At 37.3% G+C, this 144,179-nt stretch overlaps 3 protein-coding genes across 8 annotated transcripts in view; 2 read left to right on the plus strand and 1 right to left on the minus strand.

Moving 5' to 3' along the window:
- The first annotated feature begins 8,639 nt into the window (after positions 1 to 8,639).
- Positions 8,640 to 70,448, plus strand: LOC127439990 (tenascin-like). Of its 6 annotated transcripts, XM_051696325.1 has the most exons (23): positions 8,640 to 8,841; positions 24,066 to 24,633; positions 26,378 to 27,691; positions 31,135 to 31,398; positions 33,391 to 33,506; positions 37,463 to 37,616; positions 40,222 to 40,491; positions 42,924 to 43,109; positions 43,458 to 43,547; positions 44,494 to 44,757; positions 51,542 to 51,820; positions 53,999 to 54,271; positions 55,267 to 55,539; positions 60,310 to 60,582; positions 61,728 to 61,850; positions 62,392 to 62,535; positions 62,999 to 63,129; positions 63,829 to 63,961; positions 64,530 to 64,681; positions 68,749 to 68,845; positions 68,981 to 69,142; positions 69,494 to 69,657; positions 69,783 to 70,448. In XM_051696325.1, exons 2-23 carry the CDS (start codon positions 24,159 to 24,161, stop codon positions 69,891 to 69,893), a joined length of 5,448 nt encoding a protein of 1,815 aa, XP_051552285.1. In that variant the 5' UTR covers positions 8,640 to 8,841; positions 24,066 to 24,158; the 3' UTR covers positions 69,894 to 70,448. The 6 variants fall into 6 exon arrangements, with proteins under 6 accessions (XP_051552285.1, XP_051552286.1, XP_051552288.1 ...); XM_051696326.1 differs by lacking the exon at positions 55,267 to 55,539 and having other exon boundaries at positions 8,642 to 8,841; positions 69,783 to 70,447; XM_051696327.1 differs by lacking the exons at positions 53,999 to 54,271; positions 55,267 to 55,539 and having other exon boundaries at positions 8,644 to 8,841; positions 69,783 to 70,445.
- A 1,983-nt stretch (positions 70,449 to 72,431) lies between these two features.
- Positions 72,432 to 91,809, minus strand: LOC127440016 (TNF receptor-associated factor 2-like). The gene is made up of 11 exons (XM_051696382.1): positions 91,701 to 91,809; positions 87,024 to 87,234; positions 86,582 to 86,660; positions 86,357 to 86,455; positions 83,708 to 83,869; positions 83,539 to 83,613; positions 83,310 to 83,384; positions 79,974 to 80,525; positions 79,407 to 79,584; positions 77,860 to 78,008; positions 72,432 to 77,369 (listed from the first exon to the last, which is right to left on the minus strand). The coding sequence occupies exons 2-11, from the start codon at positions 87,209 to 87,211 to the stop codon at positions 77,151 to 77,153; spliced, it is 1,776 nt and encodes a 591-aa protein (XP_051552342.1). The 5' UTR covers positions 87,212 to 87,234; positions 91,701 to 91,809; the 3' UTR covers positions 72,432 to 77,150.
- A 3,088-nt stretch (positions 91,810 to 94,897) lies between these two features.
- LOC127440007 (rab-like protein 6) overlaps positions 94,898 to 144,179 on the plus strand; it is a 50,002-nt gene continuing 720 nt past the window's right edge. The window contains exons 1-16 of the mRNA XM_051696368.1: positions 94,898 to 95,239; positions 100,606 to 101,077; positions 102,975 to 103,109; positions 106,053 to 106,100; positions 110,860 to 110,912; positions 112,711 to 112,802; positions 116,366 to 116,506; positions 116,746 to 116,851; positions 121,937 to 122,040; positions 123,806 to 124,182; positions 128,657 to 128,825; positions 129,713 to 129,916; positions 130,321 to 130,558; positions 133,769 to 133,946; positions 134,479 to 134,537; positions 136,521 to 144,179. The exon at positions 136,521 to 144,179 is cut by the window's right edge and continues 720 nt beyond it. Of these exons, the coding sequence (XP_051552328.1) occupies positions 100,948 to 101,077; positions 102,975 to 103,109; positions 106,053 to 106,100; positions 110,860 to 110,912; positions 112,711 to 112,802; positions 116,366 to 116,506; positions 116,746 to 116,851; positions 121,937 to 122,040; positions 123,806 to 124,182; positions 128,657 to 128,825; positions 129,713 to 129,916; positions 130,321 to 130,558; positions 133,769 to 133,946; positions 134,479 to 134,537; positions 136,521 to 136,721 (2,235 nt within the window). The 5' untranslated portion in view covers positions 94,898 to 95,239; positions 100,606 to 100,947 and the 3' untranslated portion in view covers positions 136,722 to 144,179. The remainder of the gene's footprint in view (positions 95,240 to 100,605; positions 101,078 to 102,974; positions 103,110 to 106,052; positions 106,101 to 110,859; positions 110,913 to 112,710; positions 112,803 to 116,365; positions 116,507 to 116,745; positions 116,852 to 121,936; positions 122,041 to 123,805; positions 124,183 to 128,656; positions 128,826 to 129,712; positions 129,917 to 130,320; positions 130,559 to 133,768; positions 133,947 to 134,478; positions 134,538 to 136,520) is intronic.

Genomic DNA, 144,179 nt, shown 5'->3' on the forward strand with positions numbered 1-144,179 from the left:
CTGAGTGAAACGGAACATACTGGAATCCCATATTTGTTCATGTTTATGTTCAGAGCGACAGATTTGCCATATGTCTGATGAGTGAAGTGTGTGGAAGCCTTGCAGTTTTCATTTAACTTTTTTGGACCATTATAGTCAATTTTGTTTTTTTTATTATGGCAAAATAACCTTTAAAAGACCATTCGCAAAGATAATGTGTTCTGAATCACTTAAGCTCCTTACTCATGCTGTATTTGAGCATGTGGCATCATTTCCCAACATTCCCAAGCATAAACATTTTGGTTAAACTGCAGAATGCCATTGGTACAAGTGAGCCAAAAGTGTCATAGAAGCACCACAAAATGACGTGCTTGCTTCAGCAATTGCATTTTTCATCTCAAATGTGCTTTTAAGGACAGTATTTGTTAGGTTTAGGGTAGGGAGGTAGGTTTTGTTGTTTTACAACTCGATAGAGCATTAAACTTAACCTCATCTATTTAGGAGAACATTTAACTCACTTTTATCACCACAATGTGGATATTTTCCCTTGGAACTGCCACGATACGTGTAATAGACCACGTACTATCATTTTGTTAAAACTTCATCACAGTCACGTAATTTTCATCAGATCATGCTGCTCAAAACCCATATTTGTTCATGTTATATTCAGAGTGGGAGATTTTTACACTGTTTTTCCCAGTTGTTAATGACTGGTTACATCCTTACAGACAGTTCTTACAGTGCAGATGCTGTTCACCATCACTGATGTCTGTAGAGTTACCTTGGTATGTATTATTTATGGCTGAAACACTGAAAAAACAGCAAGACGAGTCGCAATGGTCAAGGGCATCAGTGTAGCACATTTTTAGCTGTGCATAGAGAAACAAATTAAAAAGAAGCACAGATAAAACAAAACAAAAGGCGCGTGCTGTGTGAGCAGTTCTTAACACGTCTGGCTATTTTTTCAGTCTCGCTCCGTTAAGTAAAATAAGATAAAAACCGTTCAGCTTTTTAAAACGCAACAAACCCCTAGGTTGAATCTCATGAAAAAAAAAAAACAAAAAAAAACAGATCATATTTCACCTCAAAATAAAGAAAAATATTGATATTATACTTTGTATAGAGCAAATGAATCCTGTTTTTGTATTGCTTTACAGTATTGACATTTAGGGTCAAAGGGCATGTTCTTGACAAGCTTTGTGAGATTCATGCACTAACCCCTTTTTTCTGGTGTATTTCAGAACCTTTTGAAACTTAGATGAAAACGTATGTTATTGCATGTGTTCATGTGTGAGACTTGTGTGCCATATGTGGTTTGCATGACCAGAACATGCTACATTTTCCCATCTCTCATTTCACCCATAAACATCTCACCCCATTCACCCGGAGGTCCTCATCTCTTTGGAATAATTGGAAACATTGTGTTCATTATTGTGTTCAGCTGCGTTCAACTTGTGTTTTATTCAACATCTATAATATAACTGATTTCTTCATGAGGTGTCACTCAGAGAAATGTTTAGACTGTACCTGTACTTAACTAGGCAGATTTTTGTTTTGTTGTCTAAAATGCTTCAAATATATATATATATATATATATATATATATATACACCAATTAGCCACTGATTGGCTGCCAACTGACAGCCACCACCTGCCTAATATTGTGTAGGTCCCCCTTGTGCCGCCAAAACAGCGCCAACCCGCATCTCTGAATATCATTCTGAGACGCTGTTCTTCTCATCACAATTGTACAGAGAGGTTATCTGAGTTACCGTAGACTTTGTCAGTTCGAATCAGTCTGGTCATTCTCTGTTGATCTCTCTCATCAACAAAGTTTTTCCGTCCACAGAACTGCCGCTCACTGGATGTTTTTTGTTTTTGGCACCATTCGGAGTAAATTCTAGAGACTGTTGTGTGTGAAAATCCCAGGAGATCAGCAGTTACAGAAATACTCAAACCTGCCCGTCTGGCACCAACAATCATCCATGCGATTATCTAATCAGCCAATCATGTGACAGCAGTGCAGTGCATAAAATCATGCAGATACAGGTCAGGAGCTTCAGTTAATGTTCATATCAACCATCAGATTGGGGGGAAAATGTGATCTCAGTGATTTTTTTTATTATTATTTTATTTTTATTTAAATATACAGTACACTGTAAAACATTGCCATAATTTTACAAGGTTTAACAGTAATTTATAACAATAAAGTACTGTATTCAGAATTTTACTGTAAAATAAATGCAGGCTAGGTCATTTTCTGTCAAAACACAACAAATTACTGTGAAAAAAGAAATTACAATATTGCACTGCATTGTGGGATAATAGTGTTTCATTTGAAGTCACCATTACGGTTTTTAGTGTTACCTTTGGATGGGAACTTTGACTTATTTATTTATAATAATTTTTTTTCCAACTGGTGCAATTGTGTTAAAAAAAATAAAAATAAAAATAAATGCACTATGATATATGGTGAAAAATAGTTTAATATAATGATTGACTTTATGTCTGGTCGTGATGTGTAGGCTGCATTGTATAATGTAATTGAAAGTAAAGAGATACTATCATGTTAAATATAAAATGAAGGAGGGATGTTTGCAGTGCTAGTCTATGATATGATTGGTTTTATCTGTCATGAACTTTAAGAAACAAATTGTCAATCAGGCACGGACAGATATCAACACTCAGCATATAAAATTCAACGATGGTGAGAATTAACAAACGCTAGATAAAAAAAATGTATATGATCATTGTGATTCTACACCGCAGCATTGCTACATTACAGTAATTTCCTGGACCTGTTCACTGTGAAGTCACAGTATACAGTTGTCCATTAATTGTAATTGCAAACTCACACTATTTAATTTTACTTTTTTTAACATTGTATATGATGAAGTGATTAATATCTAGATTTGCATTTCCTGAAGGAAATACCAGTGCTTGAAAGGAAGTGAAAATAGTGTTAATTTTTAGGTAAGCTTTTATTTTTGTTTATGTGCTACATCAGAGCTGCTTTGCCATTGTTTTAACATTTATAAGGCACCATAACTAACTAGCTAGCTACTAACCAACTAACTAACTAGCGAGCGAGCGAGAAATTTTGTGACTAACTAACTAGCTAGATAACTGCTTTAGCACTTTTTTCTAACTAAATACATTTGCAAAAGAAAAGTATAAAAAGATAGCATACATAGAAATACATTTTCAAACCAGACATCAGTGAGTATTTATACTTGTATATCCTTATTTATGTATTATTATTTTTTATGTATTTCCACATTTATTTTTTAAATTTATTTATTTCCACATTTTATTTTAATTTTGTCAGATTTGAAAATGTATTTATATGTAAATATATATATATATATATTTTACATTTATTTGCAAATATTTATTTATTTATTTATTTTGGTCCTGCATAGACACTCAGTATATGACTTGTTTTCTGTCAAAACATGTCATGAATGTCAATGAAATGTCAGAACATCTTAATGGTCCTAAAGTAATCTAATTATCATTTTTTTATATATATATATACAAAATAGAATTTCTTTCTTTTGATTTTGGGGTGAAATATGTCCTGAATTCATCCACTAACCCCTTTTTTCTGGTGTATTTCAGAACCTTTTTCAAATCAGACATTAATGAGTATGTATACTTTATTTCCTTTATGTAGTATTGCTATTTTTATGTATTTCCACATGTATTTTTTACATTTATTTATTTACACATTTTATTTAATTTCATTTTGTCAGATTTCATTTTTTGTTTTGTTTTGTTTTTTTCAGTTTTTACATTTCTTTGCAAATTATTTATTCATTTATTTATTTATTTCATTGTGGTCCTCCATAGACACTCATATAGGCATATGTCAGATGTATATGAGAATCAACACATAGAATGCAAATAAATGTAAAATATTCAGTATGCAAGTATTAAAATGACACAAACATCACTGTTGGTTGTGAATGGCAAACATTCATTTAATGTAATTGTGAGATTTTGGTGAAATCACCAAATATATATATATATATATATATATCCCAAAATATCACTGGATTGTACTCACTTTACTTAGCAGTGTTTATGTTAACAATCTTCTTTATTATTTCTCTCTCATTTTTTTTTTTTTTTTTTTTTTTTAGAGCGCTAATAGATATTTGTGGAGAGTTTGTTTCACCGTGTTTGTCTCTGTGAAGTCATTCCGTGTTTATTTTAGATTCTTTAGAAACTATGTCACTTTCAAAAGTTCAAATGCCAGCTCTTAAAATTGAAGGACTGAAGTTTGTGTATGAGTAGACTAACACCTTATAAAGATATGAGCGAGAAACAGTGAGTCTCTTAATATTAATCAGACTTGTTTAAAGAATCAAAAGTTTATACTGAGGTTGTAGTGAAGTTTATGGTCACCGCTGACATGAATTGATTTTGTCCTAATCATGACTTCCGTGGTATTGCAAGGTGTGTGTTTTTGTATACAGTAGGTTATTGTATAGTCTCTCTCTTACTCTCTACATTATCTCTGTCCCTCTTTCATCCGTAATGGAAATTTAAGGTTAGGGTATTGTCATGGAGGTGTTGGCGATTTGGTTTTATTAGATGAGATGACCGGAAGTGTTTGGCAAACAGTGATTCCAAGCTGAAATAGAAAAAAAAAAAAAAAACAGCACACCTTTTAACACCAGATTTTCCTCCATAAAGTTTTAAGCCTTATTGCTGATGTGTTTATTCTGTGCCACTAGTGTCACCCAACAGAAAAATAATGCATTTTAGTCTGTTTCTCACACAAAGCTATTGTAAAGCTTAAGAAGACTTTGAAGATAGCACACAAGTCATACAGACCACTTATTATACTTTTATGGTGCTTTTGCGTATTTTTGAAAGAAAGAAGTCATATGACTTTCTTCTGCGGAACACAAACAATGATCATTTGATTGAGATACGATGTGAATACATTCATACAATGCAAGTCAGTAGGTCCAACACTCGTTTATATGGTTTATATGGTTTGAAAGAAAGATCTATACTTCAGTTTGCCTTCATTTAGATTGAATCTTGAGTGCAGTTAACTCCTGAGCAAATATCCACATAAATAAGTAAATGGCTAGTACTCCACTCTGCAATATGACACTTTCACTTGGGCCATATTATAATGATAGCACATTTCCCATGAAAGCTGCATGTGTGATTTAGCCACAATTACTTACTAAAGAAATAGCACCTTAATTTATCACCCTTTGGCATGGAGTACACACTGATTGTCAGATAAACAATGTGGAAATGCACTGTAATGGCAAAATGGAGAGCAGTTGACATGGGATAATTACAACAAACAGGTGGTGTTTGACCAAACAATAGTGGTTGTTAAGTTATATGTCAGCTATAATACCATGTGTGGTGGCATCTTAAGGCTGCTGTTGAGACAAATGGTAAACAATAGGACATACTTGAAGTTTTTGATAAAGTATAAAGTCTCTTTTTGTTGGGAAGTGAAACTCTTGGGCTGTGCCCTGTACTGAATTTATTGAAGTACATATGTTATCAGGAATACTGAGTATTTTGGCATCCTGCTCATTTCACATACTGCTTTTTGCGTGCTGTGTTACATGAAGGTATGCATATACAGATGCAGCGTTGGACAGAGGGTTGAATTAGTAGTGCTTCTATATTATGTGCACATTAATCAATATAAATGTGAAAACTGCATTTTCAGCCCTTACGAAAATGGATAGTTCATGGCAAATTTGTCGCAAATTCGCCACTGATAATTTTCACATGCAAATGAGCTTTGCTCACATAAAGGCAGCATAAAAGTATTCCATATGACTCCAGAGTTTTAATCCAAATCTTCAGAAGTGATATGATAGGTGTGGGTGAGAATCAGATCAATATTTAAGTCTATTTTTGCTAGAAATTCTTCTCTCTGCCCTCTCTGCTCATTTTCTGTTAATGCATGATTTTCTGCAAAGCTTCTTTGAAACTATGTGTGTTGTGAATGGCACTATACAAATAAAAATGACTTGACTTGACAATAGGGGGCGACATACATGAAGAATGTGAATCACCAAAACATCCCTTCAGAAGACATGGATTTATCCACTGGAGTCTTATGGATTTCTTTTAAGCTGACTTGTGTGATTTTGGAGTTTCAACATTTTGGCACCCATTCACTTGCAATATATGGACCAAAAGATCTGAAATATTCTTCTAAAAATCATCATTTATGTTTAGCAGATGAAAGAAAGTCATACACATCTGGGATGGCATGAGGGTGAGTAAATGATGAGAGAAAGTTCATTTTTGGGAGAACTATTCCTTTAATGCTCAATTGAGTTTTAAATCAACCAAACTAGCCTCCCTACTCTAAACATTAAATCTACACCTAACCGATAGAGTCTTACAAAGCATACAGTATATGCCACCAGACATAAGCTCCTGAGTAAAACTGAAGAAACTCTCACTGATGATCTTAGTATTCTTATTTGCTACTGTTACGAGCCCTTGCTCTTTGGCTTCTGTTTTTTCCTGTGTAGGCTGCCAGTCGGATGTAGGTGGAGACTCTAACCTGCTACAGCTGGAGTCCTGGTTATTTAAAGAGGTGCTGGCTGCACTTCATGGCTGCTGCTGCCCCAGGAAACCTACTCCAGTGTTTATTGTTTGTTTGTTGTTTTTGATTTCATTTTTTTAATTATGTTTTAAGAGGATGGCGAGCATTATCCATTTTAAATAAACAAGACTATAGTAGACTGAGTAGGCAAACAAGCTGACCCGGAATATTTATTTTCTGTGTTTCTTTTCCAATGGGAGTTAGATTTCTTAACTCTTAGTTATTTAGAGTTTAATTTAGTCAGATTACCTGTCCTTGTTTTGTTTAGCATGTTTTTATTTCCTGTTGGTTTCTACATTTTTGTACCCTATTTTTTACCATGGCAACCCTTTTTTCTGATTTTGACGGCTTCTTATGTTTGTCCCAAACTTGGGTCATAACAGCTACTTTAAAATGCGGAGACCCCAACCGAGTCAAAATAAAACAGAGGTATCAACTTTTCATCTCAATAATAAATTGGCCAATACTGAGATACAAGTCCAATTTGGCGATTACCATCTTATGCCACAACAAATTTCCTAAATACATAGGAGTTATTCTAGACTGTACATAAAAAGTATCTTGAAAATTCAGCAGCCAAAATTAAAACTCGCAATAACATAATGCAAAAGCTCTGCGGTGCATCCTGGGGAGCGAATGCAAGTACTCTACGTACTACGTACCTCTGTACTCGGTTTGGTCTTCTCAGTGGCAGAATACTGTGGTTTTAACAGCAGCCATACAAGCATGATTGACGTCCAGCTTAATAACTCTATGTGGTTAATTAGCAGAGCAATAAAGTCAACACCTACTGTGTGGCTCCCTGTTTTAAGCAACTTACTTCCCCCTGGGTATCTAAGATCTGAGGCTTTACTGCAAGAATACAACAAAATCCATGACCACCTCCAGCTTCCAATTCTCAAAATATGCTAACTCTAAGAATCCAGAGACTTAAATCGAGGAAGCCTCCCATACTTGAAGCTGAACGTTTGAGAGAAAGCAATTGCAATTTTAGAGATGAGTGGACATGTTTATGGAATTCGCAAGTAGATCGTCATTTAGCAAACTGGTTTGTAAATTACAACCAGGATACTGCTGGTACCCAACTCAGTTGAAAGTTGAGTATCCCTTAACAGAATGGTAAATGTGCAGATTCTCAGCATAAGTGGGGAAAAACATCTTCCCCACAGAGCAACTGTGGCGCACCAAACCGAACAATCCATCACATCGCCACTGAACGTCACCTCTGATCCTATCAGGGAAACTGGGTCGATTTTATGGAGGCAGTACCATCTGCATTAGAATGGATCAAACAACTGGATCATTTTAACTATTCTGTTATATTGTTACTTTTATGTCATATTTTGGATCATATGTGTGTAGGCATCTCACTAATAACCATTTATGCTATGAACATGAATGATAATTCAAATCATGCCGCTTGAGAGAGGTATTGTTACTTTTAAGGATCCAGAATTACGTTTTTTGCCTTGCAGACGTTAAAATGGGCACACACACAAAAAATCCAATAAACTTCCTTTAAAGGAGGGACTTGAGCCATCAAAGAGTCTTGGGGTGGCCTTTTTTGGCTTGAACCAGTAAGCAACCAACTAACAACCTTCCAGAACACTCTAGCAATTGCATAATAATGCCCTAGAAACCACTCCGAACACCCTAGCATCGTTCTGGTGAGTTTAGCATTTGCGTGCACCATTCATATTTCTGATATGTTTACATGGTATTAAATAAACATGATTTATGACCAATTTATAAAGCAATCCAAGTAAATCCAATAGGTCCCTATAGAATCTTATATTACATTTTCACTCGTACACATATAGGCGTATATGTGCACTCAAGGGAGAGAGAGTAGCTATAGATAATATATGCTTGGTGTGTAGGCATCTCAACACCTCAGAAGCAGTAGGAGGAGAGAGAGAGAGAGAGAGAGAGACAGAGAATGTGTATGAGTTCATGAAAAGGCTATTTAAGGGCAGTCCTTTTAAATCTCTCATATTAAAGAGGTGTAGCTCTTTCATCCTTTCTCTCTCTCACACATCATACCAGGTGCTCGGTGGGCAGAGAGCAGTGTGTGGAATACATCAGGGACTCTCAGACCTTCCAGCACGTGGAGACACAGGCAGACTGAAGCTGGAGATCCAGACTGCTGCACATCTTCGCCTTGTGTCCGGGCTGATTCTCATTTGATTCTCTTCTTCCACACCTGAATTTGCTCGACTGCAGGGAGGCGTGTGAAAGCTTAATTTCCCAAAGCAGGTATGATTTATTCAATTCATTAGTGTGAGGTTTAACTTTGTTTTTCTTTTTTTGGATGGTGTGTTCGGGTTTTTCAGGGGTAATCCAGCAGGTTTTAGTTATCTTTGCTTCTGAAGTCTGATTTACTAGAAAATGAGAACTATTTTCATATTAGACATGTTACTTTGTTTCAGTTTTCTGACAAATCACATATGAGATCTCTATATGATCTGTTGTTTCACCTAGACAGTAATGAGATTGAAAGGAAAGAAAATTGAGACTTTGACTCCTGATTTTTCTCCTGAGAAAAGACCCCAGTAATGTCTCCTCCAGAGATTCAGAAGAGATCTCAACAATGTCTCAAACTGTGCTCAAATTTGCCAAAATCCCAAAGTCCACAATCAAATGTCAGAGATCTCAATATGAACTCAAACATTGCTCATCAAATTCTTCTGAGACCAAATTATCTGAGCGTTGCCATCCATATATATATATTAAAATAATCTAGTATAAAAAGGAGAAAAAATCAAATGATGTGGTCTTTAAAAAACATTCACTTTTTTTTTTTGGTCTTCCGTTCATTCGTCTTCTTTTAGGTCTGTAATGATATTAATACATTTAAAAAATATATTTTCTTAGTCTGTGTTTTTCTCTTGTTGTCCAGTAAATATATCCAAACATTTTTAAAACAAGATCCATTTACTTGAGAAGCAAAATTGCATAAGATACTGCAAATTGTTTTCAGAGAATATTTATTATATTCTATTAGTTTTAAGCAGGTTATGGTTAATGATAAAAAAAAAACAAGATTTATTGTTTTTATTTTATTTATTTTTTTTTCTGGATATAGACCTATCCATTGAAACAAGTTTATGTTGAAATGTATCTTGTTTTCAAGATGTGTAGAATTTTTTAATTCGAATACAAGACTTAGATTTATAAAATGGATAGGTCCAACTCTGAATTTTGATTGGAACCTCAAACAGCCTTCTGTTACAGAAATCTAACTATAAATTGGTGGATTAACTGTTTATTCCAATTATTAATTAATTGAATTGCTATTTAAAAATTAGTGTCTTTCATCATATCGCTGTTGCCGCCGTTTTATAAAAGCAATAAGCCACTAGGGTCCATGCATTACAGTGAATACACCACAAATAAGGGTTCACATTGTGCCAAAAAACGTCCCCTTTACCCATGGTAAAACCATTGTAATGCATCTCCTCTTGTGGGTTATTGTGTAAGTAGACACTGTTTGCAGTGTGTTGTCTTCATGCAGTAGATGTATGCCTGAGGGTGAACACATGTGCATGTGTAGCCTATAACAATGTATAAGTAACAGAGAGAGAGAGAGAGAGAGAGAGAGAGAGAGAGAGAGAGAGAGAGAGAGAGGGGAGGACTAGTGTGCTGACAGACTGATTAAAGGCTGAATCCAGTGCGGTTGTCTTTCTTTGATATCACCTGGTGGACGACACGATTTGTCTGTTAATCTGTGCATGTCTATACTGTATAACTTGCCTGTGTACATCAACCTAGCAATACCTTAGCAACCAAACAGAATAGCTTAGCAACCGCATAGCATTGTTCTGGCAAACCACCTGCAACACCCTCGCATCATAGCATAATGTTCTTATAGAGTATTCTAAACAGTCTAAAAACAATATATATTAACTTGAAGCAAAATTACATAAGATATTTTGACTTGTTTTCAGAGAAATGTAACAAAATTTAGAAATGTTTTCGCTTGCAAAAAGAAAAAATATTGGGGTATGATAAACTTGATTCAAAGGCAGAACACGTTTTTTTTTTTTTTTCTAAACCCATTGGCATTTCTTTTTTTCTTTTTTTTTTTAACCATAATCCTCACAAATAACATGATAACATGATAACAACATATAAAATAATTTTGTTGATATTTTTTATAATACAAAATTACTCAGTAAGATTTTTGTTTTATTTTTAGTTTTTAGTTTTTGTATTTATTTATTCTTATTTTTTTCAGTGCACCACTCACATTTTCTTCAGAAAATGTAAAAATCTAGTTTGATGTTCCTTTCCATTACCACAGACATGGCATCAGAGGTAATTTCCAATTTCTCACAGCCAGTGTACCATGAAACTGTTCCAACGCACTAAGAAATCCATAATAACAGTCATATTGCTTTGACAGTGTAGAATGACGACATGTCAAAAGCTTAAAAGTAGATAAATCAAGAAATAAGCTCTGTTCCAAAACCTATTGAGCTGCCTACCTAGTCAGCATTTTAAAGCAACATAGGCACGCTCCTGATGCTAAGGCTGTTTCAAAAAGCAGACAGCAAAAATGAAGATGTCTTTTAACATACCTTCTTTTGGTCAAATTCTTAGGCAGCATCACATGCATCCATCACAGAGAATACACTGTGATGAGATCATATTTGTGTGATGCACAGTTCTATTTGTAGAGCGTTCCAAATCAGTCACTTATGAGTTTCCATTTCAGTTAGATTTCTGCCTTAGGGGTGCGCGTTATGTATCCGTCTGCACTGTTTTTCTATGTAAACGTGCTTGACGTGGACGACTTTGACCATTGCACTACATCTCGCTGTTTTTTTCACCGTATTGCCTCGTCCGAGAGACCTGCGTTCTGTTTCACATATTACGCTGCATCTAGCTTTTTAGCACAACAACAAGTTTAGTCTGAACAGCCCCTTAGAGGGCAACTGCCTTTGTAGGCAGTAGACAGCAAGACAGCGCAGTAGATTTTTGGAACAGAGACATTCAATTTTAAATGACACAGCACAGGCTTTTTAATAATAAAAATATGCACCATTTTTGGAAAGTGAAGGGAAATTTTCAGTGACACTCAGAGCTCCTATAAATGACAATACATGCCATTTTTGACTTCTGCTGCACTATTAAAACAAAGTGTGGACTTTTTGTATTTTAGAAATAATCACTTAGTGTCAAGGGGCTTTTAAAACTGAACGGTGGCATATAAAAAATGTGGTGCACCTGCACGGCAAGCTGAAGAAATAAAAACAGAAAGACACGGTGTAATGGTCAAAGACTTCCATTTAGAGTAGAGTAGAGTAGGGGTTTGTAAAATATTTGATGCCAAGGACCCTCCAAATATGACAATGGGGATTTTAAGCAACAGCTGCAGACAGGGCAGCTATGGTGACCAGAAGTAAACTGATCAACCGTCGTAGTCAAGAAAAGAACCGCATTCCAAGTTGTGCAGTAAAGTTCAAGAACATTGAAGTAAAGTTGCTTAAAGTCCCTATTGATTTTGTAAGGGACCCCCCTCATAATATATATATATATATATATATATATATATATATATATATATATATATATATATATATATATATAAAAGGATGCTATGTATTTTTGTGTATAAAGACCAGATAAAAATTTAAGATTATTATTTTATTTTTTTTTTTTTTATTATTTTTTTTTTTTTTTGGTGATATTATAAAAACAGTTTAAATAATTAGCTTTTGTATTGTTATTGTGCTATAGCCAAAAGAATCAGGGTTCCCATGCATCCTAGAAATCCTGGAAATTTTGCAGTGCAGTTTTCCTGTCATGGAAAATCTTGAAAATAACATTCATTTTGAAGCACACATGCAGATTATATATTTATTTAATTAAATCACTTAATAATCCTTAAAGCCTTAATAATCACATTTGGACATATTGAGATTTTAATTTGATTAATTGTGCATAAATAAAAAATCTGTCCCAAATATGTCTAAAGCTAATTTTAAATTTTAAAGCTAATGCAATTTTTATGACTGGATTCAGTGAGTTTTTCGCATCATGGAAATGGGTCCTACATGTGGTAACAGCGGTATAAGCGGACTCATATCGTTGAATTATTGAAAATTAATTTACATCTCAAGGTGTAAAGGCCACATCACCATGCTAACACCTCGGGGTATGAATTATTATTTTTTTTTTTTTAAATCTGCGGTCTGACAGTCGTTGTTATCTAAAGTTTACAACGCAAATGTTTTTGTAGTTGACACTACAGCAGTGTTGGAACGGAAAAAAACTGCACTATATCAATACTTGTACATGTAACAAAAACCTTTTTAGCGTCACAATGAATTTCCCAGAACAAATAAATATTTTCCAGGACATTAAGGGTGAAAGCACCTCATCACGAGAATCACGCCTGCTCTGGGTGTCTGTACTGTATGTTTAGTAGATGGCAGTGAGCAGAGCGCTATGAATTGCGTAGCATGTACAGAATATAAATTTTTTGAATGAAATCATAGCTTTTTGGGGTTTAATAATCACACTGTCAGACTATCCGGAGGTGAGAAACTAGCTCAGCGAGTAAAGACGCTGACTACCACCCCTGGAGTCGCAAGTTCGAATCCAGGGCGTGCTGAGTGACTCCAGTCAGGCTTCCTAAGCAACCAAATTGGCCCAATTGTTAGGGAGGGTAGAGTCACATGGGGTAACCTCCTCGTGGTCGCTATAATGTGGTTCTCTCTCTCAGTGGGGCGCGTGGTGAGTTGTGCGTGGATGCCGCGGAGAATAGCGTGAAGACTTCATGCGTTATGTCTCCGCGGTAACGTGCTCAACAAGCCACGTGATAAGATGCGCGGACTGACGGTCTCAGACACGGAGGCAACTGAGATTCATTCTCCACCACCCAGATTGATGCGAGTCACTACGCCACCACGAGGACTTAGAGCGCATTGGGAATTGGGCATTCCAAATTGGGGAGAAAATTAAAATAAAAAAATAATAAAATAGATGTGTGAAATGGGGGGGATCATGTTTAATTTAATTAACAAAATCATAATAATAATAATAATAATACATTAAAGTATTATTTAATGTATTATTATTATTATTATTATTATTATTATTATTATTAAGTATTACAATATCACATCTGTGATGTTCTGTTGTGCAGCTCTTTATTTGACAAAAATATCCCGAGTGTTGTTTTGAATTGTGCTGTGAGGATTTTGTAGAAAAGCACTTCATTTGATAAAAATAATGCAATGTTATGTTGACAAATTTAATTAATACTATTTTCATTTTAATTAAAGTTTTAAGTTAAAAATTGTTTGATTAGACACTATTTTGATGATGAAATTTAATTAAACTCTCTAATACAGAATTTCGAAGAAAAAAAAACCTTCCAATAACCACAATTTTAATGACCTCTTGTGTGTTTTTGCTTAAATATTGCAGCCGTGTTGCACATAAAATGTCCTGGAAAATTGTGCTGTGGAAAAAGTGGGAACCTTGAAAAACCATTGGTTTTTCGTATTGGTGTTTTCATGCTTATGATGGCATAAATAAACCATATATATATATATATATATATATATATATATATATATATATATATATATATATATATATATATATATATATATATATTTTTTTTTTTTTTTTTGTTTGTTTGTTTGTTTTTTTGTTTTTTTTAATGATTATTTATTTATTTATTTATTTTTCATTTCGGTATAAATAGGCTTTTTTTTGTTTGTTTGTTTTAAGCATAATTCCCTAGCAAAATCATAATCTTATGAGAAAATAAGGCAAGTTAGTGGCAAAATATTGATATCAGTCTATAGTTTTAAAAAACCATTTTCGTTGGCTGGTAAAGACAGAAAAGTAACTGACCATATTGTGTTTAAAATGTAAGTTACTCAAAATTATCTTCTTGTTTATGGAACTGTTGTGTGCTGATATTCAATGCAGCAGCACTCTTGCTGAAAACAGCTGGTCTTTTTTCTGCAGGCTTGTAGAAGAGCTTCTACTTAAGTACAGTGGGATATCTGAGGTGAATGTTTGAGGTTTAAGACCTGATCGTCAAGCCCTCTTCTCCATCCTGCTCAAATGAAAGGGCATATATTTTGTGAGGTCAGCTTTAGAGGAGGGTTTATAGTGCTTCTGTTGTGTATGGTTCCTCTTGTGATGGTGTAGAATTAATGAGAAGAACAGAGAAAAAGAGAGAAAGGTGTTGAGGTCCATCAGAACACCTCTACCTTAGGGCCTCACTTCAGTAAGTGCAAAGGAGCACTGTATACGTGTAGTCTGCCATTGATGTGATTGTGGCTGATACATTTATTACAAATAAAACGAGAAAAGAAATGTCAAATAAGAATTTCAAGTAAAGGACATGAATGGCATGCTCATTTTGTGGAAAATAATAAATCCTAAAGATACATGTTATTGAACTATATTTGCAAAATTGTGTTGCAAAAATATACAGTACATAGTGCATACTGTGCAGTATATACTGTATAATACAATTAAACAACATAGTATGAAACAGTCAGCAGTATGTAACAATAAACATGTCAAACAGTAGATTGCTACATGACCTCATTGGTCGTTGCATGTGGGTTAGGCTATTCCATGTCAAATTAACAAAATTTTAAAAACTTCCCCCACTGAATTTTTTATTTTGTTAATACTTTTTCTAAACATAAATTTCACGGATCCATATTTACAGAGTAAATATTCATTGTTTTATAGAGTTTAAACTGTATTTTTAGACACTTGAAAATCGATATTTCGCAAATATTGTTTTTATGTGGATAAATAAAGGTACATTTCTAGTTTCAACAGTATTTTTACTCCAGACCTTTGTTTTGTTGGACTAGAAAAAAATTGCTTCATATCATGTGGTCAGCATTTGTATTTCAACCATTGAAAATGTGTCAAATTTAACATAATTTTCACAAGGAGCCACATTGAGAGCCCCATATCTCTGGGATTTAACTATATAGGGCGTTAAAAATCTATATGCAAAAAGGAAAGTTTGTCCTGAAACAGAATCTATAAGGATATTATAATATCTTTAATATGTTTGGAGTTGTAGCCACACAAACTTTCAAAAACAACACAAAATCAGGGTTTTTTCCCATTTTTGGTCTCACACCATTGGCATACAATGCAACAAGCGGTGTTGGAGTCAACTGATTTTAGTAATAGACCTACCAAACTCTGTGTTAAAATAAAATAATGATGCTGACACCTTTCTAAGGTTATTTTTCCAACCTGTAGTTTTGCTCCAAAATCATAGGCGAAAATAGCCATTTTCACCCCCCATTACAAAATAATGGATTACTTAGTAAATATTGATCCATGGTATTGAACATTTTGGCTTTCATCATCATTTATGTATTTCTTTCACCAGTAAAAATGATCAAAAACAAAATTTTAAGTCGAGGACCTCTGGTTGAGTTGATACTTAATGACCCATGTTTCATTCAGTAAGCGGCATCTAGTTTTTTAATGTCTTTACTTAAACTAGGTTTTTGCATTTGTATTCCAATTTTTAAGAAACATTTATTTTGGTAGTCTGAATAAATGAGTCAAGAAAGGAGATGTTGAGTAATGTCAAAAGATTGTTGTTGATGTTGATTCTGTTTCATTTGTTAAACTGCAAATGGAGTATTGCACACTGTGTGCACTGTATTGTAAATTTTGGCAAATGCAGTAATGCATCTTGGTACTCTATGTATAAGGAAAATATGCATACAACTACCTGAACATGCCCATAGAGATCAAGATGTATATTGTATGTTCTAAGTCTGTCTTCTTGTTGTTAAATGGTTTGAATGTAACACATTTTTCAGTGCATAGAACTTGGATTTGGATTTATTCATTTTATTTTATGTATAACTACATCCAGGCGTTGTTGAATAAAATGAACAGTGGTCTGGACTGGACATGTCTTGCTCAAACCAGTTCTACGTCTGTTCTAGGGTCTTTGTTCCCATGAGTACTCTTTGATGTAATCGTTTACAACCCATAAATTTCTGGTAGTCTAGACAGACAGGTCTGGGTAGTGGATTGCATGTGAATCCACAGTGCAGATGGCTTGATACTGATGGAGCTCTTCCAACTTATTTAATGTGCATCAGTTATTCTCTTTGGTTAGCTGTCACTGAAGATGTGAGAATCTGTGTCTGGTGTATCTGTTTCACTGTGAAAGTTCTCACTTACTTAAGAGAATGCGTCATGTAGGGGCAATTCTCTGATGTTATCCTCATCATGTTCAGCTTTCCCAAAGTATACGGCAGTTGAGTCAAATGGGAGAGTCCTGGAGGTTGCCTTAATGAGGAAAGCATTGATTCGCAGAACTATAAAATATCTTTCCGTCCAGAAATTATGCTGATATAACCAATCGTCCAGGTAGACGTGGGTATGTGCATGTCACATGCTATTAAAATGTTGCATATCAAGTACTCGGATCTTTTTCTTACCAGATATATCACATATACTGGCCCCGAAAATTATGTGGACACTTATGCCACACTTAAAAGGATAGTTCAACCCAAAAAAATAAAATCCTGTCGTAATTTACTCAACTTCATGTCTTTCCAAATCTGTATGACTTTCTAAAGCTGAGGATGTACTTTGTTTTTCTACATGCCGTTCCGTCTCCACTCACCGTTCCAAAGTGCACTTATTTGACTGCAAGTATGAATGGTTGCTTTCAGTGTTAAGGCCAAAACGTACTCTACTCAAGTACATGAACGCAGATGCGAGCGCTTGGCCACCACATTGCCAACGTGCTGTCCAATTAGATTAAAGTTACCTTCAAAACGTCTGTTCCTTTAAACTAGATGTGTTATTATCCTGGTAAGTTGCTTTAAATATAACATAACTTACTGATTTACTATAAATATAATATAACTTACTTGCCCAGCAATATTCTCTTTAAACTGTTGCTCCGCCATGACAGTAGTTACTGTATTTTGAAAGAGAAAACTCACTGTAGAAGTGGATGGTTCACACTAATCTCGCAATAGCGCCCCTTGTGGTAACAGTGAGAATGCAACACGTAGTTGCGATGAGTTATGAATTGTGGTCTGATATGCTTCAGAACGCAACAAACGATGCGTAAAATCAAGCTTTTTTTGCAAGATGTGTCTGCATTCACGTTCTTGCGAAGAGTATTTTCTTGCATAGAGATTTTTATTAATATAAATAATTGATTTAAGTCATATCATGTTGGAGATGTCCCCATTTGGGCTGAACACCTATAAAATGAACTACACAAATGGGCTAATTACCTCACTCAAATGCATCCTATATATGTGAATTTCATCAGCTATATCCAAAACATAAACTTAATATTACAACTTACATCTACCACGACAATGAAGCGAGTGAAATTGAACTGTTACGCGCTAGTGTAACTTGCGTTGTGAATACGCCATTTCCTTTAAAACACGCTACATGTAACGCAATATCCAATGCTGCCTTAACATGAGGAATTCACAATAGAGTAACTTCTAAAAGTAGCTTATACTTCAGTATATTATTTTAGGAGCTCAAGTTTTCAGGACAGCGTTATCATTTTGTTTAATCTTGCATATTAAACATATTAAACTTTTATATTATACATTTTTCAAAGTATTTGAATAAAAAGTTTGGTTTGTTACTGCTTTTTTTTTTATTTTGCACTTTATCGCTGTTTCATGCTTTTTCTGATATGAGAAACCAGTAGAGTAACGAAAGAATCGCTCACTGCAATTTCATTTGGGTAATTTTCTCAGAGCGTCTACAATGGCGCAAAACTTACCTCGGCTCTGCCGCCTCCCACATCTTCTGCTGTCTGTCTGCCCAGAAAAAAATCCATTACCTGCTAGATGCCAAAATAGAGGAGGAAATTGATCTTATGCTAAATAGCGCATAATAATATAAATAAAAGTTATGTTATGCTAATATTCTTTAGTGTTTACGTGCATGATGGAGTGTGCAGTAAAGAAAACGCGAATAAAGTCGGGACATCATTTCTGCCAATCCTCCCTGTACCTGCATTGAATCTAAACGCAAACATTATGAAAATTCTCAGTTATTTTAGTAGAATAGGCCTACCTGTTAACTGAGCTGCGTCATTCGGGTTTATTGTCGTTTTACATATTGCAGTGCAATGAACAAAACGAAATGCAGTTCAAGAAATATACAGTCTAATGGCCGCATCCAAGCAGACAGATGAAAGTTATAGGCTGCATTCATGGTAGTGAATTATAACAGCTACAACAGTAAATTGCAAATAATACATTGGAAGATATTTATAAATTTAATATAAGACAATAAGTATTTACATAACAGTGGAAAGGACTATGATTTGAGGAGCCAAGCTCAGATCATTCCGACCATCCCCTATTTTTAAATGGAAATATGGGGCGTAATTATACCCAATTATACTGGGGCGTAAAATAGGAGGCTACTACGCAACAGTATTGTGTACGCAACAGTATTGTGTACCTTATTATGGGACAAATCTAAAGTCTTTGTGTAAATGCTGATTTTAAATTCACTGGTCGAGCTTTTGAGAGACGAGCATTCGTGAACTTTATGAGCAAGTCGCTCACATCCAAGAGCCCTGTGCTCGCTCGCTCTCATGAAAGTAAGCCTATTTCTTTACAGGGTAGGTCTATGCTTCTGTAGTCTTGTGGATTTATGGTTATTTCTGTAATATTAACTGAGACAAATTCATCGGAACAATTTAACAGCAGTTAAATTATTATTATTATTAATAATTTTGTTTCAAGGCCTTGAGGAAGAACAGACAACTTTGCAGGTTGACCAATCAGAAAAAGGGGGTGTTTCAGAGCCACCCACATGTGCAAATTCATTTTTCACCTCTTTTAGTTTCTTTTTAGATGGAATCAAACGATCAGTACAGACATTGTCTGGTGTCCATTTTTCCAATTTCCTATTTTTAACTTGAGCATAAAATCTAAAGTACAAAAAACAAGCCATTATTTGTTTTTTTAATACTGGTTTTGTAAATGATTACTGAAATAAGTCGTTTTTTGTTTTTCAGATTTAGAATTCTTAATTGAATATGAAAAGAACGAATGATACATGGATTCAATCCCTCACTGAATCAGCAAGGAAAACAGTATGTTGCAATGTATTATGTTTAGGCATTAATCAAAGTCTTATAATCGCCCACCGGCAGAAGACTAAACATGTTAGAGTGTTCATATACAACACACAGTCTACTGTATACTTCTGAGGGGGAGAGGATGGATATTTCCTGCCATGGGGTTGCAATATATAGTTTATCCTTAATTTCTAGGCTTCCACGGAATTGTATATTTGCTTTGTGTGGAATGTATTGAATGGTTAAAACGATTGCCGTCTGTTGCTTTTCCAGTCTAAACGTGCATGTGACACGCACTTGCACACAAGTCTTCACTGTGCACCAGGCAAAACAGATGGCCGAATACGGAGGCCAACATTCCTAGTCCCTGTTGTCCAGGTGGGAAAATTCCCTTTCTGTTGCCAGAACAGGATAAACTAATAAAGAGAGAGAGTAATTCTTGATTATTCCTTAAAAAAAAAATACAAAATAAAAATGCAACTCGCTATTCTTGCAACTAGCAATTTGAGTAAAAGAGGTTGTTGTATGTTAACAATGCCAAAACAGCATTGACCTGCTGGTTGGACGTTGCGTATTGTCACTATATTTTGTTCTGAGTTAACACAGGTGCAAATTTTCCTTTGTGCCACCTGGCGGGGATTTTGTGTATGAGTTTCACATGTGACTTAAGTGTATTTACTATGGCTATACATACAGTATATACTCCTATACAGCCCAGCCCTAGTGACTAGTAACACATGACGTGAAATGTGTAGTAATTCCCAGTTTTAGCCAGTATTCTCCTGAAACTCTCACCAGATGTAGGAGAAAGGCCTGTGAAATTGACGCTCACGTTAATATGCTCACATTCTGGTGTTTTAAAAGAAAACATGGGAGGAGACTCAATATATCTGCACTGATTTCAAACCTTTGTTCTCAACCTTAGTTCTTTAGCAATCCAATCACTGGATGTATTTCAACTTTATAGTACGCATGCTGTGCATACTATCTCATAAACTTGTCTGTTGGGTTGAGAAGAGTTCCCCTTGTTTAGTTGCACATCGTTCACAGTAGCCTTAAGGGATGTTTGAACTAACCATTAAGGGTTGTAAGGTCACAGGGTCACCCTAGTAAGGGTAAGGGTTTGAAGCAATGGGGAAAAAAACTGAGCGTGCAAAGAGGACACTTCCATTGTTTCCTTGGCTGGGAACGCAAAGCTCACATATTTGAACCTATAGATAGGGACTCATGAACTGGACAGTTCCCATGTCACCATCACTGAAGTTAAACCCTTAATAACAGGTTGCTCCGAGGGGACTAACCCTACAATTACTAGGTTGTGAGTCGCCTTGTTTTGAGGTGAAGTGGGTGTTTTATTAAGTGTTAAAATACTTTATCTCCAACTCACTTTTACTTTTTCAGGAAACATACTAATCTGTTCTATACTTAGCTCATGATATACAAAGCATACAAAGCAAGAATGTTTGTTAATGTCACATTTATCCTCATACTTGCATCTTGCTCTTCGGTTGCAGTTTAATGTCTGGTTGTACTTACTGTCTGGTCATAAACTATTAACCTGTTTTAAGGCTGTCAGCGATGGTTATGTTTCTGAAATATGAAATTGCATGGTTTTATTTAAGCATTTTTATGAATTGGCACAACTTTAGAGAAAAAAACATCTCACTAGACAAATCTTAAAAGGATTTTGATGTGTCTATCTGTCTATCGATCTACTGTATCTATCTATCTGCCTGCCTTTAATTTTGTATCTGTCCATCAGACTGTCTGTCTATCTTTAATTTTCCGTCCGTCCGTCTTTATATCTGTCTATCAGACCACATTAGCAACGATTCTGTAATGTTCTGGATGTATGCATTAATAAGTGGGAAAAGGAGATTTCCCTTCTGTAAAGTGCAACTTTTACTGCACTTTACATATATTAATGGTGTTTATTTAACCAGCAAATGAAAACCACGTGTATGTACACCTGTAACAACAGACCCTGTGGATATAGCATCACAGCGTAGTTTACTCCAGTGCATTGTTAACCTAAACTTACGCCTAAGTGTCGAATTGTCTCGGTTAAAGGCATTCAGGGCAGACTTAATAAAGTTAAGTTATGGCCTAACCTCTGGATTATAAGTCCAGCATCACTCTTAGCTGCTCTGCATATAGTAAAGTGGCAAAGGAAGAAAATGAAGAATAGCATGATAATGAGTCCATTCTAATTATTAACAATTACTAATGACAGGCTTAATAATTACAGAGGAACCAAGCCATTACAGTGTGTTATGGTTTCTAGCCTATTGTGGATTTTAAAGCATCGATCTATGTGAGAAGCCTTCTGGTCTTGACCATTAAAGTGAACCATTGACCATTTTAGCCATTACAGTTTCAGATTCATGCTTCGTTCATCCACAAAGACTTGTTTTATGTAAGTGTTTAAGTAACGCTTGGACACATGGATACTGCCTAATTTAACTGTGATTGGATAAGAAAATCATCTGAATGCCAAGCGAATGCAAAAGTGTGTCCGTCTTTGACACAGGAAGTCTTTCATGGCTGCTGGTGTATGGAGCGTGTAGTGTAGGTGGCTGATGGCTCTTTTGAATCACGCAGAGTTCCTGCAGTCAAGTTTTCTTCTGCAACATCATACATGCTCAGTAATTTGAGACATGTGAAGGCTGCATGGACATCCGCAATGAGATTCAGATTAGCTTTCCCACGCAGCGGTGAACTTCAATTCTGGCCCGAATCCACCATCCACAAATTACACAGCTCTCGAGTCTAGATATGAAGTCATTGATGTTCAAAGCTGCAGAACGGAAAGACAGATTTGTATTAATATGCCCAAGGAAAAGGGACTGTATTTTTAGGAATCTCTTTTGGAGTAGAGTTATGTTGTCTTACATTAGAAAAAAAATGCATTTACATTACAACAACGATGAGATGCCAGCATAGTTACATAGGATATTGTGCCAATAAACTTTCAACTGGCCCTTTAGTACTTGGATTGACTATAGTCCCATTTTGTCAGTTTGTCCCATCCATCATAAGCAATTTGTTGAAGCAACGTATATAATAAACATACAGTATATATTTTGGGGGAATAGTTCATCCAAAAGGTTGTTTCATAGCTTTCATAAGTGGCGAAGATCAGACTATTGTTTATGTTGTCTGCAATGTTGCTCCAAAAAAGCTGCTCCAACTACTATAAACAGTGAAATTTCTCAGCTAAATTAATTAACTAAGTTCAAAACTCTATTTGCAACAATATATGCAAAATATCCCATTATTAAAGCTGAAATAAATGTGTTACTTCAGATTACAAATTACTGCGTATCTCCATGCTTCCAAACACGCAGCGCTTGACAACAGTGCTTTTATATGCTGTCGGTCATGTAAATCACTGTTTCAATTATTGCCCGTTTGATGTGCAATCCCACCCATTTGAAGACAAAAATAAATTTATTGAAAGCCCAATAGGCAATCAGATGGCGATTCAATGCAAATAGTGCTGCAACCTGGATCTATTCTGGTATGTAATGATCCAATCGATTCCATATGGAAAAATTGAATGAAAAAATGGGGGAAAAATTCCCGCACAACATTCGTCAGATTACGAAAGTAAAATAGGTTGCAAACTGCATTTCATGTTAACTTTAGTGCAGTATGTTCATACAGTAGTGATGATGCCCACAACAAATTAAATAAAATACATGCTTCAGAGAAAGGCAGAAATCCTGCCAAGTCAAACACATTTAAAATTTAAATACGTATAGTATTTTGTAGTCTGAACAGGAAAAAGAAATCCACATGAAATCTGATTTTCACAAGCCCGAACCTTTGTAGGTAGTTTGAAATCTGATTAAAATAAGATTTTTGTTAATGCATTTCAGTCTGAACGGTTAGATCTGATTTCATGTGTTTTTTCAGTCATTTGTCATGTGACATCATGCCATCGTTCCCCCTTTTTTATGCTGTTGTCTGCAACAAATGTGTCCAGATTTGATACTGCCCTCATGGAAAACATAATCAATTCTGAAACAAATAATTATTTTAAATTCTGTCTAATCTAACGGAGTAATCTTTAACAGCATAAAAAAACTTCATATTTTAGGTTAATTTAATTGTATTTAAAGAAAAAAATTACAATTTAATTTGATGGAATTTTGTTATGAAATTAAAATGTGTAAATCTTAAAAATAGGCTAAAATATCTTTTTGAGTGCAAGCAAGTTTGCATTGGTTATATGGCAACTAATGTGGACGAGCTAGCAAAACTGAGACTGCAGTCTGAACAGAAAAAAATCAGATTTGGCCACATATAACTTGCATTTTGCACTGTTTGTTGAAAAAATGTTTTCTCCAATGGGAAATTGTGTGGTGTATAGGAGACGACATTGTTCAATCCAGATTCACCAGGCAGTCCTTTTCTTGCCAAGACCAGCATCCACTTGTGTTGAAGATCTTGACCGTTCAGAATCATGGGGTCAAGAGGCCTGACTCTCAGCTGTTTGGTTATGGCCACTCTGATGGCTCTAAATCATGCCGGACTTGTAAAGAAGATGATCAGACACCGACGGGAAGCGCTAACGGTTCCTGGCATACACAATGTAACGCTTCCAAACCCTTCCCATCCGGTCGTTTTCAACCATGTTTACAACATCAAAGTCCCAGGCAGCTCTCAGTGCTCGGTGGACCTGGATTCTCCCAGAGGTTCAGATCTTGAGCAAAGGGACACAGCTTTTGGCTCAGACGTAACGGAGCACACGATGGATGGGCTTAATCAGATCGTCTTCACCCATCGCATCAACATTCCCAAGCAGGCCTGTGGTTGTATGGATGGACTGCCTGACCTGAAGGACCTCTTGAATCGATTGGAGATGTTGGAGGGTGAGGTGTCCACACTCAGAGAACAATGCAACGCAGAATCCACCTGCTGCAGTGCACAGGTCACAGGTACACTTTAGTTTACTAGGTAGTTGATTGACAGTGCAGTACTTAACTGTTCAACATCCACAGTGTTCAAGTAATTTGGTCACACTTTATATTTTAACTACTATGTACTAACATTAAAATAAAATGTATTTAATGTGTAACAACATGTTCTGCAAAATTCCCACAAAATTCACATTTGTTGCTACTAAGGTTGAGGTACGGGTAGGTTTAGAAGTAGGGTTAGGGTGAGGGTTTTAGGTGAGGGTTGTGTTAGGTTAAGGGTTAGCGGTAAGGTTAACCCTAATCTTTTATTGGGGGTCTTTTTTTTTTTTTTACCCCCTTTGAACTTTGTTTCTTTAAAAAAACATGGTTTCCTTCATCTCAGTGGGATGAGGTTTGGTTACTTTTTCTACATTTACTATCTACACACACACACACACACACACACACACACACACACACACACACAAAACTGGGCTGGATTCTGTTGGTTTAGTGGTGTGACAACAAAAAAGTAACACTAAAGGTGTTGGGGTCAAACTTGACCCCCTATTGGAAATGAATGGTTGAGATGATAAACCCGTGCATTTAAAAAAAAATATTATTTTTATAATAATAAAATACAATCAATAAATCAGCCACAATGCAAAACACACACACAGGAATGAATAGGTGAGACTATAACAGATAGCATTTTTTTTATAGAATTTGTAAAAAAAAAAATAAATAAATAAATAAAATAAAAAAAAGTGTAAAAGTGAATTTAACATAAAATTTTGTTTATATAAAAATGAATGGTGTTGTTTAGTAATTTAGAGGTTAATAAGGTTAAAAAAAAAACTAATCATCTTTAAAGTTTTTAAATCATTGAAGTTAGTGATATAAGATTTGTTTAAAATATATATATATATATATATATATATATATATATATATATATATATATATATATATATATATATATATATATATATATATTTGTACAAATTACACTCTAGTGTGTGAGAGTCAAAATTGACCCCTAAGTACATAGTAGTTAAAGACACCTAATATAAAGTGGGACCAGCAATTTTAAGTCCGTTTGGTAGGACCAGTTGAATTGGCATTGTATAAAGTTGACATAAATGAAAATGATAACATCTAATTTTCCACCGCTGCTTTTTCTGGATTTTCTTGTCTACCGAAATTTCTTGGAAAGATGTTTTTTTCCAATGTTTCGTCAGCGGAACGATCCAAAACACTTTAAACAACATAACGACCCATTGAAGAGACTGTAAGTCTATCCATCACAGCCTTGTTGACATAACCGTCCAAAATCAAAGATGGTGCTACTGTGAATAAGGTCCATTCGGATGGGATTCGTTTTCAGGACATATGTCTGTAAAGTAATTGTTACTGCAGACGTCTATGATGTTTACTGTGAATTCGAACAGCACAATCTGTCTGTAGAAACTGCAGAGATGGGCGTGTCTTTGTCATTTACTGTTATGTCGAAACAGCCCAGAGCATCGTATGTAGTTGGGAATTTCCTATGGGCTTTTATAATTGGCTTTTTCAATTTAGGAGTTAAATAAGGTCTGTGGTAATCATTACTTGAAGATACTAGGATCTGTCATTATACAACATAAATTACACATAGTCATACCTCAAATGTGAATTTTGAAGCTGCCATGTTTTTAAAAAATGTATGCTGCTAACAACTTGCTAACACTGGCTGATATTATGACATACAGTACATTTCTTACATATATCTTCTGATCCCTAAGGTGCGGTAGGAACTAAGCCCTACTGCAGCGGCCATGGAAACTACAGCACCGACATCTGTGGTTGTATCTGTGAGCCAGGATGGAAAGGCCCCAACTGTACCGTTCCCGATTGTCTCGGCTACTGTAGCGACCAGGGCCGTTGTGTTAACGGAAAGTGCGAGTGTTTTGATGGCTTCACTGGTGCGGACTGCAGCATGAAGGACTGTCATGTTGACTGCGGAGAGAATGGACAGTGCGTTAACGGAGCTTGTGTTTGCAATGAGGGTTTCTCTGGGGAAGACTGCTCGGAGTCATCCTGCCTTAACAACTGCCTGCGCCGCGGCCGTTGTGTTGATGGTGAGTGCGTGTGCGATGAGCCCTGGACAGGCATCGACTGCTCAGAACTCATCTGCCCGAATGACTGCTATGACCGTGGACGTTGCGTCAATGGGACGTGTTACTGCGACAAAGGCTTCACTGGAGACGACTGTGGGGTGCTCACATGTCCCAACAACTGTTCGGGACGAGGTTTCTGCATTGACGGGCATTGCGTATGTAATGCCGGATACTCAGGCGAGGACTGTTCCAGCTTGACATGTCCAAACAATTGCAACAAGAGGGGACGCTGTTACAACGGTGTGTGTATTTGCGACACGGGTTACCACGGAGAGGACTGCGGTAAACTGTCATGCCCGAACAACTGCAATGGCAGAGGGCGCTGTATCAACGGGCGTTGCGAATGCGACGTTGGTTTCCAAGCGCACGACTGCTCCGAATTTAGCTGCCCTAATAACTGCAGCCATAGGGGGCGCTGTTTTAATGGACAGTGTGTTTGCGAAGAGGGATTTGCCGGCGAGGATTGTAGCATCAAAACTTGCCCATCGGATTGTTATGGTCAAGGCCAATGTGTGGACGGGAAGTGCATTTGCTTTGCAGACTTTACCGGCGAAGACTGCGGTGTATTGAGCTGTCCCAGCAACTGCCTGAACCGTGGACGCTGTGTCGCAGGGCAGTGTGTATGCGATGAAGGCTTTACCGGAGAGGACTGCAGTCAGATGAGATGCCCGAATGATTGCCTTGGCCGTGGACGCTGCGTGGAGGGCCATTGTGTGTGTACGGAAGGTTTTGGTGGGCGGGACTGTTCTATTTCCACCTGCCCAGAAAACTGTAATAAACAAGGACGCTGCATCAATGGAAAATGTATCTGTGATGAGGGTTTCACTGGAGACAGTTGTCAGGAAAGACGCTGTCCGAACGACTGCAATGGTGCAGGTCAATGTGTGGATGGCCGTTGCATCTGTGATGAAGGCTACATTGGCGAGGATTGCTCAGAAGGTTTGACAGTTGTTTCCAAAAATTCATTTTAATTGTTAATTAACATTGGTGAAATATACTCTTAAGTTTTAGCCAGATGATTTGACTAATCTTTGCTTTTTATGGGGGTAAATTAATATGGGGGCCAATTATCTCAAAATTAAATAATTAAATTAATCATATATTTTTTTAAATCATACATTGCAAAAAAAAAAAAAAAATATATATATATATATATATATATATATATATATATATATATATATATATATATATATATATAATTTTCTTAGAATTTTTGTCTTATTTTCTGGTAAAAATATCTAAACACCCTTGAAACAAGAAAACAAAATAATTGAAGCATTATGACAAGATAATAAGATAATAAATATTGTTTTCAGAGAAATCCAATAAAATTTAGTGTTTTTTTCATAGAGTGAACGTTACTCTATATAAATCTTTGCAAATTTAGGGGCCGTTTACACGACAACGTTTTCAACTAAAAACAGAAAACTTTTTATGTGTTTCGGTTGTTTGTTTACATGACAACGGCGTTTTGGGGCCTGAAAACGCAAACTTTTAAAAACGGGTTTTAAAGTGCACATTTTTGAAAACGATGCCGTTATCGTCTCTGTATAAACATATAAAACGCGAATTTGTGAAAACGATGACGTCATGTGCACGCGTATTACGTGTTCAGTCTATAGGCATGCGCACAAGTTCTTCAAAACAATGCGCGAGACATTCAAAACTACAATGGCGGACTACAGGACTGTGTTTGTGCTGCTCAAGATTTTGAGTTTATTGATGCCTCTCGAGCAAAGTGTAGATTTACTGCATCACTACCACGACCAGCGATCGCCATCTTCATTGTTTGTATTCACCGCTCTGTGGAAGAATGCGTATGTGCGCAGGCGCGTAGTGTTTCTTTACAAAGTGACATCGCCAACTACTGGCCTGGCATGCATAATACAGCGTTTTTAGTCGTTTTCGCAACGTTATCGTCTGTACGCGAAACTTTTAAAAAAACGCAAAAGAAAAACGTTTCCGTTTTTAGTACATCGTTGTCGTGTAAACGTACCCTTACTTGTACGTGCCGCTTTCTACATTTTGCTGTAGTTTTCTGGTGAAATGAATACTAGAGGCGCTAACAACTGTGCATTTGATTAATTGTCACACAAATCACGAGTACAATTGCTGGTTATGACTTTATAAAAACCTATTTTTCACTCTATTACTCACCCCTCGTTATGTTATGATATCAAAATACTTTTACTTTAATGCATGATTTGAACAACGAAACATTTTAACACTTGTATTACAGACCCACCTACACATACACACTTATTCCTATGTCATTAGCTTATTTGGTAGTTCACCTAATAGAGCGTTGGACTTTGAGCTCAAGGACTGCAGTTCGTGTCCAGCCAAAGACGCACGAAAGTGAGAGTGGCATCGAAGCAACACAAAAATGACATGGTTGCTTCAGTAAATGTGTTTATTTTATTTTTTATTAATTTTTCTTGCATTTCAAATTTGCATTTTAAAACATCGGTTAGGGTTAGGTGTTGGTTAAGGGTTGGACTTATTCACCTTATTCACCTTATTCACCTTAAAAACCTTGTCTGATTACAACTTCATTTCTCTTGGTTTTGGCGCCCCCTGCTGGACATTTCACTTGGAAACTGCAGCCAAACGTGTAATGAAGCACGTTATTTCAGTTTTGCAAAAACTTTGCAATGCTCACATAAATTTCATGAGACCAGGCTGTTTTTTTAAACAACTACAACAACAAAAAATTGCCAATGGGGAAAGATTTCTTTTTCTTTTAATATTTTTGTTTTCTTACCCCATTGGCAAATAGTTTTTTCTTGTTGTCTGCATAATCATTACTATTATTTGTTAGATTTCTCTGAAATCCAGGATCAATTTTGCTTTGTCATTTTGCTTCTCAAATAAATTAGATATTTTTACTGTAAAATAAGATGAAAATATTTTTTTGGAGTGTAGTGACTTAATTTGCTTTTAAATTAATCATTAAATCACTAAATAAATCAACAAATGTGTTACATTAATTTAATGTACTAGCTTTGTGTCCATTTTTTACTTTGCATCCACTAGCTTTGGGTCGATATTCATTTACGCACTAACGTTCTCTTTTCACTTTCTAAATTTGACTCCTTAAGGGTCCGTTCACACAGAACGTGTTCTTTCCTTAAAAAAGTAATCTGCAGCACAACAAAATGGCATAGCATACAGCTGTCTCGAGATGCGTTTTAAAAAGTTAAAGTTTTTTAATTTGACACAACATCTTGAAAAACACTGGGATGAGATGCTGAAAAATGAGTGAGACGTGTCGCAATGGACATCAAAGATGTTTGTCTAGCTCTTGTTGACATAGAAAAACAATTCCAAAACAGTGCAGACAGATGCTAAAACGTGTCCCTAGAAAACGATTTTGAAAGGTGACTTGCATTGAGTGACGATAACTGTAACCCTGAAAGTGAGAAGATGCGAAGCTTGTGCTAAAAATCAACTCGAAACTATTGTACTGCTCAATTAAAAATGGATGGATGTAATTATTTAATAGTTTATGTACTATTTTTAATTATGTATTTTACAATTTATTTAAATATTTATCTATTTATTTATTTAATTAATTAATTTTTATTTGGCCCTCCATAAATTTATGGAATAGTTCACCCAAAAATGAAATTTCTGTTGCACATCTTCATGTCGTTCCAAACCCGTATGACTTACTTTCTTTACGTTAACACAAAATGCGATGTTAGGCTGAATGTTCACGTTGCTCTTCATCAAACAATGAAAGTGTGTTGAGTTAAAAAAATTACAAAAACAGCACCATAAATGTAGTCCATGCGAATACTTAAAAAAGATTAAAAAAATAATCGTCATTCCAACACTGGGGTGCCACATTTTTACATGCCATTTCAGGTTAAAAAGAATGTCAGTTTTTAAAAACGCATCTTGAGACACCTGCGTTGTGTTTTATTTGTTGTGTCTAATTTGTTTTTTTGCGCAAGTCTGGCCTGAATGGCCTGAATGCACTTTTTTCAGATCTGCCTTGCATGCTAGGCAAAAGCTAAGCATTTTTTATAGTGTAGTGCTTGCTCATCTTAACTTGATTTTTGGGAATTGAGAGAAGAGAAAACTTGCTTCTTGACTAATACCAGATGTGTGCCTGAGAAAGCCATTAGTTTTTTACGGAGGAACATTAGTGGTGAAGGGCAAAGCAGACTATGTTAAACAATCAAATCAAGTCAAAAGACCCAAAAACTGCTAATAATTAGATTTGAAGTTCATTTATTTGATGTAGCATAATTTAAACTTTTCAAAAGTTTGATTGGATGGTGCCCAGTCACCACATTGGAGACAACTTTCCTACCATTCAGTCAGTTCTCTCAATAACTGTGACGTAAACAAACCTTTAATATCTTTCCCAGTCTCTCCACTGAAAGACCTGAACGTCACTGATGTAACAACGGAGAAGGTGGACCTCAAATGGAAGAACGAGATGCTGGTGACGCAGTATTTGGTCACTTACGTCCCGACATCACCAGGTGGCCTGCTGATGGACTTCCGAGTGCCTGGAGATCGCAACTCTGCAACTATCTCAGAGCTGGAGCCTGGTATTGAGTACTTGATCAATGTTTATGCCATCCTCAACAACAAGAAGAGCGTGCCAGTCAGTGCCAGAGTGGCCACACGTACGTCTGCATATCTGGATCAACACATACAATCATTTAATTAACCTGGCCACATTTTTGATGAAATTAAACTTATAGGCTCTGTTCAAAACCTTGTGAGCTATCTGTGCTGGCTGTGTTTCTTATTATTATGCTGCCTTCTAAGATATTTGGCTAAAATCTAATTCTGCATTGCATATATTTTTCCTGGAGAAGGCAATACAAGATTGTAACAAAAAATGCATACATTTAATCCAAAACTGAAAATATTTTTATGACACACATACAGTAAAAGCGAGTTTTCGCCTATGTAGAGTGTTCCAGGTTGGTCACTTTTGAGCTTCCATTTCAGTTAGGTTGCTAACTATGTAGGAAGTAGACAGCAACTGAAAACCACGATACAGCTGTGCTAATTTTGTGTGCAAAAAAACTATGTCTTACACATTTAAAACCGACAATCCAGTTCAACCAGTCATTAAATGTGCTGGTACACTGCTGTGTCATACATATTTAAAATACAGTAAGTCATTGTCATTATTTTTGATGCAAACACACCTCCTTTTTATGAAAATGAGGCTTATTGTAGAATGTGCTGGATTCACAAAAGTTACTGCTATTAGCCTGGTGCAATTAATGTTGAATTTTATTTAAAAGTGGCGGTTTTGTACATTATTTACAAAATTACGGTCTCTCATTATTTATTCACCCTCATTATATTCCAGGTGTGTGTGACTTTCTTTCTTCAGCAGAACAAATTTGAAGAAAAATAGAAACATTTCTTAGCTCAGTAGGTACTTAAAATGCAAGTGAATCAAGATGGGGTCATTCCTATGTTCCCAGGGTCCTATGTTCCCCAGATTTATAGGTTTAGAGTTAGGGTTTAGGATTAAATAATGGTTAGATTAGGGTTAGAGTTAATATTTATGAAATAAATATTATATGGATAATATTTATTAAATATTATAACTTGAAATGGGTCAAATTAGACCCGAACACAACAGGAGGGTTAATGTGTGATAACAGAATATTGAACTGGGGAACTTAGGACCCTGGGAACATAGGACCCTGGTAACATAGATATGCTCCCATGGAGATTTCTCTTTTGAAGGTCCAAAAATCAGACACTCATCCATAAAACACCAGCTATTAAATTAGTATCTTCTAAAGCGACACTATTGCTTTTGGTGTGAAAAAAAGATAAATATTTAAGTACTTTTTTAACTATAAATCATGATTCCGGTCAGGAGCGGTATGCGCATGTGACGTAATTGCATTGGCATTTGAAACACGCGAGAACTGATGCACGTGCATCACAGCCGGAAGAGCAGCGCTGTTTACAAGTGAGAAGGAGGAACTCTGTATAGTAGCTTGGTTGATTTTGGTTTAGATCTGTATTTATCTGTTTATTTACTCAGAATGGTGCGTTTGTGTGCTCATCCTGGATGTCTCAACTGAGTGGAGAATGTGAGATTACGTCGGTATCCATGGCAACACGAATACATTACGAAAGACCGCTTAGACTCCACCCTCTCCTGAATCATTGGATTATAGTTAAAAGTACTTAAATATTTCTCTTTTTCACACCAAAAAGTGATCTTATCGCTTTATAAGACATTAATATAACAGCTGGAGTCATATCGATGACGTTTATGCTGACTGTCTGTGATTTTTGGAGCTTCAAAAGAGAAATCTCCATTCACTTGCATTTTAAGGATCTACTGAGCAAAGAATTTTTTCTATTTTTCTTCAAATGTGTTCTGGTGAAGTCATACACACCTGGGCTATCATGAGGGTGAGAAAATAATGAAAGAATTTTCATTTTTGGGTGAACTATCCCTTTAAATGATAGAGAAGAGCGGTATAACTTGGCATATATGCACTAGTCAAGCGCAACAGTTAGTAATAGCACAACGTTAATTGCGCCAAGCAACTGTGAATTCACCTTAGAATTAAATCTTTAAAAAAAAAAAAAAAATGGCAAATTGCTAATTTACCTTCATTGTTTCCCTCCAGATCTGCCGCAGCCTGAAGTCCTGAAGTTTAAATCTGTCAGGGAAACGTCAGTTCAAGTTTTGTGGGATCAGCTGAGCATTCCATTCGACAGCTGGGAGCTCATCTTCCACAACAAAGTTAGTACCGTCTTCCTCGCTGTCACAACGGAAATCACAAATTGGGAGACGTTCACATGCACGTTTTTACACCTATTACGCTTAACCCTTGTGCAACCTTCAGGACATTTTTGTCTTAATCTTTTTTGTTTTTTTCGATCATTTTGGCTGTTAATGCCAGCGGCATAAATTTTGCCAAAGGTGTGTGTTTTTGGGGGAATTTTGATATTTCAACTTCAGTTCCTAAAATACATCTACAATACAGTGTGTACACAAAATAGTTACTAAATAGTTAATAGAACCTTTAGGAAAAAAATGTCCCCATTTAAACCCATTAAAACGGCAATATTTGATCCAAGTGCAATTAAAGCATAAAATCAAAAGCCCTGACTTCAAAATTTTAATTTTTTATATTTTCCACCAGATGGCACCATTTTTCTCATGTTTAGCCTATGGAGTAAATACATGCTTTTTCCCTATTTTCTGTTTGCTGTATTATAGAGCACTGCAGGCCAATTGAATAAATGATGCAGCTAAAAATGTGTGTGTGTGTTGGTATGGATGTCAGAGTGTGTTTTGTATGTGTGTATTATGAAATGTGTGTGTGTGTGGGCAGGTTTAAGTGGTTTACGAGGACTTTTTTTAGGATACAAACTGGTAATTACAAGGGTATTATGCTATAAATGTGGTTTATGAGGACATTTCTAGTGTCCTCATAATTTAAATCGCTTAAAATCATACTAAACGATATTTTATTGAAAATGTAATAATGCAGAAAGTTTTTTGTGAGGGTTAGGTTTAGGGGTAGGGTTAGGGTTAGGGGATAGAATCTATAGTTTGTACAGTATAAAAATCATTATGTCTATGGAGAGTCCTCATGTTAGGGTTAATAAAGGGTTAATAAACCTATAACGTATAATGTTTAATGCCTTTTTGCCATTCCTTTATCATAATGTCATAAACAGTTTCAGCAAAAACTAATCGCAGATGTAGATTTTTGACAATTACCCCGAATTTGCATTGCCTGTAAACACCTTTACGGCGGTCTTACCGATTTGTCCAATGTACGCAAGTGTTGTGAGCTTGCATGTTTTGACGACAAAAGCAGATAATGACCCGATGATTTCATTTCGCACATAAACACGATTCTCTTGCGTTGTTGGATTTTTTTAATGAGCTGATTTCTGGTATTTTTTAGCAGTTTTCTGTGCATGTTAAAATGCTCAATGTTAAAACTGCATACAAATTTAATTTATTTTTCAAATCTGATCATCAGGACTGACTGTCACTTAATTTTTTTAATGTATTTTATGCATTCATACCTATGTTGTGTTTGAAATAGCTCATTCACTCATTCATACACTTATTCGTTATTTAATATAGATGTTGACTGATTGTGGATTTTGCCATTTATTCACCGTAAGGTTGTTATATTTCACCAGATGTGGTTTGATGAGAAATAAGGTTTATTAATATTCACAAGAATTTGGAGATATAATGTATGAGCAGATGGGGGACCATATAGTCACATTTTCCTTTGCATGCCCTTGCTTCAATTTAGAGCACTTGATTTATCGAATAAAAGTAATAATAAAAAAAGAACGCATTCAAGTGAGGATAAAATATTGTCAATGATGAAAGACTTAGGTACAGCACAGTAGCGGTTCTAGCTTGTATGGCGCCCTGGCGAAATCCTCTTCAAAATGTCCTCAAAGTTGTTGACCGGTGGGGGGGGGTTGTGGGTGCCTCGTGCCGCCCCCCTGCAAGATGCCGCCCTGGGCAATTGACCATGTCGCCCATGCCTAAATCCGTCACTGGTACAGCAAATCCACAGGGGTCAGTGAATGTTTTTATTTCACCTCTAGAGGCCACTGTTATACTGTAGAATTAAGCTGTTTTAAACATAGACTCCTGCACATTTCTGCACATTTTCTATAAAGTTTCATATGAGTCACTTCACTAATGGTGGAAAACTATTTGAAATACAAGTTGTCAGTTTCATTCATTTTAATAATTTTTCAATCATGTAAATGTGGTTTGGATTTGGGCTGGGGTTTTTATTATTATTATTATTATTATTATTATTATTATTACATGTGTTTTTGTTTTTTTACTAAAAGGATGTAAGTCAGATAGTATTAAGTCAGGGCTCTTTAACTGGCAGCCTGCAGGCCAAATCCAGCATGCCAATAATTTTTATCTGACCCTCCAATTGATTTTGATTAAATTGCTGCGTAGCCTGTGACATCATAATGCTCTCTGTGCCAAAAAGTGAAAAAATGCTTAATTTAACAACACAGAGGTCAGTTTAACAACAACCAGTGTGCAAATTCACAACATTTTGCAATACAAGGGATGTGTCCCAAATGACGCACTACACACTTTGCACTTACACAATAGGCCTACACTACACACTCAGCTATGTAGTGTATGAATTTTCAAAGTGCAGTATCGTCCCAAATGGAACATTTAAAGGGAAAGTTCATCTCAAAATGAAAATTCAGTCATTGTTTACTGACCCCTGTGTTGTTATAACCCCATTTGGCTTTCTTTCTTTTTCTTAACACAAACTGAGAAATTGTGAAAAAATGTTGTGTTCAGTGATGTCATACAATGGCAGTTTATGGTGACCACTTCTTCAAGCTTCAAAAGCATGATTCAGAAGTCTAATAAATGATTCAATGAGACTCATGACTGTTATAAAAGTGTCACCGGTCCTGCTCGACCCTCTCCGAGCGGGATTCGAACCGGTGTCAGCCGGGCACACTAATGAGGAGGCTAAAGGCTACAGCCTCTAGCGTCAGTTGCTAGTGCGCCTCTTGAGGCCAGGGGAGTGAGGTTAACACATACTGTACAACTATCTTGTTCCACCTGGCTCCCTTTACACTCACCCCCCTAAATCTCACTCCCATCCGGGTCATGGCACCACTGTCACCGGTCCTGCTCGACCCGCTCCGTACCAGCTGGCTCCCATTACAAAAGCATACGATGAGGTTTGGTGAAAAACAAACCGAAATCGAATGTATTATTTAGTGAAACTGTTGACCTAACGTTGCTCTTCTCTGCACGTTCATGAGACATCTGGAGAGCAAGTTCAAACAGCCTCTGCATTTTAAATTGGGTGTTCAAGCAGGGGCTTGATGAACTTGTTCTTGTGCAGACACACAGAGGATAGAAGTGACGTTTCAATCACATGCGAGGTGTTGCCACTAGATTTAGTGTGTTAGCCAGCCTCAGTTCAACATTTGTATCTCAAACAATGTACTGTATTCACACAGCGTGAGGTGATGTTAAGGCTGTTTATCTTCGTTTTTTATATTGCTTGAAAGTGAACGTGCTAAGATCTAATAATTACTATGAAAAATGTTTGGTCCCCCTTGATGTTTCATCCGGATAATCTGGCTGCTGTTAGAAAGTAGTTGAAAAGCCCGGCCCAAGATACTACTTAAAACACTCTCATTACTTTAATAACCGTCAGTAAAACCGATTGTAAATTTAGACATGTACCAGCTGGAAGAACATAACACGTCAACTTTAAGTCGAGAGGTTTACTGCTGTAGGATGTTCACATACCAGTTTAATCTGTAGACAGTCCCAGGTGCCAGGGTTATACCGCCATGTGGCTTGTTTTAGGGTCCACCGTTTTTAAACTTATTAAAGACAGACTAATGGGTGATTTAAATGAATTTAAATGAATCACTGTTCATAAGCAATTATGTGAACTGGCATTTTCTCTGTGTGAGTCAGTGGCACAGTCAGCCATGAGATCATAAACTCATTTTAGGAGCCATTCAAAAAAAAAAAATCTATTAAGACACTTTAATGGTGTTACATTTAGTCCATATGTTTACACTTACCACATTTTAAATATTTTTAATAGGTTTTGCAAAAAAAAAAAAAAAACGTTTAATTGAAACTAAATTAGTTGGAATGATTTTGTTTACTTCTCTGTGTTTCCTTTTTTCCCTCAATAACAGAAAGAGGACAACGGGAAGATTGTTAACACACTCAAACCATCTCAGACCAACTTTGAGCAAACAGGACTTGGTCCAGGACTGGAGTATGAAGTCTCTTTGGGCATTATAAAGAACAGTACCAGAGGACCTCAGACAAGCTCCACTGTAGTTACAAGTAAGAAACCTTCCTTTTTATTATTAGTGTCAAGATCCCTTTGAAATCTTGCAAGCAATGCTGAAGACATTTAAAATGACCAAAAAGCTTCAGAATTGCTTTTTATCCATGCAGTAATTTATCTGCATATCAACCTTAATCTGCATCTGAGAAACTGCTCCAAAGTGTTGGAGGTCGAAGGTGAAACTATCTCAGCACTAAAGAATGAGGGCTTTCTGTTTAGAAAGGCCAAAGAAGAAGAGGGGCCATCATTTAACTCTACGAAACATCTTGCGTGGGCCGGCCAAAAGAGATTTTAACAGCCCAATTCAGTGCGTAACCATGAGAATTTTGGAAGATCCATGTGTCTCATTTGACATTTACAGGCTTTGCTCAGATGAGTATAATGATAGCAATAAATATTGCGTCTTTGTATGCCCTTGACTTCTGATGTTTTACTGTCTGTAGAAAATGCTCAGATTTCTAGATCTTAGGAGATCTGGTACAGTGTCTGTTGTGATAATTCCATTTAACTTGACAGATGTGTCTCAGTGTGTTTCTTTATTGTATTTAGTGCACAAAACAGATGTTGATACCCTTTAAATGGCCTGAACAAGTGTATCAATGGGATTTGCTCAGGCAAGCATAACTATTGTTTATGCTCATACTCAGGGTTACAGATTTTTTTCAAACATCTATCCCTAAAGTATTAAACTTCTGCACGTAAAAATATATTTAATTCACAATATATTCTATGAAAACAAATCATAACTCATCAAGCAGTTTTCTTTGTCAAGTAAATTCATCCTGTTTTAATGATGTTTAACCCTTCCATGTTCTTAACGATCAAGTCCCTACAGGGTCAAATTGACCGCTTTTTTATCTTCAATTTCAAAAGCTTGTAGCAAAGGCTGTGTTTGCTCTTTCTCTCTACTTTTGGTCTTACATCGTTCCTCTAGGTGGCAGCAAACACAAGAAAAAATATTTTTTTCTCTGTCACCTTCTATCACAATATACAGAACTGAAAGTCAAGGGACACCCCAATGCAGCTTCAACAATCTTGCAATAAAAAAGCTTCAAAAGCTTGTAATAAAGGCTCTGTTTGCTCGGTCTTCCTACTTTTAGTCTTAGATCATTCCATTATATGGCAGCAAACACTAGAAAAAATATTTTTTTCTCTTTGACCTTCTATCACAACATACAGATCTGAAAATCATGGGGCGCCCCATCATGGTTTGTGACTCCGCCCATAGACATACAGTCTTTTTTAGGAAGCCCAGCCCATCACCCATGTTTTGTGGAATATCACGGCCTCTGAATAGGCTTCACATATGATCTTGGTGTTATTTCAAAACCAAGAACCTCAAGGTTTGCAATGATGTATAACAATTCATCATCAATACTCAGGAACATATACAAACAATGATTTGTTCATAATACTTTTTTTTGCTGAACTGCATTTTTTTCTGGACACTTGTCAGAAAAGAGTGGATTATTTACCCAGACAAGCTGAGAGACAAGTAAAAAATAGACTCATTTTGTAGAAACAACCTAAGGTAAGAGCTGATATAGAGTTTGTGGCTATTTGGGGCTTACAGAAACAGTGATCGGAGCAGACATGAGTTTTTCACTTTGAAATTCTTTTGATGATTTTTTTGAACAATATAATCCAATAAATAATAACTTTAATTTGCATTTATTCTCCTTTGAAAACAAATGTTTATTTGTTTATTATATCTCATTTGAACATGTCAAACATGTAATAAACATATAATGAAGAGCCTTTATTAAAAGCTTTTGAAACTGAAGATAAAAAAGGGGTCAGTTTGACCCTGAGGTATAGGGACATTTTTTGTTGCATTGTTTATAAATGAAGAAAAAAAAATGACAATGCAGGTCCAGATCTCCTCTGTGGAGGATGTCATGATGTTTCAGGCTGAAACCTTAAAGTTAAGTTGATGTAAATAATTGTTAAAAATGTTAATGGGTCAAATTGACCCATAAGACCAAGGAAGGATTAAATATATGGGGGAAAAAAGTCAAAATACTGATCAAGAAAATTATGTTTGCAATACATTATCTTCAGAAAATGTAAAATATAGGAGTAAATCTAGTGAAGCTATATCTAGTGAGTTATTGCTTGTGAACTATTAGTTCTAAATGTAATAAATGACACTATTTTAACTGAATATAATCAATGATATACATACAATATAAACTATTGCTTTTTTTCTTGCTTTAAACATGAACCTCACTAAATTTTGTTAGATTTATGCTTAAAAACAAGAAAACAAATTCCAATGTTGTTAGAAAAATGCAGTTTATTCACTATGAAATCAAGTTTTAAGGATGTTTATATAGAAAACAAGTGAAAATGCTGGTTAAGAAAAAACATTACACAAAAAAAGTAAAGTTTTTGTTAAGCTGGAGTTACTGCTAGTGAAGTATTTGTATTAAATTCCATAATAACACCATTTTTAATAGAATATAATTGTAAAAAGTTTGTTTTCTTGTTTTAAGCATTAACTTCACTGAATTTGGTTAGATTTATGCTTAAAAATGTTATGTTTGCAATTCATTTTCTTGAGAAAATGTAAAAATCTGAAATGACTGTATTTTGTTGTAGGAATTGATTCTCCAGGGCAGACTGATATTGGTGATGTGACAGACAGATCTGCAGTGGTTTCCTGGTCCAGACCTATAGCTCAGATAGATGGTTTCCGGGTGTCATATGGGCCGAGCACAGACCCTTCAGACCGCCGTGATGTGGACCTGCCGGCTACAAACACACAGCACAGCCTGGAACACCTGAAACCTGATACAGACTACAGAGTTTCTGTCAGTTCCACGAGGGGTGACATGACTAGTGAGCCGATCTTTGAGAGCTTCACCACAGGTACCAAAACTCTAAGGATGTTATCAAAACTCCATTATTGATTTGTGTTATGAACAAAGCCATGAATATGTATCTTAGTAGGAGTTTGGCACAGGAGTGTAACACAAACAAACACTGGTTTATTCTTACAACCAGTTCTGTTTTAAAAAGAATACTGGAACCAAATGATTTTCATGACGTTCAATGTGTTCAATAGAATTCTGTGCTCCTTTATCTTTCTAAGGCTAATTTTATAGCTAAATTTGTATATATCCTTAATACACCGAATTAAATATTTTCACACTTTTTGCATAATTGACGCCCAATGAAAATATTCTGCTCACAATTTTCATTGATTTTTCTTTGTTTTCTTCAAATATCACTTTTGTCATTGTAACAAAGTTCAGTGGAAAGGAGGAGGCGAGAACCGGCTTGACAATATAAATAATCTTTTAATAAAACAAAAAGACACAAACATAAACACATGCAGGTCAGCTGCCCGTAACTCTCTCTCTCTCTCTCTGGAACTGCCGGCTCCGGTCGCCTTTATCCCTCTCCAGGGCTTGATTACCCTAATTAGGGGCCAGGTGTGCAGCATCACGACCCGGCCACGCCCTCCTCCCTGCCACAGTCATATTTCAATATCTCCAAGCATGTTCTTCACTAAAACTTTTGTCCTCATGGTTAACAAGTACACTAACTTTTAAAAAACCTATTAGGGGCAAAACTGTTTTGTGTGGTGAGAATGACGCCATAACTTTTGGACAGTTGTAATTTTTAAAAAATTGCTAGAAATCATTTTCTCACAATAAATATTGAAATTGATGATGCTTATGCTTTTTGTTTAGATTATCATAGTTTTAAAAATGTAATACACTGATTCTTGAGATAAGGGACAAAACATGTCCTACATTCAAATGTCCTCTTTATGTTAAAAATCAAGAAATTCATAATAATACAAATACAGAAAAAGTTCAATCTAAAGGAAAAAAATTGTTTTATTATTTATTTATCACACATTATACATATACAGTGAAATTCTTTTTTTTTTTTCACATATCCCAGCTAAGCTGGGGTCAGAGTGCAGGGTCAGCCATGATACAGCACCCCTGGAGCAGATAGGGTCAAGGGCCTTGCTCAAGGGCCCAACAGTGGCATCTTGGTGGTGCTGGGGCTTGAACCCCTGACTTTTTGTTCAGTAACCTAGAGCCTTAACCGCTGAGCCACCACTGCCCCCAAATGTGTATATTTGTAAATAATTGCAGCAGATTTTTTTTTAAATGCATGCTCTATACTTGGAAGCACATGCAACTTAATCTGTCCTGAGGAAGAGGTCGCAATGTTAAACTGCCAAACAAAATGCAATAAATTCATTAATATAAATATCAAATGAATTGTTGGTTCAATCCCCACAGCCACCACCATTGTGTCCTTGAGCAAGGCACTTAACTCCAGGTTGCTCCAGGGGGATTGTCCCTATAATAAGGGCACTGTAAGTCGCTTTGGATAAAAGTGTCAGCCAAATGCATAAATGTAAATTAGTTAATTAAATACTGTATACTCTTGTTGGATGAGTGTACAGCCACTACCAATGCCCTGACTGGTGAGATCATCTCTCTATACATGAACGTGATACATACATACTGTATACAGTATATTAGAGGTGCACTGATATCAATATTTGAATCCAAGTACCTAGTTTTAGGTATCGGCCTATACCGAGTACCGATACGAACAGTTTTATATTTGTATAGGTATGCCATTCTATTTGTAGTCTCATGAAATAGCCAACATTAGCATATTCAGAAATTAAAAATGACAATTCAGGAGCATTTTACCAAGGTGTAAGCTTACCTTCAAAAGGAACCCAGCTAACACATATGCTATGTTATTTCTTTTTTCATTTTTTTTAGCAAATTGATCTGATCATTCACGAAGTGGGCAATTGTTGCATTGCTTCTGACAGAGTTTGACGTTCGTTTGATTGCTTTATCCTGTGAAAACTCCTTTGAACACTATTATTAGATAATTAAATACTGTACACTCTTGTTGGATGGATCAAATTTAAATAGCATGCTTTTTAGGGTGTCTGAGAGTTGACACACATGACAGTAAGATGTAAGTTATGAAATGAATAAATGTCCATTTAATGTAAATGTAAATGTAAATGATGAAGGTGTGGTACAAAGTTTCCAATTCTGTTTTAATGTGACCTTCAGATAGCAATTGAATTATATTCAATAAAAGAAATAAAAAAAATCAACCCCTTGAAGATATATCTGTGTGCGTACAGTACTAAAAGAATCATTAAGTGTAATCTAAATGAGAAGAATTGTTAAATTCCTTTCAATTCCCGTCCCTATTAAAGATTGATACCGTGCTTCAAATGTTTGCCTAACTGAACTAAACTAATGTGTTTGTGATGTTGTGATGGGTTTTTCTGTGCACTCCAGGCCTGGATTCTCCCACTGACCTCAGAATTGTTGGCCAGACTGACAGCAGCATCACAGTGGATTGGAAAAACAGCCACTCATCTGTTGATGGCTACCGAATAAAGTATGGCCCGATCGCAGGAGGTGCTCATGGTGAAGACATGTTCCCTAGAGAAGCAGGAGACAAAACACGGGCCACGATTACTGGTACAAACTATGCAAAACATTGAGATGCACTTGTTTCCTAATTGTTAAATACTGTAATGTACTGTGAGCTGTTACTTCAAGAAAAAAACTCGAAGAAACATTACAATACAAAGAACATTTAAAAGGACATACTACTTTATATCAGATTAAATAAGTTGAAAATAACAGCGATTTGGAGCAAAAGACCTTTGGTTATTCATATCATTTTCAATGAGAGATGGAGTGCAGAAAGTGATCCTAGAGGTGCCGTAATACAGACATATTCCCTCATTCCTGCATGAAAATGTACAGGTTTACTGTTTCACCTGTTGTGTTGAATTAAGCAATTGCGTATTGTATGTTTTGCAGGTCTGAAGCCTGGTACAGAGTATGGTATTGGAGTCACAGCCATTAAGAATGAAAGAGAGAGTCAGCCAGCCACTACCAATGCCCTGACTGGTGAGATCATCTCTCTATACATGAACGTGATACATACATACTGTATACAGTATATTAGAGGTGCACTGATACCAATATTTGAACACCAATACAAGTACCAAGTACCTAGTTTTAGGTATCGGCCGATACCGAGTACCGATACGAGTAGTTTTATGTTTGTATAGGTATGCCATTCTATTTGTAGTCTCTTGAAATAGACAACATTAGCATTTTCAGAAATTAAAAATGACAATTCAGGAGCGTTTTACCAGGGTGTAAGCTTTCCTTCAAAAGGAACCTAGCTAACACATATGCTATGTTATTTCTATTTTCTTTCTTTTTTTTTTAATTGCTCTGAGCATTCACGAAGTGGGCAATTGTTGCATTGCTTCTGACAGAGCTCGACGTTCGTTTGATTGCTTTATCCTGTCTGTGTTTTTGTTGGGCTAAGTGAAACTTATAGACAATAACTCCTATCACTGCTTTCTACTTTCTGGAGTAGCAAGCAGCTTATGCACATTTTACATAACAGAATTGTAACTAAATGTATGTTACTGAATCAGTAACTTGTAATTTTTGGTAATGTCAATTACCTAGCTAACTGTAACTCAAGTACTGTAGCTTAACTGGTTAGCATAGCCTGGTCAAAATGAGTGAGCTAGAAAGCTAGCTAGCTAGCATGCTAATGTTGCAGAATACATAAGACATATGAATTAGAAAAATGTTAAATTAATATACAGGATAAAACAAATAATGGAAGTTAACTAAAGTACAACAAATAAACAAATAGACATGATGGCGGTGTGTGAGGAATGAAGGTGTCAAAGGCAGTGCAAAACTGCCCTTTTTAATTACTTTGTATTGAATGGCGACTATACTGAGGCACATTTTGTCGCCATGAGTGAGTGTATTGTGGTGTACAGGGTTTCTAGAGCTGCTCTTTATATCTGGACATCCACCCACACAGATCTGGACGCTCCACGAGGCCTGGAAGTGCAACACTCCACTGAAACCAGCCTGGAAGTGGTCTGGAAGAGGCCCAGAGCCAAGATCTCCACCTACAGGCTGGCATTCATTTCTGCTGATGGCCGCCAGGAAGAAGTCGAGCTGCCTGCTGCTGCCACCACTCACACCCTGAATGGGTTGGTCCCTGGAATGCGCTATACTATCACCCTTGTGGCAGAACGTGGTCGGAGAAGAAGTGCCCCTGCGACCATGACTGCATCCACAGGTGAGGGCTTCCTGTTGTATTGATGATACAAAGATCTTTTTCGCTTTATTGCAGTGTGATGTTATTGGTATGTTTTCAGGTACGGACATCACAGATTGTGTTTTTGTAAATGGATTGAATGCGCCACAAAATTCTCTTTTGCAAAACTTCAATTGTCTCGGGGATTAGACTAGTTTAAAATCATACTAAACAGCCCCGACATTCTAAACAGCTCTGACAAAGAAAACAGGAGAAAACAAAGTCAGACATAAATGCTTTTCAATCCGCACATCAAAAACCTTTCAAAAATGTACCATGGATTTACTGTAGTAACACTAACAGTATTAACTGTGGTATTTAGACTACTGTTTTTCATTACAAAAATGCCATAGTTTATTATATAGAAACCACAGTCACTCACCACGGTAATAAAAAGTCATGCATGGTTTTTACATAAGCTACATATGGTCACTATAGTCTTATAACAAATGCCATTGTTAAAACTATGGATACGATTAAAGAAATATTATGTATTTTCATAATTATTATGGACCAAGCAGTCAGTTTACCTTCTGTGTAAAATCTGTTCTCCTTTAATGCTCTATGATTGTAGGAAAATATATATGGTTTTGTTTGCCTTCATACATTCCAAGAGATAACTGTACTTTAATAAGTAAGAGGCTGGAGCCTGATGAAAGGAATCTGTAAAGGAGACCCAACTTAGTCACTCTGTCAGAATATTTCAATTTAGCCCTATATTAATTAGGTTTTGAGGGCACACATAATGCTCATGTGGCCCAGGCTGAAATTGAGTTTGACACCCCTGATCTAGAGCAAGTTTACAAAGAAAAATTATTTATATACAGTGCAGACAGACGCAAAAACACTTTCAGCCTATACGGCTTGAAACCTACTCTAAGTAAGTATGTGAATGGAAACTTTGTAGCTATGCTACATCAAATGTGTACATCCCAAAATGTGTCAGAACGCAATTCATAACACAACGCAAGAAAGTGTTGTGTTAAAGGGGCGCTATGGCATTAGCGTAAACTGTCTTTTCCTAAAGTTTTTTTTTTTTTCTCAGATCAACATGAACAGGTATAAACAAGGTGACATGTTTATAGCTAGCTACCCGAATAATAACATGTCCACTGTAATCGCACAGACATTTGAAGGTCTTGGTGTGATGAAAAGTCATGGACAGTGTTTCCACTTGTTTAAAATGAGTTTTCTTAAATTGAAACTTACATGTAATCTCAACTAAAATACTTAAAGTAGAGGTAACCTAATTGAATTGAGTAAGGCCAACTAAATTAACTCAAATTAACCTTTTTCTGTGATTAACTAGCAAGGACAGTGAATGCTAGCATGCTAAATGCATGCTAATGGGAAGCACTATGCTATGATTAGCTAGCAGTTGCTCAGTGAGTAAATGTAGAGCATTCTCAAGCTGATGATAAACCCCAAAACTTTAGCATAACAGAAACTCTTCTTAATCTCAACACAACAAAACATTAAACACTACAAGTCCCCCCTTTACATTCATCTTGCACAAAGACACATTATATAACACTTAATTTGATCTTTTTCTCTCAATAGAAAAATAGCAAAGCATGCTGGAAATTAGAAATCCCTTGGCCAGTTTCAGTTACAGTAGTCAAACAAAAAATATTCATGCTGTCCCAACACAAATAGATTAAGTAAAGCTTGAAAGCATTAAAACAACTCAGTCAATTTAAGTTCACTTGGTTACAAAATTGTTTTTAGTAATATGAACAAGGGAGGATTCAGTAAAACTGACGATGGAGAAAGTTACATTTTTTGAGTGTGCGTTGGCCAACAATTTACAGTACGTCTGCATTTGTGTACTTGCATAAAGTACATTTCAGGCCGTAGTTTATGACACTGTGTCTAAACTAGCTTCAGTGCATTAAAGCTACACGCAAGAAAAGAAGCCGTGACCACAACAAGTGACAAAGACATTTTGTCGGTCACTTGGTTTATATTTCTCCACCATCACTTTAGGTAGCCCTGCCCATTGTGAAATCTCATTGGTTTAATTCCAGCTCAGATTTGCTGTAGTTACATTAAACATCAAATATGTTATTGTGCCACGTTGCGCAGCTGTTTCACGATCAGTGTGGACAGACAAATGACTTGTCCCTTGAGACTTGTGTCACGCCTAGTTCAAACACATTGAGTTATTTTTGCTGAAATTATTTTGCTTATTCTTTACAATTATTTGTGTTATTTTTTTGTACCTGTCTGGATGATGTTCAACTATAGCTGGTCTTGACAATGATAATTGCACGTATTATCATGTTAGCGGAAGCCTCAACTGTTGTTTTCCCATTTTTATGTTTCTTTGTTTTTCTTATATCATCTTTCACTTTTTATCTAGCCAACACATTCCCTGAGATTAGTTCTGTCAAAGGCACGGATGACAATGTCATTAGCTTTGTGTCTCTTGGCAACTCAGAGAGCCCATTCTATGGGAGCGCATACGAGGAATCAACCGGAACCTTGACCATGTCTAACGTCATATCCAATGGCTTCGATCTCATGTGGAAGTCAAATAAACACGTTGGCTTTGATAGTTACACTGTAGAACTTAAAGATTTCTCAGGGAAATGGAACAAAATGGAGGTTCATCTCCACGGGGAGGTAACAGGCACTAAAATCCGGGGTTTAAGGCCATCGACGAAGTATCATGTAAGGCTTTATGGAATATCCAATAACCAAAGGTCTGCACTACTAGAAGCAGTTGCAGTTACAGGTATAAACTTTATTTTGTGTTTCAAATCAGTTTTATTCCCAAATTAATCTGATGACTTAGTAGCATGGCAATTAAGTTAATTCTATAAGTCTTAAGGATGGAATGACAAATTTTGCATGATCTAATGGCTCCCATATGTGACATGGTTGAGCATGGAAAAATGCATGATGATGTCATCGGCGAATGCCTGTGTATATGGCTGCTTATTGGCTCAGACCATAAAGATCCACGAAAGCCATTAGTAAATTTGTAACTGCTCATATAGGACTAAATTGTGTGGTCAAAATGCATTAATAAGCAAAGTTGGGGAAAATGGCCTCCATTTCAATCCATAAGTTGAAATTTTGAATTGAATTGGCAACACCACGATGGATTTTGAAGTGGAATTTGAATGGGAATGATAGGAATGGGAATTTGAAATGCAATTTAAAGAAATTCAATAGTCACACAACAGAGTAATTTCATTAGTTCAACACAAGTTTTGCGACAAAACAAATATTGACTTAAAAACTACATTTACAGCAATAATTTATTTAAGCACTTATGCAATTAAAATGTTTACAGCAATTCATTATATCATAATTTGAATTCCACTTTAATTCTACTTGCTTAAATTAAAATTTTAATTGCAGTTCTTCATCCTGTCTGCAACTTCAATTCAAATTCAATTCAAATTCAATAATTGAATGGGAATTTAAAAGGCAAAATACTAGTTAAAATACTAGTAATGCTAGTTAGGTTTTGTTTGACCCATTAAATCCCTCAGAATTAGTTTAATTTCGTGCATGTGCTTACCTCAAAACATTTTGATACCTGCATGGATTCTTAATCAGTATGAAGTGTCTCATGTACTTCCCATTTGGTGGACTACATGGAAACTTCAACAGTTAATGGCTCATAAAAGCCATTAATGTCAGACATAATTATATCCATACAGATACAGGAATGTAGATTTCAGTAACTCAAGAACACTGATAACTGATCGTTTGCATGCAAAGGAAGTTTTATTGCCTGCAGCACTTCAAACCTCAACTTTCATTGAGAAAGCATGGCACTTCAGACAGAGTGTTGATGGACTATATCGCAACAAGAACTCATGAAAAGCACAATCTTCCATGTTAATTCGAAAAGAACTTGAAAAGGGCCTAGCAACAACAGGTTTGTCACGTACACACTGCTACAAGTTGTAGGAGTGAAAATCACATGTGAGTGAATTCCTTAAAAATCTTTCCATATGTGTACCAAATATTGGAGTCATTCCCAAAATTTCAGTGGTTGATATAGTGATAAGCATACTGTACGTTTTAGCCAAAAACAGCATTTTGTTTACTGCGAAACAATAATTCTCCCAAACAACAGATTTTAGAGATAGCGGTGGGTCTTCAATCTCTGGCTTATTTAAGTCCGACATATTTATAATTTGTTTAGTTCTATCACAGTTGGGAAAAATAGCGAGCTAGCTAGTATAACCTTCACATGCTTTTATCTGATCTGCAGTTTCTAGCGTACCGGGTGGCGCTGTTTTCTGTTAAGTTTTGGTTCCGTGTGGTCCCGTGCTGCTCCACAATCTTTTTTCATTTTAGTTCCATGCGGTTTGTGTTGTTAGTTATATGTTGTTTTAATATTGGTTTCACATATGCTAAGATATGTAATCATTCGTGTGACTGCGTGTACCATACCGAAGGCCCTGTATCAATTCTGTTTGGCGCGGATACATGTACTGTTGCAGCCCTAATGCATATATCTGAATATTTTGCAAGAAACTTAAAATATATATTTTTTCTTATAATCAGCAACTTGATAAATAGTTTTATATTTTTCCATAATTTTTGGTTCGGCTACATTCGCAATACTTCTCATTATTGTAGTTCATTCCCTCGTTAAAGACGGTGAGTACACAGTCTTGTACCATTTTTAAATATTTGTTTTGCTTCAAATCAAAGTTTGTGATGAGCTGTCTGGTTTGGTTCACGGCTTAGATATCTTTTATGAAGTGCTATTTAAAACTCCTTTGGAAAAATAGATTAGGAAAAAGCCCTTCGAAACCAAGATGAATGAAAATGTGGGTGGGCACTGTTGCACTCTATAGTAATGGTTTGACACGAATCTTCGTCCAGTGCATAGTAATACTTTAATTGTGGTTTTAGTGAATGACATGTTAACCTCTTGTTTTCACAGGTAAAACACCTCTAATTCTATTCTCTCGTTAAACTTTAAATGCACTGAATGTACTTTTCTCTAGCACCAAAGTCTACCTCTTCTGATGTTGTTGCTTTGACCATCAAAAATGCTCCAACAGTGCTGCAAACCCTGCAAAAGGAGGTCCATTCACTGGTTACCACCTCCAGTCTATTAACAAAGGATGTTAAAACCCAAATCTCAGGTGATGAACTTGAGGGCCCACATCAAAGGCCCCCAAATGACCTAAAAGTCACAAATGTGACCAGAAATAGTTTGAGGCTATCTTGGTGAGCTCCAGAAGGAGTCTTTGATTACTTCATCGTTGAGGTCAACTCAACATCAAATAAGTCTAAAGACAACATTATTGAAGTGTCTGGAGATGCCAGGAGGTCCACTTAGATGGTCTCTTCCCTGACATGCACTATGAGGTTACTTTGTATGGGATGACGAAGGGCGAGTCAATGTTCTCATCAATACAGGTACATGTACCATCAGCCTCAAAAACCATAGTCATCTATCATCCACCATTACTCCCATATCAACATGCATGATACTATAAATGTCATTTGTTCATTCTTTAAAAGTCATCCTTTAAATAAAACAGGAATTAGAGTTGCTCTAAGCGATTGTTTTTGCAAAATACCAATGCCCCTACCAGACATATTACTGAAATAGGTGTCCTGCAAAATCACACCTGCTCTTATCCAATTAGAAAACACTCTGCCTGTCAATCATTTTGCACATTCAGAGGGGAGGTGTGTTTGAAGTGAGCAAAATGGCTGAAATTTAAATACAGTATATCCCATCACATCATTTTGGTATGTGAATTAATCTCAAATTATTTAAATGACTTTTCTTTGATCACTGTAACCCTTATTTCCTGTCATAAATTAATTAGATGTTTCTGGTGCATTTCATTATTATTCATACCTGGGTAAATGACGTGACGCTCATTTTTTTTTTTTTTTTTTTTTTTGTCTGGATCTATCAAGCTATTCAAATTCACACAAAAACAATCATTTGAATACACCTCTTCTGCGATGAACAATTTATTTTGAAATTTTTTCTGGAGCTTAAAGTTGAAAATGTCTAAGTGGTGTAACTATCCGGAGACAGAAAAAAATAAATAAAATAGGAAAATAAAAGCTAAAATCCTTAAAAAAGAGTTGTTGGCGCTAGTAGTTTGGAATGATGTTTTACTGCTATTAAAAAAACCTAATTAAACCATTTTGTTTAAAATATTATTAATATTTGAAAAACAGAGAAGACTCTTTTAGACCCTCATCACTGTGTGCTAAGTTTTAAAATAAAAATAAAATATTTTTATATTTTTATGAAAAAGCCACATTTTGTTTAGGACAAACAGAGTAACCCTAGGCAAACTTCTTGATATTCGTGTCTCAAAAATGTATTATATTTGTAAAAAAAATAAAAAAATTTTTTTTTAGAAATTAATGATCAAGTTGTGTGCACTCACGTGTTTTCAAGGTGCAAGGGAATTATTTTAATAAATTTTTTCTTGACGGTTACAACACAACATTTTTTAAGTCATTAACAGAATTTTTTTTTGAAAATGCTATAAATGTTTCTAATGAAACCAATATGGAAACAAATATTACTTTCTACAAACCTGATACATGTGTTTTAAACTAGATTTTATTTTTCTCGATTTTTCGTAAAACCTTATATGCCAATGACCCATCATATCATATTTCATTCCATCAATTTCCTTTTTATTTCCCTTATCTGTTATTATGCCAATTGCACTGGCAAGCACAGCTAATTTTATTGTGTAAATATAAAGAATTCCAGTGACATTAACTCATTTCTGATTTCTTTGTCTGTCAGAGGAAAAGCAGCCCCAGATTGGGAGTCTGAGTGTGTCTGATATATCTTGGGACAGCTTTAATGTGTCCTGGACCATAGAGGAGGGCCCTGCCTTTGAGAGTTTTGTGATAGAAGTGGCAAACGCAGCGGGTGGCCTAGAAAGGCAGAACCTTTCAGTATCCGGTGATGCTCTTAGTCTGTGGATGTCTGGGCTCAGCCCTAACACACCATATATAATTGCGTTATACGGTGTGCATCAGGGCTCTGTCCTGGGCCCGATCTACACTGAAGCAGCCACAGGTACCCTTGCTTCTGGATATGGGAACTCTGTTATCTACTGTTTCTTTCCTTATACTTGACTGTTTCTCTCTTTCTGACCTTTATGATTTTACACTAGTTGGGCGCTGTGGTGTCAAGCAGATGCTTTTGTGCTTTAAGTATTTCCTCTAATTTTTCATTAAAACAAAGGCCCGAAACATACTTGAATGCAAGTATGTGAACACAAACGCTTCCACTCAAGATCTGTTCCACGTGTAGTTGCATATATGCAATTTATTATTCGACCTGCAAAAAATAAATAATTCTTAATCAGTATTTTTGTCTTGTTTTCCAGTAAAATATCTGAACATCTATAAAACAAGATAAATTAAGATCTCTTCATACTTGAGAAATAATAATAAGAGAAAGACTTGTTTTTATAGAATTTTTTATAGAAATGTTTTAAAGTAATATTCTGGGTTCAAAACAATTTAAGCTCAGTCAGCAGTATTTGTGGCCTAATGTTGATTATCACAAAAATGTATTCCGACCTGTCCCTAATTTTAATTTAATTAAAATTAATTTTTGTGGTCATTAACATTATTCTGCAAATGCTGTCAATTGCCGTTAACTTGTATTGAACCTGAAATATTTCTTTATTTATATAATTATTTATTATTATATATTTTATTTTGTATTTCTTTGAAAAAAAAAATAGTTATCATCTTCTATAGTGAGTTGTTTCTTTTAGAACAACTACTGTCATGGATGAGCAACAGTTTGAAGAGGATCTTGCTGAGCAAGTTAGTTAAAGTTAGTTAGCTACATACACATCTGGTTTAATGACAAAGACATTTGAAGGTGACTCTATCGCACCCTTGCACACATTATGCATGTTCATCGAGACTACACGCTTGCAGTTGTCCAAGCGTTCGTATTTGTGTATTTGCGTAAAGTATGTTTGTGGCCTAAGCATCCATGTTGCATGGGTCCAATGGGAATGATCATTTAACGGTTTGTTTTAAATCCAGATGAAATTTTTTGATGATAAAACAACTGCTTTTAACAAAGCTAATTGATTGTAACCTCTACTGTTCCAGCCACTGTGTCAGTCTTTCCTCAAGATGATTGTATTAGGGCAAAGGATATGCTGGGTTTCAATTCATTCAGTTCCTTCCACCGAAATCAAAGCTTTATGTCCAAGAGTAATCAATGTGAACCATTATGCTATGATTCATTTCATCTGCCTGCCAAAATGCATGGTACCACCCATCTCACATATTTACCGCATTCTGGTGAGTCGTGATTTGCTGCAGTGATTGCAACATATTTCATCATCTTAAATATAATCTCACTCGCTTTATTATCATCATCTACCAGCATCATTTCACATGCCTCACAGTTTCATATATAGGACTTGCTGTTTTAATGACTAGGTATAATTGTTAACAGTTTGATTCTCTTTCAGACTTAATCATTAAGAGTATTTTTTATGTGATATGTGATTACTTTTTCTCATAAGATAAAAAAAAAAAAACAGTTTAAAAGTTTATATCCTGCTCATCCATCTTTTTGGTGTTTCTTCTAACATTTCTACTAGCATTTTGTTAAAGCTACGCAGTTTGTACTACATTTGTGATTTTCAGACTGCTTGAGCCTGAAGTGAAGTGTCCATCAGTGTGTACATATACGTATAAGAATACTAGCAGCTTAAAGTGATTGTTTGGAATGGAAACCATCAAAGATTTGGCATGGGAATACTTTGGAAAAGAAATAGTCAAACGCCAGCCTTCATGCTTGTTTTGTGTGGACTGCTTCACATGCACTAACACACTACTTTTTGACACTACAGTGAACAAATACTTCAAAATAGTCTCCGGTTTATTCATAACTACAAAATATGTGACAGAATAACTGCTTTCCTTATTCTTCGTAATATTTGCTCTGCTTTTATTTCCTGCCCAGCTGTTACAATGTTACAATATTCTTAAACCACTAATCTCTATTTAATTCAGAACAATCCATACAGAAAATGAGCAAGTAATATGGAAAAAAATATAAAGTGATTACTGGATGGATGGATGGATGGATGGATAGACAGATAGATAGATAGATAGATAGATAGATAGATAGATAGATAGATAGATAGATAGATAGATAGATAGATAGATAGATAACAGTTTTCAACGTTGTCAATCCAATAACTCTTTCTTCCTTTAGATAGCGCTCCAGTGGTTGGCAGTCTGTATGTGTCTAATGTAACAGCAGAGAGATTCTCAGTTTCATGGAATGGCACAAAAGGAGATATTGAGAGGTTTATCCTGGAGATTATAGATACGAGCTGGAAGCGAGAGCCAGTTGAATATAATCTATCTCACAGTACACAGTGGTATGAAATCACTGGGCTCAGGCCAAGCACTGACTATATAGCCTACCTCACTGGAGATGTTAATGGATGCAGAACAGACTCTGTCAGTGTTGTCACCTCTACAGGTAACTGGAAATCTCTCTTTTCATTGCTATTTCCCATCATTTAAGTTGAAAGTGAGAAATCACGGCAGGCCTTTAAGGGATAGTTCCCAAAAATTCTGTCATTATTTATTCACCCTTTATGTCATTCCAAACCTGTATGACTTTCTTCTGTGGAACACAAAAGGAAAATTTCTGAAGAATGTTCAAATTGTTTATTTTTCATGCAACAATGGTAGACAGTAACCTTGACCTGTCATGTTCTTGTTGTCCTTTCACTGATAACATTGCCCTCTGTCGAAGCTTTAAAATGTCATAGATTGCACTTAAACATGTTCAAACTATCTGTAGCCAGATCGGTCACATGACATGAGAAAACCAGTGCTGTTTGGCATTGCTGACGTCAAATATGGCGACATACTTTTTTTAGTCCAAATGAATCATATTCACCATATGATAGCTTTGTGTGACGAAGAGATATTTAAGTCACTATTCTCTGAAAAACTAGCTGAAAACACTTTCAATCTTAGCACCTAAAGATGTATTGTGACCAGTTTGACGTTAATGATGAATGGTCTCGAGACATGCAAAAACTAACATTTGATTTCATTGACGTAACTTGTGGAAATCTCCGTCCACCTCATTGTATGTGTCACTAGTCCTCCTCAACCCGCCCGAGCGGAATTCGAACCGCAAAAAACCCAAAAACGGCATAGGGTCCGTCTTGCTAGCAAGGAGGCTATAAAAGCCAAGGCCTCTAACCTCGGTCGCTAGCGCGTCTCTTAAGGCCAGGACAGTGAGGTTTACACACTGCACAGCTGTCACGTACCAGCTGTCTTGACATTCAGCTGAGGGTGAGTAAACCATGACAGAATTTTCATATTTAGGTGAACTATCCCTTTAACCAAGGCTGTAATGTCAGCTAGGTGCTAAGTTAATATGGACTGATCTCTAACACTAATATCGGCAAAGAAAAAGAACTAAACGAAACATCATGGCTGGCTTTTTCCCCTATGTAGCAGAAGAGCCTGACTTGTCTGGACTAGTTGTCTCTAGCATAACCTCAGACAAATTGTCTTTCTCCTGGCGGACAGGAGAGAAGGTGTTTGATAATTATATAGTCGGGGTGAGAGAGTCTGCTTTGCCCTCACAGGCGATGGGGCACATGTTGCATACGGGGGCGCACTTCACAGTGCTGGCCGGGCTAAAAGGAGACACACAATACCAGATCAAGCTGTATGCCACTTCTGGTGGCTCCAACACAGCTGCCCTGATGACTGTAGTAACCACAGGTACTGCAGTGCATGCTTTTGACATTTGTCAAATTTTTAGAATAGATACTTTTTTCATCAATGTAAGTTTTGAGTTACAGTATGATTGATCTGTGTGTTAAATACATGTGACAGCATGAGTACAAGCATGTGTAGTTAAAGGAATATTCTGGGTTATTTATAACTTAATGTCTATGGCATGCTGTCCATTAGCAATAGACTAGCGTAAATAGGACTGCAGAGAATTGCTTTCAAGCCTTATAAAACAAAAAGGAATATACGGAATCAGGGGCACATTACCCATTTACGGATGGGTATGCAATGTCAAAGCTGGCGCCTCCTTGAATGTTTCATCCCAAACTGATGTCATGAAAAGTATGAGAAGGAACGTACAAAAATGTACGACTGTTACACCAACCAATCACATACGATTCCGTTGTCTGTATTTCTTTTCTTCCGTGACACATAAAACGTATTTCAATGCAAACCTAATCCTAACAAAAAAGTTTAACATCTTAGCCAGACCATACACAAAATTATGATAGTATTGTAAAAAGCCCTGTTGTGTACCATGAAAGAAAGAGAAACATCCAGGTTTTGAATGCGCTTCTGTGAGATTTTTCCTAATTTGTACCCCTAACCCAAACCCCATACCTAAACCAAATAACCATAAATTCGAACACCTTACCATGATTTTAATTGTAAAATAGGTATTGTGTACCACAGAAGAAAAAGCGTATGTGATTGGTTGGTCTAAAAGTCGTACGTTTTCACACAACACAACACAAGAATTAGTATGAATTGTCATGAGACTGTGCTGTTCGTCCCCTTGAACGTTTCACCGTTTAAGCGTCCCCTTATCCACGGATACCAAGAAGGAATACCAAGAAAAGACATGACAAAACTATCTGTAAAATGGTGTTTACATTAAGCTGAGTTCTGCAAACTCCACCCACAGGAACTATGTTGCTAACGCATAACCAGAAGTTCCCCACCTCAAAAGTACGATCGATACAATTTTACAACTGAAGTAACAAATGTTTACTCGACTCCAAGGTTCCCTCTTGGACTACATAATTTGGAATGTAAATTAAAATAAAGATAGAGGACGGATGCTGCTTATATATTCTTGAGTTGTGATTGAGAGGACTTAATGACCAGACTGCTCCCAAACGTTCATTTAGAGCTTCATTCATTTTTGTGGTAAGCATTACACCCTGTCTACACCAGACGCGAATGGCGCGTCACACCAAAAGCAATAGAACCCATTATAATCAATGATGCTGTCTACACTGGAAGTGTCCATTGCGACAGTAAATGGGTGTCCCGTTCCATTCTGCGCTGCACGCGCTAGCGCTACTACTGCCAACAACAAAAATAAACGGTTTAGAACATTTGTGTTGATGCGTCCAGTGTAGACAGCCTCAAGCCTTTGCATCGTGTCAACGGACGCGCGCTGTGTTGACAGGAAGTTATGTTGTAAATAACTGGAATATTCCTTTAAGACAATTAAATTTAGGAAACACTTGCAGTATTAAACCTCCTTTTAAAGCTTGTTTCACCTTGATAGAGTTAAATTTGGTAACAATACATGCATACTTTCTTTCATCAGAACCTAATTCTAAATTGGGCACAATTTTGGTGTCCGAAACACACCCGAGTAGCTTGACCCTGACTTGGAGCACAGTGACAGGTCACTTTGATGGCTTTGCCATTCGTATCACTGACCGCGAACAGCTATATGATGTTGTAGAGCTCATGCTATCAGGTTGCAGAAAGGAACATTACTGTGACTGGCCTTATGGACTCGATGCTCTATGACAGTGTTTTATGGCCTGGCTCATGGCCGTCAAACTCCATCAGTTTCTTTTAATACCAGAACAGGTACTGTGCAGCTTTTTCAAGCTTTTCTGTCACATATCAGGACTTGTCATCCAGAATTAGAAGATCATAACATAATAGCTTAACATTGACAAATTGGTGAGAGTAGCATCTAACAAATACAAAACTTGGCCAAAAGCATGTGGACACCCGAGCACCACACCCACATTTACTTGTTGAACATTTAATTTCAGCTGTGTGGATTTGCCCCCATTCAGACACTAGAGCATCAGAGAGGTGAGGCCCTGATAGTGGGTGGATGGACCATGATTTCGCCAAGTAGCACATGTTCCTGGATCAAATCCTTGTTGGTCCTGGAACAACATTTTTATCAACCAATCAGGTTTTAGGTTTAGATTTAGAGTTAATGTTAGGGTTAGGGGCTTGTGCACCATCCTTAACCCTAACCTATTATTTCCCTCTAACTTTAAGGGTAGATTAGGGGTATGGATAAGGTAAGGACTGTGTTTCTTTGACAAATGTTGTTCCAGAACCAACAAAAGATGTTGATCCAGGGACATCCTACATAGCAAAAACATGATGACCATGTTGGGTGGTGGGACCTGGCTCACAGTCTGTTTCAATTCATCCCAAATGTATTCAGTAGGGTAAAAGTCTGGGCTTGTGCAGGCCAGTCAAGTTCTTCTGCATAAGACTAGGTAAACTATTTCCTTATGGACCTCTGTGTCTGTTCGTAATGAGTGTAGCTGGAATTGCCAAACCTCTAATTAGAAGGGGGTGTCCCCATACTTTTAGCCATGGAGTGTATATATATCAGTTTGTTAATATCCATACAAAATTGCATTCAGTTGCTTTTATAACAAGCTATTTTGACTTTGCAATCACTGCAGAATCAATTATATATGATAATATACTGTGTAACACTGTACCTCTGAACATAGCACCATTACCTAAAGTGGAAAACCTTACAGTTTCCAATATTACCCTGTACAGTTTTCGGGTGTCCTGGATAGCACAGTCTGCAGAGGGCTTCAGCCATTTTCAGGTAAAGGTGTCAGACTCTGGCCAACTGCTGGAGCCACAAGAGTTCATAGTGGCAGAAAACCAGTCCGCACTCGATATTTTGGGCCTGATTACTGGCATTGGCTATGAGGTCAGCGTGACCGGCGTGTCAGGGAAGGGGTTACAATCTTGACTAATCAGCACAGTGGCTGTTACAGGTAATGCACTCTGCTTATCAACTGCACTTCAATCCATTTCAGAGGTTTCACGACCCAAGTTTAATGGGATAATTTGTTGGTGTTTTTGCTTGGTTAAGAATAGCAATGGGATTCTAGTGTTCCAACAAGGCTTTTTGATTCACTCATCCAGCATGATCAGAAAAACCTTGCTGGTCGACCAGTTTTGCTGGTGAGAAGCATGAAACTAGACTGGACTTGGATGCATTACTGGATGCTGACTGGACCAGCAGCCGCATAACAACACACAAAAAATCTAGCCAATGCCCTAGCCACCACCATAGCATTATAGTGGTGAATTTTGCATGGGCAAGAAAATGTAAAACTCTTTTTACTTGCTATGGCCAAGGATGTATGTCTGACACTCTGTATGTACATGGACCAACTATTAAATAGGCTAATATAGTCCAGATAAAATGCAAGAGCTTGGTCTGTGTGTACATACCCTTAGAGTAATATCTTGCAGATCATAATCTAGTAAAGCAAAACTACATCATGCATAGATTACATCCCATATGATGTAAGCTTTGGTTGGGAAGCCTCTACTCAACAAAACTACCTCCTTAACACTATCCCATATTTATTTGCCAGGTCTCCTCCATCAACAGACTCTCTTTTTAGTTCTGCTAGTAAGAACAATGGATGCTTCACTGGTCCCATTTCCTCAAAAATATGAGCATATGTCTGCTGCCATATTTAAACTGTGTTTTCTACTACCTGAGTATTGGGGTGCGATTCGTTTGGAGAACTAACTGTATTGCAATACAAGGCTGGTGAAAGAAAAATATATCAATATTTCAGTCCCAGATCATCTCAAGGCTGCTGCTTCACAGCATTTGACCAGTGTGACTCATACAGGGCAAGAGTCTTTTATGATATAGGCCAGAAGGAAACACAGTCTTGTATGAGGCCATAGACCACAGTAAAACTCAGTCTTGCATGATACCATTGACTACAGGGAAAGTCTTATATAAGTGGCAAGCATGATGTGCAATGCAATTTACCATATTTATTGGTGTCAAAAGTCATAAAGGAATGTATGTATGTGTTTTTGCAAAAATCCAATCCAAGAGTGATGTGGATGTGCTTTAATCTCAGATGAAAACTGACCTACACACTGACCTGAAAATACTCTGGTCAAAGTTTTGTGCAAAATCAAACACCACACCTATATGTGCTCGCTGAACATTTAATTTCATAACCATTGGAATTAATATGGAGTTGTTTTACCTTTGCCACTATAACAGCTCCTACTCACCTGTAAAGACTTTTCACTAGATGTTGAAGCTGTGGGAATTTGTTTCCATTCTGGAATTAAGGGGCCAAGCCAAACCCATTAGTTGGAGGGGGTGTCCACATACTCTTGGACATGTAGTGTACCTTTGGCATCCATAAATGCCAACCTTGCACATTGTATTTCAATAGAAGGATCAATTGAAACAATAGCATGTTCAGAGACAGTGGAGGAAAGTCCATTCATTACTGACCCTCTTTGAAACATCATAACCTGTTGATATGCTGCTTGCATAAGTTGTGTTTGTGTTATAATGCTTTTCCCTACAGTATGTGTCCAGGGTTTAACTAACACATGAAGTTGTACTCACTTAATGCATGGCCAATGGGTGAAGACTGGTGGGTAGTTGGAATTAAAGCAAACTTGAGTCTGCCCTCCTAATTACAATAAAAAGACAAATTTCCCCTTGTCAATCAGAGGCTGAACCAGAAATCGAGCACATTTTTGTGTCAGATGTAACACCTGAGAGTTTCCGGCTGGCCTGGACCGCAGATGATGACGTCTTTGATCGATTTGTGCTCAAAGTTAGGGATTCGAGAAAGCTCTCCCACCCTCAAGAGTTTATTGTGCCGGGTGACAAAAGAACCAAGGTTGTAACACAGCTTTTTGGGGGAACTGAATATGAAATTGAGCTTTATGGTGTCTCGTTGGAACATCGCTCTCAACCTGTTACAGCCATTGCAAGAACAGGTATTGTGTTCGAAACTCACTTCTCAAACAAACCACTCTTGTAATCTGCATCATTTCTGGATTTGAGGGGGCTTTGTTGGCTGTAATGTGATGAAAGTATGACATTTAACAACTAAATAACTCTACATCCTACAAGTTTTGATTTGTCAATCGTTGATGCACAGTGACTTGAAATGTATCCCTAAGGATATATTTCATTCCAGGGTTAAAGTCAACATGAAATGCTGTTTGTCTCAGTTTAATTCCATATGTTATCTATTTCAGAGTGAAGCAGGATATTAAACAAGAAAAAAAATTTGAGTGAGACATGACGTCATAAATTAGGAATTGACTGGATTTTAAATAGTGGGCGTTGCATACCAGAATAACCCTACGTGGTTGGTTGGAAAGGGTTGAAAATTAATGTGGATTTGTGACGTCAGCTGAAAAGAAAAAGTTGTTTCAAAAGCATTGCAAGTTTTAAATGGTTTGTGGAAGTTTAAGAACACCTTCTTTTACCAGGAATAACGTGCACAATAAGTCATCATTTTGATTTCATGTTAACTTTAACCTTGCATGCTTCTGTCGCTCTCGCAAAGGAACGTTCTGGATGTTTTATGGCTGAAAGGAAGTCTCCTTACATGCATTTAATTACTAAATCATTAAGTTACATTTTCCGTACATTGTTGTTGGGAAACATAAATTAACTGCCCTATTTATCAGCATGCACTGAAAACTAATGATTGATTGATTGTCAGTTTATGCAAGCACTTATTAAAATAACATGCTTTGTTTTTGTCATTGTCTTGCTCCAGGTTGAATTTGCGGAATGCAGTTGAATGACTTTGGCATGACTGTTTGTTTTAAAAATGGAAGCACTAGGAATTGGGGATGCTTCTTGAATGGAAAACAAGCCTTTCACTATTATAACTAATTAACTTTACCTTAAGGCTTTTTTTCATTGGACCAGGGAATGGCTCACTTCTCCTACGATATATTTACCTCCTTTCTGTATGATGTTCTTTATTGTTCATTTTCCAGTGGCTGTACGGATTAATAACTTATGGCTAAAAAGAACCTGGGTGGCTCATTTTCAAAACCCTCAAAAGATTTTCTGCATTTTTTCTTTATGTTCCTAATAATGTATCTGTAATGTTTTCTGGCAGGCCTTGAAGCTCTCCGAGACCTTCGTTTCTCTGATATCACAGATACATCGACCGTTGTTTATTGGGCTGTACCTCATGCCCAACCAGACTCCTTCAGAATCACATACATCCCAGTCCAAGGCGGTGGGTGTTGGTCTTTTTAAATCTCTATATTGTTATGACTTTCTATATGCAATTACCTACATGTGTAATGCAATTAGTGGTGTCTGCTAATACAAGCATCACTACTGAACATGTTTAACGTGCATTCTTGCACAACAACAGTAACACAGCACGGTACTGTTGGGGAATGTCTGTGCCATTAAACTGAATGTGTTATTATTCAGGTGGCTAGCTATAAAAATGTCAACAGTAACCTTAGATTTCTTGCTCAGTAAAATTCTCATATTCTCAAATTATTACTACGCCATGATAGTAGTTGACCTGAATGAGAAAACTGAACATGGAAGAAGACAGTTCACACCAATGTCCGCTATAGTAGCGCGCCATGCAGCAACACTGAAAATGCCACACGTACTTGCATTGCATTATGAATCCTGATATAACACATTTCGGAGCACAGCAATGTGTGAAATTGAGCTTGCATGGCTAGAAGTGTTTGCGTTCAGACATACTTGCAAAGAGTAGCTAACCTGTGTACTTCTGCCTACTGTCTTTGTAACAGGAACCCCCATGATACTGACGGTGGATGGGTCACAGTCTCAGGTACAACTGATAAATCTGATTCCTGGAGAGACATATCAAGTGTCAGTGATTTCAGTTAAAGGTCTAGAAGAGAGTGAACCAGTGTCCGACACTTTTACAACAGGTGAGCTTCACAGAACTCTGTATGAATAGTCACTTATTAGTGGTTATTGTTAGTGGTTCTTTCTAAGGTACGCAATTCGAATGAGCATTATTATGTGTATATATAAAAGTATACAGTATATGTACAGTATAAAGGAGAACAGAGCTAGCTGTCACACTTTTTACTCCAGTGCAGGGCTCAACAATAAGGATGGTCCACTGGCTCGGGGCTAGTGTTAGAGAGTTTTGGTACATTTGTTGATCATTTTAAGTTTTTATGTCTTAAACTTAAATATATTTGGGTTTTATGTGATGTTTTGAATATTATTGTTGCAAGTTCTCACCAAGGTAAAGTTGTCTAAGTCGCAATGGCTCATCAGCATTTTTTCCTAGGTTATCTCATTACTGCAATGGACCTGACTGAAATCAGTTTTTTTATAGAATAACCCATATGTACTGTATTCTGATTGTATTCTTTCATTTAGATGTCGATGCTCCCCGTAATCTGGTTGCCAGTAATATTCAGACTGATAGTGCTATGATCACCTGGAAACCGCCCCGAGCTGCCATCACAGGCTATATACTGACCTTTCAATCATCTGATGGAACAATCAGGGTAAGAAAGAGATTTCATACATCCTAGTGACTTAGATGTTTTTAGTTATCGGCTACTGCTCATTTTGAACTTATGCCATAACTACAGACCTATTAATAATAAAACACACAATGTATGCAGTATTTTCTGTCTTCATTCATCAAAAACAACTAACGTGGTTTGAAAATTCCTCATTTGCCCATTAGTGTTCATTGTGCAAACTATGTAGTATTATATTTCCTAATCCATTCACTTTTTTGCTGAACACGTAAGTGTTCCATGATTCATCACAGAAGCCTGTTTTCATCTCCGGTCTCTTTGTATGTTTTTAGAAGATGATGTGATGTTTAACACATTACATTTAAATAAATCGCTAAATACTGTATAACTCTGGCTCCATAGTGCTGATACTTCACAGAGAAGCAATGGCCTGAGGTTAGTTACATTGATATCATTAACTACTTCAAGTTGTTATGACATTCAACAACTGCACAAGTTTAGCATGAACTCATTTTTACTCCAACTGACACTAAAAATGGTAGTTGTTCTCCATCTTGATAGTTTATTTCTGTAGTTTTTACATTGCTTCTTATGGAGACCGGCAATCAGAATCATCATGGCGCCGCCCAGTGGTTTCTCAGGAAAACTGTGGATAAGATATGAAACAACCTTAGACATAACATTCAGAACATAACTGATCAGGTGTATATGTGTAAACAGGAAGTGAGTCTCGACCCGTCGGCCACCTCACACAGTCTTTCAGATCTGATAGGCTCCACAGAATACACGGTTACACTGCAGGCTGTTTCAGTGGCCAAGAGAAGCAAGAAAATCAGCACAATCTTCACTACTGGTCAGTTTACGCATGCGCACACACACACACACACACACACACACACACACACATACACACTCACACACCTGTTTGACCTGTAACACCAGCTCATCTATGAAACACCATAAAGACCCCCAAAACTCTTTGGCAACCACAAAGCAATGCCCTGGTAACCACCTACAACAACCTAGCATCATTTTGCACAGGCAAGCACTGCTCACATTTGCAAAATGTAGTTAATTTGATATAATCTTAATAGTGAACTTTCTAGGGTGTTCTGTGTGGTTGCTTACTAGCTTAAGTCGAAAGAGGCCAACCACAAGACTCTATAATATTTTGGTTTATAAAAATGGCTTTGGTCTCTAATTTGTTTCCCCCCTATGTGAAAATGTGAAACACACCTCTCCTAAACATTCAACCTTTTTGTGCTCACTTGTAGCTTAGGCAAAACAGTCTTGGCTGTACTTGTGATAGAAAATCACCATTGATTTTGCATTTGCATTTTGCTGTTTTCAAAAATATTTGACACAAATGATTTCAAAAGTTGTTCTGCCCTCTGAATCAAACCCTGTTTTGTTGCATGTAGTCGGAATGCTCTACAGAAATCCAAAAGACTGCTCACAGACCCTGCTGAACGGAGAGACCTCCTCTGGTTCGACCACCATTTACATAAATGGAGACGAGAAACAACCACTCCAAGTCTACTGTGACATGACCACTGATGGAGGCGGTTGGATGGTGAGTCTGGATGAGGAATAGTGTTCCTTGAAACATCAAGTCAAAACCAGGCTGTGCTGACAAGAAAACAAAGTTGTGAAAGTAGATTGCAAGCATAGACGGGTGGCGGGGCTGGGATGGCATTGCCCCCCCTAGATTTTTCTTGTGCCCCTCCCTAGAAACTTCTGATGCCGTTGCAGGTAACATTCAAACAACAAAGACAGACACATTGCACTTTTTACATAGTATCATCAGTTAAATATTAGATGTGGAATTAAATTTTAAATTTTAGCTTCCATTGTTGTCAATTTAGTGTTAAAATATGTAGCTAACATGATTCTTCAAGAACTGGCAAGTAATTTCATTATTATACATGCAATATTATGCATACAATAGGTTACATAAACTCATTTTAAAAACAAAGATACAATTTGTTTTAATGGGGAAAACTGAGTATAAAAACGTAGGGCTTTTTTTTCGTTAGTGCGTAAAGTGCAGCACCTTGCGCAACGACCGTGCGCAACAACCGTGTGCAACATCTTATCCAATTTACATAAGAGCGCTAATTACAATCGCAAGTTTTGTGCCAGTGCAAAGCGCACGTGGGCGTGGGTGGTAGTGTTTGCTCAATCTGTGGGTGTACACGCGCATACTGTGGATGTATTGTATGTTATAAAGTGTCGCAAAGCGCAATTTGCTGTTTTCCTTAGAAATAGATCATTGCGCTAAGACGTTTGAAAACAACGTCTTATCTCAGCACAAAGTCTAAACTCAGTTCCAGCTTTTGCAGTTTGGAGATTCCACCAGCAGGTGGTAATAAAGTTAATGTCCAAATTCTGAAAATATAGAGTAATATCAAATTATGTCCCTGACGATCAGAGTTGTAGCCGTCTTCTATGAAACAAAAAAGAGTTTTGTGTTAAACTATCTATAGGTCATACATTATTTTTCAATTATTATTATTATTATGTTTAAATTTACAGTTGTTTTTGGATCTAATTTGTCATGGTATTTTTCCACTTGTTGTCGTAGAGTGATTTTTAAGTCACTGCAAAACAGACCGGAGGAAGAAGTAGGAGAGGGTAAAATGTTTTTGAATTGGTATAATTTTTTGACCACTTCGTTATTTTGATTACATTTTTAGTTTTTGGTTTAATTTCCTTTTTAAATAAGTTAATTAAAATTTTCAAAATCAAAATCGACAGATAGAAGTGAAGTGCATGCCAATACAGTTACTGTTAATACTGGCCACGATTTGAGTGTCAGTAAATTAAAATAATTAATAATACTTGCATTGTCTGTAATTTAACGGAGCGTACTTCAAAATTCAGATGAGAATCACATTTTCCATGTGTATAAAAGGAGCATGTCACTGTTATGGAAATATGTCAGACAATCAAAGACGCAGTTAATGCACATAATAACATAATATTTAATTCTTCTAATTCATGGCATACAGTCCATTTACAATACCAACTTCTTATGAATGCACTGTCTTTGTTTATATAATGTATGGTGCTTGAGGGAATTAACTATATACAGTAATAGGACACAGACGGTGGAATAAGCAGAGAAAACCTCAGAATTAAATTGCTCTTAATCAAGCCCGTATGCGCGTTGTGCGGGCGATTTCACCAAACCCACTTGCGCCTAGATTTTGCGCATGCTTGCGCGAAAATACCAAAAGTTCATGGCCATGCCCACTGACTTTGCACTTATGACTTAAGGCATAGCACTGCGCTTAAAGCTTGCGCTCTTAAAATAGGGCCCATAAACTTTCACAAACTACCTGTTGCCCCCTTGAAGATCAAAATGCCCCCTAAGGACCGCATCCCATTACCGGTGTTGATTGCCAGTGAATCTAAAGTAAACTTTGGATATGCACTTTACATAAGCAATGGTTTTTTGAAAAGTGCGTCTCGAGATCCCTGCACGTGTTCTGTTCTATTCTGTTGTATTTCATCAAGCATCCTGTTTGAACAGCACTGGGCTCAGAGATATGCCGTTACCGCGGTGAATCTCAGCCGCAGATGCTGCTTCAAAACCAAGTTCAGTTGAATACCACTACTATCCGGGAGTATTAAAACCATACTACCGTACTGTGGTACCACTGTTATTTTAAAGCCTGAGCACTGCGGTAGTATCATGGCACCATTATTCCGCACTAAGTTAACTTAGAACTGTCTGTTGAAGCATTTCTTTTCTCGTTTTACTCTTTTAATTATGATTTAGGAACATAGATTTGCTTAAATTGATTGATTTGATAATTTTATGCACTTTAGTTTAAAATGGAATGCACTTTTATTAACAGCCAGTAAAACAAACAATATAAGACTGTGTTGTTTGATATATAATTACTAGGGCTATCGATTTAACACGGTAGGGTTAATTTAGTGTTATTAATTATATGAAAAAAATTTTTTTACTTAATTACTCATGACCCCTAAAATCTGTAATAAGCCTTGATGTTTTTGCTTTCTGCAGTCAGCAGGAGGCAGCATCAGCTTGGGCTGTCTTAAAATGTGCATTTAAAGTGCAAGGCGCTGAAACGCAATGCAACGGAAGTGAGACGCTCCGTCTGACGCATGTGTACATACTGCAAAAATCGTGCACACAGCTATACCTTTGAGAGCTACAGTGACAAAGCCTTTTTTTGTATAGTCTAATCAATGCTTTAATTATCGGCTATTTGACTGTATGTGCATACGCGCAGATACTGTACTATTTCTCTTGAGGAGTTTAGGCCCATAACCTTGTGCGACCCCACGCAAACATGCATGGACATTGTATTTTGGCTTCACTATTTGCAACACATACTTTCAATTCAGTTTTGTTTATATGGAGTTAGGATGAAAATAATGTGCATTTCGAACTGTTCTGAGACCAGTGCAGACAGACAGCACACTGGAGGTTAAGTCATTCACTAAACAGGGAGCATCCTGTTGCTTTCCGATGCAACTAAGTGCATTTGTAATGTAGCCAGCTGGTACGTGCTGTGCAGTGTGTGTAAACCTTACTCACCTGGCCTCAAGATGCGCACTAGCGACTGATGCTAGAGGCTGTAGCCTGCTGCCTGCCTCCCATGCCAGAGATGCCGGTTCGAATCCCGCTGGGAGTGGGTTGAGTGAAGATTGTCTTCTAGCACAACCCGTATGGCAGATGATTTGTTTGAAGAGCAGAGAACAACATGGCATTTCTGTAGAGTTCTTCAGCGATGTGGTCGTGAATAACATAGGAAAAACACAGTTTTGACACAACCATTTTCTCCATATGTGTGAAAGCTTCATGAACACTCAGTTTTCATTGTTCATGTGAGTTGTAACACCTTCTCCTGATTGGTCAACTTCAGGAAGCTCACCAAATTGGCACTTTCAACCGCACACACCTCACGAATTCAAGCCGACAGTGCCCGAATTTTTTAGACATTTTTAAAAATTATCGGGAGGTCGTGAGCTGCTCGTAAGCCGCTCAGCTCCGCTCGTAATTCCTCTCACACGATGCGAGCCTTGACCACACGAGCACCAACGATTTCCACGTGATCTCTCCCGACTGGAAAAAAAAATCGGTCGGGAGCTCGCACGGTGTACGCCCACCTTTAGTTTTATCCCAGGAGGTCTACCATCCAGGTACTGACCAGGCTCAACCCTACTTAGCTTCAGTGGGCAACCAGTTTAGAGCTACTATAGTGCCAAATATAGTGTTGGAGATAAAGAGTATTGAATTTCAGTTTCTCAGCCCTGTTGACCACCCTGCTCCACATAATTGCATATTAAAGTGCAAATATCTTCTGACTGGCTGTCTCAACTGACTGTTCTGTGTCACAACGCACAGTATTTTTGTTTCACTGTTGACAGTCAAATTACTTGTTGCTTCAAACTTATTGCATGGTGCCTGATTAGATCACAATGTGACATGTCAACATCTGTCTCAACCAATGGTGTTTGTTTGGGGCAGAACTACCTGTTGGCAGACCAATGGAAGACAGATGGCTGAGCAGAAATAGGTGGCACGCATTACATCACCTTTAAATCGATGTCCTTGTGCTGCATATGTTTGCTGGCCATTGTTAACATCTCAGTTTTCAACAGGTGTTCCTAAAGCGTCAGAGCGGTAAGGTGGATTTCTTTCGGAACTGGAGGAACTACTCTGCTGGATTTGGTAACACAGATGATGAGTTCTGGCTAGGTGGGATGTTATTTTTTTTATGTTTACGGTTTATAGTATAGGTTCATTTTGTAGGTTCTTACTGAACTATTGGCAAAACCAGTTTTTACTGACTCCATCTACTGAAGGTATACTGACAGATTGTGTATCTTTTAGGACTATTAAATCTTCACAAGATCACAGCAGCCGGTCAGTATGAGTTACGCGTGGATCTGAGGGATGGAGAGGAGATGGCGTTTGCTCGCTACGACAAATTTTACATTAGCGATCCTCGAACTCGCTACAAGATCCAAATCGGAGCGTACAGTGGAACTGCAGGTGAGCATTAGATGAACAAGTTCATTTCTGTTGAAAATCTTAAAGTGGTAGTTCACCCTAAAATTACTATTCTGTCACCATTTAATCACCCTGTTCCAAACCTGTATGATTTTTTTCTTCCGTGGAACACTAAAGGAGATCTTAGGCAGAATGTAAACACTGTTGTTTTTCATACAACAAAAGTGTTATTGGGATAGCCATTTCCCAAGTCTTCTGAAGTCACTTGGGATGCTAGACTGAAACGGAAGTTGTTTTTCGCTGTGAAGTTTTGTAGCATTAGGTATATTTTTGTTATTTATCTTTTTCTTTTCTTTTTTTTTTGTAAAATAGTTTCTTTCTTTCCCTCTCAAGGCGACTCATTGACCTATCACCAGAACAGACCCTTCTCCACCTATGATTATGACAATGACATTGCTGTCACCAACTGCGCGCTCTCTTACAAAGGAGCGTTCTGGTATAAAAACTGCCATCGAGTCAACCTGATGGGGAAATATGAAGATAACAGTCACAGCAAAGTATGAACCTGTTACATTGAGTAATATACTCGCTCTCATAGACCTGCTGCAGGCATATACAACACTTACATTTTATGTCATGGCATTGCATGAAAACATTCACCCATATTTGTTTCAATTCACAGGGCATCAATTGGTTTCACTGGAAAGGTCACGAGCATTCGATTCCATTCGCGGAGATGAAGATCCGCCCAGTAAATTTCAGAAACCTGGAAGGCAGACGAAAAAGATCATAGACTTAAATTTGCCCATTCTTTCTATTTTCTCCAAAAACCCCACGTGATCAACAGCAGCACAGTTTTGCGCAAGACAGATACGACTAAAACTCCTCTGTGAAATGTCATGCCTTCAATTTTACAGTTTCTCCAAAAAAAATAACTGGACACCACTCTGAATTAATTAACGTGCAAAGTGATGAGGTCATGTGACGACAACACAGCATAAAACAGTTTGAAATATTTATTTTGTAATGATGCATACCTTTTCATGTACTATTAAAAAACAGTTGGCAGTATACCGTTTATACTGCACAATATTCAGTAAGTGCATATGCACAGATGTGACACGAATGGGATAGTAGAAACCAACTTTTTTTCAGGTCTCAAAATTCAAAAAAGTGTAAAAATGGATATAAATCTTTTTACAAGGAAGCCAATAATTGGACAAGCGCTTCAAATGTTTTGAATGTTTTGTTTTAAATTATTTTTGTAATGTTTTACCCCAGATCACAGGCCTCAATGTTTACAATCCCTGAAAGCAAAAATGTTGATTAAACTTTATCACTACTCCTTTAATGTGTGTCTTAAATGTATTATCTTACGCTGAATCAAAACATGATTCTTGTGCTCAAGACATTTTGTTAAGGAGCCTCTTAGAGGACAGGAAGGAAATTTCTTTTCTGAAATAGATTTGCATTCCCTCGCAATTATTTTCGGTTCCCAAAATACCTTTATCCATCCCTTATGAAAATTAACCATTACTGTTTTACTACAGTAACCATAGTTGAACTATGGTATATGTAGTAAAACCACTGTAACCAGTGTAATTGTTTTTACTCAGGGGTTAAATTGGGCTGGAACTGCATTCCTACACCTTAGTTTTTAAAAGAGGAAAAAAATATGTCAGCTTGTTTGTTAATCCATTCCATTTCTTGTATGCTCCGGTTTTTGATTGATCCATTTCACACATGTTCTATCTGTTGAGTGCACTTGCCCAAAAACCTTTCAAGTTTATCACATGTAAGCATTATGCTTCTTTATGGTCAGTTGGAGATTCCTTTTGGAAATGTTTACTTTCTAGAAAATAGCCTGTACAGTTGGGCTACTAGTAAAAATGCTTCTATTCTGCACTCTTTTCTAATCTAATAGCCATGATCTTGGTGCCCCCTCAAAAAAAGTAGGTGCATGACGCCCCTGGCCCCACCCACCATTTGTTTTTTTTTGTTTTTTTACGAAATACATAAATCTGCATTAATAATAGCGTGCTCTTGAGACCTATGTTAATTGTGTGTAGTGTCATATAAAAATCCATATTTGTCCCTATGCTCGGGGTCCATGATGGGCTTTTTCTTATAGTAGCACCACACTTTGTAGAGAGAAGCAGCAGTGGTCCTTGGCTAGGTCAGACATGACAAAAAATAAATAAATAAAATACCAAATAAAACAATTACAATGACTCATACCATTGACCAATGTTTACTATTATACAATGAAAATGACGCACATGGGGAGTATTTTAGGCTAACTTGCCTGTAGTAGCTTCTAGCAGATCTACCTGAACTGTCGTTTACCTGAACTGGTTCATTACAACCGTCTGAACAAACTGATTCACTAAAATTATTTAGACTTCCAAACGTTAACTTACATATTTATTTTAAACTGTTATTCAGTGGATTTTCACACTTGGTGTGTTAAATGATTCTGAAGTATCACTTGGTAAACAACTAAGGTGAAGGTATAAAGGTATATGGCGAGTGCAATAAATAGAAATTTTCACTCTAGCAGTTCTAGTGTTATAAGAGTACACTTTTTAACTCCGTCATTTTCTATTTACCAAGGCAATACATGTTTGTTTTGAACACATGGAAGAACCATCTTCATGGGTTTCTATTTCACAATTATGTCCAGCTGAGCACTCAATACAATTTAGGGAAATCCTGCAGTGGAATAAAGACAAAGAGACGCATTCAGCGACCTCTCGATTTGCATGAAGTAATATCCATGAATACATGGTGTGATCTAATTTTTGTACCTCCAGCAAGAAAGATTAAATGAAGAAGAATGGAGACTTGGAAATCCATCTTGGATCAGAAGAGGAATAAAATAATCAGCTACTGTTTCAGTTCCTATTTAAGGTTGCTCCAAAAGGGTGGGACAACTGAGAATATGGAACTTTTATCCTTATATTTTTTTTTAGGAATCTCTGACAAAAGTGTCAAAATATAAAGTGGTATATCGAGGCATTTCACTTTCAAAAATAATTCTGAAAAATGTAATATTTTCAGATATACGATAACAAAAAATGCTCCAAAACTGATTGAATGAGTTTAAAGTAGCACTTAGTAATAAAGGTTTTACCAGTACTATTACAGGTGGACTTAGCACTAGGAAAAAGTAGGCAGCTGCCAAGGGCCACCTAAAGGGCGCCGTAAAAATACAAACCATGCAATTGTGCGGGCCCTTGGGGGTAAAACCATTAAATGAACCTGCTGTTCACAATTCCAAACACAAAACATAGGGAGAGCTGGGGACAAACTAAACACAAAAAAATGTGCCAAAAATTCCAAAAACCTTTAAAGATATTGCCAAAAGTTTATTTTGCAGAAGTAAAATTTCACATGAATGTTATTTAAAACAATGTTTATTTAGAATGATGTAAACTTTGCATTTTACTCTCCAATCTGTTAGCCAGCATTTTGCATAGTATTTTAATAATTAGTTAGCCAGCAAAATTAGACAGGTTTAAATCCTTGTTAGTTGTGCTGACAGGGCATGGTTCAACACTGTTTTACAACTTGCCCCAGTTAGAACAAACTATATGCAATTCACACAATTCCCTTTTGTGTGTGTGTGTGTGTGTGTGTTGTGTCAAGTCATCCATCCATGCATTATTTCAGCCTATGCTGTAGCTTTGTTGTGTGTTCATTGTCAAGTATCAAATTTATTGCCATATTTTATTCAACAAAATTAAGAAATGGCTTTCATTGATATAATATTTTAGTTTATCTTCTATGTATTTTAATTAGATCAGATACAATAGTCCGAGGGGTGTTTTAAGCTGTCTTATGGTCATGTTACAAAGTGACCATCAAGTGTTACAACGTACCCCTCCTATGGGACATGCAACGTTTCACTTCCCTTCTTTCCAGGTAGATAACGAAAAAAGTATATGCTATATTTATGAAACAAGACCACATATTTGTACCAGACATGTGTAAAATTAATGTGAAAAAAGAAAAAAATACTTTGAACACCAAGTGCATTACATAAAACCAAAAAGTGTTGGTTTGTGGCCCCATCTCCCTACAACCAGGGTTTTTTCAGGGTCCAAAAATGTTCTTCGGTGGTGGCCGCGGTACAAGGTCATCCACGCGCTCAAAGTTGGTTGGTTACATAATTAACTAATTGTTAATTAATAAATAATTAACAATTACTTAATTGAATTTCATGTTTACATTGGATGTATTGGAGTTATTTTTATCATATGAGCACCTGGAAGCTAGCTTGCGATAGAAACAATACACATAATCCTACCACTAACCCTAACCTTAACTATATTTTAATTATTAGATAGAAGTGGACGTTTGTAAAGTGTAACAAACATTTTTTTTTATTTTATTATTATAACATTTTGAATCAGTCACATTTTATGAATTGTAGAAATCTAAGAGAATATAATGAAGTATTTCTAATCACATTTGGCACAAATCACGTACTGATCCAATTTAAGTGGGAAAAAAAGAAAAACATTACAATGTACAGTATTTTTTTAATAAATTGCACAATTTCTGTTTCTCATATATTCAATCGGTTTTCATTAAAAGACCAATATCATTACCTATAACCTCTAACAGCACTTCACTATGGATATTTGGCACAAATAATGTCATATTAACACAGGATAACATACAATTTTAATGTCTGACATAATTACTTTCCTCCCTTTAATAAATGCATTGAAGTCAAGCTTTAACAATATTGCAATTTTGATCCTCAGCTTTGAGATAAGACATTAAGGCTCAAAGATTGTTTCAAGTGATCGGATTTTGGGTATTACAGGGCATTGCATGTACAAATTAGAACAGATCGTTTCTGATCATTTACTAAGAAGTAGGCAAAATTAGTTTTAAACCACCATGACTGCACATGTACAGCTATATAAATAATATGCATTAAATATAATAAAATAGATGTAAACTGTATTACATTTACTGAATAAAGATCCCTCTTTTTGAGAATGTAAGGTTTTAGATATAAAGATATTGATTGTTTCTATTATATAAATATATAGATATCTGCTTCCATTCAGAAATGGAAGCAGCCTGTCATATAGAATAATAATCATTATGTTTAATATATAATGTACTGTATTTATTTCTAATGTATGTAGGTATGCATTTGTGTCGTCATTCACTGGATGAGCAAACTGTTTGTGATAAATATCATGTGCATTCACAGATTGACGCCTCCCATGCACAGAGAAGTTTCAATAGTTGTCATAACTGGTTTAAAATCAATTGATTCTGGTTAATTAACAGTTCATTACATTTTCTGTGTAAACACTCAAAAGTTACAATTTTACCTACAAGATGCAGAAACTGCCTTTTAAAATGTAAAATTTAAAACTAATACAAACTCACATTAGAGCTTCATGAAACCAGCAAGCAAACTCAAGCTCCGATGTTCTGTATCATGTAAACTGTATAAATATTTGTATATACAAAAGTAATAAAACCTTTGTTTCTTATAAATATACAAAATGTAACATCATAACCTCAGTGTACATCTGCACACAACTCCTGGCGAGTTGTTCTCGTCAAACCATATTACAAACAAGTACGATTTTTTTAAAGATTTCTACCTTTAAACTTCACACTATCTTCCACAGATCTATCCAAACACCGATAAGGAAATCCACAACCGTTACCCTCACTATCCTTGCAACAATTAATCCCCGTTGACCCTTCGAAAGAGCACTACAGGAGAAAAATATTTCCACTTTGCATTGACGGCTCCAAGGAAAAGTGCGCTGACACATTTCAAGGTCTTCAACATGCAAACTAAAACTAAAATTTTTAAAAATGCTAAAATGCTTAGGGGGCCTGGGTAGCTCAGTGGTAAAATACGCTGGCTACCACCCCTGGAGTTCACTAGTTCGAATCCCAGGGCGTGCTGAGTGACTCCAGCCAGGTCTCGTAAGCAACCAAATTGGCCCGGTTGCTAGGGAGGGTAGAGTCACATGGGGTAACCTCCTCGTGGTCGCTATAATGTGGTTTGTTCTTGGTGGGGCGCATGGTGAGTTGAGCGTGGTTGCCGCGGTGGATGGCATGAAGCCTCCACACGCGCTATGTCTCCGTGGCAACGTGCTCAACAAGCCACGTGATAAGATGCACGGGTTGACTGTCTCAGACGTGGAGGCAACTGGGATTCGTCCTCCACCACCCGGACTGAGGCGAATCACTATGCGACCATGAGGACTTAGAGCGCATTGGGAATTGGGCATTCCAAATTGGGAGAAAAAGGGGAAAAATCCCCCCCCCCCCAAAAAAAAAAAAAAAAATGCTAAAATGCACACCGAATTGGAACATCTATCATTCAAAACAATTTACCAATCGACCGACCCCTTGTGTGTTTTTCTATTGTTAAATTTCCTTCTTCAGTATTTTTGTCTTGTTTTCTAGTAATCTAAAAATCTTAAATCTAGATGAATTTAGCTCAGAAGCGAAAGGGTATGTAATATTAAGACTTGTTTTCAGAGAATAAATTCATTTTTCATATGATATATTTTGAATTTAGTTTATTTTTCAACCTCACTATATTTTGCTTTATTTCAGTTGTTTAAAGTATGTTTAGATTTTCATGGTCATTGGGAAACATGATTAAGAAAATGATTTTTTGCAGTGTTTTGTATAATTTGATAATCTTTGTTTAACTAATTTTAACACAGAAAATAATAATAAAAAATAAATAAATTTAAAAAAAATCAGGGAAATCCATCTAGTCCTTCTAATCAATAAAATACCTCTACATCTGTCCAGTGTTGGGTGTAATCCAATTACAATTATTAGTTACTGTAATCTCATTACTTTAATCAAAAAAGTATTGTAACGTATTCAATTTCAAATTCTTGTAATCAGTTACTGACTTTAAATGGTAATTACTTATTTAATTATACATTTAAAAAGTAATTATTTAAGTACTTTTCTTAAGTAACACATATTTCTAAAATATTTATGTGTAACACGTTTAAAATATGAATTCATACATTCATCTGTATGTACATCTGTTTATGTTTCTGTGACACTGAACGGTATATGACAATTAACAAGTAGGAAATTCGGTGAGCGGAAAAAGAGTTTTTCGATGATTGTAATTAGTAGTGGATTACTTTTCTGAGTAACTTAACCAACACTGCATGTGTCTATGTAAACAAAGTCAATGAAGTTCAGTCGAAGTGTTTCTACCTTCCCAGACAAATCCAAACATGACTCAAACGTTCAAATATTTGATAATGTGCTGTTCTTTTTACAAATTCAGCTATAAATATGATGTTGTGCTGAAGTAAAAAAGTTTCGAATTATGTGATCTACTTACACATTATGGCTATTTTGGGAATGCAATACATTCATACAGTATACACTGAATGCTCCCTACTATTTTTCAAAAATAGTATGTGAAACTGTATGCATTATGGAATGATAAACATTTTAAACCTACATTGTTGTCTTCATTATTTCCACATGATGTTTTTAAGCAAGTGGCATCGACTTTGGAATAAAAACGTTATTTCACATTTCAATCCAATTTTGTGTGAAAACTTCTTCACAGTCTGATCAAATAATCCAGAAAGAAATCACAGCTGTGTTCTGCACTTACTGACAAATGCATAAGGTCATCAAAAACTTTGCATAATATGCACAGTATAGGCTACTAACTAAATATTGCAGACATAGTATGAGTAGTATGGTGGTATGCTATTCTGAACATAGCCTTCGTAACTGGACCGGACTTCACGTTCATTCCAGTGTTTCGCGACCCTTTTCCTGCATAACGCTCTACTGTCCCTTTTTGGAACCATGCAGCTATACCATTTATATGTCTCACACACAAACAGCAAGTCTGCAACATTCTGTGGCAGCTTCACACATGCAGGGATGCATGTCAAAACCGACGTTATGGAATCATAATTCAAACGCTGGGCTAAAGCAGCTTGGAGGAAATGCGATTCTGCATCAGAGAGGCAGTGTGCACACGTAAGAACTGACCACAGAGAAACTAAAGACCAGTGAGATCCACGATAGCTTTGATGAAGATGGCGTCATCGCGGATGTATGTGTTCTTGCCCTCCAGCTTGGAAAGCGGGAAGAAGAGCGGACAGCCGCTGGCGATGTTCATCTCACTGACCGGCCTCTGGAATGAGGAGGAAGTGATGTCGGGACGGAACGCATCGATGATGTGCTCTCTGTTACTCTGGTCCAGCAGCATTAGAGTTACCTGGACAAAAGTAACCTAATTGAGCCTACAAAGTAATAACATTTAGGGTTCCAACCCTTTCTGGACATTCCATGACTTTTCCATAAACTTTCCAATATTTTCAGATTTTCAAGTCGATTCAGACCAATTTGCAAACACCATAAAAGTATCATAAAATTGTCAATCCAACTTTTGTGCAATATTGCAAATCTTCCTTAGCTTTGTGTGGTGAAGAAACATCAAACCGTCATTTTTTAATCTGAACACGAACATGGATCAGATTTCAGAACTTTGGCTGAGAGGGGACGATTTTAGGTGAATAACAATTTCAAATCTGTTCTGTTTCTCACACAATGCTATCACATGGCTTCAGAAGACAAGGAATAAAGAACACAAGTCGTATGGGCTACTTTATGCTACTTTTATAGTGATTTTGTCCTTTTTGGAGCTTGGAATAAACTATTCCTTTAGCTAAGTCTGGAGAAAGGTAATATAAAACAGTGTGTTTTACCTTCTGGTTGAAGGGCCATTTGAGCAGAGCGTCACTTATTCCCCTCATCACCACAAAGAACAGCGAGAGATAACTCCCACGACCCGTCCCGTCCCCGTTCAGGTAAATACGAAGACACATCTTATAGCCGTACTTGCTCGTGTAAAATGCTGAACACAATAGAGTTTATCTATCTGAATAGTTTTTGCATAATTTATTATTTGCATAATTATTTTTAATAATGATTTAATAATTATATGATATTTTTTGCATAATGTATAATTCATGCATCATTTTTATCATTATATTTGTCTTGTTTTCCAGTAAAAAAAAAACCTAAACATCCGTAGAACACATTTTTTTTTTAACTTTTTTTAAGCATAGACCTAAATTATAGAGGTTTATGCTTACAACATAAAAAATAAACTTAATTCTTAAAGGAATATTCAATTTTCAATACAAGTTATGCTCAATCGACAACATTTGTGGCATAATGTTGATTAATTAATTTTGACTCGTCCCTCCTTTTCTTTAAAAAAACTAAAACCAAGGTTACAGTGAAGCATTTACAATGGAAGTGAATGGGGCCAATTTATGAAGGGTTTAAAAGGCAGAAATGTGAAGTGTTTAATTTTATAAAAGCACTTACATTAATTATTCTGTTCAAACTAATTTATTATTTGAGCTGTAAAGTTATTTAAATCGTCATTTTTACAGTCATTTTAGGGTTTTAGGGTTTGTTGACATGACATTGTCTTGTGGTTATACTTTTAACGTTAAAAAAATTGGCCCTCACTGTAACACAGATTATTTATTTTTTTTAAATGTTCGTCCTTTTTCTCCCCAGTTTGGAATGCCCAATTCCCAATGCGCTCTAAGTCCTCGTGGTGGCGTAGTGACTCACCTCAATCCGGGTGGCGGAGGTTGAATCTCAGTTGCCTCCGCATCTGAGACCGTCAATCCGCCCATCTTATCACGTGGCTTGTTGAGCGTGTCACCACGGAGACGTAGTGCGTGTGGAGGCTTCACTGCCATCCACCGCGGCATCCACGCACGACTCACCACGTGCCCCACCGAGAGCAAACCACATTATAGCGACCACGAGGAGGTTACCCCATGTGACTCTACCCTCCCTAGCAACCGGGCCAATTTGGTTGCTTAAGAGACCTGGCTGGAGTCACTCAGCACGCCCTGGATTCGAACTCGCGGACTCCAGGGGTGGTAGTCAGCATCTTTACTCACTGAGCTACCCAGCCCCCAGATTTTTGCTTTTTTTAAAGAAGAGGGACAAGTCAAAATTAAATTTTTGTGGTAATCAACATTATGCCACAAATGCTGTCAACTGAGCTTAACTTGTATTGAACCCAGACATTTCTTTGATGTAAGTCATAATATATTTTGCAGTTTTGCTTCTCAAGTGCATTTATCTTGTTTTAAGGATGTTTAGATATTTTTCCTGGATTACTGAACAGGAAAAGGATTTATTTTTTTTTGCAGTACATTTCCCAATGTAAATATCTATTTTGATAAGTTGATTATGTTGGTATGTATTTTTGTTGTTTTTTTACCAGGTGAGAACATAGCAGGCGCTCGTCCAGCGATGGCATCTTGCCTCTTCTTTGTGATATCTGATATTCGCCAGATAAACACGCCGTCAAAGGTTGTGGCGGACATCTCTCGTAATCTGCCCTCCATTTCAGCTACAGTCAGGTCTTTAACACCCACCTGACGTTCCAGCTGACGCACCTGTGTGACACGGAAACAAACACAACATGAAGAGCAGTCCAAAGGTAAGAAAGAGGTTCTGGTCCAGTTTAAACTTGGCACATTATGAGCGGTTTGAAAGGGAATTACTGTCAGATCAGAAAATTAAAAACGTAAATACATGCACAAGAACTTCACAAATCTTCTTCATTATGCCTGATATCAGCAAACACATGCATGCACATCTGAAGCTCAGTTAATACAGGTACTCCACTAAAATAACTGAGAATTCTGCTCTGTTGTAAACAGGGCCAAACAGAAGATGAATCTGGTTGTTAGTTCACAAGCATGGTAGGGAAACCAGCACACCAGAATCCAAAATGCAACATATGTTAGTGACCAGCAATACTCCTATTTTTGAGACAACACACCTTGTTACTGAGCGCCTCGATTTTATCCTGATCGAGTCTGTGTTGGCGGTTACTGGCTTCCACGGTGGTTGCGAAGCGTTCCACTTCACGATTCAGCACACACACCACATCTTCGAACGTCCCAGCCTTTACCTCCAGCTCCTGGCAGCGCCGGCCCAGCTCCACCACTTTGGTCTTCTCGCTGTAGAGCTGGAGCTCCAGCGCTGCACCCACTGAGCTGGGCAAAGGCGTGAATGAGGTGGGTAGGGTGGCAGCGGTCAATGGAGGAGGTGGCGGCGCGGAAGCAGACGCAGGGGAGGACGAGGATGAAGACGAGGGGGCCCCCTGCACGGGAGGCCCAGTCGTGCCGGGGATGATGCTCAGCTGACTGACTCGGGCTTCCATGTCTCGAAGCACCTGGTGAAGCTCGTGTGCTTTGTGACCGGCTATCTCCAGAGTTTGGGGCTGCAGACCTTCCAGACTGACCTTCATACTCAATATGTAGTGCAACAGCATATTGAGATGTTCGTGAGCACATGCACGCTCGTGATCATGGATCTTCTCCTTCTCAACCTTCAAGGGAACCCAAAGAAACGAAAACATTGGAGAGGCATAAAAGGAACAGTTCAGAAATGGAAAATGAAAATGCTTTAAAATTTAAGTCATTACCTCTACTGTAGTTGTCAAATCTAATTTCTACTTACGTTCAATTTAAATATGGCTTCTCAAAATGCACGACATCGTGATGTTTGGTCATGAGACGTGTAAGAACCAATAAGGTTGAATGTTATTGATATAGCCGGCATTTAGAAATGTTCAGGTTGTAGTCCAAAAACCCAGAAATTTTTTTTCGAGCCATGGGTACCCTCAGGAATTTCCTATGGGAGTGTCTATAATGGCAGTTTTTAATTTATGATTAAAATAAAGCATGTGGTTAAAAATTACTTGAAGGCACGTTCACGTTTTGTTCTAGAACATAAATTACACACAGTCATACCTCAGACGTTAATTTGGAGCAACTGTGTTTTTTAAAAATGCATGTTGAAATCACAGCGCTTATTAAGGACTACAACTACCATCAGCATTTAAGCTACGTGCTTTACAATATGGATGACTGTTGTAGTTCTTATTTAGCGACGGAATAGCAACATGCATTTTTAAACCCAAAACAGCTTCAAAATCCATGACTGAAGTATGACCGTGTTTTATTTATGTTCTAGAACAAAACGTGAAAATCTCTTCAAGTAAGTTTCACAACAGATCTTATTTTACTTAATCCCTATTCTAAAAACCCATACGAAACTCCTGAGGGAACCCACGGTGAATTAGTCTTCTGCGATTGCCTACAAATTGACATCTATGCCAAACAGCTCTATAGGATTTAAGTGCTGATTACTGTGCTGTTTGCTGTTATGAGTTGTGAATAATGACTTAAATTTCAGTCTGTTCATCATACAAAGTGATCGTTTGCCTTCAGAAAACTGACGTAAGGACTGCTTTTAGGACACTTTTGAGTGCTTTATTAAATGTTGAAGTGAGCCATTGTCTACTGCCACTGTATTGAATTCAGCCAACAGTCATTCATTCATTTGGGCTCTATTTTCGTGACTGCGCTAGGTGCAATGCAACACGCCAAGCCCGTGCGCAACGTCTTATCCAATATTCCTGAGAGTGTTAATTTTAAGCGCAATTTTTGTGCCAGTCCAAAATGCAAGTGGGCGTGGGTGGGAGTGTTTGAGCTATCTTTGGGTGTATGTGCGCAAACTGTGGGTGTATTTTATGTTAATGAACTTTCTAGAGGTCATAGTTTATTATTCAATTATTATTATTATGTTTTTATTTAAGTTATATTAACAATTGTATTTATGATCTAATTTGTATTGGTCTTTCCACCTGTTACAGTGATTTTTAAATGGTGGAAGAAGTTGAAGACGGTGAAACGTTTGGTTTTCTTCTGTTTAGGTGTTAGTGCTGGTTTTCATTTAGCTTTTCTATATGTAAATCCCATTTCATTCAGCCAATTTCTTACAGTTCTGTCACAAACATTGACTCCTGTTTCTGCCCATTTGTTTTTCATTTGTTTTGTTGTGCATTTTCTATTTTCAAGGCATATTGCTTTGAGTTTTCTATCCTGACGCTTTCAAGTCTTCCTTGGTCTACCCGTATGTTTTCCTTTTATAACTTTCCCATTTTGTTTATACTTGCACTAAAATTTAGACACAGCTGAGAGGGAACAACCAACTCTTTTGCCATACTCCATGTTGGATTTTATAATCCTTTCAATTGTTTCAATTGTCAGGGCCATGTTTCCTATCAATTAGCCAAGTCCAAAAGCTCGTTAAGGTCTGTAAGCACTCTCTTTTAACTGCAGACTAATTTGCATTTTTGTACTGGTATTTGTTTTAGAAATGCAAATTACAAGATGATTCCATAATAGTTTCCTCAACTTAATCTGGAACAAAATATTCCATTAATTAAAATAATGTAATTTAATTTGTTTCAGGGATGTTTCACGAAGCCATTTTTTGTGTCATATCTGTGATTTGTTTATTTGCTATGAAGTAAAAAATCTGGGTGAACATCCTCTAACTGTGGTGATTCCCTAATTTTTGCCAGGGGTTGTGGTAACCTCTTCGTTATTTTTATTATATTTTTGTTTCATTTAAAATGTCATTTGAATTTAGGAATAATTTTGATTAATTTTTTTCATGTTTCAATAATAAAAAAATTTTAAGCAACATCGACCGGTAAAAGTGAAGTGTGTACAAACTATAAAATATACAACTATAAAATAAAATGGTGCAATAACTGGAGAAGAACCTTAGAATTCAATTGCACTTGATCCAGCCCATTAGCGCTTTGCGCTCAATTTCGTCAAACCCCCCTGTGCCTAGACTTAGCGCAAGCCACTTCATGGCCATGTCCACTGGCTTTGAGCATATGACGTATCGCACACGCTGCACTTAGCGCTCTTAAAATAGGGCTCATGGCCTCCTTTTGTCTTCCACAGTCTTCTGCAGAAGAAAGAAAGTCATACAGGTATGGAACGACATGAGGGTGAGTAAACGATGGCATAATTTTTCATTTTTGGGTGAACTGTACTTTTAAGAATTTACAAGCTCGATGAGCTTACAATGTTAGATTGAATTTGCATTTGTATATGTGAGAAATTGATATTTGACAAATTACCACCCCCCCCCCCCACCTTTTCAGGCCAAAAAGTAGCTAGTTACAGGAAAATCTGCACTCTTTTGTACTACCTACTACGCACTACTACAAATGTTTTTAAGTTCAGCACTAGCATCACTACTTTTAGTAAGTTACTTCCCAACACTGGTAATAGTATACAGTACTTACTGACATGTCACAGCCAACAACATTATATCGGCATGGAGTTATGAATTTGCTGCAGAACTTGATGTGGTCAACATACTGAAAAACAAAAAAACAATACAGGTGAGCAAATGGAATTTGTCTATCACCCTGATGCATTCCTCATTCCACTTTGTTAATTAAATCAATAATGAGTGTTACTAGGTGTAAATATTTGCATTCTTCTGATGTGATCTGTTATTGATTAACACACCTTCTCCCTGGGGATTTTCTTTTTTGCACATCCTTCACAAATCATGGGGTATTTGGGACAGATTTCATCATGTGCCTGTAAAAAACACATTTTACAATACGTATAAAAAGACTTTCTCTAATATATATATATATTTTAAAATATTTTCTCAGGCACTCCTTTAATGTACCTTGATGTTTTTGAAGTGAAATGGCTCTTTGCAGTATTTGCAGTTGAGCGTCCTCTCGGGGCATTCACGCTCGTTATGACGCTCCTGTTCATTAAATCTGATGAGCTCTTTGCACAAGGGACAGGGTAGAATCATGAACTCACATTTGCCCTCATGGCTCAACTACAAAAAACAAAAACAAAAACAAAACTGAATCACAAAACCAATTAAGTAAAAAGAGATAGTGTACATTTATGCATATGGAGGAAAAAGTCTATTAAAGGGATAGTGCACCCAAAAATGAAAATTCTCTCATTTTTTATTATAAATTCTCCTCCCTGCCATTAGGTGGCGATTTACACGAAGAATGCAAATCCCCAAAAACAAAAGAAGAATGTGAAAGTGAAAGTTGAGATTAATAGTAAAAAAGGACTTAAATATTGATCTTTTTCCTCAGTCACATATACAGTGCTTTCAGAAAGTATTCAGAACCCTTAATTCTTTTCACATTTTGTTATGATGCAGCCTTATGCTAAAATGCTTTAAATTATTTTATATTATATGACACTTGAAATTTAGCTCAGGTGCACCCCATTTCTCTGAAGCATCTTTGAGATGTTTCTTCACTTTGATCGGAGTACATCTATGGCAAATTCAATTGATTGGACATGATTTGGAAATGCACACACCTGTCTATATAAGGTCTCACAGCTGAAAATGCATATCAGAGCAAAAACCAAGCCATGAGGACAAAGGAACTGCCTGCAGAGCTCAGAGACAGGGTTGTGTCGAGGCACAGACCTGGGGAAGGCTACAAATACATTTTGGCTGCATTGAAGGTTTCCAAGAGCACAGTGGCCTCCATAATTCTTAAATGGAAGAAGAAGAAGAAGTTAGGAACAACAAGGGCTCTTCCCAGAACTGGCCGCCCGGCCAAACTAAGCAATCGGTGGAGAAGGGCCTTGGTAAGAGAGGGGACCAAGAACCCGATAGTCACTCTGGTTGAGTTCCAGAGATCATGTGTGGAGATGGGAGAAACTTGCAGAAGGACAACCATCACTGCAACACTCCAACAATCTGGGCTTTATGGCAGAGTGGCCAGACGGAAGCCTCTCCTCAGTACAAGACACACGAAAGCCCACTTGGAATTCGGACAAAAAAGCACCTAAAGGACTCTCAGACTGTGAGAAACAAGATTCTCTGGTCTTATGAAATGAAGATTGAACTGTTTGGCCTCAATTCCAAGCGTCATGTCTGGCGGAAACCAGGCACCATTCATCACCTGCGCAATACCATCCCAATGGTGAAGCATGGTGGTGGTAGCATCATGCTGTGGGGGTGTATTTCAGCGGCAGGGACTGGGGGACTGGTCAGGGTTGAAGGAAAGCTGAACACAGTAAAATACAGAAATATCCTTAATGAAAACCTAGTCCAGAGCGCTCAGGACCTCAGACTGGGCTGAAGGTTCACCTTCCAACAGGACAATGACCCTAAGCACACAGCCAAGACAACGCAAGAGTGGCTTAGGGACAACTCTGTGAATGTCCTTGAGTGGCCCAGCCAGAGCCCGGACTTGAACCCAATCGAACATCTCTGGAGAGACCTGAAAATGGCTGTGCACCGATGGTCCCCATCCAATCTGACAGAGCTTGAGAGGATCTGCAGAGAAGAACGGCAGAAAATCCCCAAATCCAGGTGTGCAAAGCTTGTCGCATCATACCCAAAAAGTACTGAGTTAAGGGTCTGAATACTTATGTCAATGTGATATTTCAGTTTTTTCTTTTTAATAAATTTGCAAAGTTATCAAAAATCTGGTTTTTGCTTTGTCATTATGGGGTATGGAGTGTAGATTGATGTGAAAAGAAGAATAATTTAAAGCATTTTATCATAAGGCTGCAACATAACAAAATGTGAAAAAATGAAGTGGTCTGAATACTTTCTGAATGCTCTGTAGATTTTACCACTGGAGTCATATGGATTACATTTATGTTACCTTTATGTGCTTTTGGGGCTTCAAAATTTTGGTCACTATTCACTTGCATCGTATGGACCTACAGAGCCGAGATTTTTTTCAAAAAATCTTAATTTATGTTCTGCAGAAGAAAGAAAGTCATACACATCTGGGACAGCATGAGGGTGAGTAAATGATGAGAGAATTTTCATGTTTTGGTGAACTATTCCTATAAGTATTTGGAGACTTCAGCCACACTTTAAAATATATGATTGTCATTGCATTAGATAACAAAATATGAAACCTCAAGCACACTTTTCAAGCAAAACAAAAAGAAGGTTTGTTAGGTTTGAAATGATATAAGGAAGTCGTTTACAAGTGTTTGAACAATTTCTAGTTGCCAAATGTTAGTAGAACATGTCCATTATGTGCTCCATCTGTGGTTACTCTGCTAGGACACCTGTGTGAACTTGAGGGGAACTGACTTCATACATCCACTAAAAATCACTTTGACACCAGTTGATTAAAGTCGTTGAGCAAAGTATTTCGTCTTGAGAAAAGTTCTAGCAGCATTTGTTCGCAGATGCCACTTGCTTTGATATTTTGTCATCAAATGCAATGACTTTCAGTCATTTTTAAGTGTTACTTAAGTGTGCAAATACTTTTCAGGGCTACTGTATATCAGTAAACCTAATAAGCGCTCCTATTAAACACACAACCTCATAATCTTTAATGCTGCCATTCCAGCAGCAACCTTCATTGATGCACACAGCTGAAAGATTTTCAACTTCTCTCCTGGCAGCATTATCAGGAAACGCCTGCAAGAAAACATAGAACATTTGCACAGTTACAGTATAATGCACTACACTGAATTTTGTCTTAAAATCATAAAAAAAATAATAACTGTGCTCTGGATTTTACCAGAAGCTAAGCACTGTACTTACGCAGCCTTGTTTGAGAATAGATGTGGGCTCTTCAAATATGTCCTCTTTGATACAAGCATTACATTTCTGTGGTCCACATCTACAATGACAATGCAACACACATTTCATATTTTGACATCAGACATTAATTAAAATATTTCATGATCTAAATGTATTGCATCACTACTGATTTTGAATGTCGTGACAGCTCAAATCAATTTGGATTTCCTGAAGTCAGCAATAGTGTTCAAAAATAAACAAAAACAAAAAAATTGTGTCAAAGTTTTAAAGAAGTTTAGGTTTTAGGCTTTGGGTCTGCATAAATAAAATCAAATATGAATTTTAATTCCACAGTTCAATACTTACGGTTAGGGGGTAGAACAAACCCTAAACAGAATGTTTGAGGAATGTCAGGCAAGCACTGTAATAACGACATCTGTTTTAAATCAGCAAGCAGAATTACCCAACAGTCCAGTTGAAGCAGTAAGAACAGAATCGGTGGCCGCACTGAGCTTGGAACGGTCTTCTCAAAATGTTCTGACAGCAGTTGCATAAATGTTTATCTTCAAGTTTGTTGGCCAGAATCTTCTTTGGGAACCCTGGCTTGTTATTCTCCATAGAGGACGGGGGAGAGGGTTCTTGTGTGGCCATACCCCCGTCTAAACGCTCTCGATCTAAACAGAAGACATTGCATAATGACTGAAACCCCTCAAACAATAGATAACAACAGTGACTCACATATGGCTACTTGATTCTGATTAGTCACTTGCAGCATTCTGTGGTCAAATATTATATATTTTATATAAACAGTTGTGCTCAAAAGTTTGCATACCCTGGCAGAAATTGTGAAATTTTGGCATTGATTTTGAAAATATGACTGATCATGCAAGGATAGTGATCGTATGAAGCCATTTATTATCACATAGTTGTTTGGCTCCTTTTTAAATCATAATGATAACAGAAATCACCCAAATGGCCCTGATCAAAAGTTTACATACCCTTGAATGTTTGGCCTTGTTACAGACACACAAGGTGACACACACAGGTTTAAATGGCAATTAAAGGTTAATTTCTCACACCTGTGGCTTTTTAAATTGCAATTAGTGTCTGTGTATAAATAGTCAATGAGTTTGTTAGCTCTCACGTGGATGCACTGAGCAGGCTAGATACTGAGCCATGGGGAGTAGAAAAGAATTGTCAAAAGACCTGCGTAACAAGGTAATGGAACTTTATAAAGATGGAAAAGGATATAAAAAGATATCCAAAGCCTTGAAAATGCCAGTCAGTACTGTTCAATCACTTTTTAAGAAGTGGAAAATTCAGGGATCTCTTGATACCAAGCCAAGATCAGGTAGACCAAGAAAGATTTCAGCCACAACTGCCAGAAGAATTGTTCGGGATACAAAGAAAAACCCACAGGTAACCTCAGGAGAAATACAGGCTGCTCTGGAAAAAGACGGTGTGGTTGTTTCAAGGAGCACAATACGACGATACTTGAACAAAAATGAGCTGTATGGTCGAGTTGCCAGAAAGAAGACTTTACTGCACCAATGCCACAAAAAGGCCCGGTTACAATATGCCCGACAACACCTTGACACGCCTCACAGCTTCTGGCACACTGTAATTTGGAGTGACGAGACCAAAATAGAGCTTTATGGTCAGAACCATAAGCGCTATGTTTGGAGAGGGGTCAACAAGGCCTATAGTGAAAAGAATACCATCCCCACTGTGAAGCATGGTGGTGGCTCACTGATGTTTTGGGGGTGTGTGAGCTCTAAAGGCATGGGGAATCTTGTGAAAATTGATGGCAAGATGAATGCAGCATGTTATCAGAAAACACTGGCAGACAATTTGCATTCTTCTGCACAAAAGCTGCGCATGGGACACTTTTGGACTTTCCAGCAAGACAATGACCCTAAGCACAAGGCCAAGTTGACCCTCCAGTGGTTACAGCAGAAAAAGGTGAAGGTTCTGGAGTGGCCATCACAGTCTCCTGACCTTAATATCATCGAGCCACTCTGGGGAGATCTCAAACGTGTGGTTCATGCAAGACGACCAAAGACTTTGCATGACCTGGAGACATTTTGCCAAGATGAATGGGCAGCTATACCACCTGCAAGAATTTGGGGCCTCATAGACAACTATTACAAAAACTGCACGCTGTCATTGATGCTAAAGGGGGCAATACACAGTATTAAGAACTAAGGGTATGCAGAATTTTGAACAGGGGTCATTTTTTTCTTTGTTGCCATGTTTTGTTTTATGATTGTGCCACTCTGTTATAACCTACAGCTAAATATGAAAATAAGAGTGCCTGCTCACTCATGTTTTCTTTAAAAATGGTACATATATTACCAGTTCTCCAAGGGTATGCAAACTTTTGAGCACAACTGTATACACACACTTTACAACATCAGGAAAATCAGACCTTTCCTGTTTGAATATGCTACACAGCTCCTGATCCAAGCTCTGGTCATTTCAAGATTGGACTACTGTAATAACCTGTTGGCTGGTCTACTAGCTAGCATGTTTAAGCCACTGCAGATGGTCCAGAATGCTGCAGCGTGTCTGATTTTCAATCAGCCAAAGAGGTCACCTGTCACGCATATATATATATAATATATTTTAAAAAAACTCTATATATTTTATATAATGACTGCTGAACTGTAAGTGACCATTATCCCAGGCAAAACATTTCCAACATATAGTAGCTGTGCTTGTTACTTGGGCTGAAATGATTAGTCGACATTATTGACAATAAAAAAATTGTCACCAAAATGTTTCATTGTCGAATAGTCGTTTGATCTCATTTAAGGTAACATGAGTTCACATTAAACTCGTGAGAGCAGCACTCTCACTCTCAGTACTCCAGATGCACTCCAAACCTTCCAAACAGCTTCAGGTGATGTAGATCACAAAGTATGAGGGAATTATACAAAAATACCAAATAAGTAAATATAGAAGCACTCTCGTTGTGGAATAAGCGGAGCTGGAGCTGCCACTGCCGCTCCGCTGAAGCAAAACTTGCGTGTCAGAGCATCTTTAAAGGAAACACCCTGGCGTTACATCTTTAATGCAGTTATATTTCATGCGTTATAGCTTTATTAAAGTTAAAATAATAAGGAAGCATGCCATGTAAATAACTACAAAGTCCGAAACTGCCATTTTTCTGTGCGGTCATTGCCACTTCTATGAGTTGCGTGAATGTCCCGGTCTAAGGGGGAGAGATTGAAACTGTACCCGGCTGATGCACACTCTGTCACAGGGACGTTCGTTCCTCAGGCGCACACGCTTAATGCAGCTAGATTATAACGTGATGCTCGCGACTTATTTAATCATAATATATGTCACTGTGCATTTCTTATCGTGAAGGAAATTGGCAATACACAGCTTATTAATAAGAGAGAGTTTGTTTTTTTGTGAGTTAAAGATTGATTGAAGAGAACAGAATGGTGAGAGAGGGTTGTCTTCACCCCATTATACACTGCAACAAAATACGTTTCTGATTTGTTTTTGTTTTGGCTCGTTTTCCAATATAAATAGCTAAAACTCATTCAAAACAACGTACATTTTCTTTAGCAGCTATACTGCAGAAGAAAAAGTTGTTATCTGAGAATGTTGAATATAATATTAAAAATACAAATATTTTAAAATATCTGAAAATAATTTTTTTAAAGATGCATTCACCTGAGAAGCAGCATATAAGATATTTAGACTTGCTTTTAGAGAATAGATCTTGAATATAAGTATATTTTGTCTTTACTGCACTTGCAGCTGATAAAATACACTAATATACAAAATACACTTATATAAAAAACATTCTCTTAAAGCAAGTCTAAATATCTTATATGTTGCTTCTCAAGTAAATGCATCTTGTTTTAAGGATTTTTACACAATTTTAAATGGAAAACAAGACAAATACACTTGATAACAATAGGATTTCTTTGCAGTGATTTTTTTGTACTGAATTTAACTTAATAAAAAGTATTTTTCCCCCCTTTAATTCAGTGAATGTCATTTAGAGGTATTTATAAAAGATGATTTTGTCCTCTTTATTGTTAGTAAGCACGTTTAATACAACCTTTTTGAGTCGGGGCACAAGCGGAATAATCGGTTAAGCGCTAATGATTAATCGTTGCAATAATCGCTGAGTAGTCGAATAATCGTTCTATAATCGTTAGATTAATCGATTATCAAAATAATCGTTAGTTGCAGCCCTACTTCTTACATGTCTCTTGTATCACACCACGCTCATTTAATACAATTATTTCAACTCAAATCAAAATGTCCATTTGCTTATTTATGTATTTATTTGGAAAGCAGCTGTGTAAAAAGCAAATTAATGTACAGCTGGTGGTTGTTTACGCCAAATAAATCCCATTAGGGTGATGCAAGACTCCATCCGCCTCACACTGGGGTCCACCCAGCCTGGGTTTATTTTGCGATAATGACATTATCCCTTAATTAATTGATTAATCAAGTAATTGTTGGTTATTTTAAAGAACAGTTAAATGTGCATTGCCATGCAAAATGCAGTCTTACACCTAAAAATTGTTGCATGCAGTGATTTTAGAAACATATCACTGAGGTTTGTAAGCATGTTATGAACAATAATAGGAATGTTGTGCACTTCTTATGTTGTTGAAAGGATGAAGTGGTAAAAGCTTTGGATGTTATGCAACATAAATACGTTTAAAAATGAACTGGCATAAGTTTAGAAACATGCACCCCCCTCCTCCTCATCCTGATCTCTTTGTATGTTAGTTTCGGTTGTATCTGTCTGTTTCCACACAAAGATCCACACCAATGATGCATAACGGTAGTGATATAAATATTCACATATATCACATTACATACAGGAACATTCATGCATAACTACAAATCACTTTTGACATACTGTATATCGACCATGCAAGCACTTCGATAAACATTATGCAGTCAACTGACAATTGCACATCACGTCTTTTTTTTTCCTCTGTTGCCAACCAAATGACACATCTTTCAAAGGATTGTTGCATCCATTCTGTACTGCCACGCCTCTTTTAAAGGCATTAATGGTATATGGTGAGCCTGCCGATAAAAATACAATGCAATAAAAAAACAATGCATCTTGAGGTAGTCACTTTTATACTCGACCTACCACACAAGCAGCAGCAGAGCGACGCGATTTCGATTTCATTTGCTCGGCTCTGTTCGGTTCCTGGTGGGAAGAGGCGCGCGGCGCGGCAGCTGTGTTTTGGTGGTCGACATTGTTGAGAAAAGCGCGTGCTCTTTCACAGGATTACGTCATAATCTGAGTGTGCAGTCGGCATTTGGATCTCTGTGGGTTTTTTTTTTTTTTTTTTTTTTTTTTCAGCTGAACTATGATGGTAAAACCACCTGAGATGCAGGAACAAATATTGTTCGGTTCATAAGTACAACCATGCAAATAAATATTATTTATATTCTATGTAGACAATATTCACAGTATTTATTATTATTGTTATTATTATTATTATTGTTGTTGTTGTTGTTGTTACATAAAATGTTAATATTTTCACACTGGCCAGGACTTCAAAAATTTGGTGTCACAAATTGCTTAGGGCGTCCAGAATGAAATGACTGGTTTTGACATTTTGTGTAGTTTACATAATGAAGCAGCAGTGCCACTACCAGAGTACTTGTTTATAATCCTACCGCTAGAGGCGCTCTAGAGTAATTATTTCATCGTGAGTTTTACATACAGTAGAGCAGTTACTGTGGCCAGGACCAAAAACTCCACAAGATGTTCATTAGTAGAAGATATAAAATAAAATAAAATAAAATAAAATAAAATAAAAACCTTGGGAGAAACCAGACTGGGCTGGGGGAGCAAATTCTCCTCTGGATGTACACCCAAATGACAAAAGTCAAATCATACTGTTCATGTGTTACACTTGCTATAGTTTACTTCCATGTTACTTCATCAAATATGTCAAATGTAGATTAAGTCAATCACTGAAGCATCAGCACCACCTTGAGTGAAAAATAGCATGTATAATGAGGATGTGCGCACACTAGATGTCTTCACGGGTCCAAAAATTCATGCTTGTGTCTTACCTAATGTAACGCTAGTAGCCTTCTCCACTGTGCCTGGCCGTGACGCATATAATCCATCTTCCTTGCCAAGAAAATTGGTAAAATACATCCAGGTTTTCTGTGATTCCTCTCTTGCTGATTGAAACAGCATAGCTAATCCACTCATTATTTCAGCTTCAAAAGTCCACTTGCTGTCACGGTGATGGATGACAAACGCGACTTGTTTAGAATCAGCTTTGCTGATATCTCGCATAAGTTAACTTCAACTGTTTGCCCTTTTGAACTATAATAGCGATTGCTTGTTCATTGCCACGGCTGCTAATGTTAGCATTGCTAATTTGCTATCATGTGCCTTAACTCCGCTCTGCCTGTGACATCACTCAGCTCGTGGCTCTGCTCCGTTTTTCACCTTATTTCCCAGCCCGCACTTTCTCATCCTAATTTTACAGTGTTACAAGTTACAACACACACACAGCACCATCATCATCAGCGCTGTCTGAACACGGCCGGGACTTCTCGGATCGACTCGGGTATCACACATAATGTTAAACAGATCCGGGACCCGCGGCAATAGAATGGGACCCGACCCGGACCCGGCTGACTGTATAAAACGTGGATCCAAACCTGTACGGGTCCCAGGTCGGGTCTCGGGTCCTCGGGTTAGGGTGGACCCGTGAAGACCTCTAGTGCACACATATGGAACACTGAAAATTCACCATTGTCACACAGAAAATCAACATGATATAGTAGTCTTTTATATGAATATGGCACTCATTTGTCTTGTAAAGAAATATATAACCTGTTATAGATATTAAATAATCATAAAAATATGCTTTACGGAAGTACAAAAAGTGGCAATATTACATATCTCGGGGTCCTTAATAACCCTAGTATGTGTAGTGCTTTTATGTTTGCTTGTTTTTTATTTTATTTTTTATTTTTTTTTGCTTTCTTCAGTGTTTTCTTATTTTATTGCTACTGAGTGATGTGATTTTATGGTTGTTTCTATTCCTTTATTCTTTTAATGTTCAGCACTTTGTTTCTACAGTGTAGTTTGAAAGTGCTTTATTTTTTGTTTATTATTTTTTTTAAATTGATTTTATCCCCTTTTCTCCCAAATTGGAATGCCCAATTCCCACTACTTAGTAGGTCCTCGTGGCGGCGCGGTTACTCACCTCAGTCCGGGTGGTGGAGGACAAGTCTCAGTTGCCTCCACTTCTGAGACCGTCAATCCGTGCAATTTATCACATTGTGCATGACACAGTGGAGACTCACAGCATGTGGAGGCTCATGCTACTCTCCGCGATCCACGCACAACTTACCACGCACCCCACTGAGAGCGAGAACCCCTAATCACGACCACGAGGAGGTTACCCCATGTAACTCTACCCTCCCTAGCAACCGGGCCAATTTGGTTGCTTAGGAGACCTGGCTGGAGTCACTCAGCACACCCAGGTTTTGAACTCCGACTCCAGGGGTGGTAGTCAGCTTCAGTACTCGCTGAGCTACCCAGGCCCCTGAAAGTGCTTTATAAATAAATGAGACTATGCACTTTTGGTACACTATTCAAAAGAGAAAGGTTGAGGAATTCTAAAAATTTTAATCAAAACAACCTTCTGTTATTATTTCTTTTCACACAAAGTATGCTGCTCTATCAATATTCAATAAAAAGATTTTTTTTTTTTTTTTAACCTTGATAACCTTGTGATCAGAAAAAATCTGAATTTCCTTAAGGGGTGCCTTTAGTCCCATTGTACCCTACTGAAAAAAAATAATAAAAAATTGCAGATTCAAACACATTATGAAGTGGTCCTGGAGCTATAACTATTGTGCCCTTGCTGTGAAATAGGCATCTAAACTCAGATTGCTCCATGAGGACAATCCCTGTTATAGGTATAATGCCATGCACTTTGTATAAAAGCAGCAGTTGAATGACAGCTTGCTATACTTGCATTCGACATGCATGATATTTAACATATATTTAATTAATGAAAACTGAAAACAGCCAATGTATTAAAAAAAAAAAAAAAAAAAAAAAAAAAAAAGAAAAGTACCACTGCAAAATGCATTGAATACCATAGGAAACACGTATTTGTTAAAAATAGCACCCACATAATTTGCAATCTAGGGGTACTGATGCAAATTCTCTTATAATTAAAAAAAAAATAATATTCCACTAAATGTTAAAAATGTAATTTCACATGCTATAAGATACCTTAACTGAGGAATACCTGGAGTGGCAGATCAAAAGATCCTTCATGTTAAAATTATAGACAAAGTGTAGACATTTTTGACCCACATTTGAGTTCCAGGGTTAATAAATGAGCTGTTGTTCATCATTCTACCGCTAGTGGCGCCTAAGAGCGGCTGTTTCACGATGCTACCATTAGAGGCGCCACAGAGCGGTCGTTACATCATCCTATCGCTAGAGGCGCTGCAGCGCAAGCGCGCACCCGACGCGCGCCTCTCTCCTCACGGCATTCCATAGCTGTCTGAGAGAGACTGAGAGATGAGAGAGGGATGCTACGGAAATGCTTCCCTCACCACGGAAAATACGCTGCTATAAACACCACGGAACAACAGAACGTGACTGAAATTCCCCAAACGAAGACAATCAACCAGGTAATTGGGTTATTATTAAAATAACGCCACTGAGTTTCAATGCAGTGGTGCTGTTAGTTTGGATTTTCACGGACACGCCGCTTTAGCAGTGTTGGATCGCCCTCACCTTGGTGCCTTGGTTTCATAGGTCAGCTGTCTTAATTTCCTGTAAGGTTTTATCAGTCGAACTGAATGTTGTTTCCGCTGCTCCTGGATTTATGTGAGGTTATAATCCAATGCAGTCAATTAATAAAATTATGATATAGCCTAAAGTTATTCTAGAACATAACATTGTTTCTGTTACTTGTGAGGTTCAAATGCTGTGTGTCTGATGCTTGTATTGTTATATTGATGGGATTTTTCTGTAATGAAATGCTGAATATAATGTTTAATAATGCTTGTTGGGAATGTAATACTACTAATATCAATTGCCATGTCTGATTTAATTTCATCAGCAGTGTTGGGTGCAATGCATTACTAAGTAATTACTGTAATTAAATTACTTTTTCATTGAAACAAGCAAAGTAAGGGATTACTCTTAATTTTTCAGTAATTTATTTTAATTACAGTTACTTCTGATGTACTGTATAGACTCTATCTATATAAAACAATAGTGAATTTAAAATTGAATTGTAACGTCTAATGTTAAAATATATGTTTTCTAATTTAACGCTGCCCCTTTAAATTCTTTGGGCAGTTCATGAATAATGTATTTGATTTTATATGATTTATTTGAAAGAATTAAAAGAACAGTTTCATGTCTGTCCTTGTATTTTTCTTCGGTTGTGGTTGATCATGGTTTTAGAACATAATTAGTAATAAGTAATGCAGTTACTTTTCAGACAGAGTAATTAGTACAGTAATCTAATTACACTGTAGAATATGTAATTAGTAGTTATTAATTAATTACTTTTTTAGAGTAACTTACCCAACACTGTTCATCAGTCAATTATTATTTAACCGGATAAGCATGCACTTCTATTAAATATTTATTTGTGGAAAAGAATATTTTAGAAAAATAATATTTTAATTTGTAATATTTTAAATTGATGTAATCAGTGACAGTGTGTAAGCAGCATATGAATCTAATATAATTCCGTATTTTCAGAAAGCAGAATTATTAGCCCATATTTCCATTTGGTGTCGACATTGCCCTGTTCTGGGCTGAATTTTAGTCCCAGTACATCTCTGATGGATCATTTAGCGCTTTTAAGAACAGTACTTTAGCAACATTTTAAAGGAAAGGAACTGTTTTGCATATGTCTTAAAATAAATAACTTAAAAAAAGAATATCTTTCAATCTTAACTTTTCTTGATTCAGGCTTAAAGAATCATGAACCGAACCGTTGAGTTCAGTATCGTGAACCGAATCGTGAGATGAGTGAATCGTTACACCTCTAATTTTAATAAAAAAACGATATAACAATACCACAATACAGCTATTGCAGAGAACAATACCAATATTTTGTCACTCACCTTATTTTGTCTTCAGATCACTGTTTTGCTCAGGAATTATGCTTTAAAAATATACAAAGTACAAAAGCTTTTTTATTGTTCTAACAATAATTCCTATTGAACATGGATTTTCCAACATTTTAAAGAGAGCCACAATAAAAGATAAATACAGTGGTGTGAAAGTGTTTGCCCCCTTCCTGATTTCTTATTTTTTTGCATGTTTGTCACACTTAAATGTTTCAGATCATCAAACAAGTTTAAATATTAGTCAAAGATAACACAAGTAAACACAAAATGCAGTTTTTAAATGAAGGTTGTTATTATTAAGGGAAAACAAAATCCAAACCTACATGGCCCTGTGTGAAAAAGTGATTGCCCCCTAAACCCAATAACTGGTTGGGCCACCCTTAGCTGTGATAACTTGCAATGAGTCATTTACAGCGCTGTGGAGGAATTTTGGCCCACTCATCTTTGCAGAATTGTTGTAATTCAGCCACATTGGAGGGTTTTCGAGCATGAACTGCCTTTTTAAGGTCATGCCACAGCATCTCAATAGGATTCAGGTCAGGACTTTGACTAGGCCACTCCAAAGTCTTCATTTTGTTTTTCTTCAGCCATTCAGAGGTGGACTTGCTGGTGTGTTTTGGATCATTATCCTGCTGCAGAACCCAAGTTCGCTTCAGCTTGAGGTCACGAACAGATGGCCGGACATTCTCCTTCAGGATTTTTTGGTAACAGCAGAATTCATGGTTCCATTTATCACAGCAAGTCTTCCAGGTCCTGAAGCAGCAAAACAGGCCCAGACCATCACACTACCACCACCATATTTTACTGTTGGTATGATGTTCTTTTTCTGAAATGCGGTGTTACTTTTACGCCAGATGTAATGGGACACACACCTTCCAAAAAGTTCAACTTTTGTCTCGTCAGTCCACAGAGGATTTTCCCAAAAGTCTTGGGGATCATCAAGATGTTTTCTGGCAAAAATGAGATGAGCCTTAATGTTCTTTTTGCTCAGCAGTGGTTTTCGTCTTGGAACTCTGCCATGCAGGCCATTTTTGCCCAGTCTCTTTCTTATGGTGGAGTCATGAACACTGACCTTAACTGAGGCAAGTGAGACCTGCAGTTCTTTGGATGTTGTTGTGGGGTCTTTTGTGACCTCTTGGATGAGTCGTCGCTGCGCTCTTGGGGTAATTTTGGTCGGCCGGCCACTCCTGGGAAGGTTCACCACTGTTCCATGTTTTCGCCATTTGTGGATAATGGCTCTCACTGTGGTTCTCTGGAGTCCCAAAGCTTTAGAAATGGCTTTATAACCTTTTCCAGACTGATAGATCTCAATTACTTTCTATCTCATTTGTTCCTGAATTTCTTTGGATCTCGGCATGATGTCTAGCTTTTGAAGATCTTTTGGTCTACTTCACTTTGTCAGGCAGGTCCTATTTAAGTGATTTCTTGATTGAGAACAGGTGTGGCAGTAATCAGGCCTGGGTGTGGCTAGAGAAATTAAACTCAGGTGTGATAAACCACAGTTAAGTTATGTTTTAACAGGTGGGGCAAACACTTTTTCATACAGGGCCATGTAGGTTTGGATTTTGTTTTCCCTTAATAATAACAACCTTCATTTAAAAACTGCATTTTGTGTTTACTTGTGTTATCTTTGACTAATATTTAAACTTGTTTGATGATCTGAAACATTTAAGTGTGACAAACATGCAAAAAAATAAGAAATCAGGAAGGGGGCAAACACTTTTTCACACCACTGTAGAAGATAAACATATTTAAAAAGATACAAAAAATAATTAAAAAAGACAACATGATGATTGATAAGAAATACGGTTATTTTGTACCAAAACAACAGAACTTACATTTTAAATGTATGTACTGTATAAGATAGAACATTTCAGTTTCATAGTATGCATATGTTGCCAATGCCATGGAAATATCAACGACAGAATGGAAAAATAAAAAGTTTTAACCTAAGAAACAAAACCCCCTTTTAAATTCTGTATTATTTTGGTGTAATGGATAATGGGTAATGCCATCCAGACTGCTAGAGGGCGCCGCTTGCTCACACAGAGCTGACTGAAGCGCTGGATGCAGACAATATTTTGAAACGTAGCTTCTTAAGGTTTAGTAATTGCGCAAGGCCACATTGCAATAAGTAAAAGTCTGCTGGGTTCAAAGCGTTTAGGATGATTCCCCTTAACATGAAAGCCTATAGATAAGGGCCGCTTTCACAACTGTCATGTCTGTTATTTTTTTCACATTAACATGAGAACGGCAATGAATAAAAATCAAATATTGCATGTTTTTAGGAGTGCTAACCCTTATTAATATTGTGGCTATTATTATTTCTGGATTGTGCATTTCAATTCACAGAGTTTTAACAGTGTGTACTAATTAAACATAAATTAACCATCAGTTTTTCAAATCAGCATTTTCATGCTTATAACCGGTATGCAGATGGTTTTAATTTGGTCAATAATTGGCCAATAAATATCGGCAGCCGATACATTGGTGCATCCCTAATACAATTTGCTATATTGTGTTGTTTCTGTTGCTGAATGCCATTTTCTGCTGTGAAAAACTGTTTTAACTGCTTTCAGTCTTGGGTTAGTCTTAATCTCAGTGTGAGGTTATAATGATTATTCTGATGGATCTACACTTCTCTGAGGTTATAGTGATGTCATTTTTATACAATGTAATATATATATATATATATATATATATATATATATATATATATATATATATATATATATATATATATATACATACACACTGATCAGCCACAACATTAAAACCACCTGCCTGGGGGCCTGGGTAGCTCAGCGAGTAAAGACGCTGACTACCACGCCGAGGTTGACTCCAGGGCGGTAACGCGCTGCAGTAACGCGCTCAACAAGCCACGTGATAAGATGCGCGGATTGACGGTCTTAGACGCAGAGGCAACTGAGATTCGTCCTCCGCCACCCGGATTGAGGCGAGTCACTACGCCACCACGAGGACTTAGAGCGCATTGGGAATAGCATTCTGAGATGATATTCTTCTCACCACAATTGTACAGAGCGGTTATCTGAGTTACCGTAGACTTTGTCAGTTCAAACCAGTCTGGCCATTTTCTGTTGACCTCTCTCATCAACAAGACATTTCCATCCACAGAACTGCTGCTCACTGGATGTTTTTTGTTTTTGGCACCATTCGGAGTAAATTCTAGAGACTGTTGTGCGTGAAAAACCCAGGAGATCAGCAGTTACAGAAATACTCAAACCTGCCCATCTGGCATCAACAATCATGCCACGGTCCAAATCACTAAGATCACATTTTTTCCCCATTCTGATGTTTGATGTGAACATTAACTGAAGCTCCTGACCTGTATCTGCATGATTTTATGCACTGCACTGCTGTCGCACGATTGGCTGATTAGATAATCGCATGGATGATTGTTGGTGCCAGACGGGCTGGTTTGAGTATTTGTGTAACTGCTGATCTCCTGGGATTTTCACACACAACAGTCTCTAGAATTTACACAGAATGGTGCCAAAAACAAAAAAACATCCAGTGAGCGGCAGTTCTGTGGACGGAAATGCCTTGTTGATGAGAGAGGTCAACAGAGAATGACCAGACTGATTCAAACTGACAAAGTCTACGGTAACTCAGATAACCGCTCTGTACAATTGTGGTGAGAAGAATATAATGTCAGAATGCTATTCTGAGATGTGAGTTGGCGCTATTTTGGCGGCACAAGGAGGACCTACACAATATTAGACAGGTGGTTTTAATGTTGTGGCTGATCAGTGTATGTATATACAGTAAATATACAATGTTATTATTAAAGTTACGTCATTTCTAATGCTTGTGTGAGGTTATACCAAAAGCTGCTAATACTTTATCTTAGTCTTGTAATTAATGTTCTATTGTTTTCCATACAGGTGATGCCAAAAGACCAGGATGGAGAGATATCAACGTATACAGAGCCAAAATGGCACATTTTAGAATTGTGAACTGTTGAGGTAGAAGGTCACCATCAGCAATCTGGACCTTGCATTGGAGTTTTTCTTTTTTCTTTTATTTATTTATTTTTTTCCTTCTGGAAAAACCTTCTGGAGCTTAGTATATTGCACCACCTTTTGACCCTGCTCTTCCAGACGGTGGTAAACCTGCTGCTGAAGTCATATCTCCTATCAATATGTTTGGTTAAGACACTTTAATGTCTGTATACCTGGAAAATCGATCTTTAGTGTTCTCGGACTGTTGAAGAGCTTTGGATCAAGATGTTTACCGCTCTGAAGAAGTTGGTGGGCTCTGAAGCAGGGCAGCTCAGGGACAGAAATATTCCCTCTGGCCTGCAATCCATGAACCAGAGTCTACAGAGACGATTCGCCAAGGGCGTGCAATACAACAGTAAGAGCTTCTTGTTTAATGAAGTTTTTGAGTAGTGCCTCTCACAAATAGTTTTCACAATGTCCATGTCTGTGTTAAAGGCATACATTGTTTTCTGTTTGACCTGTAGAGAGAGTTATTCTATATGTGTGTGTTTTGTCTAAAGTAATACGCTATTCAATTGAACAGTGCAGTACTTAGTTTTCTAAGTTAGGCTTTGTTGTCAAAATTGACATTTGTGAGAATATTTACATTCGGGGTTAGGGGTAACCTCTTTATTTTCTTTGATACCGTTTCCCGTATTTAGATTTGTAGAACTTTTAGTGGTTACAAAAGTTTGGAATTTCGTGAGCGCAGCAGTGCTTTGCTTTCACAATGCACGTGGACATCTCCGAGTGCTTAAAACACTGTTATAAGGCCTGCGTGTTAACAGAACAGCATGTCACCTGTTCACACAGACCATGTATTCATTGCATTAAATCACAGCCTTTTGCGATTTAATAATCACATGTGACAATACTAAGATTTTGATGTTATTTTGATGAATTGTGCAGCCCTGAAGGATTGTAAATTTGTCTAATGACACACTCTTTAGGAAATGTAGTGGCCAAATAACACGCACACCACAATCATTGCAATATTCATGATATTTCTTAATTGTATATCACCAGCAAGTTATTTTGATAAGATCATGAATATTCGTTATGTTGCCCAGCCCTAAATAGAAGTGAATGGGGCCAGTCCATAAATGTAAATAAACTCACTGTATAAAAAGCATAGCCACAAGAGGTAAACATTATTATGTGTTAACATGATAATGAGTGTGCTAAAGTCACTGTCTAACCTTTTCTGTGTAAAGTTAAATCCAATGTTACCACTTCATTGCCATGACTATTGAAGGCGATTTTGTCACACTAAAGTCATGTTAACACGTATAATGTTTACGTCTTGTGGCTGTACTTTTGAAACACACACAGAGAGAGAGAGAGAAAAAAAGCATTGTTACAGTAATCTAAAAATTGCTTTAAAAATGTATGTATTACAGTAATGAGAGTGTTATGAGATTCACCATTCACAATAATGAGAATTACTAAAAAAAGGCTTAATTTTCATCATGCAAAATGTAATTCTGAAAATCTGTGCTCGCAGAACTCCACAGAGAGCTCTGCATATTTCCGCATAATTTGAAGTTTTGCCCATTTCCTGCCCCATTGCATGTGTATTTATTAACTTTTTTAGCTTATTTGATTATGCTTGTAGTTACCAATAAGAGCGTAGTCCACTCAGCTCAGCCTAACACATTTTTACCATGTTTAAATAGTCCATTCTGCAGAATTCTGATTTAATTTTGGGGCCAAAGATTTTGCCCCAAAATCAGTGCATTTTATGTTAAAAAAAAAAAAAGTCCACAGAACACCATCTTGGTGTCTTAAATGCACAATAAGACTGCTTTGCTTAATAACTTTGCTTGCATGCAGACAGTGAGATGGAGTTGTGTAGACGTTGTGTTTTGACATGCGATGCTGCAGCAGTCATCCAGTCAGCGGTTTTTTATTGAATACTCGTCGTGCTGTTTCCGCAGCTCTGTGTTAATTAAAAATGCATGAACGATACACAATCACCCACCTACTGGCCTATTTTTCCAGTCACTTCAGCTTGGTAGAGGTGTCTTTTTTAGACAGATATTTCAAGATACAAAGCGTTTCAGCTGTAAAAAAAAAAAAAAAAAAAAAGGTACATGTAGCCAACACTATGGTGTATCAGTGCAAATCCTCAATACTAATACAGTACAATTCTAGCACAGAGTAAGTGTGAAACATCATGTCATTGTTATGATCCTTCCATTTCTAACAAGTCCTCTGAAGAAGTTTTAATTTTGGGGTTTTTTTAGGCCTTATGTCTGTTTGTACCTCAACAGTGAAAATCGTCATTCGTGGAGACAGGAACACAGGGAAAAGCGCACTTTGGCATCGACTTCAAGGCAAAATGTTTCTAGAGGAGTACATCCCCACCCAGGAGATACAGGCCACCAGCATTCACTGGAACTACAAAAGTGAGTTACAATGTAGACACCGTATAGCTTATAGTGTCATGCACCTATTTTTATGAAGGGGCACCAGAGGAAGTCCCTGCTCACTTGGTGCCCTTGCGAAAGAGACAAGACCAAAAGAAAAAACTAAAACTTTTTAACAACCTAGTAGATTTTTATGTAAGTGTAAGATGGTTTAGTCTAGTAGTGCAGTTGACATTTAACATACAAAGGGACCCACATAAAAATCCAGATTGAGCAAATGATATATAATGAAAATGATATTGACTAAAACTAATAATATTTTAAATGAGTAAATTTCCAATAAAAATTCTAATTGTGTCCCATTGAAATGCCCACATGACTGTAAAGCATTAATTTTGAAATTTTGTAAATTTACTGATATTATAATTGTAATCTGTAAAACATTAACACCTTTTTTATGTTGGGCTAAATTAATACACTCTGACAGTGGGAATGAGTTTGAAATTATTTCACGGTTTCCTTTTATCAGGATCTTACTGATAAGATACAGTCATCTGAAGATGAACAATGCCTTTTTAAACTAGTTTAAGCACCGACACATTATAGGTTTTCATAGAGGCTTTAAACAAATAATCAATAATCCGCGACCCAGTCCACGCTTCTCGCAGCGCTTTTTATTATTGTGCCCTATAAGTGGAGTCGGAAATATCGTAATTACGAGGTCTGAGCATGTGAATAACCCTGCAGAGTCGTATTAACAAGTGGGAAACTCGGAATTCTAGATGATACATGAGTTTGAGTTGGGACGTTGGAAGGGGCGTATCAATATGAAAGATGATAGGAAGCAATGATTTTGCAAAATGATTTCAACTTTTGTAATTTATTTAAATAATATTAATTTGTTAAAAATGACAACTAATGACCTACCCTTTGCAGTTTGTCTTAAGCAGATAAGAAGATAGATAGATAGATAGATAGATAGAAGCATTTACAATTTTGTAAATGCATAAACAACAGCAGAAGTGTCATTTACTTTCCTAACACATGGATCGAATATTATAGGTATTATAGACTGCTGAAGAAGAGATGCATAAACATACACTGATCAGCCACAACATTAAAACCACTCACAGGTGAAGTGAATAACATTTATTATCTTGTTACAATGGCACCTGTCAAGGGGTGGGATATATTAGGCAGCAAGTGAACAGTCAGCTCTTGAATTTCATGTGTTGGAAGCAGGAAAAATGGGCAAGCATAAGGATCTGAGCGACTTTGACAAGGGCCAAATTGTGATGGCTAGACGACTTGGTCAGAGCATCTCCAAAACGGCAGGTCTTGTGGGGTGTTCCCGGTATGCAGTGGTTAGTACCTACCAAAAGTGGTCCAAGGAAGGACAACCGGTGAACCGGCGACAAGGTCATGGGCACCCAAGGCTCATTGATCCGCGTGGGGAGCGAAGGCTAGCCCATCTGGTCCGATCCCACAGAAGAAAACTGAAAAACGTAATGCTGTCCATGATAGAAAGGTGTCAGAACACACAGTGCATCGCAGCTTGTTGTGTATGGGGCTGCGTAACTGTAGACTGGTCAGAGTGCCCATGCTGACCCCTGTCCACTGCCGAAAGCACCTACAATGGGCACGTGAGCATCAGAACTGGACCATGGAGCAATGGAAGAAGGTGGCCTGATCTGATGAATCACATTTTCTTTTAGATCATGTTGGCGGCCAGGTGTGTGTGCATCGTTTACCTGGGGGAAGAGATGGCAGCAGGATGCACTATGGGAAGAAGGCAGGCCGGCAGAGGCAGTGTGATGCACTGGGAAACCTTGGGTCCTGGAATTCATGTGGATGTTACTTTGACCACCTACCTAAAGATTGTTGTAGACCACGTGCACCCCTTCATGGCAATGGTATTCCCTGATGGAAATGGCCTCTTTCAGCAGGATAATGCGCCCTGCCACACTTCAAAAATTGTTCAGGAATGGTTTGAGGAACATGACAAAGAGATCAAGGTGTTGACTTGGCCTCCAAATTCCCCAGATCTCAATCCGATTGAGCATCTATGGGATAAGCTGGACCAACAAGTCCGATCCATGGAGGCCCCACCTCGTAACTTGCAGGACTTAAAGGAACTGCTGCTAACGTCTTGGTGCCAGATACCACAGGACATCTTCACAGGTCTTGTGGAATCCATGCCTCGACGTGTCAGAGCTGTTTTGGCGGCATGAGGGGTCCTACATGATCTTAGGCAGGTGGTTTTAATGTTGTGGCTTATTGGTGTTTGAGTGATGTGTTTATCATGTTTATGTGGTTTCATGCTCTCAGGAACCACACAAACACGTTGTGGTCATTACAAACCATGTTTATCCTCGTTGCAAGTGACCTTGCATTTAATGTAAACTTGGTGGTATTTAATTTAAACTTACTTTGTTGTTGTTTTGCTTTGATTTTCAATGTTTGGAGGAACATGTAGGCTCCTGTAGGTTTCTGTTCATGTTGGCATCTGCCTAATTTGGCTAGTTTCTAACAGTTGAAAGATGAATTTGGGCCAAAATTCTGTAGAGTTTGATTGGACGCAAGCCTTTGACATCAACAACTAAAAATATAGACAGCATTTTCTATTCTCTTTGAAATTTGATGAGTCTGTTCCATCTTCATTGCATGGATATATGGTTAGCTGTATTAAAAAAAACATTTTGTTTTTGTTGCATTAAGCATTGTTTCCCTGCTGTTTGCGACCCTAACAGAACAGACCTACTGCAACCCATTTTTGGGCCACCAGTTGAAAACCACTGGTCTAGATGATCCTTTATGAAAGGAAGTGTTTCCCCCCCAAAGATCTAGATGATGATCTAAAATCATTTATATAGACAGAAAAGAGAAGCTCTAGATCAGGCGTTGAAAAAAATATCAAAACTTGTGGACAGTATCTCTTTAAAACTGACTGTCTTTTGTGTTTGTCTTTGTTTTCCCCCACAGCAACAGATGATGTAGTGAAAGTTGAAGTCTGGGATGTGGTAGATAAAGGTGAGTCTTTAGGAAGAACTCTGAAATGAGTGGCTTGGTTGAAGGAACAAGACCTAAATTTGCAATAAAAATAAATAAATAAATAGTTTCACCTGATTCATTTGAGCCATCGTTCAAAAGGTTTCAAAGTCCCTCTGTGGCATTCTACGTTTCCGGTTTTGCAATGTCATAAGCATTTAATGAAATACTACTATTTTTTGAAAAATTTGTAATTTTTACTTGTATTGAATTTAAAATGTAATTTAAATGTGTTCCAATTTGATGCTTACACTCTAATTGGGATCTTGATTGTGTTTGTTCCAGATATACTGTATATAGGAGACCTTATTTTAGATTTCAGAGAAATATTTATTGTTGTTAGGGCTGTTGATTTAACGCGTTAATTTGGTGCGATTAATTATATATAAAATATAACTTGTTAAAAAAAACCCCGCAATTAATCATGCCCCCTGACATGCACGTAAACTCCTTAATAAAAGTACAGATTATCCTACCAAACGAGCTATTCAAGTTTGAAGTACATCTGTTTTTACAACCCTCGTCAGTAGGTGGCAGCGCACCTCAAGAAACCTCACAAGCAGCGCAGCCACTTAATGCTCACTGACGAGGAAGCCCAGCAGAATACAGGAATCTTGAGATGTGGTGTTTATGACGCCGAATACCAGTGAGATGCTCCACACGCATCCGTCTGAGGCAGATTCACATAGAGCGACAATTAAAAATTGTGCAGATGGAACGCAAGAATGCGTCTTGTGAGAACTGGACACATTGACGAACTCAACTGTAGGCTTGTTCAATGATATAATACAAACAATATATTGATTTCTTAAGCCACTTTTTGTATTGTCTAAATCAATGCATTATTCATCTGTAATGCAATAATGCAATTTATTTCAAACTGAATTACAAACCATATTACGTATTGATTATAGGCCCTACGTATTATATATATATAAATTTTTTAATTAGTATGCATTATTTATATGAATTATCTTTATTTGGTGGGCCTTTCTCAGCAAATAATGATATAGGTATAAATTGTGATTAATTTGATTAAAAGTTTTCATCGATTGACAGCCCTAATTGTTACATTTATAACAATAAATATTTATTATTCTATTTATCAGGAACAATATGAGAATATATAAATAATATTAGGGCTGTCAATCTATCAATCAAATTTGTAATCAAATTAATTACATGAGATGCAGATTTATTAATTAAATTAATCACATATATAAATATTTGCTGAGAAAGGCCCTTAAATAACAATAATTCAATATATAATGATTAAATCATTATAAATAGTTATTTAAGTAACAATTCAGATAATTAAAATGCATTACATTATTGTGTCAAATGAGTAAAGCATTTATAAGACAATACCAAAGGTGGCTTTATAAATCAATATATAATTAATTCCATATTATTGAACATAAGCCTTACATTGGCCTACAGTCCCTTTGCAATTGAATTTGTTAATCTGTCCAAAATAGTCGCTGTCAACAGTGTTGCCAACTAGTTTCAATGGAAAGTAGCTAAAGCTTGCTCGCAAAGTCGCTAAATGTCGCTAGATGACATCATACGCTAATTAGCATATTCGTGATGTCATTGCGTCTCATTTGCATTTTGCATAGTGTCCGCCCTTTACATGTGTTTCTTTGTGCTTACCGTACATACTGTAATACCCTATTAATTCCCTATATCTATCAATCACTCAGAGAAAGTTAGAAGCGACAGAAACTTTCTTATCTTTTCTCTCACACACAGCGCTCAGCCATAACAAACCACTATATGCATATTTACAAAAATTCATTATTTTATTGTCTAAGTAAGTGTCTGAATTCAGAGAGTTCATAAACAGGAATGAACAACTGTCTAAAAGTCTCTTGTGATTAAGTGCATGAAAAGAATAAAAATAAACGGTCAAATTAAACTCTTTAAATTTAAAACAATAGGGAGCAAACGATACAGATTCGTGATTGGTCCTTGACAACACTGTTTGCACATGCGCAGCTCATTCACGTCTATGTCAGCTGCCGTGCGGTCAACTGATTGTGCTGCTCCGTCTTCTCACCTGCTCACCTCTCTCTCTCTGTCAGTCTCACTGAACAGAGTAGACGCAGAGAGAGGTGTGCCTCAGTCCGGGCAGGAAAGCAAGACCACGTGCTCGCGGGGCAGTACTGGCAACTTTCCTCTATGCAAGGTAGCTAAGTGTTGTCCAAAAAGCCGCTAGATTTGTCGCTAGGCGCTTTTTTGAATGAAAGTTGCTAAAGAGGTCTAAAAGTCGCTAAGTTGGCAACATTGGCTGTCAAGCAAGATAAGTGTGGTTTGTTCTCTGTATAGCTGCGCGTTGCCTAAACAGCTGGAGTTTAGCTTACTGCCCCCTGCTGAAAACAGGTGGTATTTCAAGCTTGAATTGTTCCAGTGGGAGGAATATTCCTTATAATGGTCTGGGGATGTGATTAATTCCATTAATTTATTTTCATATTATTCTTTATATAATTAATCGCACCCAATTAACGCTTTAAGCCAACAGCCCTAAATAATATATATTCTCGTATTGGTACAGATACACAATATAACATTAAATATTTCTAAAACAAGGTCTGCTCCAAGAAAATACTCTGTCAAATATTGTGCTGCTTATGGTTCCAACTTACCACTCACATTACAGGTTTGCTCCAAAACGTCACACTTAGGTTGAGTGATTTACAAATGCTTTTTTAATTGGTTTGAACAAATCATTAAAAAAAGATCCATTACAGTAGAAAGAGTCATTCCTGAATTAGACAATACTACTTAGTACTAGAAACAAATTTCAAGATTGTCACTGATGTTTGGGGCTTTCTGCACAGTGTTGATGTTTGCACGCATAAACTGAGACTAGGGGTGTGAAGCTTTGGATTGAAAGTGAATCGATTTGATTCACGATTCATAGGTTTTCAATTAGATTCAAAACAGTTTTTTTGCAAATTCACAATGAAATTCAATGCGATTTAACGTTTTGATTCTGCACTTTTTTTTAAATGCATTTATAGGATTCTTTAATGTGTCTTAGGCAAGAAAAAGAAAGACAAAATACTTAAGATAGTTTATTGCACCAAAAGCAGCTTGAAAGAACATGCATTAAATAAATGTACATGCAGGTTCTTGGAATACAACAGAGTGTAATGTTCCGATGAAATATCATAACTTCAAAAGTATTCCATATTTCATTATAACAATTCCATGATTTTCTAAAAAAGATTTTTATTAATTTGCATGACTTTTCCAGGCCTGGAAAACACAATTTTAAAATTCCCTGATATTTCCAGGTTTTCTATGACCATGGGATCCTGAATCAGTTAAACAATCTAAATATACGTAACAGCATTAAAGTAACATCACATGACTACATTCAGTTTCCTAAACGCCTCATATACAAATAAGGAAAAAAGAAAAGCAATATCGACTGATGACTTCAACTTAAATGTTTCTGCATGCCAAGTCCCCAACTAAACAATAATACCAGTAAAATGGCACTATTTTACTTATAGCAAATAAGTTTTACCGCAATGACAGCATTTTATCTGTAGTGTCCGAAAGCGTTGGAAAACGTAGGAAGACATACTTATTAAACTTTCTGCCTAATCAGTTAACGGCTTAACCGACAGTGTTCAGATCGAATGGAACACTTAAAGAAACTGGTCTCAGTACAGTTTGTAAAGCACCTTATTTTCATCCTACCTGTAGCCTTCCTCCGAAGGCAGCATTTTCCAGTTTTCGGACGCAGTCAGTGAGTTAACAGATGTACACTGCTTTGAGTGTGTTTCACTCGAGACAAGAACGCAAGCTGTCAATTGCTCATATGTTAGTCATTGACCGTTCTGAGAAGATATCAGACATGTGGTGCCCGAAAGATGCTCAGAAAAAGTTTCAATGTGAGTTATGGACAGAACTGAGTGCGGGTGTGATTCCCGTGAAGGGCGACAGATGAGTGCAGCGTGCGTCTGTGAGGGAGAGCCTAACTGAGACCTAAAGAAATGTTAATTTTATGTTTACAATTTTGTGGGTAATTTTGCATTTTACTTGTTTTTGTTGTCCGCAAATACTCAAAGGGCAAAAGCTTCCTCCTCCAGATGGTGTAGGTGAGAATGGACTGGTAGTAGCCTATTAGGTATCTAGTGTGTGTGTGTGCTGTTTTTCTTTTCTTCATTTACTCTAAAACTGTGCTCAGAATAGAAATTGTTCAGTATCCTGTGCTATTTTTAGACTCTCCTTTTGTATTTACATTAAAATCAGATGGCTGTTTTTCCCTCTGCACATTTCCTTTAAAAAGGGGGCATGTGATTTGTTACATTTGTAATGGACCACAGTTTGGATTGAAATATGTAATTAGTTTACATCTTGTTCAAATTACTGTAGAAATGATTTACTACAGTTTAAATGGCATTATTTCACACAGTCTCTTTCCCTTTATTTACTCACCCTCATGTTGTTTCAAACCTGTATGACTTTCTGTCTTCGGTGGAACACAAATAGAGATGTTTGGCAGAATGTTAGCCTCAGTCACCATTTACTTTCACTTAATCTTTTTCTTTACATTAAAAGTGAATGGTGACTAAGGTAATCAGAGGACACTGAACTTTAAGTTTGGCAGCTTTGGTGGATTCTGGCTGGGCAATTTATGTATGAATATTAATTTTCTCATATCTCAGACTCACGTTTATGGAAGTACTGCCACACAAGTTTTAACATCTGTATTTTTCTACTGCAGGAAAAGGGAAGAAACGTGGGGAGAATTTGAAACTGGAAAATGAACCTCAAGAGGTATTCATGCTGTTTTAACCTGTTTTGTTAAATAATAAATATTTGTTAGTAGTTAGTATATCTGCTGGACGATAATTGCATGTTTCATTTTTCAAAGTGCATGTTTTGTTTTGAAGTGGAGCATTAAAAGTGTTCAAAATCTTCAAAATGAAGAGAATTAATATTTTGCATGAAGCCTATTTTTAGGACCATAATGATTTTGTGAATTGTGACATTTTAATGATAATTAAGCATATTGTTCACCAATTCCACCCAAATTTAAATGCGAAACAAATCACATTACTGAAATACTGCGGTTTTGAGTAATTCTCTCAATGGCAATTCTCATTACTGTAACGCAATAATTTTTACTGTCATTACAACTAATACTTTAATGAATATATAATCATTGAATAAAAATATACTGTATATGCAGTATGCAAAATATAGGCCCGGTTCCAAATGGCTCACTTGATGTAGACTTTTGGTCATTTGCGTATGCCCATGAAGTCCACGAGAGCGTAGGCCGTAGGGTGTCTCGTTTGTCATTTTAGTGCTCAGAAGGGTGTTCACGAGCACCTACCTTGTGCTCTTCGGAGGGCTCCACTTATTTCTTTCTTTAGAATTTTGGGTAAAATATGACCTGCATATGTTCTTGGCAGGTTTTGTTAGATTTATTTATTCCTTTGTCAGATCTGACCAGTATCTTGAAAAAAAACTGTTAAAGGTTTAGTACACCCAAAAATGAAAATTCTCTCATCATTTATTCACCCTCATGCCATCCCAGATGTGTATGAATTTCTTTCTTCAGCAGAACACATTTGAAGAAAAATAGAAAAATATCTCAGCTCAGTAGGTCCTTAAAATGCAAGTGGATGGTGATCAGACTTTTGAAGCTCCAAAAATCACAGACAGTCAACATAAACGTCATCCATACGACAACAGAGGTTAAATGAATGTCTTCTAAAGCAATACAATCGCTTTTTGGTGTGAAAAACATCAATATTTAAGTACTTTTTAATTATAAAGCATCATTTCCGGTCAGCAGCAATATGCATGTGTGACGTAATCCTGTTGGCATGTTCACGTGAGAACTGACACACCCGGAAAAGCAGCGCTAGTTACAACTGAGGAGGAACGCTGAACAGAAACTTTGTTGATTTTGGTTTAGATCTGTATTTGTTTCTGTTTGTTTACTTAAAATGGTGTGTTTGTGTGCTTATCCTGGATATCTCAACCGGGAGAAAAACGTGAGATTACGTCTGTAACATGCTAACACGAATTCGTCACGAGAGACTCAACGCTCTCGTGAATGCGTATACTGCTGCTGACCGGAAGCAATGGTTTATAGTTAAAAAGTACTTAAATATTGATCTTTTTTTGCACCAAAAGCGATCATAACACTTTAGAAGACATTAACCGCTGGTGTCGTATGGATGACGTTTATGCTGACTGTCTATGATTTTTTTTTGGAGCTGCAAAGGTCTGATCACCATCCACTTGCATTTTAAGGACCTACTGAGCTGAGATATTTTTCTATTTTTCTTCAAATGTGTTCTGCTGAAGAAAGTTATACACATCGGGGATGGCTTGAGTGTGAGTAAATGATGAGAGAATTTATATTTCTGGGTGAACTAACCTTTTAATATTAATACATGTTTTTTCTTAATAATCTTTTAACATCTTGAAGTATCTCATTATGTAACCCATAAACAATGTGACAGATTGCGTGCTGATTTTAGCGCTTAGTCATCAGGAAATGAGATGTCATGGTTGTTGTTTTGTGCCTTATTATGTTGGTGCTTTGCTCTCTTTGCAGTCGGAAGCAGAGCCCGCTCTCGATGCAGAGTTCCTGGATGTGTATAAGAACTGTAACGGCGTGATTATGATGTTTGACATCACCAAACAGTGGTGAGGAAACTCCTGATCCTTCTGTTCTTCCTTCATTCCACATCCACTCTCTCAAAACCACACCTTCATCTCCCTCTCCTCTCGCTCTATCACTCTGTTCCTGTTCCTGTTCGTCTTTTCGGTCTGACATCTGTCCGTGATCAAGATCAGGTGGTAGAATGGGGTGTTGGGTTCTTAGTAGAGTCGAGACCGATGTCAGGAACAAAGCAATGAAACCAATATCTGCAACCCAGGGTCTCTTAAAGGTTCTGACTCTTAAAGGTTTATCTTTTCTCATTGGAGCTGCACTGCAGCATTGGTCTTTCCTTCTGACCCAAGCACACCGTTGAGGGTCCACTTGTTTGCAAAGGAAATCTGTGATGGGGCCAAATCCTTTGCACTTCTGGGAACATTGTAGCCCTGCAGGATAAAACTTCTATGATCAAACTTTTTGGTGGTTTTGTCTACAGCTGTGACAATATACAGTGCATTCAGAAAGTATTCAGACCCCTTCATTTTATTCATATTTTGTCATGTTGCAGCTTAATGCTAAAATGCTTAAAAAAATAAATAAAAAATTCACATCAATCTACACCCTATAACCCATAATGACATGGCAAAAACCAGATTTTTGATAACTTTTCAATTTATTAAAAATAAAAAAACTGAAATATCACATTGACATAAGTATTCAGACCCTTTGCTATGACACTTTAAATTTAGCTCAGGTGTATCCCATTTCTCTGGATCATCTTTGAGATGTTTCTACACTTTGATTGGAGTCCACCTGTGGCAAATGCAATTGACTGGACATGATTTTGAAAGGTATACACCTGTCTATATAAGGTCTCACAGCTGAAAATGCATATCGGAGGAAAAACCAAGCCATGAGGTCAAAGGAACTGCCTGCAGAGCTCAGAGACAGGATTGTGTCGAGGCACAGATCTGGGCAAGGCTATAAAAACATTTTGGCTGCATTGAAGGTTCCCAAGATCACAGTGGCCTCCATAATTCTTAAATGGAAGAACTTTGGAACAGCCAGGACTCTTCCTAGAGCTGGTCGCCCGGCCAAACTGAGCAATCGGTGGAGAAGGGCCTTTGTAAGAGAGGGGACCAAGAACCCGATGGTCACTCTGGTTGAGCTGCAGAGATCATATGTGGAGATGGGAGAACTTGCAGAAGGACAACCATCACTGCAACACTCCACCGATCTGGGCCTTATGACAGAGTGGCCAGACAGAAGCCTCTCCTCAGTGCAAGACACAAAAAAATCACCTAAAGGACTCTCAGACTGTGAGAAACAAGATTCTCTGGTGTGATGAAACGAAGGTTGAACTGTTTGGCATCAATTCCAAGCATCATGTCTGGATGAAACCAGGCACCGCTCATCACCTGTGCAATACCATCCCAATGGTGAAGCATGGTGGTAATATCATGCAGTGAGGATGTTTTTCAGTGGCGGGGACTGGTCAAGGTTGAAGGAAAGCTGAATGCAGCGAAATAGATATCCTTAATGAAAACCTGGTCCAGAGTGCTCAGGACCTCAGACTGGGCTGAAGGTTCACCTTCCAACAGGACAACGACCCTAAGCACACAGCCAAGACAACGCAAGAGTGGCTTAGGGACAACTCTTTGAATGTCTTTGAGTGGCCCAGCCAGAGCCCGGACTTGAACCCAATCGAACATCTCTGGAGAGACCTGAAAATGGCTGTCCACTGATGGTCCCCATTCAACCTGACAGAGCTTGAGAGGATCTGCAGAGAAGAATGGCAGAAAATCCCCAAATCCAGGTGGGCAAAGCTTGTCGCATCATACCCAAAAAGACTTGAGGCTGTAATCGCTAGGTGCTTCAACTAAATACTGAGTTAAGGGTCTAAATACTTATGTCAGTGTGATATTTTATTTTTTATTCTTAATAAATTTGCAAAGTTATCAAAAATCTGGTTTTTGCTTTGTCATTATGGGATGGAGTGTAGATTGATGTGAAAAAAATAAAGCATTTTAAAGGCTGCAACATAACAAAATGTGAAAAGAACGAAAGGGTCTGAATACTTTCTGAATGCTCTGTATACTGTGATAGAAGAAATTGTAGAGATTTTGAATCAGCATGATTCAATCAATGTGAATTTAGAGTTGGAAGTATACCATTTTATAATAAGTTTAACTGTTTAAGGCATTTGTTTTTAACTCTAGTGTTCATAATGCAACACTGTTTTTGAACTGATTTAACACTTCATCTTCATTTATGAATAATTGACTTAACATTATAAATGATTATCCTTTGGTATGCATCCATCCAAGTTCCAAATTAAAATAAAAACAAAATAAAATAAGGTACCTTTCATTTGGAAAGTATTTCATGTTTATTTAATATATTAACTATGGTTAGGAAATTTAATGCGTTAATTTCTGCGATTAATAATTGACATTTACCGCGTAAAAAACAAAACAATTAATGCAGTATCCATATAATTTTTTATTTATTTATTTATTTATTTTTTTTTACTACATGAGACTTCACTGTTTTTTCCCGACTCTTTGTGGCTAAAATGGGCTTGTATAACTTTCTAGGTAGTACACTTTAGACTCGACTGTACACCGTAGCACAGAAACTGATTGTGTGGAGCAGTGCATGCTTATTCATTATGCACAACACATCACAATAAACACAGGAATGGATTTACTGTTTGGAGAAAGGAGACTTCACCCACAAGCAGGGAAGAGTGTGGGAGAGATACGGGCAAGCTGTAGCATCTCTTTGCATCCCCCGAAAATGCTCACTCACTTTCATCTGAACTAGTTTCATAAGAGAAATCGCTTGAGAAATGCAGAACAGCAGCCAGAGAAAATAACAGTTTTGAGATTTTAAACTTCAGCAAATTAAAGCATTTTATTTGTTTTAAATATGTATGTATAGTGTTGTAATTGTATGTAATTGTAATCAATTCACAGCCCTGTTAATAATCATTATTTAGTATTTCGAAAATACCTATATTGTAATATAGAACGTTACCGTGACCTAAAATTATTCATACAGTTATGCACCATGATTTTTGTTCATACCGCCCACCCCTAGTTTGAGTAAAAAGGAACTTTATTGAATGATTACATCAGATCACTAAATGAATGTCGGCTGTGACCCTCAACTCTGTGTATGCCCTCTTGTTTTTTCATATGCTTGGTCAATATTTGATCAGAATCGTTTATCAGACAGCAGCAGAATTACCATAAAAATGGTTAAGCTTGGTTTAATCCTGCAGTAATCGCAAAAACTCATTTTCTAATTGCTTGCTTGTTCGTGTTGCTTGCTAAAGAGATGCTGACATGTTGTCGTGTTTCTTGCCAACATTTATGTGGGTGGTGTTATCAAGTCTGGAAGTGATAGAAAATGATACATATAAGCAAAATAAATGCAAATAAGATCATTTGTAACAACAATTCATGAGTTGATGAAAAATGCCTTAAATATATATTTTTGGGAGAATTTTGAGTCTTTGTAATGAAGTATAAAACAGAGTAATACTCAGGGAAATGACATGGGACAGTATATTTTCTATAAATCACAGACTTTGTCTTTGCTGCAGGACGTTCAATTATATCCTGAGGGAGTTGCCAAAAGTGCCAACACACATCCCTGTGTGTGTCCTGGGTAACCAGCGGGATATGGGCGAGCATCGGGTCATCTTACCCGATGACATCAGAGACTTTATCAACCGTCTGAACAGGTTGGCAGAGCAGTTAACAGTCAGATGCATGCACACGATTAACCCTCAAATGTTTGGGAAACCTGCTTAAAAGCAGTCATTATTTTTGCAATTCCATCTGGTGCCTCTAAAGGTGCAGAAATCACACACTTCACCCCAAGTTAAAAATATCTCATGTACAGTACCATGCAAATTCTTACCATGCAGTCTAATGAAAATCGCACAACTTTTCTTTATCCCAAAAACCTCTCTGATTTCAGACCTCCAGGCTCCTCCTACATCCACTACGCCGAGTCCTCCATGAAGAACGGCTTTGGTCTCAAATACCTCCATCGCTTCTTCAACATTCCCTTCCTGCAGCTGCAGGTCAGAGGAAACTCACGTCAGAGTCACGTCAGACATAAATGTCTATTTTAGGATCACCGTTTAGCTGTTTATAGTGGCATATCAAGTGGGACGCTCACATAGGATACTTTGGGATTTGAATTGAGTTTTTGTATTACGACAGGGGCTCTCAATGCTGTTCCGGAGATGCATCCTTTTGAAAAGTTTAGGTAAAATGCTGTAGCATATCTGCTTTAGTTAGTTAAGATGGATAGTTTGCACATTGGTATATGTTGAATTTGCATACTATACATCCTGAATAGTACTGTATGTGAGATTAGGATTAGTGTATTCCAAATTAAAGTGTGTTGAAAATCATACACTAAATGTGCCTGGATGTTGTACCAATTCAGTTTGATTTTCAAAGTGTGCATCCATGCATGTTTTTACGGTAAAACAACCCCTACAACCCCTTGTGCTACGCAAAAGGAGTTTGTGATGTTTAGTTTATTACCAAATACATTTAGACTCAGTTTTTCACAATTCCTGACATTTAATCCTAGAAAACATTCCCTGTCTTAGGTCAGTTAGGATCTCTACTTTATTTTAAGCATGTGAAATATCAGAATAATAGTAGAGAGAATGATTTATTTCAGCTTTTATTTCTCTCATCACATTCCCAGTGTGTCAGAAGTTTACATACACTTTGTTAGTATTTGGTAGCATTGCCTTTAAATTGTTTAACTTGGGTCAAACATTTTGGGTAGCCTTCCACAAGCTTCTCACAATAAGTTGCTGGAATTTTGGCCCATTCCTCCAGACAGAACTGGTGTAACTGAGTCAGGTTTGTAGGCCTCCTTGCTCGCACATGCTTTTTCAGTTCTGCCCACAAATTTTCTATTGGATTGAGGTCAGGGCTTTGTGATTGCCACTCCAATACCTTGACTTTGTTGTCCTTAAGCCATTTTGCCACAACTTTGGAGGTATGCTTGGGATCTTTGTCCATTTGGAATACCCATTTGCGACGAGCTTTAACTTCCTGGCTGATGTCTTGAGATGTTACTTCAGTATATCCACATAATTTTCCTTCCTCATGATTCCATCTATTTTGTGAAGTGCACCAGTCCCTCCTGCAGCAAAGCACCCCCACAACATGATGTTGCCATCCCCATGCTTCACAGTTGGGATGGTGTTCTTCAGCTTGCAAACCTTACCCTTTTTCTTCCAAACAAAACGATGGTTATTATGGCCAAATAGTTCAATTTTTGTTTCATTAGACCAGAGGACATTTCTCCCAAAAGTAAGATCTTTGTCCCCATGTGCACTTGTATACTGTACTCTTGCTTTTTTATGGTGGTTTTGGAGCAGTGGCTTCTTCCTTGATGAGCAGCCTTTCAGGTTATATCAATATAGGACTCATTTTACTGTGGATATAGATACTTGTCTACCTGTTTCCTCCAGCATCTTCACAAGGTCCTTTGCTGTTGTTCTGGGATTGATTTGCACTTTTTGCTTTTTTACATTCATCTCTAGGAGACAGAATGCGTCTCCTTCCTGAGCAGTATGATGACTGCGTGGTCCCATGGTGTTTATACTTGCGTACTATTGTTCGTACAGATGAACGTGGTACCTTCAGGTGTTTGGAAATTGCTCCCAAGGATGAACCAGACTTGTGGAGGTCCACAAGGAGCTCTTTTGATTTTCCCATGATGTCAAGCAAAGAGGCACTGAGTTTGAAGGTAGGCCTTAAAATACATCCACAGGTACACCTCCAATTCAGTACACCTCCTTTCAGAAGCTAATTGACTAATTGCCTAAAGGCTTGACATCATTTTCTGGAATTTTCAAAGCTGCTTAAAGGCACAGTTAACTTGGTGTATGTAAATTTCTGACCCACTGGAATTGTGATATAGTCAATTAAAAGTGAAACAATCTGTCTATAAACAATTGTTGGAAAAATTACTTGTGTCATGCACAAAGTAGATGTCCTAAATGATTTGCCAAAACTATAGTTTGCTGATATTAAATCTGTGGAGTGGTTAAAAAAATGAGTTTTAATAACTTTAACCTAAGTGTATGTAAACTTCTGACTTCAACTGTATGTTTTAACTTTACATTTTAGTGGTGCAACACACTAATGTTTCAAGTGCATAAATTACAACACAGTTCTCATTTATGCTACACCCAGATGAAATTGTACCTTATGAGCAGCTTGTGCAGAAGACCCCAAGAGTTGGTTTGAACATGCATTTTGTTTATGGTGGGAAAGAGATTTAGTTTTAAAATCAAGTGAGGACTAACATTAGAAGTAGCTTTAAAGTCGTAACCTTAGAATCCTCATTATGCCTCTCTTGAGATTGGCTGAATGGCATTAATTAAGAAGTTAGGTTGAAATTAGCCGGGGCTCAATGGTGACTTGTTGGTGTTGTGTCTTATGTGTCAGGGACAGTCTGTTTGTGAGGTTCAGTTGATGTATTTTATTGATCCCGTTAAAAAAGTTAAGTTCTCTCATTCAGCTAACCAGCACAGCATAGATTGCCAATAAACACACAAATAAAACACAAGAGAAATATACAGGATCATAAAAACAGTTGACAATACTGTTTCTATTTGCCTGTAGACCATAAGCAGAAGGTTGTTGGTTCCAATCCCCACAGCCAAGGCACTTAACTCCAGGTTGCTCCAGGGGGATTGTCCCTGTAATAAGGGCAATGTAAGTTGCTTTGGATAAAAGCGTCTGCCAAATGCATAAATGTAAATGTAAATAAACATTGAATCTTATATATATCAAAGAGCTGAAAAGCTTAGTGTTCAGGCAGAACTAAGAATGAGTTCTCCTTATCATGAATTTGGGTTTTCAAAATGAGCTCAAGAAGTAAAAAAAAAAAAATAAGTCAGTAGGCTGCCTGAAAGCTACTTGACTAAACCATCGCAAGAAAGCCCTGTCAAATTTTGCTGGCTCCGGGTTCACCTGACCCAGATCAAACACTTTTTGAATGGGGCGTTAACATAAGACATGTTCAAGCGTTCAAAAACAGCTAGATGGAGCACAATTGAATAGAATAGAATGCCGATGTCTCAAACAAAAGTTTGACAGAACATCTTAAAAATCCAAAACCTGGACGCTCAAAAAACAGTGTGAAACACGATGCAACAGGAAAAGACCTCTAACCTCTGTCTGAATGTGTATAGCTCTAGTGCTGGTGCTTTAAAGTGGATGAATTTAATGATGGAACTTTTCAGAAAAGGTTTTACAGTGAAAAGCGGACAAAATCTAGAAAGTAATCAGCCTCATAAATCGATTAATCAGTTATCGGTCGATTAATCGACAAGTCGAACATTGTGACCCATCCTTAAAGAGGATGATTTCCTTACTGAAATAGCCTTCAGTGGAAAAAGATAGACCAGAAATGTGCTGTACTCAACGAAAGTACAAAAATCCAGACCTGAATGCTTGGCCAATGCATTGAAAGCATGCTGTGCTGTTGTACATATGTAACGTGTATTCTGTGCCGGTAAAACACCTCAGTAATCAATCTACCTGATATCTGATAATGATGTTGTATTAAGATAATCGATACTCACTTAAAAATATTGTCACTAAAGGTTTTTACTAATCTAGTGATTTTATTATTTATTAAGACTCAAAGTGAAAAAAATAACAATATAAGCAAATATGTTATGATTGGATCTATTTCTCCTTCCGCCCAACATAATGTGTGGTAATGCTGAAACACGCATGCAGTCGTAAACAGTGCTCATTTGATATAAATAATTTTAAAAATGTATTTATTTATTTATTTATTTATTGATTTGGTGAACAAATGTTATTCAAATATGGATCATATTTTAAAACACAATTATTTCACAGCTTATTTTTAAAGAAATAATAATACGATTATTCTAAACTACTTATGCCAAAATTTATTTCAAGAATATCCGCTTTTAACAAAACTTTGACTGCTTGGGGACAGTAAAAATAACAGACAGCACTACATTTTTATATAATTTTATTCAAAGTTTATATGTATTTAAAATTATTTTAAATTAGAATTTTTAATTTGTTAAACATTTGAAAATGATCTGTTATTTGTAGGCTAAATGATAAACAAAAATAGGTAATTTGCAGTTTAGGCCTATAATTAAAAAAATGATGGCTTTTAAATATAATTTTAAATAGCTAAAATAGAGGTATCGATATCGGCGATATTGGCCTTGATAGTACTTATCAAAAAGAATATAAGTGGTATCGCCCGTCCCTAAAAAGAGAAAACTGACCGTAGATAAAGACAGTTTACATTATTCCCTACTATAGTGCCCCTTGTGGTTGTACTGAGAATGCATTGCATACTTGTGCTGTGAATAGCAGTCTTACACATTTCAAAGTGCAACAATCTATCTTGCGTACCTAAAAGCATCACGTTTGTGCCTTGCTCTTGTCCTAGAGAGTAGCAACTATTATTTCTTAACAGCTTCTTTGTATTCATAACTTTATGATTCAGGCAAACAATTGCTTTTGCACAATAAATCTTTTCTCTTGCTGGGTCATTGGCTTAGTGGCAGTGAGTTGCTTCTGGACTGGAGTTATCCACAAACCTTTATAATCTGTGAATGGCGATGCCGGTAGAAAAACTTGTTTAGACTTGCCTACTACTGTTAACGTGATACAATCCCACAGCTCAGAAACGGTTCGTCGAGCACAGCACGTCAGACTCATGAAACTTTCAGTGCTGAGTCTAGATCTGTTTTCCCCTTCATGCTATCTTTTTCTGGCATAGTTTAAAGGCCACTTCTAACTTCTGTGACCCGAAGAATTTGGACTCCTTGCCCCAATGCCTAACTTTACTAAATATAATGTCTGTTTGTCCTCACACGATCAAGAAAGCTGACTTGTTGAGCTTTATATATCACTAAGTACTTGCTCCATTAATTATTAGTAGCTTTTGTGTGTGTTTTTTCAAACACTTAAAGTTTCTTAAAGGGACAGTTCTCCCTAAAATTCTGTCATCATTGAATCACCTTGAAGTTGTCCCAGGCCTACAGTTCGGGTTCGAATCCAGCTTGTGTTGGGTCCCGATGTCCTGTTTCATGTTTGATGATTAGTGCATTGTGTGTTTGTTTTTGTAGAGGGAGACTCTGTTACGGCAACTGGAGACGAACCAGCTTGATATTGAAGCCACACTAGAGGAGCTCACTGTACAACAGGAGACAGAGGATCAGAACTATGACATGTGAGTGGATGGACACACTGACGTCCAGAATACACCCCCAGTGCACATTAGTTCAAAATGGAATGCACTTTTGTTAACAGCCAATATTGTTTATTGTTTTCTGCAGTAAACAATATAACATGGTACTGTTTGGTTTATATTTATTCACTGATCCCTCTTGTGGACTTAACGACTGGACTGATTTAACCTTGTGCGACCCCACGTCCTCATGCGTGGACTGCGTGTTTTGTCTTTACTATAGGCTATGCATGATTTAATTTCATTTAAACCGACTGATCTCAGTTCAGGGCAATCTGGGCTGTCATTAAATGGTAAAACTTTTGATGCACACAGTCATGTGACAAAACAACATGGCGCTGATCTTAGCTGAATTTGTCTTTGGGAGAAACGCCAACAAAACTACATCTGGTAAGAAACCTAATTATGTTTTTACATTGAAACCTATTTGAGTGAAAAGAGTAGAGTCTCTGGTTTCATCCAGTGTGTCATTTTGAAAATGTCATTGTTATATCGTGAAACGGCATGCTGCCAAAAGCGATTGTTTTTTTTTTCCATTTCAGTTCGTTCTGAGCAAAAACTGTATTTTTCAATTCTGGTTCAAAAGTTCCAGAGTCTCCTTTCCAAATGGTAACCGGTTACAACCAAATATAAGAACGGTTAATATTGTTCTTATTAAAATGACAGTACTCTGTGCTAAGGGGTGGGTGAAATATCAATTGCACTGTTGCCAGATCTCGCAAGAGAAACAAGCAAAATGGTCTAGAAAAACAAGCCCAAAATAAGCCACTTACCTCACCAAAATAAGTGAAAATAAGCTATTCCATTTTTTCCTGTGTGGTGGATTTATCAGCATAGAAATCATAACAAGCATTCAGTTAATTAACAGTTAAGTATCATTTTAATTACAGATCTGCTTCTTGGTCAAAACCCGGCAGCATCAAATCTGTATTAATGTAATCTAACAATAATTCAGTGAAGACTTGGAAACGACTGAGAAATGTACTTTTTACCTTGTATGTTGTGCATTTATATGTAGTAATTATACATAGTTATTCAAAAGGTCTTCATTCACAGAATGCGACATCCACAACGGGCAATTAGGCAAAGAAATGTTTGACGCAGCAGTTTCCTTCAGGATCAAAGCACACGTTAAATGTTTTGGGCAACATAAAGTGGTGTAATTTCAAAAATGAATTGCGATAAACCCTTTAGCCTTTGGTTTCATGAAAAAATTATCGGAACAGCATTTAAAAATAATGTTTTCACCCGTTTTTGGGTATGTTCTGCAAAAGATTTAGTTCATTTTCGTTTTTTGTTTTCATTCCTTGAACCGTTTTTAGCCCGAGACACCTGCGTTCTCTTCTATTAGCTGTGTTACGCTGTGTCTTGCTTTTTTAGTGCATATATATCATCCAAACTGCCGTTGATACTAGTTGCTGAGGTGGGTCAGTGTTGTTACTAACTGACTCAAACAAAACTCTTTATAGATTCGATGCCATGAACCATTCTAATGCCAAATCCAGTGATTATTTCTTTCTATGAAGCACTTGTTGTTGCAGCCTGGTAATATGGAAACAACATTTTTCACCAGTAGACTGATAAACCTCTGCACCCCAATTCCCGTAAGTTGCATAGCAGCCAGCTAATTTAGAATGTAACCGGTCATTGTCCCTTCGTTAAGCTCCGCCCCCTTGGTTACTGTTGCTATGATCAGTGTTTGTGACATCTGAGGCTGAGAGTGAACATTTCAATGCTGTTTTCACAGATTTCTTGAGATGATGGAAGCACGCAAAGCTTACGGATCTCCGGCACCCTCTAATGGCGAGAGCCCGTCGTCAGGCTCCCAGTCTCCTGTGGTGCTGCCTGGTGCGGCGTATCCCAGTAACCCCAGTCCCAGTACCCCACAGGCTCCCCTCCCTCCCCAGACCCAGTCTGTACCTGCACCCCCTCCAGCTATACCACACCCTTCTTCCCAGAGCACAGCCGCACATGTACCCCAGACATTATCACAAACTTTGGAGACATCTGCCCCCACAATGATCCCTGCTACTGCCCAACCAGCACCTCCTCCGGCCCAAAAACTAGGGTTCATCTCACGCCTGTTTAGATCTTCAACTGCCGACAATCCAGCAGACAAAACGGGTATGTTCAGAATTTAAATTGATAGTTCACCCAAAAATTTGCATTCTGTTGTCACATACTCAGACTCATATTGTTTTAAACCCGTTACAGAAAATAAATGTGTACATGTGCATATACATACTGTATGACCAAAATACCACGATAGGAATGATTTTATATCACGATAACTATATACAGTTGTACTCAAAAGTTTGCATACCCTGGCAGAAATTGTGTCATTTTGGCATTGATTTTGAAAATAGGACTTTTGAGACTGATCATGCAACAAAACTGTCTTTTATTTAAGGATAGTGATCATATGAAGCCATTTATTATCACATAGTTGTTTGGCTCCTTTTTAAATCATAATGATAACAGAAATCACCCAAATGGCCCTGATCAAAAGTTTACATACCCTTGAATGTTTGGCCTTGTTACAGACACACAAGGTGACACACACAGGTTTAAATGGCAATTAAAGGTTAATTTCCCACACCTGTGGCTTTTTAAATTGCAATAAGTGTCTGTGTATAAATAGTCAATGAGTTTGTTAGCTCTCACGTGGATGCACTGAGCAGGCTAGATACTGAGCCATGGGGACCAGAAAATTACTGTCAAGAGACCTGCGTAACAAGGTAAAGGAACTTTATAAAGATGGAAAAGGATATAAAAAGATATCCAAAGCCTTGAAAATGCCAGTCAGTACTGTTCAATCACTTATTAAGAAGTGGAAAATTCTGGGATCTCTTGATACCAAGCCAAGGTCAGTTAGACCAAGAAATATTTCAGCCATAACTGCCAGAAGAATTGTTCAGGATACAAAGGAAAACCCACAGGTAACCTCAGGAGAAATACAGGCTGCTCTGGAAAAAGACGGTGTGGTTGTTTCAAGCTGTGGTAATATGGCTTCACACGCCCCACCGAGAACTAACCACATTATAGCGACTACAAGGGGGTTACCCCATGTGACTCTACCCTCCCTAGCAACTGGGCCAATTTGGTTGCTTAGGAGACCTGGCTGGAGTCACTAAGCACGCCCTGGAATCGACCTAGCAAACTAGTGAACTCCAGGGGTGGTAGCCAGCTTCTTTACCACTGAGCTACCCAGGCCCCCTTGCACCACCTGTTCTTAAGGCAAGACTTAACTAGTAGGTCGTAAGCTCTCCGTAAAGTAATGCGTAGTCACAAAATATGACGTTTACCTGTATTGATCCAATAAACAACACAGAAGTATTAAAAGCCGTGAATTTCGGGGGCCTGGGTAGCTCAGTGGTAAAAGACGCTGGCTACCACCTCTGGAGTTCGCTAGTTCGAATCCCAGGGTGTGCCGAGTGACTCCAGTCAGGTCTCCTAAGCAACCAAATTGGCCCGGTTGCTAGGGAGGGTAGAGTCACATGGGGTATCCTCCTCGTGGTCGCTATAATGTGGTTCGTTCTCGGTGGTGTGCATGGTGAGTTGAGCACAGATGGATGGTGTGAAGCCTCCACACGCGCTATGTCTCCGTGGCGACGCGCTCAACAAGCCACGTGATAAGATGCGCGGGTTGATGGTCTCACAGGCGGAGGCAGCTGGGATTTATCCTCTGCCACCCGGATTGAGGCAAATCACTACATGACCACGAGGACCTAATAGCGCACCGGGAATTGGGCATTCCAAAGTAGGTGAAAAAAAAAAAAAACCTGTGACCTTCAATTTGATCTTGTTACGGTTGATGTTCAAACTTTGTTTGCTCACGTAACTGTCAGCTGTAATAAATTATATCCCCGTTAAAATACGATACGTAATAAAAGTAGATTTGATAAATAGTATATTTTCCCTGTGTAAATAACAATATTATAGGAACTGTATCTTAAATAAATAACTAATACAACAATAATTGTACTAATACAACAAGCTGGAAAAATAGACATTTATTCATTTTAATATCCTATATATATTTTGAACGTGTTGAAACTTGACACCCTGAAAACTACACCATTTGAACGGTTTCATGCTGAAGAGCTGCGTAAAAGTAAGTTTTTTTTCTCTCTCGTAAATGTAAACGAGTGTAAATGTCAACATCATACTGTATGTCGAAAGCATTGAAGCCTGTCACGCAAAACATGAGCTCATTGATGTCATAAAATATCAGTCTGCTTTTTTATTCCAACCGTTACTCTTGGCCAGAGGCTTCTGTAAATATTTAGTTTATACGTAGGGTTACGTAGTTTAATGGTGCAACGCTAACATATTTAGTAGTGCGTAAATTGTGACTTAGTGCCCATTTACGCCACAACAAGGCTAAGTTGTAACGTACGTATAGCTGGTGCAACCGGCCACCGGAGGAGAATTTACCAGAATTTGAAAAAGAAGCAAATAAAAATACTGTGAAGTAGCCCACAAACAGACACTTACAGGACTTCCTGGAGTGTTAGGATCGTCAAAATAAAAGCGCTGTGGAATTTATTGGAAAGTGAACAGTTTGCATAAAATACTTTTATAAAACAAAATATGTGACAGTGGCCTTGAATTGGCCTAGAAACATATTCAGTCTCAAGCCACAAGTCTTACCATGTTCTATTTCAAATTTGAGGACAATGTTAAAACACATTTTTCAAGACCATGTCATGTAATCATTTACAGGTGCATCTCAATAAATTAGAATGTCGTGGAAAAGTTCATTTATTTCAGTAATTCAACTCAAATTGTGAAACTCGTGTATTAAATAAATTCAATGCACACAGACTGAAGTAGTTCAAGTCTTTGGTTCTTTTAATTGTGATGATTTTGGCTCACATTTAACAAAAACCCACCAATTCACTATCTCAAAAAATTAGAATATGGTGACATGTCAATCAGCTAATCAACTCAAAACACCTGCAAAGGTTTCCTGAGCCTTCAAAATGGTCTCTCAGTTTGGTTCACTAGGCTACACAATCATGGGGAAGACTGCTGATCTGACAGTTGTCCAGAAGACAATCATTGACAACCTTCACAAGGAGGGTAAGCCACAAACATTCATTGCCAAAGAAGCTGGCTGTTCACAGAGTGCTGTATCCAAGCATGTTAACAGAAAATTGAGTGGAAGGAAAAGGTGTGGAAGAAAAAGATGCACAACCAACCGAGAGAACCGCAGCCTTATGATTGTCAAGCAAAATCGATTCAAGAATTTGGGTGATACTTCACAAGGAATGGGCTGAGGCTGGGGTCAAGGCATCAAGAGCCACCACACACAGACATGTCAAGGAATTTGGCTACAGTTGTCGTATTCCTCTTGTTAAGCCACTCCTGAACCACAGACAATGTCAGAGGCGTCTTACCTGGGCTAAGGAGAAGAAGAACTGGACTGTTGCCCAGTGTTCCAAAGTCCTCTTTTCAGATGAGAGCAAGTTTTGTATTTCATTTGGAAACCAAGGTCCTAGAGTCTGGAGGAAGGGTGGAGAAGCTCATAGCCCAAGTTGCTTGTAGTCCAGTGTTAAGTTTCCACAGTCTGTGATGATTTGGGGTGCAATGTCATCTGCTGGTGTTGGTCCATTGTGTTTTTTGAAAACCAAAGTCACTGCACCCGTTTACCAAGAAATTTTGGAGCACTTCATGCTTCCTTCTGCTGACCAGCTTTTTAAAGATGCTGATTTCATTTTCCAGCAGGATTTGGCACCTGCCCACACTGCCAAAAGCACCAAAAGTTGGTTAAATGACCATGGTGTTGGTGTGCTTGACTGGCCAGCAAACTCACCAGACCTGAACCCCATAGAGAATCTATGGGGTATTGTCAAGAGGAAAATGAGAATCAAGAGACCAAAAAATGCAGATGAGCTGAAGGCCACTGTCAAAGAAACCTGGGCTTCCATACCACCTCAGCAGTGCCACAAACTGATCACCTCCATGCCACACCGAATTGAGGCAGTAATTAAAGCAAAAGGAGCCCCTACCAAGTATTGAGTACATATACAGTAAATGAACATACTTTCCAGAAGGCCAACAATTCACTAAAAATGTTTTTTTTATTGGTCTTATGATGTATTCTAATTTTTTGAGATAGTGAATTGGTGGGTTTTTGTTAAATGTGAGCCAAAATCATCACAATTAAAAGAACCAAAGACTTAAACTACTTCAGTCTGTGTGCACTGAATTTATTTAATACACGAGTTTCACAATTTGAGTTGAATTACTGAAATAAATGAACTTTTCCACGACATTCTAATTTATTGAGATGCACTTGTATTTTTATTAGGCTACAGATATACAGCTTAACTTCCACTCACATACTAAGCTCCCACACACTCTTTTTGTCTTATAATTTGATGCTGATCAATTAATTGTAATTACACACTCAATGAACTTTGCATGTGTGGATAAGCTACCTCCAAAAAGTATTTTTTTTGCTGTAATACAGTAATGAAAACCATCCTATTTGATCTAAACTGGCAATATGTCTTTTAGCTTTAATGGCTGTTCTGTGTATTCATGTATTCATCTACACTTTCTTTTAAACTGTATTGTGGTCTCTTATCAGAATCTATGAGTTCTGAAGCACCGAAGCCTACTGGAAAGGTGCAGAGTGTGGATGACTTTGTGCCGGAGGTGGGCTTGGACCGGAACTTTCTGGAAGATGGTGGAAAAGCAGCAGCATCTGCAGTTAAATCAAAGAGCAAACTTCCAGCATCAGCTCTAGACAGTGACAGGTGAGCTATGATGACATCTCGATAATTAATGGTTTGATTTCAGCAGGTCATAAACATGCAGGACATTGTCAAGTTTATATGTTTTTAATTTTTGTAAATCAACATAATTTTCCTTTGGGTATTTGAGTAATGCCTCATCTATATAGACAGTTCATTAGGATGGATTATGGATAATTGGATTTCATTTGTAAAATTTTGTTCCTTTTTTCTTCAGCAGGAGAGGTAAGTTCAAAGCAGAATTTTAGCTACTGGTCATGATTTATTCATTTCATTTTTATTTATTTTTTTCTGCTTTGTTTGGTACTGTAAGGTTCAAAAGGATTTTAGTTTCTGTAATGAGGAAAACAGTTAAGTAAAGACATTTGATTTCCTTAAAGACAACATTTGCTAAAGCATTCCCAATGCATGTGAGTTGACGTATCATAGAGTGATACAGCACATTCATTGGGAAATTATTTAGGGATTTGAGTAGATCGTGATAATTGGGCTGTAATATTATAGGTTAATATTAGTTTTCCCTGCCCACATGGCCTTGGTTGTATCAGCAGAAAAGTGGTGGCTCAGCGATTAAGGCTCTGGGTTACTGATCAGAAGGTCGGGGGTTCAAGCCCCAGCACCGCCAAGATGCCACTGTTGGGCCCCTGAGCAAGGCCCTTGACCCTATCTACTCCAGGGGCGCCGTATCATGGCTGACCCCAGCTTAGCTGGGATATGTGAAAAAAAGAATTTCACTGTATATGTGCAAATGTATAATGTGAGAGAAAAGAAAATTATTTTTTTAAAAAATTATTAATTATAATTATTTTGCACAATACGAGAAGTGACATGTATTTAGATAAATAGGTTCATATTAAAATTCATGTTAAGTTTTCTTGTGTGTCTCATAGTGATGGTGAGGGGCGGGGAAATCCTCTGGTCTCCGGTTTCCAGGACGATTTAGATCCGGATGACAGAGTGCCTTGTCAGCCTGCCATTAAAGCGGTGGTCCCAAGCAAGGACATCACCCTCACGAGTGATGAAGAGAAGGAAGATTCACCTGTACCCTCAGCTGCACAGAACAGGGGCATCAGTGCTGGACTTAACACAAAGGGGTAAAAAAACAGACGCTAATGAATTAAATGCATCACACTTTTAATAGAAAAGCTTTGATAAAATGCAAACACGTTGAGACCTGACCAGAATTTCCATTATGTGTAATAAGGTTTTGATTAATTTCCCTCACTGTTAATACATTTCAAAAATGGAAATTGTTCATCAGCAGAGAGGTTTCTTTAATTTCTCTAATTAATTACCACAATAATTTCTCGAAGAAGGCAAAACCAATTTTAATTTCTTAATTATATTGTTTTCTAATTTCACACATTAATGTTACATCAGCCTGATAGAAGGATGGATACTTTAATATTGTAGATAGATGGATAGATGGATGGATGGATCGATTGATAGATAGATTGATTGATTGAAATTTAATGCTCCCCTTTTTTCACTGTCTCAGATCATCAGTGAACTCACTCAGACAGCAGCAAACCAAGTTAAAACCAGCCGAGAGACCACAAAGCCTAAAAACTACAGCAGGTCCTGCAGTGCAGCGACAAGGTCAAAAGACAGGGGGCGCTATTGAGGCACACTCAGATTCAGACCATGAAGTTCCAGTCGCTCAGCAGATGCTTTCATTTGTTATGGACGACCCTGACTTTGACATCGAAGAGCATGACGTACCCCAGGTCAAGAAGGTAGTGAACCATTTCTAGGGTCTTGTCAACGTTGTTGTCTTTGTTTAACATTGAAGAAACATTACGTATGTTGAACAAACGAAAACCAAACATTCCCCCATAGACTTCCATTATAAGTGGATTTCTGTAAGCACGTTTTTTTTAACACGGATCATTCCCTTAGTAAATGCCCCAGTCCTATTGTGCACGATTCTTCAGTGCATGTTATTCTAAAGTAAGAAAAAATGCCATTGTAATTTTTTATTCAAATGTAACTAACTTGTAACTACTTTTCTTTTCGGCTGATGTTCCAAGGCTGTATGGGCGGGGAAAAATCAGATTAATCAATAAAATCACTAACCTAACTTTTCACCCTATATTATTTCCCACTGTTAATTCTCTTCCACTCAGAAACGTCACATTATGGAAGTGAAATGCATTGCGAATGTTGTTTCATTTAATAAAGAAATGTAAAAATTTTACTTAAAGCTGCACTACAGAATTTTGTGCTCTCTAGCGACATCTGTGGTTGAAATAGGTCTGGGCGATATGGCAAAAAAATAAAATCTCGATTTTTATCAAACTTATGGACAATTCACGATTCGATTTTTCAACTTTTAAATGTACTCCAACATGATTCAAATTGCATGTTCTTTATTAGAACAAAGGTGTGCAAGAAAAATGTATAAATGCACCACAGGGGGTAAGTTGTCAACATAGTGTAAATGTAAATGAAATTTAAATCTAATCCTACATCCATATGTTCAGAAACAATAGAACAAAAAAAGAAAACTGCAAAATAATTCTTAGCCAGTGTTTGTATTCATTTTATCTAAACCAAGTCTATTTAAAAAGTTATCTAGAAATCAATATCTATAAATGATCAAGTTTATCTAGAAAGTACTCCTTGTATATCAAAAATGTGTGTATATAATCTTTAGAGTTCGACCGATATTGATTTTTTTAAAAACCGAAACGATACCGGGGCCTGGGTAGCTCAGCGAGTAAAGACGCTAACTACAACACCTGGAGTCACAAGTTCGAATCCAGGGTGTGCTGAGTGACTCCAGTCAGGCTTCCTAAGCAACCAATTGGCCCGGTTGCTAGGGTGGGTAGAGTCACGTTGGGGTAACCTCCCCGTGGTCGCTAAAATGTGGTTCTCACTCTCGGTGGGGCGTGTGGCGAGTTGTGCGTGGATGCCGCGGAGAATAGCGTGAAGTCTCCACATGCGCTAGGTCTCCGCAGTAACGCGCTCTACAAGCCACGTGATAAGATGCGCGGATTGACGGTCTCAGACGCGGAGGCAACTGAGGTTCGTCCTCCACCACCCGGATTGAGGTGAGTCACTTCGCCACCACGAGGACTTAGAGCGCATTGGGAATTGGGCATTCCAAATTGGGGAGAAAAGGGGAACCCCCCTCAATTTCTTGATTTAAAAAAAATACAAATTGTGTCAAAACGCAAATTCGAAATAATCGGAAAAACCACCCAGCCCTAGGTTGGAACTTAAAATTAATTGAAGAACGGAAGAACGGAAGAACACTTTCCGTGAGTTGTGATTCGGCATTGCTCTTCTGCTTGGATGAGTCTCATGGTTTGAGATTACCTGCATTGCCTTTGAGCACTCTGAAACTTCCACCAGTAGAGCCGGAGTCATGGCGTGCTATTTTCATGTTGATATTGTTTTTCGATTACACATTTATGAGCGAAATATTGCTTGCTTTGAGGAAGACAACACTCTTACATATTTTGAGTTCATTAATTCATTTTACATTTATCGCGCTTTTCTCATGCTACACTCAAAGCGCTTCTACATTGTGAACAGGGAACTCTCTTCAATCACCACCAGTTACCAGAATATTTTAATATGATTATTCAAGTGTTTTATCTACTATTAATGTTTGTATTATACTACACTTATCAATGTAAGAGGTGAAACTCATGAGCTCAGAGTTATTGTACAGTCTCACTTGATAATACAAGTGAATCGTAATACTACAATAGTACGTCTTTGCACTGCTCACAGTAACTATAAACTAAAAACATAAAATGAGTATTCAGTAATGATGCGGATGAATATACTTTATTAAACATGTAAATAATATGCAGAAATGTGCAATTATAACAAATACAGTAATAAGTTTCCTTAATCATTTGTTTAGCAGTAAAGTTATAATAGAGAGATGGTTACACACTAAACAAATGTATATCACTGTGCTATGAAATCAGTACATTGTAAACAACTTGAGATGATTATACATTGTTGTGACGAGGAGGAGGATGGGGACGGGCCGTGACTACGCTCACCCGGCCCCCAATCGGGCTAATCAGCCGAGGACAGGGATAAGTGCAGCTGCGTGTGGCTCTCTCTCTCTCGAACTGCCGCATCCCACTGCACTTATCCCTTTCCTCGGCTGATTAGCCCGATTGGGGGCCGGGTGAGCGTAGTCACGGCCCGTCCCCATCCTCCTCCTCGTTACAATTGTAAACAGACATACTATCTACTGAAATGACAATAAGTGATAGCTTGTGCATTTCTGCGACTGGGACAAAAGAAATGAGAAAAAAACAGCGGCACACACACTCTTAGGGAACCTGGAAACTACAGGAATTTTATAAATTACTCAGAAGTCATAAATATTAGTAAAGACGTTACAATAACTTCACCGGACAATGTAAATACATTGTGATCGTTAACACATGAGTATGATTCATTAAAGCATGACAACCAATAAAAGCTTCAACCCTACCAGAACACATATCCAAGCATAATAACAAGTAAACAACTTCGCCATACAGTTAACAGATCAACATCCATCCAGACTGCAGTGATGATGTCCTGAACTGTGTTACAGTGACTGACTGAACTGAACAGTGTAGTTTCTCCAGCCGGAACATGTGACGGGCGGTACTTCTTTTCTGCGTTTTTGGACATGACGTAATGACGCAAGGATGATCCACATAAGCCAGCGATTTCGCACAAAATCCGACCCAACAGCGCAAAATACAAACCATTTTTATAGGCTTACCGTAGTGAATCGGGGTAAGGTAAGGACATTGTTTCAAAAAAATCTTATTAGTGCAGCTTTAAACTAAAGTAAATGTATTAAAGTGATGCCAGTTTTTATGAAAAGCTCACAACAGATAATCTAGCTACTAAATATCGATTTTGCTGCCAAATAATACACCAGTTCTCATGTTTTTCTTCGCACATTATTTGTCTGTTCATAGGATGCTTTTCCAGCACGAGATCACGTATCTGACAGGTCAGATTATGGTTTTGTGTTAGCTGGACTCCCAGAGCCCCCCAGACCAGTTGCCCCCTCATTTAACAGTGACATTGACTTGTTCGGCCTGGGGTTTGAAGAGACTACACCTAAGAACAAAGACAGCAGTGAAGACCAGGAAGGTAACATTTAGCAACTCTAAATACTAATACTGGTCGCAGATAAAGGAAATTCAGAATGAGATCTTGCTCATTATTTTTGTCATTCTTCATCATTTAAAAAAAATACTCAGTTTTATATACCATTTTTAATGGTTAATTTAAGTGTAAAAAACAACAACAAAAACGTATTCCAAACGTATAATTTTTTTTCTACATACTCAAAATGCTACAGTTTGTGTCAGAGAACGCATGTGAATCTGAGGCATGGTGTGTTGCAAACAAAAGAGGAAAGAGAAAAAAAAAGTTGGGAATTTGGAACTTTTGCTGCAAAGCACTCTAACAGAGGCATTCATTGACCAGTGAGATTTTTAGAGAGATGTGGCCAGTTGTGCTTGGGAAATCCAATTCACTGTATTCCCAATAGATTTCAAATTCAAATCAAAACGAATCCACAACAGGTTGGACCTACAAGTGTGTCGGCACCCTTAAACAGTTTAAACAGAATTAAGACTTCATGACATGTGCACATTTCAGAGTCTGCTTTATTTTGCAGATAATGAAAGCAGACACTCCACAAAGGACAAGAAAAAGAAGAAAAAGAAAAGCAAAGAGGTAAGACTGTAGTCGCTTTGGAAAAAGCGTCTGCAAAAAGAATAAATGTCAATGTCGCAGGGGTGCTGTAGCCTATCCCAGCTACCTCAGGCTGAACGCTAGGCTGATATATGGTTTGGCTGAAAAAATCAGCCAATATTTGGCCATTTTGAAATTATCGACACTGGACAATAATTGTGCCCAATTGGAATATTGACAGAATTTCGCCTGGTGTCATTCCACCGGTTCCAAAATCTACAACCTTGTCAATGGAAAGTGCACATTTTCTTTAAGTCTTCACTCAAATTCAGAAAAGTTGCAATATCAGTCATTTGTTTTAAATCAACATTAGGGGTGTAAATATTTGCTCTGACTTTACCTATTGATTACGATGCATCGTGAAATCTCAAATTTGGTCACGATTCGATCCGATTAGATTATTTTGGAGCGATTCATAATTATTAAAACAAAATATGCTGAAAACATATTAAACGTTTTTACTAGACAGCACAGACATGCACTAGAGTCACAGATGGTTTGGCTTATATTTGTGGCTGCATAAATAAACCGAAAAATAATGTTACATACATTATAGCTATGAATGATATGTTACATATAGACATGATATGGTACATATAGATATGTTACATCCATTATAGATAACCTATATGAATAAAGGACAACATCATGTCTGATGCAGCAAAATGGCTTGATTATTGCACCAATAATTATGAATGAAATGCATCGTGTGCAGGCGAATAAGATCCATGTTTAAATCGAGCAGGGTCATAGATATAACAACCTTTTTTAGTGGCGTGTAAAGGCGGTTTTACGTGGGATTTGGTAACCACGAGTTCCCTATTCATTTTGGGATAGGGAGAGTAATGAGCTTCGTTCACGAGACCCCGCGCAAGATAAAAATGTTTTAACTTTTTGCGGCTGCCGTGTGTCATTGACCAATCACAGGTGACTGTAATCAACATAACAGAACCGCCTGAAATCACTCCCTATTCCCTATATTCTGTGGCAATCACTATAAAGAGAATGAATGAACTTGTGAGTGTTTTCGTTCACAGCCACATGTCTGCCCACCAATTATATTTATTTAAGCTGAGTTCAATTTGTGGTTAAACTGTTTTATGGAGATGTAAAAGCAATATAATATCATCACCAGGGAAGAAGGCAACAACAATGAACTTACTTTGGTCAAGTGGGTGCAAACAGTTATGAATAATGACATAGAAAGCTGAACTCGGCAGCATCCAGGGGATTTTCTCCCCTTTTCTCCCCAGTTTGGAATGCCCAATTCCCAACGCGCTCTTAAGTCTTTACGGTGGCGTAGTGACTTGCCTCAATCCGGGTGGCGGAGGATGAATCTCAGTTGCCTCCACGTCTGAGACCGTCAATCCGCGCATCTCATCACGAGCGCGTTACCGCGGAGACCTAGCACGTGTGGAGGCTCACGCTATTCTCCGCGGCATCCACTCACAACTCACCACGTGTCCCACCGAGAGCAAGAACCACATTATAGCGACCACGAGGAGGCTACCCCAACGTGACAAAACCCACCCTAGCAACCGGGCCAATTGGTTGCTTAGGAAGCCTGACTGGAGTCACGCAGCACACCCTGGATTCGAACTTGCGACTCCAGGTGTGGTAGTCAGCGTCTTAACTTGCTGAGCTACCCAGGCCCCCTGAGCATCGTGTAATCTAAAACAGCATCTGTATCACATTGGATATTAATGGTCACCAATTCTTAATTTCCGTAATCGATGCATCAAAATTTCTTTGCATTTTTACACCCCTAATCAAAATTATTTCAGATATTGGCCACACTGCTCTGTAGATATCGTATCACCGTTGGACATTAGGAAGCCCATATCTGTCGACCACTAGCCTATGACAATTTTTTTTTCCAAGATGTCAGATTTTGTTGCGTGTATAGATACCGTCTTTGTCTGTATAGTGAAATGATCCGGAAGGGAAAAATCTTTTTGTGTCTAGGAGGATGAGAAAAGCAGCAAGAAACGACACAAACATAAGAAAAAGGAAAAAGATGAGTGTGGCATAGGGGACGAGAAAGAAAAGAAAAAGAAGAAATCATCAAGGACCAAGAAAACTGGAACTGTGGACGATCTGGAGGCTTTCCTTGCAGGTGGAGAGGGACAAGGAAACAGTGAGAGCGGAGACTACGAAGAACTGTAAAACGCCATCCGACCAATCAGGGTTTGATATCAACACCAACTGTGTGACATCGCCAGGTCATTGTCCAATCCATTCCACCACGGTTTTGCAGTGCCTAACCTTTTTATTTCCAACAGTGTTGCTTCAAATGGTCCTGAGTTTATTCCGTTATTAACTGATACAAACTCGTTCCACAAAGACTTGAAGTTTGACACATTTTAGCTTTATTGGTTTTGTATGTACATACATGTTATTGACAGCTTTTGGTGCATTTGCGTATGCTAGAACACACAGTTAATGGTACATTTTCATATAAAACAGTACAGATGGGGAAAAATAAGCAAAACTTTTCATGCAACTCTGCACACCAATATTCCACATTGGGCCTCATACTGTACATGAAGCACGGGAAGGTTGCATTTGTGCTCATAAAATGTTTCTTACATAAATTGTCACATTGAATGGTTTTTACGAATGATTTACACTTCTATAATGAATACATCATTTTTAAAATCATTATTACTCAGACTGTCCAATTTAATTCAATGCAAATTAAGTAAGAATGGTTTTGACGCTGCAAACAGAAATTTGTCCAAATTTGTAAAATCATTGTTACTTAAATTGTCCCATTTAATATTTATTAGCGTTGCAAATCAGGAAATGTTTTGGCATCAAATTATCCATTACTGTATTGATGAAAATGATATAGACAAATGATATTTTACTCACGCATGTAAAGATATGTACATAACAATCGTAAAACTTAAAAAATTATTGCATTTAATAATTGGCAGCAGTTTAGTAAATAATTACTTTATGAACGATTTACACAGAAATTCATTCTGCTTATGTTTTATGAAAGAGACAATTGTTTGCTTGTAATTACCACACCTCCACATGTTTTCATCCTATATTGATTAGTGATAGCCAAGTAATTTTGATCGCTATGAATTAGATTGGCTCCAGGTTAAGTGGCAGGAACACAACTGAGTTTAAAAGTGGTTGTTGTTTACACAGACATTTTTTATAAATCGCTTGAGAAAATATTCTCACAGTCAATGCAACAATTTACGCACAAATGTTTTTTTTTACTTGCACAGAAATTTGTTTTCCTTGTGTTTCATTAATCCTTTGAAAAATCTTTCTTATGTAAAATGTCACTTTCAGTTCAATCCAACAATTTACATAGTTTTTTTTATGCAGTAAACAGAAATGTATTCAAAATGTATTCTGTTTCATAAATTACTCTTACTTAAATTGTCCCTTCAATTCGGTGCAAAAATGTATGTAAATGTGGACAGTTTACACTGAAATTCGTTCTTATGTTTCATGAAACGTTTGAGAAAGCAATCTTACGTAAATTTGTTCCATTCAATTTAATGCTCCAGTTTACACATGTATTTATTTATGAATGATGTACACATAAATTTGTTCTTTTCATGTTTCAATTCCTAAAATCATTCCCATTCAGTTCAGTCCGATAATTTACATAAGAATGGTTACGATGTACACAATTCGCTTCATTTGTGCTTCATGAATGAGTCCCAGTGTCTTCCAGATGCTTCCAAATTGCAACAATTTACGTAAGGAGTTTTTTGGGGGTTTTTTACTGTTAATTTACACCAAAAAAAATTTCTGTTTATGTTTCATAAGTTGTTTGCAATTTTGCGTAAATGCGTAAAAAAGGCTCAATTTAGGTTTTTTTACAGAAAATTTTCAAAGAAATGTTTCATAATTCATTCAAGAAAATATTCTCCCAGTCAATGTAACAATTTACACACAAATGTTTGTTTTTTTTACTTGCGCAGAAATTTGTTCTGCTCATGTTTCATTAATCATTTGTAAAATCATTCTTGTAAAATCAATCATAAATTGTCACTTTCAGTTCAATCTAACAATTTACATGTTTTGAATGTTTTTTTATGCTTTAAACAGACAGTCATTCAAAATTCATTATGTTTGAGTAAATGTTTAAGTAAATGTTATTTACGGACAGTTTACGCAGAAATTCATTGTGCTTATGTTTCATTCGAGAAAGCAGTCTTGCTTAAATTTGTTCCATTCAATATAATTCCCCAATACATGTTTTGTTTTTATTTTTACAAATGATTTACACATAAATTTGTTCTGTTTGTGTTTCATAAACCGATTCAGTTCAATCCAACAGTTTACATAAGAATGGTTGCGATGTACACAATTCGCTCCACTCGTGCTTCATGAATGAGGCCCAGTGTCTTAGGAATGTCTTCCAGATGCTATTTTGAACAGTTCCTGAAGCTCTTCATACTTTAGCCTCTCAAATGAATCATTCTGTTGCATAATTCTATTTAATAACATACAGTGCTGTGAAAAAGATTTCTTCTGCTTTTGTGTGTATCTCATACTAAACAGTTTCAAAAATTCAAACACAATCTAACATAAAAAGGCAATCTGAAACACAAAATACAGTTTTTAAATGATAATGTTATTTATAGAAACAGAAAAGTTATCCAATACCAACTGGGCCTGTGTGAAAAATTATTTAACTTAGTTACTAAATCCCCAAATCTATGAAACTGCATTCATAATGGGGTTCAGCTGGAGTAGACACACCAAGACCTGATTACTGCCAGTCCTGTTCAATCAAATCAACACCTTAATAAAACTTTTTCAGCAGCATGAAGTTTGCTAAATGGTCTCACCCAGTAGCACACTATGCCAAGGTTGAAAGAAATTCCAGAAATGATGAGGAAAACGGTGATTGAAATACATCAGTCTGGGAAGGGTTACAAAGATATTTCAAAGGCTCTGGGACTCCAAAAAACCACAGTGAGATCCATTATCTCCAAATGGAGAAAACTTGGCACAGTAGTGAACCTTCCCAGAAGTGGTCAACCTTCCAAAATTCCTCAAGGGCACAGCGACGACTCATCCGGGAAGTCACTAAAAAGCCAAGGACAACATCCAAGGAACTGCAGGCCTCTCTCACATGAATTAAGGTCACTGTTCATGACTCCACTATCAGAAAGACACTGGACAAAAATGCCATCTATGGAAGAGTGGTGAGGCGAAAACCACTGCTAACCCAGAAGAACATTAAGACTTGTCTAAATTTTGCCAAAATGCACATTGATGATCCTCAAACCTTTTGGGAGAATATTCTGTGGACTGATGAGTCGAAAGTGGAACTGTTTGGAAGACGGGGTCCCACAGAATACCACAAAAAGAACATCATACCTAGAGTGAAGCATGGTGGTGGTAGTGTGATGGTGTGAGGATGCTTTGCTGCTTCAGGGCGACTCGCAATAATTGAGGGAAACATGAATTCTGCTCTCTACCAGAAAATCCTAAAGGAGAACGTCCAGTCATCAGTCCGTGAGTTGAAGCTCAAGTGCAACTGGATTATGCAGCAAGACAATGATCCAAAGCACAGGAGTAAGTCCACCTCTGAATGACTCAAAAGAAGCTAAATTAAAGTTTTGGAGTGGCCTAGTCAAAGTCCTGACTTGAACCCGATTGAGATGCTGTGGCAGGACCTTAAACGGGCAGTTCATGCTCGAAAACCCTCCAATGTGGCTGAACTAAAGCAGTTCTGCAAAGAAGAGTGGGCCAAAATTCCCCCACAGCGTTGTGAAAGACTGATCTCCAGTTATCAGAAGCGTTTGGTTACAGTTGTTGCTGCTAAAGCTGGCACAACCAGCTATTAAGTTTAAGGGGGCAGTTAGTTTTTCACATGGGTAAATAAAAAATATATGTTTGAAAACTGTATGTTGTGTTTACTCAGGTTGCCTTTGTTTTATGTTATATCTCGTTTGAAGATCTAAAACAATTTAGTATGAAGAATACACAAAAATAGAAGAAATCAGGATGGGGTCAAATATTTTTTCACAGTACTGTAAGCTTCTTATGCTGCCATCAGTTCCCTTCTATTTATGCCTTAAATTGTTCAACACTTAACAAAACGAAAGCCTTCATGAAACAGTTGCCTGTTGAGTAATAGCTCTAACATACTGCTAATATTTTCAGAGTTAATGATAGCTGGATAGACACTACACCACAGCGATCGCAATCAAAATTTATGAAAAGAAGCCAACAAGCAGTGTTGGTCATATTGTCTTTTTGACAATTTGTAATTATGCAGTTAGTAAACTGGTATTATTAATGACTAAACATAGTTTTTTATTTAAAAATTGTACAGTTTCATTATCATAGTTTCTGATTCCAGACAGCATTCCCAAAATTTTGTTCTGGTGTCGAGAAAACAAAACATCATGTTCTTTCCCCCCTTCCTCACATTGTCTATTTGCCAAGTCTTTTCTGGTTAATATATATGTTTCTTTTGCTGTAGATTAATGGCTTGTGTGCTTTAAAATTGATGGTAGTTGTGTTGTAGATCTAGTGTTTATATATGGATCGTCAGATTATTCTCAATAACTCCTTCATGATGACAGGTAATTTACAAACTAAACATGGAAGTTATCTAAAATTATCTCTCTTTTTTTTCTGTTTACTGTTACTGTTATTTCTGTTATTGTTTTCAACTCACAGCCACGTCCGTAAATTTGTAAAATTCTTAAGCATATAATAGTGCAATTATTGTCATATTTTGAATGCATACATTTCTACTATTTAATATTTTCGGTGCAAATTGAAGAATGTTTTAGACTCAAATTATCAATTAAAGTATTGATGAATGAAAAATATAAAGACAAATTATTGTTAACTCATAATGGGCCTCATTCATGTAAGTCATTTATAAAATCAATGGGGGGGGAAAAAAGTTTGTAAAACTATTCCTTAATCAATTATTCCAATTAATTTAGTGTGACATGTTTGGTAAAGAACTGTTTAAATTATAACAAAAAATGTATTGCTATGAATTAGAATGTAGTGGAATTTAGCGGAGGGAAATTAGTTTCTGAAATAGTTTTGCGTTCCCTCACAATACCTTTAACAACAAAAACAAAAAAAAAAAAAAAAAATAACCATGGTTTTACTACAGTAAGCATAGTTTAACTATGAAATTTGTAGTAAAACCATAACCATAATATGTACCAAGGTTTTACTATATTTGTAACCATATTTTTCCCATGATATAGTAATAATAATAATAATAATAAAAAAAAGCAAATAAAAATAATAATAATTTTGCCGAAAAACATTTGACTGTTTTACTGTAGTAACTCCATGGTTAAGTTGTGGTGCATGTACCATGGTTTAAAAAAAATGGATACATTGTTACTGCAGGTTTACTATAGTGAAACCATGGTTAATTTTCATAAGGGCATGTTTTTTGGTGGAAACCAGAAATTAACCATGGTGTTAGTGTAGCACAACTTTAGTAACTATGCTGTTTTTGGCAGAATGATTAGGGGTTTCATTACCATAGTCCATTACCATTTTTTCGGTATTATTACTATAGATTGAAAGTTTCCTATAGAGAAAGACTCCTTTTTGATGTTACTATAAGGTGATCCGTTCACCTTGGCATCATGGACAGCATTTGAACTCTTGTGGATTTGACCCAAAGAGGCAACTGCAGTGTTGACAGCAGAATGTTTCTATCGGTTATCCCAGAACACGGAGAATTTGTGGTTTCAAAGATGGAACTTAAGCATGAATATGTTGGACTACTAAGGAACAAAGATCATTCAGCCCAACCTGAACTGCAGTAACTGACCGTTAACTAACTAACAGTACCTTTAAAGACAGATTGCTGCAAATTCCTGTCTTTTCCGACCATCATCTGTGTCTAAGGTTGTTGCAAATCGAGCATGCTGTCGGCTACACACATGCCGCTAAGCTCATGTGATGCATCACGCTGTCACCATGGAAGCCACACGCCCGGGAGAATTGACTCTACGTACACTCTCACTGTGATAAATAGTCTCGCTTTCCTGGATTTATGAGTACACTGTTGACTACTCTCACCCCAAACCAGCAAAAAGGGCACAAGTGTGCATCTCCTTTTTTACTCTGCCTCAAGTATGATTGCCTCCTAAAGACCCTTGATTTATTGATTTTTTTCGGTTTGGCATGCATTTTTTCGCTGAACAAGAAAAGGTTAGAAGAAATGAATGTATTGATGATGAATTAGTTCTGGCTGGTTGTTGGACTCTGCATGCAACATACTTCCATCTCAGCATTTTGGACCTCATTGGATTTCCTGGAAATGTGTTTTGAATGTGTGGAAATGCTAGTTACATCGGTTTTATTTTATTCATCCAGCTGCATATACTTTCCAAAGCCTTCGTGTTTATTTGGCCATTAATGGTTGTATACAGCATGCTTATTTATTTTTGTTACCCCATTTCACTACCCTCAGTGTTCGTATTTGATTTGTGTGTTTCAGTTGTGTAATAAATGCAAAAGACATTTAACAAGATTTGAAGTGTCAGACTGCTTTTGACTATTTGTTTGTCTCTTGTAATGATGATTTGTGTTCGTGAAAATATATAATGAAAGTTTTGGCTTCACAGTTTTGGTGTGATTTTAGTTAGAGTGCTTACAAGGCAGCAATGTATTGGATTTTGTGTACTTTTTTGTTGTTTTTAATTGTCCTCAATTTGGAAAACAATTTTCTTAAGTTTAATGTCGTCTGTACCACTAAACGTACCGACTCATTACATTTACATTTACATTTATTCATTTGGCAGATGCTTTTATCCAAAGCGACTTACAAAAGAGGAACACATATGCGAATCATCTTAAGGAGACAGTGGTACGAAAAAGTGCCATATTACAAAGTTTCACTAGCATCACAATAGTATTCAAAACAGATTAAAGCGCACAGATAAGTGCTCATGGAAAAGATGTGTTTTCTCAGCTTCACGGATGGAGTTGGGAAGGTCGTTCCACCAACATGGTATGATGAAGCTGAAAGTCCGGGAAAGTGTTTTGGTGCCTCTTTGTGTTGGTACAACAAGGCGCCGCTCATTAGCCGACCGCAGGTTTCTAGTGGGCGCGTAGCTCTGCAGAAATGATTTTAGGTATGCTGGAGCAGACCCAGTGACTGTTCTGTATGCCAGCATCAGAGCCTTGAATTTGATACGTGCATCAACCGGCAACCAGTGGAGAGAGACAAGGAGTGGTGTGACGTGCTCTCTTTGGTTCATAAAAGACCAGACATGCTGCTGCATTCTGGATCATTTGCAGGGGTCTAATTGCACATGCAGGGAGGCCTGTAATGAGAGCGTTACAGTAGTCCAGTCTAGTTATGACAAGTGACTGGACAAGAAGTTGTGTGGCATGTTCAGAGAGGAAGGGTCTTATCTTCCTGATATTGTAGAGTGCAAATCTACATGATCTTGCGGTCTTTGAGATATGTTCTGTGAAATTTAGTCTGTTATCAATGATTACCCCTAGATGTCTGACTGTTCTGACTCCATTCAAATTTCTGTTGATAATTTTTTGGCTTTTGTACACCTTATGGGTAAAATAATGTCCAGGTCATATTTCACCCCAAAATCAATCGTTTCCGTCAGTCATTTTTTTTATGGT

Source organism: Myxocyprinus asiaticus, chromosome 4 (assembly GCF_019703515.2).
Source record: "Myxocyprinus asiaticus isolate MX2 ecotype Aquarium Trade chromosome 4, UBuf_Myxa_2, whole genome shotgun sequence".
NCBI lineage: Eukaryota > Metazoa > Chordata > Actinopteri > Cypriniformes > Catostomidae > Myxocyprinus > Myxocyprinus asiaticus.

Bases quoted from the DNA above. Each gene is read 5' to 3' on its own strand.
- LOC127439990 (XM_051696325.1), top strand. From the start codon at position 24,159: ATGGGGTCAAGAGGCCTGACTCTCAGCTGTTTGGTTATGGCCACTCTG. The intron at 44,758-51,541 runs GTGAGGGCTTCC...TTTGTCTGTCAG, and splicing joins GACCATGACTGCATCCACAG to AGGAAAAGCAGCCCCAGATT. The intron at 69,143-69,493 runs GTGAGCATTAGA...TTCCCTCTCAAG, and splicing joins AGCGTACAGTGGAACTGCAG to GCGACTCATTGACCTATCAC.
- LOC127440016 (XM_051696382.1), bottom strand. From the start codon at position 87,211: ATGGCCACACAAGAACCCTCTCCCCCGTCCTCTATGGAGAATAACAAG. The intron at 86,456-86,581 runs GTAAGTACAGTG...GTTTTCTTGCAG, and splicing joins CTATTCTCAAACAAGGCTGC to GCGTTTCCTGATAATGCTGC. The intron at 83,385-83,538 runs GTGTGTTAATCA...TTTGTTTTTCAG, and splicing joins AGAAAATCCCCAGGGAGAAG to TATGTTGACCACATCAAGTT.